This window comes from Amborella trichopoda, chromosome 7, assembly GCF_054954075.1.
Source record: "Amborella trichopoda isolate Santa Cruz 75 chromosome 7, AtrichopodaSantaCruz75HAP2 v2.0, whole genome shotgun sequence".
Classification (NCBI taxonomy): domain Eukaryota; kingdom Viridiplantae; phylum Streptophyta; class Magnoliopsida; order Amborellales; family Amborellaceae; genus Amborella; species Amborella trichopoda.
The window spans coordinates 40641944-40776441 of NC_142342.1; the positions used below are offsets into that span (position 1 = coordinate 40641944).

The 134498-nt window shown below is 35.0% G+C and overlaps 5 protein-coding genes, 1 non-coding gene and 1 pseudogene across 37 annotated transcripts; 3 read left to right on the forward strand and 4 right to left on the reverse strand.

The window, feature by feature from the left end:
• Positions 1-432: 432 nt before the first annotated feature.
• On the reverse strand, positions 433-51893 carry LOC110006642 (Pectinacetylesterase family protein). 19 transcript variants are annotated; one of them, XM_088871324.1, is made up of 12 exons: positions 51679-51893; positions 50950-51032; positions 49258-49387; positions 29544-29623; positions 24798-24884; positions 13151-13275; positions 12971-13031; positions 5048-5104; positions 4876-4953; positions 4615-4720; positions 4325-4470; positions 433-781 (listed from the first exon to the last, which is right to left on the reverse strand). In XM_088871324.1, the coding sequence occupies exons 1-12, from the start codon at positions 51890-51892 to the stop codon at positions 659-661; spliced, it is 1290 nt and encodes a 429-aa protein (XP_088727450.1). In that variant the 5' UTR covers position 51893; the 3' UTR covers positions 433-658. The 19 variants fall into 19 exon arrangements, with proteins under 19 accessions (XP_088727450.1, XP_088727452.1, XP_088727456.1 ...); XM_088871326.1 differs by having other exon boundaries at positions 24807-24884; positions 51679-51891; XM_088871330.1 differs by having other exon boundaries at positions 4320-4470; positions 51679-51891.
• Positions 51894-63430: 11537 nt separating this feature from the next.
• LOC18423004 (PPR repeat protein) lies at positions 63431-74383 on the forward strand. 11 transcript variants are annotated; one of them, XM_088871337.1, is made up of 4 exons: positions 63431-67005; positions 68259-68406; positions 73336-73568; positions 74181-74383. In XM_088871337.1, the coding sequence occupies exons 1-2, from the start codon at positions 63727-63729 to the stop codon at positions 68292-68294; spliced, it is 3315 nt and encodes a 1104-aa protein (XP_088727463.1). In that variant the 5' UTR covers positions 63431-63726; the 3' UTR covers positions 68295-68406; positions 73336-73568; positions 74181-74383. The 11 variants fall into 11 exon arrangements, with proteins under 11 accessions (XP_088727463.1, XP_020525274.2, XP_006827611.3 ...); XM_020669615.2 differs by having other exon boundaries at positions 73442-73568; XM_006827548.4 differs by having other exon boundaries at positions 68259-68350.
• On the reverse strand, positions 71114-77462 carry LOC105421204 (Calcium-dependent lipid-binding (CaLB domain) family protein). 3 transcript variants are annotated; one of them, XM_088871339.1, is made up of 6 exons: positions 77345-77462; positions 75652-75717; positions 75367-75508; positions 72684-72819; positions 72363-72410; positions 71114-71785 (listed from the first exon to the last, which is right to left on the reverse strand). In XM_088871339.1, the coding sequence occupies exons 1-6, from the start codon at positions 77406-77408 to the stop codon at positions 71636-71638; spliced, it is 606 nt and encodes a 201-aa protein (XP_088727465.1). In that variant the 5' UTR covers positions 77409-77462; the 3' UTR covers positions 71114-71635. The 3 variants fall into 3 exon arrangements, with proteins under 3 accessions (XP_088727465.1, XP_088727464.1, XP_088727466.1); XM_088871338.1 differs by having other exon boundaries at positions 77327-77462; XM_088871340.1 differs by lacking the exon at positions 72363-72410 and having other exon boundaries at positions 77327-77462.
• Positions 77222-77323, forward strand: LOC148781424 (U6 spliceosomal RNA). The gene has a single exon (XR_016060046.1). It is a non-coding gene; the product is annotated as a U6 spliceosomal RNA (small nuclear RNA).
• Positions 77463-81847: 4385 nt separating the features above from the next.
• LOC148781425 (pentatricopeptide repeat-containing protein DOT4, chloroplastic-like) lies at positions 81848-83767 on the reverse strand. The gene has a single exon (XM_088871070.1). The coding sequence runs from the start codon at positions 83765-83767 to the stop codon at positions 81848-81850; it is 1920 nt and encodes a 639-aa protein (XP_088727196.1).
• A 1439-nt stretch (positions 83768-85206) lies between these two features.
• On the forward strand, positions 85207-86781 carry LOC105421206 (pentatricopeptide repeat-containing protein At4g21065 pseudogene; annotated as a pseudogene).
• Positions 86782-89789: 3008 nt separating this feature from the next.
• On the reverse strand, positions 89790-107536 carry EMB2746 (RNA-metabolising metallo-beta-lactamase family protein). Of its 2 annotated transcripts, XM_020669548.2 has the most exons (18): positions 107387-107536; positions 107235-107278; positions 105651-105879; positions 104486-104609; positions 103123-103179; positions 102535-102726; positions 102369-102446; positions 101706-101888; positions 101473-101553; positions 99168-99233; positions 96073-96165; positions 95302-95427; positions 93925-94038; positions 93588-93683; positions 92757-92854; positions 92171-92634; positions 91275-91666; positions 89790-90436 (listed from the first exon to the last, which is right to left on the reverse strand). In XM_020669548.2, the coding sequence occupies exons 3-18, from the start codon at positions 105815-105817 to the stop codon at positions 90347-90349; spliced, it is 2421 nt and encodes an 806-aa protein (XP_020525207.1). In that variant the 5' UTR covers positions 105818-105879; positions 107235-107278; positions 107387-107536; the 3' UTR covers positions 89790-90346. The 2 variants fall into 2 exon arrangements, with proteins under 2 accessions (XP_020525207.1, XP_006827615.1); XM_006827552.4 differs by having other exon boundaries at positions 107235-107536.
• Between the last annotated feature and the right edge of the window lie 26962 nt (positions 107537-134498).

Genomic DNA, 134498 nt, shown 5'->3' on the forward strand with positions numbered 1-134498 from the left:
TTTCATAAATCTGGCATAGAGACAAATTGGAGGCTGACTCACTATCACAGGAGGGGCGATGAAGTCTCCCTATGACCTGGTTTTCATTTTGGACAGTAGTGTAAATTAACTCATTCTTTTTTATAGATACATGTAAATATAGATCAATTTGACACGCAGTGAAAATAGAACTTTAACATTCAAAAAAATAAAAACACTAACAGTGAATCTTTAGAAGCAATAAGTAGGCCCCTTTTGATTCCATTCCCACAGGTTGACCAATAACATTCAAAAAATAATAATAATAACAGGCCGCTTTTGAGTAGTTTCTATGGAAAAGGATATGTTAGCCCTTATTAAAGAATCAATAATAGGCCCAGTTTGTTTATATTATTTTGATAAATAAGCACAAAAAATTGCCCCTTTTAACGAACTTTTTAGAGCTCAAATCTCTGGCATGTTCAAGGAGTCATTCATTTGATTTGAGAAAACTAACATCACATCTATTTCATGATACATGCTCAGAAAAAATGTAATTAGCTGATTTTATTCATGATGACTCCCCAAAAATATTTGCTCTTATACTTCTCAAAAAAAATGTGTTCATATTTGGGCGAAGCACGAGCAGGGATACATAATACATGTGCGATCACCACCTAATTATCTATCCGGAATAAAATTAGTAGATAGACAAGGTACGTGGTATCAAGTTCCGGCAGGTAATGTCACAAGGATAGGGGCAGTCGATCTCCCATACTGCTTCACGCCCAAAATACCAGTCACCTACTGCGTTTGCAATTGTCTGAAATCATACAATCAATTATAAAACTATATCCCAAAACAAGATATTTATAAACAAACTAAGTAATATATAAAAACAAACTAAGTTTATGCTATTCTAGGTGGCCCATGCCAGTCCAATTTTTATTTTTTTAATGGATATTAGAAAAAGCATATAAAAGCTGAAAGGTGTGTAGGAGGGAATTGGAACTTGAGAAGTAGTAACAAACATGCATATTCATTAAACACTAAAGCCCCAAATCATTACTTGTATATAATTTTACTTCCAAAATAAAATGGAGAGGGAAATCCAACGAAATTCCATTAAAAGATGAATTATCCAACAATTTACCATTTCAGAACCATTCCAACTTAAGGCTACGTGTTATCTTATGGGTATTTTGAAATTAAATACAAAGATATGGGCAAAGTGCTAAACTGTTAATCTCTCGTGGGTAATTTCATACCAATAGTTATATAGATCCCCACGCACGCATGCACGCGCACACACACACACACATATATGAACTTACAAACTTAGTGCTCTCTCATACTCTCTTCCTTTTACACAAAGCCAACACGACTACATATACTAATCCCTCTCATTGTGTTACTCCCTACACAAAATAATACTCTCTCTCCACAGCCACACACACACATATATATATAAACCCAATCTTGCTAATCTTATACCAATCCTCCTACTCACTTTCCCCAATGCTCTCTCTCTCTCTCTCTCTCTCTCTCTCTCTCTCCAAAGACAATCCTACTAGTCTCTCTCTCTCACCCACAAATGTAACTCTACCTTTCACTTTACACAGCAAGCCCTACTGTTGTCTCTCTCTACACAAAGTCAATGTTACTACAATCTCTCTCTCACTCTACACAAAGACAATGCTACCAGTCTCTCTCTTTCACTCTCTCTCTACACAAAGTCAATCCTATTAGTCTCTCTTGTGAGGTCATCTGTAACTCCTCACTTGTGGAACTAGGAATCCCAAACCGGGATCCATCCAAGATCGTGTACATAGTTGGCTAAATGCGAAATAGATCAATACAAACATAAATTGCGGCAAGAAATAAAGAAAAACCAAAATCACACCACAACAACATACAATTTACATGGTTCACCCTAAAGGACATCCATAGCCTCAACAAGCAATAATCCATTGTCACAATGAATATTACAGTTTTGGGTTACAAAGAGATGTACCTCTCTCCAAACATCAGTAAAAACCCTCACCAATCTTTCCTTTTGAACCCGCTTCCCGACCGAACAATACCGTCGATTAACCTCATCTTTCCTACAGCTACATTGCTATTGAAAAGAAAACATTGAGAGCAACCAAGAGATTTTCTTCCTCTAGAAGTGAAACTTCAACCAATCCAAAACTACCATGGAAAAACCGCCTCTCTTTATCTTGGAGACTCATCTCCTTTTTCAAGATCCCTTCCCATGAACCCCAAAAAAGGGTAACCCTTAAAGGATATATATTATGCCTTCCTTGATCCCCTTTTATAGAGATCACTAGGGCTTCTTCTTTGCTCCCCAAGAAAGCCCTTTCTTTTTTTTAATCATAACACCCTTAATCTTTTAGAGAAAACATCGATGCGGTAATTTTGACTATTACTAACTCTAACAATCTCTAGCTTGATAGCAAAATCATCAAATTTGCCTTACTGACCTTCATTGAATAGATTTCTTGATTTCTTCTCTTTTGCCACCATTGTGAAATTTTTATAAACACTTTGCGTCCAAATTTCTCCACCTCAAATCATGTATCCATCTAACTTTATGATTCATCTTTTTTTCACTAGGAATACAAGCCTTAGCCTTATATACACCCTATTCTCAAATACCAATTGTAATGTCCTTGGAAACCCCTTGCTTGCGGAACTAGGAATTCCAAATACTAGGATCCTACCCAAGATCATGTACATAGTTAGCTAAATTAGAAATAGATCAATATAAACATAAATCGAGGCAAGTAATAAAACAAACCTAATATCACACCACAATGACACCCGATTTACGTGGTTCGCCCCACATGGCTACATCCATGGCCTCGGCAAGTAGAAATCCACTGTCACAATGAAGGTTACAGTTTTGGGCTACAAAGATATGTACCTCTCTCCAAAAATCGAAAAAAACCTTCACCAATTTTTCCTTCTAAACTCGCACTCCCGACTGAACAACATCATCAATCAACGCTACACTGTTACTGAAAAGAGAACCTTGAGAGCAACCAAGAGATGTTATCTGTGAAGCTTTAACCAAACTAAAACCACATCTCTATGAGGCCATGTCTCTCTCTCTCTTTTTTGGAGACCCCTTCTCATGAACCCCAAAGGGGTGACCCTTAAAGGATAAGTATTGTGTCTTCCTTGACCCTCTTTTATAGAGAGGCCTTTTTTTTTTACCATAATACTTTTAATCTTTTAAAGAAAACATAGGTGTGTTGATTTTGACTATCACCAAACCTAATATCTCTCTCTCTCTCTCTCTCTCTCTCTCTCTCTCTCTCTCTCTCTCGATACAACCCAAATTGCTTGTCTTTCCCCTCAAACCTACTCTCTCTCTCGATACAACCCAAATTGCTTGTCTTTCCCCTCAAACCTACTATCTCTCTACACAGCCAAAAACCCAACCTCTCTCTCTCTAGCGCCCCCCCCCCCCCCCAAAAAAAACCAAAAAAAGAAGAAAGAAAGGAAAAATAGCATGCTGGCTGGCCCGTTACAAGCCTTCCTTGTGGCTTATGAGAGAGAATATAGTATGATTGGTATTTTATAGAGAGAGAGAAACTTGTAGGGTTGGCTTTGCATGCAAAGAGAGAGAATTGGTCTGCGGGTCCAGGGAGAGAGACAGAGAGGGGGGGCAAAGTTTTTGTGTTAGGGGTATAGAGAGATAAAGTTAAAGAGAGAGAGAGAGCTTTCCAGGATAGAGAGGGAGAGAGCTAGTTTTGTAGTTTGGAGAAAGAAATATATGGATTACAATCGAAAGAGAGCTAGTTGTGGTTAGGAGCCAAAGAAAGAGATAGAAAGAAATTGACTATTATATCCATTCTTTCTTTCTTTTTTTCTACATGTTAACAAGGCAATAATGGAACCCTTGCTATCAAGGTGTGGCTCCACACCATGACCACCCAGGCCAAGCGCCCCATTCCAAATTTATATGCATTATTTTTCTAATAGTTTATATCATACATATAAGAATGGAACATTGTATCTATGATACACTTTAGAAGAAAATAGTTACAACTAGAGAGGGAGAGGGAGAGGGAGAGAGAGAGGAAGGGAGGGAGATCGGGGGGGAGGGAGAGGGAGGGAGGGAGGGCGGAAAGGGGTGGGGAGAGAGAGAGACAGAGAGAGAGAGAGAGGAGGGAGAGAAGGGGGACTCTCAGAAATAAGGAAATTAATTATTCTTCAATTTTGGTGGAAGATTTGGTCATTTTTATTTTTTGAATATCATTAATTTAATTTATATTTTATGATGTCCCAAATGATTTAGTAATTCCACTGCAATGAAGGAGCCCACTTGAAAAAGTTAGCAGTTATAATACCTTACCTTATGGCGAACGCTAGGTGACTTCTCTCCCAACCATGTATCTTGTGATTCGGATTGGCAATGAGCAAAACATGAGTTTATAAAAATTCCCCTGGTCTTTGAAGTATTGAAAGACCTCAATGTTGCGATCATGTTAATCCTGAAAGCTGCCAAATAAAAAACCGTTGTATGAACAAATTTGGAACCAAAACATTCAGAATAGAAGGCTTCACAACATACTGTAGATAATATCAAACAAAGAACATACTTATTAAAGGCATTTAATAACACGGAGAATAATACGGCTTTACCTTGCAAAACATAAAATTGATGCAGGTCACATTTTAAAGGATTTAACTTGCAGACATTCCAATCTCCATGTGGGTCAGCAGAACTTGGAACCAATATGTTATGAAACTACAATGCAATGAAAAGAACCAATGATTCAACTAATTTCTACATAATACAACGAGCATCTATAAAAAGAAAACAAATATATACATACATGCATGCACACACACACACATAGGGGGGGGGGAGAGAGAGAGAGAGACATGCACACCATCTCTTACCTGAAAAATATCGTATGCAGAATTTAGAATAAAAAACGGTGTTTCAAGGAAAGGTAGCTCATACTGTGGAAAGAAACACTGCAATAACAAAAAAGAAGTTAAGAACCCAAGCCAACATCCCAAATCATAAGCGACTCAAATGTTCTACAGAATAACCATGTTAAATTCATACCTGTCCTGGGTAGTCTTCAACACTAGTACAATTCTTTGTTAGATTCTTTTCTACTCCCTACAATATAAATCCTCCATACAAAGAGAGAAAATCAGATGAACTCGCCCAGAAAATTCATATATGGTAGTTATAAAGTAGTATTTGGATCACTTAAGGAAACAGTGTTGCATTACTAATGATGTGCATCCAGAGTAACATATATGGTGACCCAAGGAAGAAAAAAATGCCTGTGTGCAGCAAGAGAGAGAGAGAGAGAGAGAGAGAGAGAGGGATATAGTAGTGAGACATAATAGTTTTGAGTAATATATCAACAAAATTTAAAATATGTATTCAACTACAAAATTATTCAAGAATAATGAAAAATTATGCATTATCAATAGAAAGTGCACTGACTGAAAAAAAAATCAATAGAATGTTAATTTTAACACGTCGGATATGAATATAGGGTAATTAATGCAAAACATAGTTCCCACTTAAAGATGGTTCTGGATGCCAAGGATGTATGGAGTCACAAAATGTTGATCATAAGGAGATTTTATCAGCAAGTGTAAAAAAGAACAAACTTAGAATTCCTTTGTCAAGTGACTTGCTCGAGAAATGGCCAACATATGTACATATGATAGAAATGCTTTCGGACAATGTTTATGAAAGGGTGACATATCATTTCCACTAGGCTTTATGTGATAGAGACCGGAGAACATTGGTTTGCAAACCAAAAGCCGATAGGATCAAGAAGTCTTATGAAGTCATCATCATCATCAAAGCTTTTTCGCAACTAAGTGGGATCAGCTACACAAATCTTAGTTTGTCATTCTGCTCTATCAAGGGCCATACTCTCAGTGAGGCCATAAACCCCCATATTTTTTCGCACTACTTCCAACCATATCATTTTGGGCCTACTCCTTGTCCTTTTTGAGCTTTCCGATTGAACTAACTTGCACCTCCAAACAGGTGTTGTATTGGGTCTGCACAGTACATGGCCAACCCACCTAAGTCTACTTTCTCTCATCTTATCACCTATTGGACCCACACTTAAATTCTCCCGAAAATGTATTCATTTTGAACTTTATCCCTTCTTATCTTGCCATTCATCCATCTCAACATCGTCATCTCAACTACACTCATTCTATAGGCAATGTTTTTTTTTGACTGCCCAACATTTTGTCCCATAAAGCAAAGTTGGTCTCACGGTTGTCCTATAAAACTTGCGATCCAGCTTCATTGATAATGCGACGATCACATAAAACTCTAGTTGCACATCTCTACTTTGCCCACCCAACTCTAATTCTATTTGAGACATCTTCCTCAATCGCTTCATTTTCATGGATTATCGACCCAAGATATCAAAAGTGCGTTCTTTTTGGTATTTATGGGCCATCGATCTTAACTACTTCCTTGTCTCTACTCCTATTATTACTAAATTAGCAGTCCATACACTCTGTCTTTTGATCAAGAAGTCTTCTGAATTATAGTTTAAAAACATTTTCTCGAAACAAGTGCCCCCAGGCTATAGCCTCTTATTATCATTGCATGTTTTTCAAGAAAGGGAATCTTTGTGAGAGAAATTTCATTATATCAGAGCGGTATCCACAGCTTGCAAATGTTTAAATTTTGCACTACAATTTATACAATATGAGTTAGAGTAAACATCTTTCAGAAAAGAAAAAAAGATCTTTAGTGAAATCATAGCAGCATTGTATTCTCTGTGAAAAATATGGGTTATTTCATGTTTGACACAAGGTTTTTCTATCTATAGTTTATGGTGAGCGTTTTTATGGGCCTCAAGTATACCTTTGACAATAAGGACCTCAGAAATCTAAATTATGTTCCTTGGATTGAGGTTGCATAACCAAGTAAGGATACTTCCATTCACAAAGGAATTCAATAATTTATTGTGACCATTTAGTGAAACCAGAAAATTGGAAGTGAAGCCCTAGAAAACTCCAATTGAGTAAAAACCGATCCACAATTTAGAAACAGGCGAACATAAGAAGGATCCATCTGCTTTCTGAGAAATGCGGGTGGCCTCATTTATAGCAGCATCACACTCCATCTAAGCATGGAGAATCAATTTATGGAAGTTCCATGGACCAAATATCTCGAATTCTCGATGCAACTCATCGGATACTAAGGTATTTAAGGTCAAAGGATCCATCATACTCCCATGATTGCCAGTTTGTTTCTGATGCCAACTAGCAAAGATCATCAGATTCTAATTCTAGTGTGGTTATTGATAATTGTGAGAGTAAACACGATGACCAGAATGAGCAAGAAACAATTTGTTGTTCCAAGACCAAGAGTAGCAGAAATACTGATAAAAAGAAAAAATTGCAGAGGAAAAATTACACAGCTACGCCCTCTACATCTTAAGAGAAGACTTAGTTCATTCCCTACCAACACATATGTGTCTAGAAGTTCTGCTTCTTTTAAATGCAATATGACAATTCCGCAACAACATATTGCTTCTATCTTCAATGAGCAAAGGGAACACATAATACGGCTAAAAAAACTCCATAGGTTAAAAGCGAGCCAGCTAATATGTGTTTATTAAGGCTTTGAGCAAGGATCAGCTATCACTTCACATGAGCAACTTTGTTCTTCTTTTTTTTTTTTAATCGGAAAGAAACTACACTTGAGAAAGCTGGACTTATGGAAATGTATGCACCAGCTTTCAAGGAATCTTCGTGTAACATGTCCTATTATGTATAGCAATTCATGGTAACTTTGTCATATACATATTTTTACTGTATCCTGATGTTTTTTTAGAAACATTTACTGGTATTGAGTATAAGAAATGAGTACATACAAAAGTGATCCCTTAGTAGGGTCATATGTCACCAAGAAGGTGAGTTAGATACAAAAATTCTATACATTCTCTTCATGATATAGATCGAGACTATAACTGTATACAAAAAATCAGTGGGACCCATTCTCATAAGGCAATGCTGCTACCTCTATCGCTAAAGTGTCAGGCAGGGAGTTGGCTTCTCGTCAAATGTGGATCTGGCTGGTGATGTCAAAAATCTCATCGAATATGTGGGCCAGCCTCCAGGGATGAACAGCATAGGCTGAAGCCCATGAAATGATAGATTTAGAATCACCTTCAATGGCAATTTGGTTGCCCTACTCAGGTCTATATGCTCTTAGGCATTCGAGTAAAGTATTGGCCTCTGCTGTGGTGCTATTGGCAATTCCAATGGGTTTGGAGATAGAGAGGATGGTGGAGCCGGAATGGTCCCTAAAAAGTCCTCCAACCCTAGCGTCCTGGGCTTCCCAGGGAGCAGCCATCAAAGGTTAATTTGATCCAGCCCTGTTCTGGAGATCTCCACAGGGAGGTGCAACCAACCCTCGGGGTGGTAGAATGGCATAACACTCGCCAGTTTGACCAGAAATCCATTGAGGAATAGGCCTTGAAATGTTTGTGGTTATTGATCCAAAAGATGACCATGGTAACAATGCTTTCCTTAAGACACTCTGGTGAAGTCCTTTCGCCTCTGAATATTCTGTGGTTTTGTTCAATCCAGATGGACCCTAGGGTGGCTGAAACCATAGCCTTCCATAGCATTGTCCCTAGTTTAGGCCATGGAAGGATTTGGGAGAGGTTAAAGAGACCGGGGACAGACTGTGGGGGACCCAAACCCAGCCAAAGAGTTGAAGAATCTGCCCCCAAAGGTATTGGGCAACGGAGCAGTGGAGGAATAGATGTGCATTTGTCTCCTCAGCGCATAGGCACATGGGGCATCGATTGGGCAGGGGTACACTGTGCCTTTGTAGTTGATCCACAATGACCACCCTTTGATAGATGGTCAGCCAATTAAACACTTGCATCTTTGCTGGAATAAAAGTTAACCATGCTTTGGCCGAAAAGGGAAAGGCCTGTGGGGGTTATGAGGTGATACTGAGACCAGGTAGCACGATTGCACGAGGACACTGTGATTCTACTTGATGGGTTGGATCTCCAGATATGTCAGTCTTCACCTGCGAGAGGGAGATAGATGGGTTGTATAAGGGCTTGGAGTTGGAGGAATGACTCCAATTCTTGGTCGCGCAAGGTGCGTCGGAAGACGGGTGTCCAAGAGCAACTATGGCTGGATTGGGGAAAGTAGTTGAGGACAGAAGCTTCTCTATTTGTAGCAAGAAGGAAAAGGTCAGGGAAAGGGTCCTCAGGGGAGTGTGTCCCACCCAGATATTAGTCCAAATAAAGTTCTACTGTCACTTCTAGGGAGGAATCTTGCATGAGTTTGAAGAGGTCATAGCAGCGGATGATGGAGCGCCAAAATCCAGATGAGAGGCTATTAGCATGACAAGGGGGCATCCATCTAGAGCAGTCGAAGCGATATTTACAGGACAGAACCTCCTGCCAGAGGTGACTCTTTTGAGTAAATAGGCAGCGCCACCATCATTTGGATAATCGTGCAGTATTGGAGTCTCTTATACTTCAGATGCCCAAACCACTTGTGCTTTTCAGCCTGCACACCTTCTCCTAAGCAACTAGATGATATTTGTTGGCTGTGCCAACCCCCGACCAAAGGAAATTTCTCATTAGTTGTTGTAGCTGGACCGCAATCAAGACGGGATGTGAAATAGGGACATTTGATAAATGGGAACGTTCAATAAGGTTGCCGTAATGAATGTTACTCTCCTAGAGGAAGGGAGACAATGACCCTTCCAAACCAACAAATATGCGGTCGCACTTGTCATGATGATATGTCCCCATAGGTTTTTTTTTGGGTTTTCCTAAGCACAGAGTTAGGCCGAGATAGGAGATAGGCAAAGGCTCTTCCCCGCAGCCCCAAGATTGTGCAAACTGGGCAGTGTGGTGGTTATCCATAGCCACGCCCCATCCTCTTGGTTTTGTTCAAGTTCACTTTGAATCCCATGGCTAGCTAGAAGGCCTTGAGAAATAGGAGAAGGGATTGGACTTGTTGCATTGGCATATTGGAGGTGGGAGATAATGAGGCTCCCATTGCCGACTTTGAATCCATCCAACAGTCCATGGCTATACATTCTTTCTAGGGACCGGCTGAAAACTTCGATAGTTGTGGCAAAGAGGAAAGGTGAGAGGGGGTCTCCTTGTCGGAGACCTCTAGAAGATGAGAAAAAACCTGTAGGGGATCCATTGATCAAAATTGCAAATTGGGCATTAGAAATACAATTCCTCTTCCATGACCTCCATTTTCGACCGAAGCCCATTCACCCAAGAGTTTCGTCCAATACGTCCCAATCAACATGATTGTATGCCCGCTAATGTCAATATAGCCACATGGGTCATTTTAGTCAGAGCTCTGTATTATCCATCATGTCCTTAGCACTATAATACAGTTCTAAGTTGAGGATACATTAGGTTATGTTGTTGCTTTCTCAAAATATAATTCAAATGTGCAAGAATGTGAATTTTCTCAAGCCATAACTACACACCCAATAAATAATGGTTCCTCAGGGAATTAGACAACAAAATAAAGACAAATACTTTCCATGAACATTTAGAAGAAAGCCACATTGAAGCTGCCGCAGATTCCAATTGTAGATCTCGAGGATTTTATGTTCCTTGTAAACGACATTCTACACCATCTAAAAAATAGAATAATTCTCTGAGAAAATTGAAAAAATTATCTGCATAAAGTAAACCAAACCTCACCTAAATTAAAACTAAAGATGAAAGAAACGGATAACATGATTTAATATCATACTCTCTACTTTTCATAGTTTCAAAAAGTGCTAGGCGGCACCCGGGGTCCAGGCCACTCAGTGCCCCACCTAGGCGGGAGCTCAAAACTTGGGCGGCCCAGTTGAAAAAAAAAAAAGATAGTCTGATTCTGATAATCCATAAGAATTTTGATAATCTATAAGACCATAATCCATAAGAATTTTGATAATCCATAAGACCATAATCCCAGTTGAAAAAAAAAAGATAGAAGTCGAGAAGAGAATTTTGATAATCCATAAGGACCATAATCCATATTTTCATACAATGCTAAAAGCTTAAAACAGTAAAACCATACAAGCATACACTGATAGTCTGATACACTGTAGACTGTACACAAAAAAGTTAAATAGTAAAACTAGAAACTAGAAAGTTAAAATAAGACAAAGAAAATATACCAAAATTCAGAAAATATACAAACTACAGTCTAGGACACAATAATCAACACTCAGTAGTCAACACTCAACACTAAGAGTCTTCAGTCATCATCATCATCATCAGAAGAAGAAGAAATAGGGTAAGCCTCATCATATGCATCAAATTTGAGGCCATCATCATCACAGCCATCTCCCTCTTCAATATATCGCTCGTCCTCCTCTGTTTCTTCTGAATCTGCATCTTCCTCCTGCTCTGTTTCTTCTGAATCTGCATCTTCTTCCTCCTCTTCTTCTACCTCCCTCTTACTAGTATGTGCAGATGAAGCCCTAAGAGTCTTGGTTGCACTACCCTTTTCTATCTTTTTGTGCTTTCCAGAACTCAAATAATGTATAATCTCCTCCCTGGTAACCTCAAGAACATTTTTACACGGGGCAATATCCCCCTTAATACCGGCAATGTGTTTTTAAACCGGTAAATGCCCCTATTAGTATCATTTCCACAATAATTAGATTTTACACCATTTTTGTCATTTGGATTCGGGTTATAACCATACTTCCAACCTAAATCACCACTTCTAGAAGAACCTGGAGAAGATATTTCTACAGAATAAGGCTCATTTTCATCATTTTCTGATTCTTTTAAATTCATAAATTGTCTAATCTCATCCCAAATAGCTTCAGGAACCTTTTTACAAGAAGCAACATTCCCTTTAATACCAACAAGGTGTTTCTTGAATCGGTTAATACCCCCATTGGTATCTTTTTCACAAAAATTACACCTTATACAATTTTCATCGGTTGGTTTTGGGTTATAACCATACTTTAAACCCGGATCACTTCTTCTAAAAGAAGCAGAAATAGATCTATTCAAATGACAAGGATTTTGTTCATGTTTTTTGTTACAAAACTCATATATTGCTTAATCTCCTATCTGATAGCTTTAGGTACATTTTTACAAAGGGCAACATCCCCTTTAATACCAGCAAGATGTTTCTTAATTCGGTTTATGCCCCCCTTTTGTATCTTTTTCACAATAATTGTATCTAATGCAATTTTTTTCATTTGGATTTGGGTTATATCCATATTTCTAACCCGGATCTCCACTTCGACTAGATCTTGAAGAAAACATCTCAAAATAAAGCAAACAATCTAAAAAATAAAGTTTTGCACTTACTTTGATTGCTCGAACTCCAAATTCCCACCTCTGAGATGTTTTCTGATGCTAAAATAATAAAAAACACCCTGTAATAGGATTATAAAACTCCAAAACTAAATCTAATCTACCTGGGTGATGTTTGGATCCGTTTTTCGTAATTTTGAGAAACACTTCGATCCAATGAAAATCAAAAAATTTAGTTTCTTTGAAGTTTCGCTCCATAAAATGGGTTCTTGGGGGTTTAAGTTTCAAATGAACCTAAAACCCATCCTTAAAATCCTTTATGTTTAAAAAAAAAAAGCAATAGAACAAAAATAAAAAAATAAAGAAATAATTCCGCCACTAGGCATGGCGTAGGCCCTGGCCCTGGCTAGCCACCCACGGCTGGGCGTTGGGCGCTCACCTAAACGGGTTTCGTACCGCCTAGGCGGCCACCCAAGGACTGCCGCCCATTTTGACTGCCTAGGCCTGAGCGATGCGCCCAGGCCTTCTAGACCGCCTAGGAGGCCCGCTTAGGCACTGGGCGGTCCGCTTTTTTGAACACTGCTACTTTTTTAATATGTCACCAAAGACTATAAATCAAAACTTCACATATCATTTTAAAATCGCATGACAACATCAAATCAAATCCATGCAACTCATCATACATAACTTTAATTTAACAGTCAGCTCAAATGAAATCATACATGTAAGCTAACCACGCTTTGGATAAATGACCTGAAATAGTGCCCCCCAGACACATCGCTTCTGAAGATGGAAAGAATAAATGTTACAACATTAGCAAAAACAATGCTCAAAAGTGATAAACTTCATGTAAAATGACAAGGAATTGTTTTCTAGAATTGCCAAGGCATTGAGGAAATTACGCATCAAGGAAAAATCCAGCATCACTTAAGCATTTTACAATGGCACCCCTTGGTAGAAGTTTTCCAAGATCATCGCAATGCAAGAAAGTAGCAAGACCCCCAGCTGAACAACCCGAAAGCAGAGCCTGCAGAAAACACATATATCAGTACATAAGCTTTCAACTTAATGGAGATACCAGATTTTGAAAGTCAAGTTAAAGCAACAATACCATCTAGAACCCCAAATGAAGCACACAAAAGAAATTTGGTTTCAATGAAGTTTTCTTTTTCTTTCTATTAATAAAATATATGAACTCCTTCCATGCAGATTTAACTCTTGGAAGCCAAATCCAAGAAAAAATCGAACTTGATACACTCTTGAACACATTCTAGATCAGCCAGAAGATTCCCAAATGAAGACTTGAACTATCAACTCATTCAACTCGTTTAAACAGGAATAAATCATGAATTAATAATCGATTGTAGGATGTTCAAGTACTGATCCATCTAAATGCAAACAGTTATTTCTTTGTCCAGGAAAACTTGAATTGCATACAATCATTGTAAGTATGAAATATTTTTGTCTCCAGGAAACTGCTGCTTTTAATAGTCAGTAATCAGGGATACCAGAGAATGTCTCCATATCGCCCCTGGCTCTACTCCTCTGGTGTCTACCAACTGCCTTGAGAAGAAATTCCTGCGCCTGGTTTCAAAGCTTTGGTTTAATCTCCTTTACATTAGCTCTAAATAACGCTTGTTTGAGTTGTCCCTCTTGATTTTGCCTCATCACAAGGCATTGCCAGTGCATATATAAATAACATTTTTTGAAACATTTGTTTAGTTAGTTATTTTCTACATGTGTATCTCCATCATGGTAGCCTCATCTAACACTTCAATTTCAATCATGCATTCTTAGAAACAAGCTCGTATATGAATACCATTGTCATATTGAAAAACAACAGTTCTCTTCTACCATGCTTCAATGAAAGCAAAGACTAACACAATAGTTGTGAATGGATGAATTGGGCAATCAATGGTATTTTCCAGGATACGAGGCTTTATGACCTCAAATTTCTACATCAATGGAATCTCAGATTTGGGCCATCCTGGATTAGTAGTGTAACTACACCCTTGGGCTATAAAAAAGATACTTCACTCAGCAACAGCTGAATCACCGAAGACGCAAACCATCTACATATGGTCAGTCTCTTAGAGACTTAGTGACTCACGTCTTACAGTCTCTTTGGGGGCATTTGATAACTGTGAATGGGTGGGAAAGGCCCCGACTTTCTCCTATACTATTGCTTTCCCTGGTTTGGAAACATTAAGAAGGTGGAAAGTTGGATACAACTTATTCCCCAAAACACTATTGCGCTGGGTAAAGCTGTGGGACATGGGTACCCCAGGTCTGCAACTTTCACGGAACGTTAACAGGCAGAATTTTAACAAATAAAAACTGAGCGGGGCTATAATAAAGTTCGCTCACCTATCTCTGAGAAACACTCACCTCACTGAGAAGAAGCGTCACTGCCCCTTTGAGTCCGCTCACCTCTCTAAGAAGGAAAGCCTCAAAGTTCGCCCACCTCTCTGAGAAGAAAAGCCTCACTGCCCCTCTGAGAAGAAAAGCCCCCATTACAGTGAGTTATTTTTAATTTTTTTTATTTTTTAGAGCTCAACTGCATAGAATCCCATATCTAATGAGATTTTATTTGTGGTTTAGGTTCTTTTTTTTTTCTGATTAAGCTCAAAGAAGAAAACCCAAAGTCTACAGAGCCTTTTTTTTTTTTTTTTTTTTTGTTCTCTTTATTTTCCTGGTTATGCACAAAAGAAGAAAGCCCCAATTCTCACATAGTTTATATATTTTTTATTTATGCTTTATTTTTCTGGTTTGTCACATAAATGGTAATGTGGGTTTTCTATTTATTCATGTTTTAGATGTTTCTGGTTATGCACAGAGAAGAAAACCCCCCTGCTATCATTTATTTATGTCTTAGATGTTTACTTATTTGACCGTTCTGTGAAATGGGGTTTTGATTCATTCTCCTGACCTATTTTTTCCTCCTTTTGTGGTTATTTCGAGTGGTCTTTTCTATTTTGGTGTGCAAATCTCACTTTTTTCCATTGTTTTCTGGAGGCTATTTTATTTTTATTTGTTTAGAATGAGTAGTTTTTTTTTTTATGTGTTCTATTGATCTAGGGTTTTTTTTTTAATAGATATCTGTGATTTTTATTGTTTTTGATGTTTCAGTATATTTTCTTTCTATGAACAAAGTTGTGTTTGAAACCCTATGGCAAGGAATGGAATAATGGTTACTTTTTGTTGTTTGTTGTGATACTCAGGATAATGCGATGACATATGAATTCATAAAACACCTTTAAATAATAGTGTTTAATACATTTTTGAGGAAAATATTGGTTTATACTTTATACTTTTGTTTATGTTTTATTTCTCCATGGATAGAAATTGACTGATGATAGATTTTGTTCTGATGATTTGGATTTTGACAGTTGCATACTTGTTTCTATTGTATTTATTTCCTTTGTAGCTTGATATGGAGGAGAAAGAACGATGAATTTTTATTCAATGTAAATGTCATTGTATTTGGTCTCATAAATATCTCACATAATATCAGAAGCATATAGTGATCTCCTGATTTTTGGAAATTGAAATTTTTCATTTTTCATCCAAGGATTTTGAAACTAATACACCATTTGGTAAGCTTGGTTTTCGTTAACAGTTGTTGAGATGAGGCTTTATGTTTATTTTCTCCGTAATTTGATATGAAGTAAATGGAGTAGCAGGAATATGAACTTATGTTGCTGTTAAGTCTACTATTTAGACAATTGTATTTGGGGGAAATACATTGCCATCTTGATAAGCCATATGTATTTAGAGCATTAGTCAATGGATATCGGTATGTTTATTGAATGGATGTTGATATTTGAGTATTTTGTGTGTTTAATTCTTGCTGACCATATAGGAATGAGTTCTGATAATGCTGGAAGAAATTACCAATGGACAGCACCGCAAGATGAATCACTTCAAGAAATCATGGCCGACTGTGCAAGAAAGTGTATGAGGGCAGTTTGTTAGCGAAGCGTGGGTAATAACAATACACCACATGTGCGAACAGTATGGTGGAGGGTTTGAACAACTAAGGATAAAAAATAGATTGAAGACTTTCAAAACCCAGTATACTGAAATCAAGAGCCTTTTGGAATCTGGATTCGGTTGGAATGAGGGTACGACGATGGTGGCCTGCGTGGGAGGAATACGTTGTAGTACAAGCTAAATCTCTAATCATTTCCTTTTGTAATCATGATTTGGTAATGTAAGTGTTTATGCTCATTGTGTGTTGTTGTTGTTCATAGTGACACCATTGGGCATCAAAGTATTTGAGCAAGAGCTTCCCTCCCATGAACAACTTGGACCTAGTGTTTGGGGATGGGATTGCAAAAGGAAATAGATGTCAGTCAGTATTAGATGGTGGTGACCCCGACCCTCAGAATGCGGGGGATTATGAGCCCCAGAATGTTGATGATTTGCTTGTTTCATCATGCGGGGGGTGATGAGCCTTAGTTTCATAGGTTGTTTGTTTTTTGAACTTTGGCTCTTGAATACCTGTAATATCAAGGAGGGAACTTTAAAATGTCTTTCATAACTTTTATGCGAAAGATGGTTGGTTTATATTTTTCTCGACTCTAGTTGATTATATGGATGAGTGTAACTTTTCCTTCTATTTATGTCAATGGTGGTTAATGTGGATGTTTATGTGACTGATTTTTGGTAGTTAATGTGGATGTCTATGTGATTGATTTTTGGTAGTTAATGTGGATGTTTATGTAATTGATTTTTGGTGGTTAGATGTTTATGTGATTTATTTTTTGTGGTTAATGTGGATATTTATGTGATTGATAGGTTAAAACAGGCAGTTTCGTGCTTTCCCATTATCAACATTACCAAACAGGAGAAAGTAGCAGCACCATATTTTATCAAACAGGGCCCAGCTTTCAGGCTTCCAATTTTCAATTTCTCCCAGATTCTAAGAAAGTCAGCAGCAGGGAGAATCCCATGGAAACTGCACATAAAGTTATCAAACACACCGTTAGAGACTTAAAACTCCCATCTTGATGTTGCACATGAAATCATATGATATGCTTTTGAGTTCGTCTAGATTCAATTGGGATATGGCTGCTCCCCTCGACAATCATTTCTTGTCTCTAGGTTTTCCCATCATCTTTAACACCTTCTCTATCTCTAGTAAAAGTAAGAAGCAATACTGGAAACTGAATCTAATGGCATAGAAAATAAACAACTCAATCCAATCCACACGTATTTTAAGTGCTCTGCATCACAACTAAATGCAAACTACACTCAAGAGCTACAAAACTTGCCCCCAACCATTTCTTAGCATCCGCATTATACATGATTGTAGCAACTGTTATCTCATGCCCATTAAAACCTATGTAACAGCTCTAATTCCTATGCATAATGGGTCTCATGTGTGGATGCAAGTCCCAACAATGCTCTTGGGTGTGTCTCCTCTTCCCACAATGAGAGCATTTGAGTTTCTCCTTTTCGGCGGGAGATGGTACAACATGATTTGGTCCTTCCATACCCAATTTTCCTTGTTTGCTGCAAAAGACTAATCGTTCATGATGGATGGATGCCTAAGTTTTGTCCTTTTGCAATAGCTTTGCTGCTGGCCTTCCCCCATAGACAGATTCAAGAGAGCGCAATTTGTCCTTTCCTAGAACATGTACCCTTTGAAGTTGAAAGTCAAGATGTACACCTGCTAAGAATTCCAAGATCTTTTTTTGCTCTGCCTTTTTTGTTAATGTCATCACCTGTGGGATTAATAGGCTGATTGCGGTCTAGTTCTTCCCACTTTTGCCCTAGTATCCCAAAGTATCCCCTTGTTGGAAATTTGCAACTTCATAATGCAATTGGTAAATCTTAATCATATCATCTCGTTGAAGAATATGTCTTGGCTACTGCCCCCCCATATATCCTTTGCAATCTTAAGAAACAGCAGTCCAATGCTAATACTTGGCTGCATTGAATAAAGAAGCCATGCCATTCCTGTCAAGCTATCATTGTCCCATTCATCATGGGATGGATCATTTGTGGGAGGCTCTCTCACTTCTTGTAATATAACACTTTCTTGTAATATAACTCAATTTCCTCCAGCTTCCTATGAACATTTTGGTAGATTGGGACCATTCTAAGTAGTTTGACCAATCTACACTAACTTTGGTAATCATCACTCCTGGATGGCCAGATTTACTACTTCCCAAAAAAGTATTGTGCTAGATTTCTGACATTTTCTCTCTCTCGAACTAGAAACCCTACTCTCTTTTTTTGTAAGGTACTCATTCCTTAGTTTCAAATGTGAGTTTGCTAGAAATGTGAGATAGCTGAAAATATGAGGTTGTCGGGAATATGGTGTTGCTGGAAATATGAGGTGGCTGAAAAAGAAAGAGTTTGGAAATATTATGAGGTTGCTGGAAATGTGAGATTGCTGGAATATGAGGTTGTAGGAATATGATGTTGCTAGAAATATGAAATTGCTGAAAAATAAAGAACTTTGGGATGAAAGCTTACTTACGGGTAAAGCTTACTTATGGGTAAATAAGAACTTTGAGATGATTTTGCTGGAAATATGAGCTTGTTGATACACCACAGCTTCGAGTCCAAGAAGGAAGAAAAATCATGATTCTTGGGTCACTGAGGCACTGGATATCCTAAGGTTTCAAATTCTGCTCTGATACCATGTTAAGATTGAGAGAGAAGAGAGAGATAAAGAGTAATATTGAAGCTCAAGGTATACATGCATTACACACTACAAATTGTAGGGCAATGTGCCCTAAATATACAAAGATTCATATGGGGTTACAGTATGGCTAGGTCAACATGTAAAAGAATTACAACCATTATAGCCGGACTTAACACAAAGTTAGAACTTTGGAGGGACGCCCTAGAATTCAAAGGTTTTAAAATTAGTTGGACTAAGACAGAGTATATGGAGTGCAAGTTTAGTAATAATAAGAGTGGAGAGGAGGAAGTAGTTAAGATTGACGGACAGGAAGTACAAAAAAGACCGCACTTTCAATATCTTGGGTCGATAATCCAGGAAAATAGAGAGATCGAGGAAGATGTTGCCACAAAATTAGGTCTGGGTGGGCGAAGTGGAGATATGCAACTGGAATTTTATATGATCGCCGCATACCAATGATGTTGAAGGGCAAGTTTTATACGACAGCAATGAGAGCAGCTTTGCTTTATGGGGCGGAATGTTGGGCGGACAAAAAATAATATACTCATAAAACTAGTGTAGCGGAGATGAGGATGTTGAGATGGATGAGTGGCAAGACAAGAGGGGATAGACTTCGAAATGAAGCTATATGTGGTACTATTAGGCGATAAAATGAGAGAGGGTAGACTTAGATGGGCTAGCCATGTGTGTCGTCGACCAATTACAATACCTATTAGGAGGTGCAAGTTAGTTCAAGTGGAAGGACTAAAAAGGACAAGAGTAGACCCAAACGGACGTGGTTGGAAGTAGTTCGAAAAGATATGAGGACAATGGCATCACTGAAGATATGGCCTTTAACAGAGTAGAATGAAGAACCAGGATTCATGCAGCCAACCGCAATTAATTGGAAAAAGGCTAAAATGATGATGATGATGATGATGATAGCTAGAGTTAACAGCAAGAGTTTCAACAAGTGTTACAGCAGGTTCTAATGGGCATGAGGTCCATTATTCATAGGAGTTGATGGGTGTGAGCCTATAACACTATAATAGCCACTACATAAGACCCATTATGCATAGGAGTTACAGCTGTTAGATAGATTTTAATGGGCATGAGCCCATAACAATTGCTACATCTTTAAAGTTATCGTCTCTAGATAACTTTGTTTCTTTGGATGTTCCTCAGTTACAATGTGAGACATGTCAATTGTCTAAACATTGAACAACCTCTTTTTCTTCTAGTGAAAATAAATGTTCTAAGCCATTCCATCTTGTTCATTTGATGTTCAAGGGCCTGCTCTTGTTACTTCTGCTTTTTGGATATAGGTATTCTATCTCATTCATCGATGAGTTCTAAAAGGGCAAGGGGAAGGCCCAATAGGACATGGATAGACATAGGGAGAAATGATACGGTGACTTTTGGTCTTACTGAGGGTATGGCGCTTGATAGAGAAAAATGGAGGACTAGGAATCATGTAGCCGGCCCTTATTTTTGGGGTTTTTTTTTTGGATTATAAAAATGCATGAATATGCCCTTTTTATACGAAATCCGTACCTAAAACAAGATTATTAGACACCCCTTGCCCCCTTTTGAACCTAAGCCGCCCATGTTCTAGGCGGCCGCCTAGCGTTTTTTTGGAACATTATCATGGATTAAGGAATTATTTTCTTGAACATAGTATAGAAAATCAAATATCATATTCCCATACACCACAACAGAATGGTGTGGTAGAATGGAAAAATAGAAATTTGTTAGAAGTGGTGAGAGGCACCTTAATAGGAATGGAGGTTTTAAGACATATTGGGATGAAGCAGTTCAAACTGCTGCCTATATGATCAATAGATGCCTACACCTATTCTTGATAGTACTTATCCTTTTAAACTTCTCCACCATACACTTCCTTTGTTTTCTCTTCCAACAAAAACTTTTGGTTGTATCTGCTTTGTGCATACACTGGGGCCAGCAAGGAATAAAGTAGACCTCAATCTACTAGATGTGTATATCTAGGATACTCGAACTCTCATAAAAGATACAAGTGTTACTATCCGGAAACTAAAAGGAAAAATGTCTCGAAAGATGTTACATTCTCTAAGAAATACTCTATTTTTCTTCCCAAAGAGATTTGATATCCACTATACCACCCAGAAATCCTATTCCTCTTCTAATGATAACAGATAGTTCAGGTAATTCAACCGAGGCACATTTGGAATCTACTAAGAAACTACTGAATGTGTACACTCAAAAAAAGAACAAGGGAAAGTCTAATGTAAACGATCAACCCCAACCCGTTGACGCGTTAGGTACTTCTCCTCCTACCCCTATATCTTCTAAGTTCAATTTACCTATTGCCATAAGAAAAAAAAAGTGTTTGTACTTCTCTTCCTATCAGTAAGTTTGCTTCTTACGCTTCATTTTCGCCTTCTTTTCGTGCATACCATTGCTCTACTTCCTCCGTTGCTAATCCCACCAAAGTTGCAGATGCATTGGCTCATCCACAATGGAAAGCAGCCATGATTGAGGAAATGATTGCCTTAAGAGAATTATCAAATTTGGGATGTAATTGATCAGCCCAAAGGGCAACATGCGGTAGGATGTAGGTGGGTACCCTAAAGTACAAACCAGATGATTTGATTGAGAGATACAAAGCTTGTCTGGTGGCAAAGGGTTTTACACAATCATACGAAGTTAATTATAAGGAGACTTTTGCTCATATGGCAAAGTTGAAATCAGTACGGGTACTTTATCTTTACAGTAAATAGGAAATGGCAACTCCACCAATTAGACATGAAGAATGCTTTTCTCCATAGATATCTGCAAGAGAAAGTATTTATGGAATTACCACCTCAGTTTTATCCTCAAGGGGAGAAAGGAAAGGTCTGCAAGTTGAGAAAAGCTATATATGGATTGAACTTGGTTTAAAAAATTTAGTATGGCAATATGTCAATTGGGATTTCAAATGAGTGTTTCTCATCATTCTGTATTTGTTAAAAGAGAATCTTGTTCTACCACAATACTGATAGTGTATGTGGATGTATTGTACTCACAGGAAATAATGATCACAAAATTCAAAAAGTGAAAGAGTTCTTGTAGGGTGCTTTTGACATCAAGGATCTCGATTCATCGAAAGACTTCCTTGGAATACAAGTGGCTAAATCTAAACAAAGAATGTTTAAGTCTCAAATAAAGTATACTTGTGATGTCCTCAGTGACATAGGAATCCTTGGAGCCAAACCAGCAGAATCTCCGTAGAGGTTAATCACAAACTGTATAATCAGCAATCAGAGCCTCTGAGTAACCCTGGTGTATATCATAGATTAGTATGTAGACTTATCTATTTGATTGTCACATGACCAGACATTGCATATATTGTGAGCGTGGAAAGTAAGTTTATGCACGCACCATGCTCCCATCACTTGGAGGTTGTTTATCGCATTTTACGATATTTAAATTTCTGCTCCAAGGAGACGGCTACTTTATACCAGTCATGGTCATCTTGATGTACAAGATTTCTAAGATGAAGATTGGGCCGAGTGATCTCTTGATCAATGATCTACCAATGGCTACTATACAATAGTGGCTGGTAATTTAGTCACATAGAAGAGTAACAAGCAAAGTATTGTAGTTCGATACTTCGATCTTCAGTAGAAGCTGAATATTGAGCAATGGCAAGTGCTACATGTGAAATAATTTGGCTCCATTCTCTTCTTCAAGAGATAGGTGTTAATGTATCAACTCCTATTCCTCTACATTGTGATAATCACAGGGAGGGCAATTTATATTGCTTCGAATCCTGTATTTCATGAAAGAACCAAAAATATTGAGGTCAACTGCCACTTTGTCAGAGAAAATGTCGCTTCAAAAACAATATGTACTCCATTTGTTCGCTCAAAGGTTCAATTGGCCAATATACTCACCAAGGCCTCTAATTGAGCTAGACTAAAGGATACTTTCGGCAAGTTGAGCATCTATGATATATATGCTCCAACTTGAGGGAGAAGTGAAGCAACTGTTATGGGCTCATGCTCATTAAAACCTGTGTAACAGTTGTAATTCCTATGCATAATGCTCTCATGTAGTGGTTGTTATGGTGTTATGGGCTAACGCCCATCACAACTTGCAACTCCTATGAATAATGGACCTCAGGTCCATTAGAACCTACTATAACAATTATTGTAACTTCTATTGTTAACTCATGCTGTAATGGTTCTAATTATTTTGCATGTTAACCTACCCACACTGTAACCCTATAGGAATCTGTGAATATATAGGGCAACATTGCCCTACGATTTGTCGAGTGTGAAAAATATAAGTATCTACTTCTTGTGCTTGAATCATCATCATCATCAAAGCCTTTTCCCAACTTATCTTGTGCTTGAATATTACTCTATTGTTAACTCATGCTGTAATGGTTCTAATTATTTTGCATGTTAACCTACCCACACTGTAACCCTATAGGAATCTGTGAATATATAGGGCAACATTGCCCTACGATTTGTCGAGTGTGAAAAATATAAGTATCTACTTCTTGTGCTTGAATCATCATCATCATCAAAGCCTTTTCCCAACTTATCTTGTGCTTGAATATTACTCTTTATCTCTCTCTCTCCTCTCTCAATCTTAACAATGATCAACAACCCACTAGATGGAAGCCGCATGCTAATGTTCATTTTCTCATATTTCATCAACTCAATTAGCCCTTAGCTCTCCTTTTGTGATTTGATGCTTCAACTTGGAAGAAGGGACTAAAACAAATGCCAAATTGGATGTGAGGATAACTCAATCATTAATCATTCACTCAAAAATGATTGAAGAGCACAATTGAAATCAATGACATTTAACAAATGAATCAATATTAAATAATAGACTTCCAAATTATTGTTAACTCCAGATTTATTCTTAACTCCAGAATTCAATTACTATATGCAAATCCAACAAGAGAAGTTGAGACAGTCTAAGAGTTCAGTTCATTCAAAAAGTACCAAAGCCCACAAGAAGCATTTTAGTTTAATCATGTTCTTGTAACGTTATAAGATATATCAATAAGGATAATCATTTGTCTTCAACTCTATATTATCACAAAACACCAAGTGCATCCACCTTAACATACACAACTGTTTCTTATGCTTTTGAGAAATTTATGCTATTAGCCCTTCAAATTACTGCTATTAAAAAAATCTTAGAAGTTGAAAATATTACGTTCATAACCACTTTTTTCCTCCCCTGACCCCCACCAAAAATAAAAAATAAAAGCCATAACTTTGGAACCTAAAACTCTGCGGTTCTTTGACCCCTTAATTTTGAAAAAGTTAAACCACTTTCTTTCCTCTCTTTTTACAAGCATCCACAGGGAACTTTGGATTTTCTCTGAACTTCAGATTTTCAAAATCCAAGGATACTCTTTGGAGCCTATTGGAATGCAGTAAGCCTATATGCTTGCTGCATCCATAGGTAGCTTCGCATTTTCAAATCTGAAGTTCAAAGAGCTTTGGGTTTTGAAAATCCGAAGTAATCACTGGAATGTAGTAAGCCTATGTGCTTTGCTACATTCACAGATAACTTCGGATTTTTGAAATCCAAAGTTCAGAAAAAAAATTCAATAAAGGGATAAAAGAACTTCGGAGTTCCAATTTCTAAAGTTAGGGCATTTTGCGGAGAAAAAAGGAAAAGAACAAGAAAAATGGGTTCGAGCGTAATATTCAAATTTTCAAGGAGATTTTTTCTAATAACATCAAACAAAGTGGTGCAACACACTAGAAGTAGCCATCTCAAAATATTTCAAAATAACTGGAATTTTAACATGCGAAATAATTCAGCAGCTACCCCTTCCAACGCAATTCAATGATTAAATAATTTTATAGAAGCATTGCCAAAAAAAAAAAAAAAAAGAAAAAGTGAAGAGCTTAATGGATAACCTTTTTTACATTGATCAGCCCCTTCTGAAGGAGGTCATAAATAATAGCTTCCCAGATCCTTTGTCCCCTAAAGTACAGTTCCATTGTCTGCTCAGCACAACAGATTAGATACTAGACAAAAACGTCCGTGCAAGCTACATAACAATTGGGTGTGCTACCAAACCAGCTCAAGAGTACAAAAGGAAACACAAAAACACACACACACAGAGGACCAGGATGATCGATGGATGGATAGATAGGAATACATACATGAGAGAGAGTATACCAGGACATGGCATGCTGCAGATTTTGCGTGGCATGTAGTAGTTCCACCATGAAATTCATGATGACACATATCATGGTATAAATTCTCATATATTATAGATAAGATTTAACGACTTCCACTATTATGAAGGCAAAAGATCACATTTCACAAAGTCTATTGGTTCACAACCATAGGAAGAGTCGAGATTAAGTGAATTGGTATCACTTTCCATTGGCTCTCACAACTTTTGAGCAAAGATGCGAACATACTACTAATTTCAAACTCTTAGCGATCTGTTTATAGCTATTCAAGTTTGCTATTATAATATAGAGATGATATTGAAAGAAGGCACGGATTATTATGCAAATAATTTTCCAATGAACGACTGATTGAAAAATTCTGGGGTTGACTTTCCTTTTCTTCTTAGGCGAAATGTCAGATTATATATATATAAGTGTGAAGCGAAAGGTCCAATTATCATGCTCATAAGTTCACATAAGAATATAAAATTACCACGGACAATCTAATGGAAATTACTTGCAAAATAAGATGATTAACTAATGGACAATCAAATTTCGTTAATTTCGAGCAAGAGGTTGTCATTCATATTGAGTCGTATCCTCATTAACATCAAATTGTGAACCATAATATGGTTGCTGTGATGGGTCAGATCCCATGACAGATCGGAAATAGTCAGGTTGACCAGGATCAATACGTAGCTGATCAAAATCAAACTCAAAATAATCTTCAGGTAATGGATCTAATGGTTGTTGATATATTGGTGCTTGAGACCAGTGTTCAGGGAATTCAGTATCAAGAGCTGAAGCAGCAAGATTCCCCTGCGCTGAAGTCTCAGGCTCCTCCATTACATGCTGATCATCTATCCCTTCCAAACGGTGAAGGTCCTCTGGGAACTCTGGTTCAACATCGTCTCTTGCAATCCATTCGGTTAATGGATCCTCTGTGAGAAATGCCTCAACACTAATAGGATCGATACGCGAGCGTTTAAGCCTCTCGCTCCTTGGTTGCTCTAGTCGCAAGTTATATTGGACGAAAACCAGGTCATTGAGCCTCTTCATCGCCAGCTGATTCCTTTGTTTACTGCGTATTTGGTTGATTATACTCCAATTTCGCCCACAACCAAATGATGCATTTGCCTGACTTAAAATTCTGATTGCTACACTTCGGAGTTCTCCCAACTCAACCCCATAAGCGCTCCACCAGTCAACTAAAAAAGAAATGCAGAGTTTGAATAAGTTGTTGGGTGCCAACATTCATATTTATCATAATTAAGAAGGTAACTTGAAAATGTTATAATTGTTCCTACTGTACAGAAAGAAACTTACTGGGACTCCCCATTTGTGCAGCTATTCTTGCAGCATCTGTCCCCATGATCCCTAGTTTACGAGAGAATTGTCCCACCTGCCCCAAGGGTAATCAATACTATATCAATGAATGTCATTACTGGGAATTTACAAGCAAACTTGTGAAACGGAACAAATGGGAAATAATTAGACTGAAGTATTTCCTATAGGTGTTGGTATAATAAGAGCCTACAACCATAAGATCCAACCCAGTGATGTATGTATATAGCAAAGTATTAATCACCACAAGTACCATCACATCTCAAAGCTGGATTGGATCCAATGATTGTTGACTTATACTACAAGAAACCTGCAGGAAAATTTCTTTAGGATCATTCCCAAATATTACCTGTATAACAACACGTGCTTGCTCAGTTGGGTCTGGGACCAAGCGAGATATCACCGTGTGCACAGCCAACTCAGGATAGCATATTTCATTTCCTCCAATGTTACTTGATGGCTTGAACAAATAATATGGGTTTAGGTGATATGCAACAGCATGTAGATCTGAGTGAAGCTGATCTCTCCACCTACTGTCAATGATCTTGCACACATTTGTGGACCGACACTCACCCAAAAACATTTTTATCAAGGCCTTGGCAGTGCACATAGCATCGAAGATATAACCCATTGTGGGCTTATCTGAGTCAACCAATCTTAAGATCTTTAACAACGGTTCCACCATAGCTACCGCATTTTTTGCTTTCTTCCAAAAGCCCTCACTCATCACTAACTTTTGGACATTCTTCCCCAATTCAGTCTTTGAATAACTAGAGTCCCTCCATTCGGGGTCAACAAATAGTTGTTGAAGGGGCATCATACGATTCACCATGCTTCGAATGGCAATGAAACTTGTAGCATAGTGAGTGCGAGATGAATGGATGAGGTCTTGACCAATGGAGAGTTTTCTAAATTTGGCGAGGATCCAAGCATGGTTATAAACAAACTTAGATATTTTCATTCCATCACCAATAAGCTCTTTAACCCAATCAAATTTCTCTAGATCATGAAGAATGAGGTCAATGACATGGGCAGTGCATGCTCCAAAGAATATTTGGCCATACTCTTCTGCCAGACCTCTCTCAGCCAACTTGAACTCGGGCCCTTGATCCATAATAATCTGCACAATATTCTTTGGATCCACATATTCAATGACATCCTTAAAGACACTGGAAATATAATCAGCAGTCATGCGATTATCACTAATATCCATGCACCTCAAGAATGTCGTTCCTACAAGATTTAATATTTTTTCAGTTAGTATACCAACAAATTGCAACTCTCTACTGGTTTTTTCTACAAGAAAGACAGCAACTCTCTAAGAAATTGAGTACGCAAAACTTAAATTACATACCTGAAGAACAATAAACTGAGAAGTTAACTAAGGTATGCCCCCGCCGATCTCTCCAACTATCTGCCATCAACGTACAACCATATTGCTTCCATTGTGACCTACGATGGGAAATCACACTCTCTTCTAACCTCACCTTCTCTTTCCTCAAAAATGGACCACCTATCTCAGAGGCGGTCGGAGCTTCAAAACCTTTGCCACAATTCGCAATGGCATTCATGGCCTCCCTAAACGAGCTTGAAGACGCTACACTCAATGGAATTGCATTATCAAAAAACATCCTCGATATGAGCTCACACACTGAATCCCGAGAAGGCCTACTCATCATGTTGGGGACCATGGGTTGATCATCTCGACGATCATTACGAGACCTCGAAGAATCGACTACAGGGCGAGGAGGTCGAGAATGCTTTGATTTTCCCTTACTACCCCGAGTACTAGAAGTCATATCATCAACGCCACTAGTAGCACCACTGCTTCCCCCATGGCCAAAAAGCTTCTTATACAACCCAGAACGTGGTGATGAATCAGTTGGGTGTGGTGTTTGAATTGAAACTGGTGTTGGTAAAGGCTCTTCTTTAGGGTGGTATTCTATATAATGTGTACCTTCATCATCTCCATTACTTGTTTCAATTGGTTCATATTCGGAGTCCTCTAGTCTAGCTCTTTTCTCCGCTTTAAGCTTGTCAAGGACCTTAATTGCAAGCAACATCACATCTTTTGGCACTTGGGTGCATATTGCAACGTCTCCGGTCCTGGCAGCCAAGTGCTTTTTCATTCTTGTGATACCGGCGGTTGTTTGTTTGCCACAAAAGTTGCATTGGAGTTTGCCACCATCTAGTCGGGTGCAGTACTGGTAGAACTGGTCTGGTTTCTTACCCCTTCCAGTCCTGGTTTAAAAATAAATGATTCAAAAACTAAAATTTACTATATACATATTATTATCCTATTACCTTCCATGCTAAATATAAGAGACTAGTGACAAGACTCAATTTATATCTAGTTAAGTACAGTATTTTCAATCATTATATTAACATTTAATATGTTACAATCATTCTTTGTAGTTATGAATGATTTATAAAATTATAAATGACGAGTTTGAACTTAATATCTTCATCCAACACGTTCCAGTCATTCTTTGTACAGTCATTCTTTGTATATGTGAATGATTTATAAAATTATAAATGACTAGTTTGGACTTGAATTGCCATCCGTAAAACATTCACTTCCTAAGAAAGCCCTAGAGTTGTTTCTGGAAAATGCCATTCCTTGAAGATTCTCAATCAATTATAGGGCCTTATAATAGTCAGGGTTATACTGTTACAGTGACCGTTATAACATGCATTCATGTTATAAAGGTCGTTATAACAGTTTTTACTGCAAAAATGACCGTTATAACAGGACATGCTAATATAATTCCATTATAACATTTATCACAGCCGTTATTTTTTAAATGTCTCAGTTATTTGGCGACATTTGCAGTAAATGCAGGTATAACCACGATAATAACATATTTAAAACCTCTATTTCACTATGCAACAGCAGTTTCTAAGAAGAAAATGCGTTCTCCCAGAAAAAGTCGTTCATTTAAAAACAATATTTACTATTATGTGGCATAACATGCATGAGCAGTACCATTATCTAAACCATTATCACACTTATCAAAACCACGATTAAAAAATAAAATATCCTACTGCTTCATCTAATTAAAAGAAAACCAATGGAAAATTATGAAACAAAAAGAAAGAGAGAAACAATTACAGGAAAACAGAAAAAAAGTAACTTACCCCATTATGAAACTCAGAGTCACCAGCAAAAGAGGCACCGTCGCAGTACCGAAGCTTTACACGGTTCCAATTATAAAAATCTGCTCAAAAATCGCAATTCACAGAAAATTACACTCATTTTATGCTCTTTTGATCAAATAAACTTCATTTCAATCCAAATTTCTACTGGTGTATTCGAAATGACCATTTTGTTTAGAGAATTAGAGAATCACAAAAGAAGAAATAAGCTTGCTCAAATTCAAGCTTCTAAACATTAGGGCAACACGACGACCAGAATTTCGGGCTTACACTAAACCAAAACATCCCTTGTAACCCAAAACCAAAACTAAAGAAATTGAAGGAATCACCTCGGACCAATCAATCGAATGTTGATTAATACACAAAACAATATTCAAAGAACTGGGAAAAGAAAAAAGAGCTCGAAGACAAACAATCACGAATTTCATAGCAGTTGAAAAGCAATATGCAAAAATGGGGCCAAAAAAAGCAAAATAAGTTACCGAAATGAAAACTTCGATATGAGATCCAACACGGAACAATCTAAAATAATTTCTATATGATCTTTAATTTGTGATGGTCTAGTCAGGAAGAGAGAATTTAGAGAGAGAGCGCACCTCGAATGGAGAAAACAAGGCACGCAGAAACAGAAGCAATGGCAGAGAGAGAGAAAGGGTAGAGAGAGAGTGTTGAAAAGGTGTAGAGAGAGAGAGAGGTGTAGATCGGTTTCCCGCTGGTAGGGTTTATGTTTTGTTTTAGAGAGAGAGAGGAGAACGGAAGTTTCATTAACTAGTAAGGGGTATTTTAGGAAAGAAAACGTGAAGCATTCGTAAAAAGTTTAATTTTTTTTTAAAAAAAAAGGAAAAAGTTTATATGAGGTTGCAACCTCAAAATATAGAATCACATATGCACCTCAAAAAATCTATGGGAAATGTCGTTTTAATGTTGAAAAAACCACCTAATCGATTATCTCAACAAAGTGATCCATGAATATGAAAACAAAAAGTTTTAAGTATCGAAAATATTGTATGTTGCAACACATTATTTAGACCATCCATTTTCAATATTTTTATATATTAATAGATCTACTTGATTTTAACCATTTTTCAACTTCAAAATTTTTTAATTAGATATAAAAATAGATTTTAAGATAGTACTAAGCATTTTTTACAATAAAATTATGTGTTATAATAAAATTTTAAAGTGCACTTTAATTAGATTGTTTAAGCTTGCAACCTTACAGAAACGGCAACCAAAACAAATCCCAATTTTGTAATTATTGCTTTTGAGAAAAGTGTGAGACCTCGGCTTCACCATAAAAAGTAAAGCTCCATCGTCGAGTTTGGGTGCTTTGAAAATGGGAAAATGTTTTTGATAGACCTTCGAATCGATCATCTCCGCCTTGATCATTATGTTGGCAAAAAAAATAGGATTTTGAACTTTAAAAATAATGTATAATGTGATGGGGAATGATTTCATGCAACAGTTGTATAGTAGTATAATGCTTTAGAAAGTTTTCATTTTAGCCCAATTAATATAAGCCGTCTATTTTATTGAGATGGTTAGATATAGGCCTTAGAATGATTTTTTTATTTCCAAAATTTTTATATAGCGTTATCATCATTAGATTAATAATACTAAAAAATAAAATTGTGATTTTGAATTTGTTAAAGCCTGGATATTGAAATTCATCAAATGGATGGCCGAGATTCATCGATGGATGTGTACTAATTTTGACCATATCTAGGATACAAATTGAATTTTTTTTCGTATGATTGATTATGAGGATGAAGAGAATGTGTGTGCAAAATTGGAGTCATACAAATGACAAACATATGGTTTTCTAGAAGTGTGATTCCATTATACTTCTATACAACCGTTGCATTAGATCATTTCCCATATTGTGATACATTGTGTAGACTATCCATTTGTTCTAAAAATAAGTGTTTACATATGACAAGTTATGTATTTCTTTTAGATTCAAAATTTATAGTCAATGTTGGAAATTGATTTTAGACCGGTCATGGAGATTTCTAATGCTCATAGTGCTTTCTAGACAAGGATTGGAGTTGATACTTCACCTTTTTTTCATAAGGCCTAGACTTTATGAAAGTCTTTGAAAATATATTTCATAGATGTGGAATTTAATTTTTTTTAACAAAAAAAAAAAAATTGTTACGTATTGGATTTGTAGATTCCATGTAATTCATCGCATGGTACACTATTTTACACCCTCGGGCTAGTTAAGATTTTTTCCTACTTGAAATTTGCATAATCACTTAAGAATCACTATTATTCAAGAAACTCAAGATGATAAATTTTTATTTTTTGACTCCAAAACAACCTTGATAATAGGGAGATTTACAGGAAAAATCATGTTTTGTTTTAAAAAATTAAAAAATAGCTCCTTGAATTTGAAAGGTTAAATTCCAATCCCACAATTTGAAAACATATAGTTTATTTTAATTTTTTGTATCTCAAATTTAGTATTTATGTATTTCTCACCGTCACAAACTTATGAAAATATTAAAAATAATTTCAACGTAATAAATAGTCAAAACACCCCTACAATAATAAGCGTTTTGCATAAAGTCACATCTTTAAACAATCAAAGTAAGGCATACCTCCAAACTATGTCATTAGGAGCAATTTTGGTGCCTAGGAAGTTCCAAGAATCTATTTTTATCTTATTAAAAAATTTAAAAAACTAAAAATGTTTCAAATCAAACAGATCTATAAACACATGAAAATTTTTAAAATAGATGGTCAAGATAATGTGTTACAAGATGTACTTTTTTTGGGACTTAAAATATATTTTCTTAATTTTTCATACCCATACATATTGATGTCGAGATGATCAATTAAAAACGTCAAAACGGCCTTTTCGGGTGGATTTTTTAGTCACACCTTAATTCTACAATTTCAGGTGTCAACCTTATATAAATTTTTTCTTCTAGTTTATAAGTACATGATTATGAGAAGAATTAACATACCAAATTTTAGCTCATGCGTAAAGAAAGGACAAAGCTTAAAGGCATTATATATTCTCAAAAAATAAGATGGGTATAAAATATGAAATACAAAAAACTACTTTTAAATTCGGAAAATAAATAAAAAATTTTCTTCTCTCTCATAAGAAGAGTCAAGATATAGTTGCTATTATTATTATTCGTAAATTTACTAGAAAGTCATATTTTCTTAATCTAAAAAAATGAATAAATTAGTAGACTATTGAAAATAGGCGCAATCATTTTGGAAATGCACAGTATGGTTTCATCTGGAATTCAAATAAAATGCAAGTTACTCATCAACCGTCCGATGTCCACTAATAAAGGAGAACCTTTTAATCATAATTAAGGTCAACTCTATCTTAAAATTTTTCTATAAAGCTCTTATGAATTTCCAACTGAATAAAATTAACATTTAAAAAATAATTAAATAACCCCATTTAAGTAATAATGAAGCCCCACATTATATATATGGAATAAACTTCGATAAAAAAATATACAAAATAAAAATAAAAATAAAAAAAGGAGAGAGAGAGAGAGAGAGAGAGAGAATCAATATGCTTTTTACTGAGTATATAAGCTAGAGGTTTCACCATCCAAATTTGTTACATAACAACTGATCTTTTCCTCCATTTTTAGCAGAAAAAAAGGGGTGAATTACGAGAAAATGAACTTAAAAACTCCCTGGTGGAGGGAGACTCCAACCATGATAACAATATTTTTCGTGTAATTTCTTATTTGTTATTTTTATTGAAAGGAAATTCCATTTTATTTTCAAATGAAAATGATACAAAATGGTGCCCATATGCATAGTGCACATGCATTAATCACAGAGGTTGTCCAACATTTGAAATGCCATGATCAGTGTTTCAAAAATCGAATTTGGATTCGTCGAGAGTTCGATTCCGATTTCAGGGATCCCACTTGAGCAGTTTCAAGTCCAATTGGTATTGGTTTAATAATGTTAGTAAAAAAAAGTTTAAAATCATGAGAAATGAGAAAAAAAAAAGTTTAAAATCATGCGAAATGACACAAGTAATTCTAAGTCGGCCCGGCCATTTTTAAATTACTGCTCTTCATAATTCATCTAGCCTTATATTTATGGGAAATTAACATAGATATCTCCTTATTGTTGTTTTATTTAAAAATGTTCTAAAAATTTTCAAGTTTACAGGGATATTACTTTTTCTTGCCTTTTTTCTTTTCTTTTTTTTCTAAATACCCTCTAGTCAGGGGATGTTACTTTTTCTTGCCTTTTTTTTTTCTTTTTTTTCTAAATACCCTCTAGTCAGGGGATGTTACTTTTTCTTGCCTTTTTTCTTTTCTTTTTTTTCTAAATACCCTCTAGTCAGGGGATGTTACTTTTTCTTGCCTTTTTTCTTTTCTTTTTTATCTAAATACCCTCTAGTAAGGGGATGTTACTTTTTCTTGCCTTTTTTCTTTTCTTTTTTTTCTAAATACCCTCTAGTAAGGGGATGTTACTTTTTCTTGCCTTTTTTCTTTTCTCTTTTTTCTAAATACCCTCTAGTCATAACAAGTCCTTCCGAACAAAATGAATTTCATAACTTATAGGTTTTTTTTTTTTAGGGTGAGTAAGTGGGGAGAGGGCCCCTACCCTTTGTAGGAATTGAGCCTAAGACATAGTATTGCAAATCGTCGAGCGCTAACCAATTAAGCCCCGGCTATTTTCCTATTTCATAACTATAGGTCCAAAGCATGCCCTTTTGGGTTTACGGTTAGGTCCAAACACTGAGCTCGATCAGAACCTAACAGTTTTGAATTGTCTTTTTCCCATTTTTGAATGGTTCAGGATTGTTAAAAATGCAGTTCAGATTGTCATTTCCGAACTACCTCTCCCTCGTTTTAGAGATAGGAATTGCTAGTTCCGAACTGCATTTTCCCATGTGCACCGGTTCAAAATAATGAATCGACAGGTACCGAACTATTCAAAAACAATGAAAAATATGCTTCAGAACTATTAGTTCCCAAATCCATATGCCTTCAATTAAGAACCAATAATTCCAACCGTAGGGTATAATGGAAAAAAGTTACAAAAGGGTGAAGAAAAGGGACACCGCCAAAAAAAATTGAAAATTGTGAGACTATTTTTAAATATCATAATAAATAAATAGATATTTATGTCGAGAGATTGTATACGATGAGACCATTTACCTTTCATACAAAGTGGCCACAATTACTTACAACCATCCAATGTGAAGTTTGGAAGCTTGGATGTATCACAAAGTTCGCGAAAATTTCTTTTGAAGTTTGAGCTTGGTCAATAGAATAATTGCAGCCACTCATTTTCACATCTAATGGTCAAGATTAATGTCTCACCTTGTACCAAAAGTAAATGGTCTCATTCTATACTTTCCTTTACGTTAATTACCCCATAATTAAACTAGCCAATAAAAGAAATTTCAAAACCATGGTAAAATCACCATTTTCCCTGAGGAAAAATAAAATAATGAGGGAACCGTAGAGGTGTTCTATTGACTAATGTTTGGATGGTGATGTCTTGATATTTATTAATTGGAAAAAGTTTATATAGAGCCTAGGCTCTAAACAATCAAATTAGAGCCCACCTCAAGAATTTCATTAGAAGACGTTGTTTTGATGCCTAAATGTCCTCAAATTGATCATCTTGACATCAAGATGCATAGACATGAGAAAAAAAAATAGATTTCAAGTTTTGAAAATAGTGCATCTTACAATGCATTTTGGACCGTCAATTTTCAATATTTTCATAGATCTGCTCAATCTACACTATTTTTTAAGCTTTAAATTTTATAGTTAGAGATGAGAATGTATTTTAAGACAATCACAAAGATTTCCAGTATTGAAATTATATTTCTTGACACTATTTGCATGTGGGTTTTATTTTGATGTTTAGAGCCTCAACTCTATACAAACCGCACCCTTATTAATTTGTCTATGAATTCAATCTAAAATTTTTGGAGTCACTTAAATATTAACTGATGATTTTCAAAAGAAAAGTTTTGAATTTTGAGCTTTCTAACACTTAGATCTCACTCTCTAAAAAATGGGTGGTCAGTGCTTTTGTTTTTATTTGGATTAGCCTATGGCTTGAAGATGTTGTATCCTCAAAATCTGTTAATACTAGATTGGGTTTTACCTGACGGAGCATGAATTTTATACTATAGCATGAGTATAATAATTTTTATTTTATTTTTGGATAATTCATTAGGGAAGTAAGGCACCTACCTGTCTTTTTCAAATTAGTAGGATGGTATCAGTGGGAATAGAAACCCAATGTGATGATTAGGATGTGGGGGTGCTACTACAGCAACCCCAATCCCTTTCCCAGTCTAACATTTTTCGAATATAGAAAAATAAGTCTTTGAATGAGGTGCCATCTCATAGCCCCTTGCCACCGTTGGATTAATTACAATGAGAGTGTTGCGAGCACTATATCAATATGGGGCGCGACCCCACCTAATTGACACCCACTCTAACTATAGCTCATCTCAACCATCCGTCAATGGGAACAGAGGGTGGATGGCTAGTATGCGTACCCCACATTTAACAAGCATGCATCTGGTATGTCTGCAAACATGTTATTTAAGAACACTATGATCCATATGTGGAAGTATATAACTCCCCTCTCTCCTTTTTGTTTAGGAAAAATTAATTTTCTAAGCATGCCACCTCGCAATAATTTTTATACACAACACTATTTTGTTTTGAATCCACTCCTCCAAGTAAAAATGTTGCCTCTTTTCTAATAAAAATGCACTTTTTATAGTCACATTTTCTCTTTGTTTCCTATCACTATTGAGGCTATGTGTCAAAGTCAAACTAGTTTTTTGTCTCTATTAAAGCCGATCCTACATACATTGTATTAGACCGGTTACATTATTAATAATGAAGTCAGTTCGACAAAATGTGTGTTAGAGTAGCTATGTTCCCAATTGCAGCTGATCCAACACACATTATGCAAGATTGACTTCATGGCTTATAATGAAGACAGTATAATATAATGTGTATCATATCGGTTTCAATAAAGACAAGAAGTCGGTTCGACACATAGCTTCAATAGAGACAAAAAGTCGATCTGGCGCATAATGTGTCGAACCGGCTTCATGTTATAAAATGAAGAGAAACTTGTCATTAAAAAAGTCAACTTCTCACTTGGAGAAATTTCCTTCCCTATTTAGGAGAAGCATGTTGTTAAATCCATCATTTTAACAAGGGAAAAGTTTATATAGAGCCGAGGCTCTAAACAATCACATTCTGGCCTACCTCTAAAATTTCACTAGACGAGATTGTTTTGATGCCCAAAAATCCTTAAATTGATCATCTCGACATCAAGATGCATGGATATGAGGAAAAATTGATTTCAAGTTTTGGAAATAATGTATTTTGTGATGCATTTTTTTACCGTCAATTTTCAAGATTTTCAAGTTTTCATAGATCTGTCGATCTACACCATTTTTTAAGCTTTAAACTTTATAAATAAAGATCAAAATATATTTTAAGGTTATCACAAAGATTTTCAATGTTGAAACCACATTTCTGGATGCTACTTAAACGTAGGCTCTAATTTGATTGTTTAGAGCCTAGGCTCTATACAAACCTCACCCTTTTAATAATCATAGCAATTAACTCAACTTAATATCATAATGTGATGAAAAGGCAAGGGTGTACACAGAGGCCCTCGCATTAAAATTGTTTATTTTTTGCATAAGTTCACAATTACTCTATTCATCAGATGTTAAATAAGATGTACCATTGACCATATTTGAAGTTTGAGATAATTTTTCCCTGACTTCGTATAGAAATCACACCCTATATGTCTAATTTAGAATTTTCAACTTAGGGTGTTTATGACCTTTTATGAAAAATTTGATTACATGTAATCCTCAACTTTCTTTTAAAAAAAAAAAATGTATACAATAAAACTATTTTTTTTTATAAAAAGAGATCACAATCATTATTAACTGTTAGATATTAAACTAGATGATTAGGGAAATAAACAATACCCTTAGTATTTCCCCTTAGTATTTGTGTATTACGGCATGTAACAATGTTTAAAAACTCGACGATTTATATATGGGAAAAGTTTATATGGAGCCGAGACTCTGACCAATCAAATCAAAACCTACGTCAAAAATTTCACTATAAGATGTTGTTTTGATGCCCAAATATCCTCAAGTTGATCATCTCGACATCAAGATACATGGACACGAGAAAAAAGTGGATTTCAAGTTTTGCAAATAGTGTATTTTGTAATGCATTTTTGGACCGTCAATTTTCAAGATTTTCAAGTTTTCATAGATCTGTCAATCTACACTATTTGTTAATCTTTAAACTTTATAAATAAAGATGAAAATATATTTTAAGGCTATCCCAAAGATTTCCAGTATTGAAACCATATTTTTTTATACTATTTAAAGGTCAGCTCTAATTTGATCGTTTAGAGCCTAAGGCTCTATACAAACCGAACCTTTTATGTAACAATTTAAAACAAAAACTTGATGGGCCAACTCAGGTAGAACAGATCAAGTCGGCTCAGTTTGTTTTTAAGAAGTCATGAAGTTATTATCAAAAGTATGCAGTTGGCATACAGACGCCTCCGTAGGTGTAGAGGTAAAGTGACCTTCAAATTTTATCATGGTACATAATTTTGATGTAAAATGTTCTTAGAATTATCTCAAAATTTATTTTTATATCTAATTATATAATTTTAAATTTCAAAAATGGCTAAAATCAAGTAGATCTATAAACATATGAAAATCTTGAAAATGGACGGTGTAGATAATATGTTGTAAAATACATTATTTCTAAGACTTAAAATCTTTTTATTTTTCATAGTCATATATCTTGATGTCGAGATGATCAATCAAAGGGTTTTTCAATATTAAAACTACCTTTTCCGATTGATTTTTGAGGGGCATCCGTAGTTCTACATTATAAGGTAGCATTCTTAGTTTTTAAGCGTTATTTTCTATCTATACAACCATTTCTTCAGTTAATAACCAAAATAGAAAACAACGTCCAAACAAATTTAGGGAGGTTTGAGTCTTCAAAATTGGAAATATTTGCTTTCTTTCTCATTGTTTCAACAATAAATACTGTTAAAGTTGCACCAAAATGTTCCTATTACATTAATTTAAAAATCCCTAACAACTTTGTCGAAACCAAAATATAAAAAAATATAATATTGATTTATGATTTTTTTTCCTGTCAGATTTTTGCCATTTTATTCTCACCTCCTATGTTTGTTTTATCTATTTTTTCTTAAGAAAACACAATTTTGATCATCTCTCAATTACTCTAAGGATCTAAATTAGTTTTCTGGACTAATAGCTCCTATTAGATGAAAACAAAAGATGAAAATCTGGGTTTTCTGTTTCATTTTGAGCTCGATCTCTTATTTTGATTTGGGTTTTTTTTTTTTTTTTTTCTTTTCTTATTGAACTAGATTCATAGGATGAAAGAAAATAATTGATTTTGATTTTAAGTAATTTTCCCCCTTTTTCATCCCTTGAATTTGTCTTTTTTTCTCTTTTTTGTTTTCAATACCGTGGATCACCAATCTGACCCATTGAATCAGTCAATGTTACTACAATTCCCAATATATTCAAGAAAGCAAGACAACCCTACCGATTCTTCGGTTGGATCGAACGGTTCCAATCCGATCTAGAATTCTTAAAAACGTTGGTTCAATTGTAGGATGTCAGTATTTTTAAAGCACATATTGAGTTTATATAGTTTTGTGTTTTAAGGTTGGTTACTAGGTTAAGGAGATTTCATCCCCAAAATTAGGGTTCCTAAAATATGGATTACCCAAAGTACATAATGATCAATATGGTCCTGCGAGAGCATATAACCATTTGAAACAATAGATTGGGGAGACAAATATCCAACTGTGTCAAATTGATTCATATGAGCCATAGTGTCATACAGTGTACACAGTATATTTTTTGAGGTGTTTTAAAACAAGCCAATGGGTGTTACTGTACACATAGCCTACCATAGCACATAAATGGACAAATTTATGTAACACCAAAATTTCATATGTGTCCTAAGGAATTTTAGACTAAAACTTTCCTCAATCTTAAATCCACTTTTTGAGATGGGTGCAGAACCTCTAAAAACTTCAAATCACCTTGCGACCCTCTAAATAAAATTTGATTTAGAACTCAACAAAAAGAAGGGAAAAAAATCCCCACTTACATATGTAATTGAGGTAAAAAAAATTTGATTGTGTTTATCTAGTGTGTGAAATGTAGGACAGACACTTTGACTTGTTTGTTGCCGAGCTTAAATGGATCACATGCTGGGTTAATGGCCGAGTCTCCGATCCGACTCAACCTATATGATTGAGAGATTCTTTTGATTTTTTGGCTTTTTCTTCCAAAATTGCCAAGGTCTCAATCCGGTCTGAATCAAGCGATTCCCTATTTGGATCATTAATATTTTCATAACTAATTTTGTTAGTGATTTATTTTTAAAAAATTAAACTCATAGTTTTCCCACCTTTTATGTATAAACATCTTCAAACAAAAAAAAGAAGAAAAGAGGTTAGTTGTTTAGGACATTCATGGAAAAAGGATGACAAATAATGGAGCTCCCATGATAATTACTTCATCAATGTTTCTACTATTTATTTTCTTTGGGGTTTGACTTGAGATTTTTTTAGGGTGTGATATTCTTACTTTATCCCATTATTCCAATTTTTCTTTTGGGATTTACTTGGAGAATTTTAATGTGCACTATTTAATTGTATTACCTAGTTTAAAAGAAATGTCATAATTTGAATTTCTCTACAGAATATATGTAGGCTCCTCATCTAGACCAATGGTTCATGCCCTTCCCTTAGATGTACACCTATGAATTGATAGATTATATCAAGTGTTAATGTTGACTGAATTATAAATTGGAATATTTTGGAATAATTGATTTCTAGGTCAAAAGTATTGGATGAGTACATAATAACATCATTTACCTTTAATAGAAAGAGGTCATGGCCATTAAATGTGAAATCAAGTAATTGAGAGTGAGTCATTGACTCTTCTCAAGTCCAAAAAAAAAATTTATTGCGCTTTTTGACACACTCAAATCTATTCAACTTCATATCAGATGGCTATGAGCGATTTTTACCTTCATGTACCATAGATTGTCTTGTAATTTACAATCCTATTAAACAATTAATAAAAAATTGCAAATTTTTTTAGAACAGTTAGATTGTCTTGTAATATACAATTCTATTAGACAATTAACAAAGAAATTGCTAAACAATTACAATGTCTTGTTGATGCAGAGAAATTTAGAAAATTCAAATTTTTATTTTTTCTTTATTTTTAGTAGTTAGGAATTTTTATGGGCTACATGGTAAGAGCGTTAAGCCTTTTCTTGTATTGGGTGAGATGTGGGGAAACTTAGGGTTGACTAAATCGTTGGTCTTTGGTAGGATAAAAAAAATTTAGATAGATTTTATTCGCAATGTTTATCTTTTAACAATGTAGGCAAAGATTGTCTTTTTTAGAGAGTTTCTCCATTAGTTAAAATTGTGGGGAGAGCAACAATTTGCCTTTTTTTTTCTTTTTTTTTTAGAGTTTCTCCATTAGCTAAAATTGTGGGGAGAGATAGCACGGCTATTTTCTAGAGGGTGGTTTTTAGAAGGGGGGAAGTTATCAATCCAAATCTTTTAAGACGTGAGGAGAGAGAAAATAGGGGGATGACGTGTGTAGAGAGGAAATAGTGGGATGAAGAGAGAGAAGATAGGGAGAAAGAAAGTCTCTCTAGAGAGAACTCTTTTTTAGTTGTTGTTTATATATATTTTATTATATTTAAAGGGGAAAAACCCCTCATTGTAAAGATAAGAGTGAATGCGAATGGAATAAAATTTGATTTTGAGATAGTTAGATAGTTCCCTCATAGAGTTTGAGAGAGAGCATATTTTCTCAATTTTTTCTTTTTTTATTGTTATTATTCTGAATTTATTTTCTTCCTACATCAGTTTGGTATTAGAACAAGTTAGATCTAAAGAAAGCAATCACTTGGTATCAGCAAGATCCAGGTCCAGTTTTTTTGTAATGCCACCAAAAGCTAATCAAGCTAATTCTCTTGACCTTTTCTTTTTTTTATTGTTATTATTCAGATTTTATTTTCTGTCTGCATCAGTTTGGTACCTGAGTAAGTTAGATCTAGAGAGAGCAATCAATTAGTATCAGAGCAAGTAAGATCTATAGATCCGGTTTTCTTTTTTTATTGTTATTATTCTGATTTTATTTTCTCCCTGCATCAGTTTGGTATCCAAGTAAGTTATATCTAGAGAGAATAATCAATTGGTATCAGAGCAAGTAAGGTCTATAGATCCGGTTTTTTTACAATGACACCAAAAGCTAATCAAGCTAATCCTACTCCTATAAGCCGGGGACAAGCTATAGAAAATTTGGCTAAAGCCTTAGAGGATGTTCGAGTCGAAGTACGTGAGATGAACAAGGGGATGCATTGGTATCAAAGCAAGTAAGATCCATAGATCAAGTTGTTTTTGCAATGCCACCAACAACTAATCAATCTAATCCTACTCTTGCTATAGACAATCCCTAGGGACAAGTTAGATGTTTGAGCTGAAGTACCTGAGATGAACCAGGGGATGCAACGGTCGGATCAAAGGTTACAACAATTGGAGAACAATGTCCATCGTGAAGAAGATGCTCGCAGCCACATTGATCTTGCACCAGTAGTCCCACAACAAACTCCGGGTGTTTATTTCGAGCATGATCAATATTACCGTTAAGATTCGCTTCTTATAGAGTGACCACAAGATTTTGGTATTAAAGTCGATTTCTCGAAATTTCATGGTAAACTCTACATCGAAGCTTTTATTGATTGGTTAAGTGCAATTGAGAATTATTTTGAATGTAGTGAATTTTCAAAGAAACGTAAGGTTAAACTTGTTGCTACAAGTTTTGTGGGTATGCTGCAACATGGTGGGAACAAGTTCAATAATCTCGACTTCGTAGTGGGAAATGAAAAATTAACGACCAAGGAACGTAAGGTTAAACTTGTTGCTACCAAGCTTCGTGGGTATACTGCAACATGGTGGGAACAAGTTCAACAATATCAACTTCGTAGTGGGAAATGAAAAATTAATGACCTGCAAAAGATAAAAAAGAAGTTGAAAGAAAATTGTCTTTCTGCAGATCATAGCAAATTTTATTTCAAGAACTCTAAAATCTTCGATAGGAAAAAGTGGAATACTATAGGGGGGGTTTTATCGATTAGTTGCTCGAAATAACATCCACGAAACGAAAGGACAAAATGGCCTTCATCCTACCATTAAGGATGGTGTTTTTCTACATCAACCATCTTCACCCTACCATTACCGATGACGTTTTTCTATATTGAACATGTGGACCTCTTCCCAAGAGTACCCTAAAAAAAAAAAAAAGAGCCTTTATTCTCTGCACTCATGGGTTAAGAAGATGTAGAAGTGTGTTTTTCTCTCTAAGAATAGTGCATTCCGGGGATGGAGTGGGAGAGAAGGGATGTCATAATTGGGGCTTTAAATAAGGCGACCATGGACTTTAAGTGAAGCTTCTACGAGTAGAAACTACATACCAAAGAATGATTTTACACCCAGAAGAAGTTTCGTGCCAACCGAAATTTAATAAAAAAAAAGATATTGCAAATTTTACATGTTATCGATGCCATGAACCAGGACGCCATACATATGAATGCCAAAAAAAACAGAAGATAGGGTACACTTGGCGAAGATGATGAAGTTCCAGAAGAAAATCAAGTTCAAGAAATAGTACATGGTCACATGAACCAGGACACCGTGCACATGAATGCCCAAAAAAGAAGATAGAGGTACAGTTGGTGAAGAGGATGACATTCCAGAAGATGGCGAAAAGAATGAAGTTCCAGAAAAATATCAAGTTCAAGAAATAGTCCATGGACATAGTGCATATGAATGCCTAAAAAAGAAAATAAATGTACACTTGACGAAGATGATAAAATTCTAGAAGATGACGAAGAGGATGAAGTTCCAGAAAAAAAATCAAGTTCAAAAAATAGTCCATGGACATAGTGCATATGAATGCCTAAAAAAGAAGATAAATGTACACTTGACGAAGATGATAAAATTCAAGAAGATGACGAAGAGGATGAAATTCCATAAGAAGATCAAGTTCAAGAAATAGTCCATGGTGATGAATGGGGAGCCAAAAAAGAAGATAGAGATAATCTTGGCTAAGGAAAATGATGAAGTTCCAAAAGAAGATAAAGTTCAAGAAATAGTCCATGGTGATGAGAGGTACAGTTGACGAAAAGGATGAAGTTCCAAAAGAAGATAAAGGTCAAAAAATAATAGTCCACGGTGATGAGAAGTACCTTGGCGAAAAGAACAAAGTTCCAGAAAAAAATCAAATGATCAAGGAGAGCCCAAAAAAGAAGATAGAGGTACATTTGGCTAAGGAAGAGGATAAGAAGAAGATTAAGTTAAAAAAATAGTGTATGGTGACGAAGGAGATCCACTTTGAATCAAGCTCGAGGTTGAGCTTTTCCCAACCGAATGAGATCTACTTTGAATCAAGCTCGAGGTCGAGCTTCTCCCAACCCGGAGAGAATGATGTAAAAAAATTTTAAAAATTCAAATTTCTATTTTTTATTTATTAGTTAGGAATTTTTATGGGCTACATAGTAGGGGTGTTAAGCCTTTTCTTGCATTGGATGAGATGTGGGGACGGTTGACTAAATCGTTGGTCTTAAACATGGTAAAAAAGATTTAGATATAATTTATTAGCAATGTTTATCTTTTTAACAATGTAGGCAATATTTGTCCTTTTTTTTTAAGAGAGTTTCTTCATTAGCTAAAATTGTGGAAAGAGAAGACATGAATGTTTTCTAGAGAGTGGTTTTTAGTTTAGAGAGTTTCTTCATTAGCTAAAATTGTGGGAAGAAATGACATGGATATTTTGTAGAGGTGGTTTTTAGAAAGTGGAAAGTTATGAATCCAAATCTTTTAAGACGTGAGAAGAGAGAAAATAGGGGGATAACGTGAGGAGAAAGAAAATAAGGGGATGAAGAGAGAGGAAGTCTCAGTCAATGAGAAAAAGAGGTTTTCTTAGTTATCGTTTTTTTTCTTTTTTATTCTATTTAAAGGGGAGAATTTTTCATTGTAAAGATAAGAGTGAATGATAATGGAATAAACTTTGGTGATGTATTTTTATTGTTATTATTCTGATTTTATTTTCTCTCTATATCACTTTTTCTTTTTTATTGTTATTATTTTGATTTTATTTTCTCCCCACATATCGGTGTGTTATACAATGATCAATAGTCTAGTTTTAACCCAACCTTATCCTCCTATCTCTTACCCTTTATTTTTTTTTTGTCATTATTCTGATTTTATTTTCTCCTTGTATCACCTTTTCTTTTTTTATTGTTATTATTTTGATTTTATATTCTCCCTACATCACTTGTTATATACAATTCTATTAGAGGATAAATATTCTAGTTTTAACCTAGCCATCCCCTCTCCATTTTTTTATTGTTATTATTCCAGTAGAAGTGAGGTGCATCTAAAATATTTCAAACAAGTTTTTATTGTGAACGAACTCTATAAAACTTGCATAACCCTTTGATCGAGTACATGTACCTGTACATGAGAAAAGAAGGCCTAACAGAGAAATATATGACATGCACAGCCACCAACAAACGAAATTAAAATAAATAAACCATGCATCTTGTCCATATGAAAACTCATGACATGCTCACGATTTACATGTGAATGTTTTCTCTTGTGCGAATCGTTTTTTTCTAAATGGTGAGGTTTTGTATAAGGTGTTCACTTTATACCATACAAGAAATGTGCCTTCTTAAATTTTACTGCAAGATGTAGTTTTGGTGTCTGAAACCTTATAATAATTGGAAAATCTATGTTTAACCCTAATTATGAAATTTCAAAATCTAAAAATTGGTATAGATTGAGCAAAGCTATAAAGATTTGAAATTCTTTTTTTTTTTTTGTTTTTTCTTATATTCATGCATTTTGAGGTCGATACGATCAATTAGAAGGTTTTTCAAATTCCAAACATTCTTTTCTACTGGATATTTTAGATGCACCTCACTTCTATAGTATAAGGTTACGACCTTATATAAACTTTTTTTATGTTTTCTTAAATAAGACCCTTGCACTTGAAAATATCTCTTTGTATTTTATACATATTACTCTCTTACCGGTGTGGCAATGGACCCGACCAACGAGTAGACCCGACCTCGAGTCCGGGTATGGGTCCGAATTTTAGACCCGAGAAGTCGGGCTTGGGTTTAAAACCTGGTCCCGGATACTATTCAGGTCTGGGTCCAGCCTAACCGGACCCATTGCCACCCCTGGTCTTAATATCTTTCTACTGATCTTCATTAAATTTAAATTTCTCAAGATATATGTGTGTCTTCATCATGCAATAAAGACAATCTCACTCAATTTAACAACCATTGGGTCTTTGGTCTTTCCAAAGTAGAGAACTCTCATTAGAGTGGGAACAAGTGGACTTTCCTTGCGTACCTTCTGTCTCCTTATAAATTGTGAATCGCTTCTAATAAGGAGGATTCATTGCATGTAATAATTAAGAAAAGTTTATGTTTGTCATAAATTTCTTAAAGTTTTTATTTTCAAGAAAAAAAGCATATATAATTTAGTAACTTTTTTTGAACTTTTTAATTACAATATGTTATTGTTAAAAACAAATTTTTTTTTATTTTAGAATTGTGGATCTAAAATAAGGATTGTATACTATTAGACTATTTATTTTTGGTATAAGGATGTCACAATTGGTACTAGACATTAGATGTCAAATTGGATGGCTTGGGGTGTGTCACAAAGTTCAATAATTTTTTTTTGAATTTTGATTCTAGTCAATGACACATTCACAACGATCCAATTCGAAATTTGATGGACAAAAGTGATTGTGGCCTCAATGTATTAAAAGTAAAGGGCCTCTTTGTATACTTTCTCTTTAAAAGTAAACGGCCGCTTTGTATACTTTCTCTTTAAAATAAGCTATCATTTTACATAAGTGTCTGAACAAATAAAGTGCAAGTCCATATACAATGAATAAAGTTCTCAAATTATAACCATTTCGTTTCTTGTTTTTCAATAAAAATAAGGAATGTAAAACTTTTTTACTTTCTTATTATTATTATTATATATTTTGATTTCTTCAAATAAATTCGTTTATAATTAAAAATAAGAGATTGAGAACTATGAAACATAGGCACACATGTCTTTCGATTTAACTCTGTGTCGATACTTACTGCACACTGACACATGGTCGATCTCTTCAACATGTATACGACACCTCTATTAAGTGTCAAGTACAATACCCCTTTTTAGACATGTATACAACACCTCTATTAAGTGTCAATTACATAAATGCATTTGTAATGATATAAGATGTGTTTCAAGCAATGTTTTAAAACCCAGTTATTCTAGATCCAGATGGTTGATCTGGACCCTAAATTGGCCAGCAACAAACATGTTCTAGGAAGTATTGGTCCTGACCCGGAACTACCCCTCTAAAAACCCTTATTTTATATTTTTATTTTTACTTTTTGTAAGTTTATCTAATATTTGTTTTAAGTGTCCTTCAGATCTCATTTTATAAAGGGATTGTATACTATGAGACCATTTATCCTTGGTATAAGGAGATCACAATTATTCTTACTCATTAAATGTCAAATTCAATGTTTTGAGATGTGTCACTAAGTTCAAGAAACTTTTAAGTCTAGTCTATGACACTCTTCCACCCACTCAATTGAAATTTGATTGAGAAGAGTGATTGTGACATCTTTATATACTTTTTCCCCTATAAAACCCTATTTTAATTTTTAATATTTTTAAAGTGTCGATTCGAACCTATCCAGATTGCCAATCCAGTAATTCAACGTAGATATATAAAGTGGATGATGCACCCCATCGATACGGATTTTGAAACAGTAGTTTAAGTCAGGAAACATATTCACAACCAAGATCTTGAGAGCCACATTACTCAAACATGTTTTCATACTCCCAAATTCCAATCCATTGCTGACCACATTTAATACCCGAGGGTCCAAACATAACATGCTTTCAATAAAATAATACTAAAAATTTGTGAAACCCACGGGATTGGAATGTGGAATATGGGGCCACATTCAATTAATTAACGATCACATATTTTATATACTTTTTAATAACTTTTTATTCCCTGAATTTTTTTAAGGTAAAAAGTTTATATGAGGTTGCAATAATACATTGTAGAAATAAGGTGCATCTCAAAATTCCATAGAAAAGCGTGTTATGAAGTTGGAAAACTTTCTAATCGATCATCTCGATTTTAAAATGTATGTTATAAAGAAAAAAAGAGAATTCCAAGTTAAAAAAATATTTGATCTTGTAATAAGTTATTTAAATTGTCTACTTTCAAGATTTTGAAATGTTTATAGATCTGTTTGATCTGCGTTGTTTTTTAGAAATTTAAATTTTATAAAAAATAATTATGCGGATTTTAAATCCATCCTAAGGGTTTTGATCCTGTACTTTATCTTCACAAAAAATTTAGAAATGGCCTTACTTGTATAGTATAAGTGGCCTTACTTGTATAGTATAAGTAGGCACCTTATACAAACGGCACTCTTTTTTAATAGATAGTATTTTATTTATTTGAGTGAGCGGTGTCGTTTACATATGGCGTCCATCATAAACATCCAAAGTATGACTTCACCTTCAAACTCCGACATATAGAATTTTGAAACTCTTTCCATTAAAATTCATTTTATGAAATTTAGAGCTTTTAATGGTCGAGCAATACTTAAAAATCTTGAAAATCGACTGTCTATAGAATGTGTTACAAAATGCACTATTTTTAAGACTAAAAATCTTATTATTTTTTTATGTCCACACATGCATTAATCCACACAATCGGGATTTTCAATGCCTGAAAAACGTATTTGGCCTTTTTGAGGTGTACCTAACTTCCATGATATAAAGTTGACGTCTTATATAGGCTTTTTCCTAAGGACGATTTATTTGAAGTGAGAACCTTAGATGCAAAAGTAAGATTTTAATGTTCTATACTATGTATTTTTAGTTTGACGCCGTTGATTTAACACATCTTGTAAAATAACATAAAAAAAACACACTTTATTTGAGATAGTTTGAAATCTACATTATCTAAATAAAACAGAAATTACTATAACTTTACTTTAAGTCTTATATAAATTTTTTTTTCCCCTTTTAAGTTAGTAAAAAAAATTATTCCTCATAAATTTATTTTCAAAATAAAGATATGAAGTAATAACACTCCCCTTAGTTTCCAGCATTGATCGAGCAGAAATTCAAAGAAATTTCCAAAAAGTAACTTCAATTTTGGGGAAAAAAAAAACAAAGACACCCAAATTTATGAAATTTCAAACCTTTTCAAAAGTTCGAGACAAAACACGAAGGATTGTAGGTAAGAGTGGAAACTCATACAATTTTAACCAGGACTAAGGGTGGCAATGGTCCGGGCTCGGGCTAGACTTGGCCTTGGACTGCCCCTTGTGCCCATAGGGTCAGCCGAAGCCCAGTACTAGCCTATCCCCGCTAAACCAGGCTGGCCCAGCGCTCATTCCAAGACCGAAACAATTGAAGAATAACATTTTTTTAAAAAAAATACCGGCCCAAATTTATTCGGGTCATGAGGGTGAAATACCTGGATTTTGAGAAGCGTTATTGCTTAAAATGCCTGAAAATTCTTCGAGTCTATTCATGAAGCGGGAAGATCCCCTGTGGTTTCTTGTTCTCTCCAAGCATGATTCCAAATCATTACACCAACCTCCACCCTAGAAAAAAAAAACAGGTAAACTTTTTTAAAATAAATTAAATAAAAAGAAAATACAAGGAACAAACGAAATTTCACCGAAATTTTGACTGAAATTTTGCAAGATTCGGCGAGGTTTGGAGAGTTGCTGACAAACGAAAGACGAAGAGCTACTTATAAACAAGATCTAGGAAAAGGCCATATAACGTAACGGATGTTGAATTTGTAACGGCCGTCGGCCGTGACTGCATAATGCGTATTTCTAAACGTACTGTTATAACGTCCTCTTATAAGGGTAAGCTGGTAACGGCTAACATAAATTATGTCCAAGTAGAAGAAAAGACAAACCCAATGATTACGTCTCTGTCTGCTCTCTGGCCGTTTTTTAAACTGCCCGTCATAACGATCTTTATTGATAACGGTTATCATAAATTTTGATCAAGTTGAAAAGAAGACGAGCCCAACAAGGACCTCTCTCCCCCCCCTTCAATCATTGCTCTTTCTCATAATTTCATCTCTCTTCGTTATTTACCGCTTCATTATTTTAAGTTTTTCTCCAAATTTTTATTTTGGTCTTGTATTCTCATTTCATAATTTAAGACCGATCTAAGATGTTTTGAGCTAGAGAGACAAAGTAGGGAGCGATCAATTTTTCCATAATTTTATGAAAGAATTCTTTGACTCTCTCTCTAAATTCAGTATTCTCGTGATTCAGGATTTATAAATTTTTTTGATAAAGTTCTACATTGACTGTCTACTTCACACAATCCACTTTCTTTACTCGAAGGTTTAAAAAAAAAAGTTTAAAATCCTTAAACGTTTTAGGTTCAGGTTTTAGAGTTTTAAGATCTTTTAAATAATAAATATCTAAGGGCGTGTTTGATTTTTAGAAGACCCTCTCCTAGTACCAACTTTCAATGTTCGATAACAGAGAAGTTTTAAAAGTAGCGGTGCAGTATGTATAAAGCCGGTGCTCTAAACAATCAAAGTAAAATGCATATTCATGTGGTGTTGAGAAATATGGTTTCAATACTAGAAATCTTTGTGATAAGTCTTAAATATATTTTCATCTCGAATTAAGAAATTTAAAGCTTAAAAAATAGTGTATATCGAGCTGATCTATAAACACTTGAAAATCTTGAAAATTGACGGTCTATAGCTGCGTTATACGATGCACTAATACTAAAATTTAAAATCTATTTTTTTTCACATGTCCATGCAGCTTGATGTCGAGATGATTAACTTGAGGATATTTAGACATCAAAGCAACCTCTTTTAGTGAAAATGTTTATGTGGGCTCTCATTTGATTGTTTAGAGCGTCGACTCTATATAAGCTTTTTCATTAAAGTAAATGGATACTGCAGTATTGAGTTGCCTTATATTTATCACTAAAAAGTGGATACTCAACATTCATGGGAATCATAGAACTTGGGGTATCCATTTTTATGAAAGATGCGGTTTTGGAAATCTGATATTCTAAAAATCAAATACCCCTAAAAAATCTAAACACTGAATCCATCTACAAATAGGGAAAAAAAATACCCAAAATTGAATAATTTTTATTTTATTTGATTTTATTGTACCTCAAATTGGAGAAGCCAATTGTCAGATCCGGATCCAAAGCCTCTATGTAAGTGATAGGCAGGCAAGCTCCCATCTAAACAAACTGTATAAACATAAACACATTCATTTTAGCATAAATGCAATCTTAATTACTGGGAAAAAAAATAATCAAAAAAATAATTACTGTAAAAAAAATTATATTAAGACAAGCTATAAGCATAATTAGGGTAATCAAGCTATATCTTTTTTTCTTTAAAAAAAAAAGGCCATAATTCACTCACTTAGTGTGGGTTTGTACCTGTACCTATCCAACTTTGGGGGAACAGATTCACACATGGACAAAAAGTTCATGAAAGAGAGAGAGAGATGGCAAAAATAAGAGAGAGAGAGAGAGTAGAGAGGTGGGCAAAAAGTAGAGAGAGAGAGAGAGATGATCAGTATGACTGAGAGGGCTGATATGGTCAGAAAATGAATAGAAAAGAGTGGGACTGCAAATCAAACACAAGAGAGAGCAGACATGAGAGAGAGAGTGGTCCTCCATTTTCACATGAGAGAGAGAGAACACATGAGAGAGAGAACATATGAGGAGAGAGCAGATAACTTTAATCCGTTTTAGTAAGGAGAAAGGAAAGGAACTGCATCTCTTTTGGGAGAAAAATTCCACAACTTAGATACACAAAACAAAGAAATGTAGAGAGAGAGAAAGATTGAAGAGAGAGAATATTGAAGAGAGAGAAAGAGAGATTTGCCTGCTCCTTTGCTTTGAGCCCCAGGAACCAGTGTGATGCCAACAAGAAGCTGAGAGGACACAGACAGAGACACAGAGCAGTGGGTTTCAGAGACCCAATGCGCAAATACCAAAAACAAACCCAAATATTTCCTCATTTTCCAATACCCGCCCAAAATAAAATACAACATTCTCGTCTCTCTCTCTCTCTCTCTCTCTCTCTCTCTACCTCTCATATTTATATGGTAAGGGGGCAATCCTTTGTTTTATTGTTGAGGGATATGATCTCTTTATAATTATTTAACGGTCCTGATCTTTCGATCCAATTGGTCGATGTGCATCTCAGCCGTCCAATTCCCACGTGGCAACTCGTGACCTGGATGGAATCTAGACCGCCCGTTGTTGCAGTGATTTAGTCGTCTCTGCGGTTTTTTTGTGCAACGGCATTTCCTTCTTTTGTAAATTTGTTTGCCATTGAAGCATGGACGGTGCGGATGATTTAGGTGGGCATGCGTTTGCGTGCTGGACCGTCCATCCGGTTTCGTTTTTGACAGGGAATCAGAAATTGGATCCACTGTAACAATTTGGTTGGCACGTATACTCTCTGAGTGATTAGGTTTCTATAAGGCCTAGGCTTTATGAAAGCAATATGACGGTTCTAAATCAATTTTCAACACCAATTATAAAGTTTGGAACTCAAAAAATCTTAAAGAACTTGTGAATCCTAAATACTTATTTTTAGAACGAAATGGACAGTCTAGACAATTTGCTACGATAAACACTATTTTTAGAGTTTAAAATCTTTTTTTTTATTACAACCATAATGTTCAGGCCAATATGATCAATGTAAAGATTTTTCAAATCTTAAATTACAAAATTCAATGAGGTTTAAGATGACGCTTTACTCGTTTTAATAAAGATGCAGCCCTATCAAACAATCAACCGTTTGAATAGAGCCGACCCCATGAACAATCAAAGTAAAGTATACCTTCAAAAAGTATCGAAGAAATATAGTTTTAATATTGAAAAGTTTTGTGATAGCTGTAAAATATATTTTTTTATTTTTAATTATAAAATTTGAAGCTCAAAATATAGTACAGATTTATCAGATCTATAAAAATTTAAAAATTTTGTAAATTAACAGTCTAAAAATACGCTACAAGATGCATTATTTTCAGAACTTGAAATTCATTTTTTTTCTTATGATTGTACATCTTAACGTCAAGATGGACAATTTGAATATTTAGGTGTCAAACAACTTCTTCTCGTGAAAATTTTGAGGTGGGTTTAATTTGATAGTTTAGAGCCTCGGCTCTGTATAAACCTTTTCCTTATCGACTTTGTAGGCCCACCACTATAAAGAGCTGATGAGGCGTGTCATTGAGCTCTCTTGCCCAGTTGTACCAAGTGTCTCTCTGTCTGTGTACTTGTGCTAAAATCTTCTCACTGCTAATGCCAAATCTCTCTCTATAAATCCTCTCTCTCTCCCCCATGCATTTTCTCCTACCAAATACGTCTCCTGAGGGAGTACAAGTGAATTATACTCCATAGGAGCATAGTATACCTATGTTTTTTTTTTTATAATTGTTCTATCTGTCCTCATCTTTCCCTATATTTATTTATGGGATTATCTACAAAAATACTATTTATCTTTTGTGTTTGGAGGTAACAATCATTATTGTCCATTAAATTTTAAAATGAGCGGTTGCGAGGGTGTCATTAAACAAATACAAATTTTCATTAAAAAAATTCTTAATCTCACCCCCAAGCCATTCAATTTGATATTTACCAACACATCCTAAATGAAAAAGTAAATTTTTATTAAAAATATTCATGTATCCCATGTTTCTCTCAACACCCTTCCCGTTCCCTCGTTTTTTAAAGGGATTGTATACCATGAGACTAGTTACTATTGTTAAAGTAAAGTCATAATAACACCAAGCTATTGGATGTCAAATTAGATGGCTTGGGATATGTCATAATATTTGATAATTTTTTTTTTGAACTTTGAGTCACATTTATAGCTATCCGTTTTAAAATATGATGGATAAGATTGATTGTGATTTTTTTTGTACTAAAAATAAATGATCTTTTTGTGTACTTGTCATTTTTTAAGTAAAGTCGGTCCAACAAATAATATACCAAACCAACTCTATTGAAGTGGTTCCAACACACGATATCGTAGACCGGTTTCATTTTAAAAAATGAAGCTAGTCTAACACATTGTTTGCATGGCCAACTTCTTGTCTCCATCATAACTAGTTTGACACATTGTGGTAGACCGACTTCATTTTAAAAGTCAAGGCGGTCAAACACAATGTATGCCAAACAGACTTTTGGTCTTTGTTAGAGCCACTCCGATACATATTGTGTCATATCGGCTTGACTTTTTTCCTTGAGAGAAACATAAAATATAGGGGATATTTTCATTAAAAAATAATTAATTTTTATTTTTGAGCTCGATACAAAAAGTAAATAATATTGAAGTTAGTGTTGCGGTCTAAACAATATTTCCGAGGAAGAAGCTCCAAAGGGTATCCTCAATTTTTCTTTTTCTTTTTTAATATATTTCTTTTTTAGTCGATTGTAAGCTGGAACTTCATTGAGGTAAATGAAGTTCATTTACTTTTTATTAATGTTGCCACATGAGGCTTCTTGCCTCACCTTTTTTTATGGGAAGATTGCATGATATTTATTTTAAGGAAAATATTTATATAAGGTTGCAATCTTAAAATGTAGAATTAAAGATGCACTTTAAAAATCCGTCAAAAAATATTGTTTTAGTATTGAAACCCTTTAATTGGTTATCTAAACACCAAGATGTATGAATATGAAAAAAAAAAGTATTTTGAGTGCCATAAATAGTACATCATGCAACACATTATCTAGATTGTTCATTTTCAAGATTTTCATATGTTTATAGATCTACTTAATTTTAACCATTTTTAAAATTTAAAAGTTTGTAATTAGATATAAAAATATATTTTTAGATAATCTTAATAATTTTTTACAACAAATTTACATGTTATTATAAATTTTGGAGGTGCGCTTTTAATTGGATGGTTTAAAGTTGCGACCTTATAAAAACCACACTCTTATTTTAATGTTTATCTATTGTTAAAAGACTTTCTTAGGTATCATACATGAATAAATAATTATTTTTTTAAGTTTTTCTTTTCAGCAGTTGAGGATAAACATCCTGAAATCTGAGAGTTTGTTTCTCAAGACCGGTTGAGAAATAAAACATTGGGTCCATCTTCTTTCCCATAAATATGAGAAGTGAGAGAGAGGAAAACAACCAAAATTTGCAAAAAGTTAATTTTCTCGCCTCTCGAAAAGGTTTCTGAGATAAAATATGAACCTGCTATCACCACCTTCACAGCACATATCTCTCTCTAGATCTCAACTTTCACAACACACGTCTCTCTTAGATCTCAGCTTGACGCTCATCCTCACTCCATCTATTTTGCTCTCAATCAATTTATTGGGTCTGTTTCAATTGTTATATCACGTTTTAATTTTTAGGCTTTTAAGCATCAGTGTTTGTCCAACGCCAATGAGCTGTTCTGCGACTTCTTTTTCTTAGACTTCACCAATTCTAGAGAGAAAGAGATTAAAAAGATAGATTTTATGGAGTTTGTGAGTGATTGATGCAAGTTGCAAGATGGACATAGACTTCTTTCATTAATATTGGGGGGATTTTCGGTTGACATTCCAAGGATAACAAATTTGGAGTCATAAGGCCCATGCCAACTCCTATCACAGTTTCGATCATAGAGAAATCCCCACCATTCTCTCTCTCTCTCTCTCTCTCTCTCTCTCTCTCTCTCTCTCTCTCTCTAGAGTCCCTATCATTCACTACCTCATCCTCATCCTCATCCCCAGCTCAGCTCGCACCTTCCTTTCAAGAAAAGGATTATGCGAGGCCTAAGGGATGATGTAATACTATAAGTTCAATGGCATAAATTGAATCCGGATAAATTGGATGGCTAAAATTATGTTTTATCTCTAAATTTTAAGTTTTTTTTTTTTTTTTTTAAATCATTTGAAATTTTGAACATCTACTCTAAAAAATAGACACATATAATAAAAATATTAAAAAATAATCTAAAAAAAAACTTGACCAATACCTCTGAAAACTTTTAGGCATATTTTGCATAAATTATTTTTGTGAATTAATATTTTTATTAGGTATGGTTTAATAAGAAGAGTGGACCTTCCAAACTTTAAGGTGCTCACACTATAGAATATACTTTTTGTTTTGCATACAATAACTTTTTAGTAAAGGTATTTTTCGTCATTAAGATATCTATGGCATTACCCACATGGAGCATTAAAATGCCACTAGTTTGCTCCATACGAGTGATGTCACACCCTCTTAATGAGTAAAAATACTATTACTAAAAAAATCTTCATGTACAAAATAAGAACTCTTAATGACCAAAAATATCATTACTAAAAAAATACTCCATGTACAAAATAAGGGTATATAAGTGTTCAAAATTTGTTGAGTTCAATTACCAAATACTTTGTAGTGTGAGTTCTAACATACGTTTATAAAAAAAAGAGATTGTATATAACGAGACCATTTACTTTTAGTTAAAAGAGGTCACAATTACTTATAACCGTCCGATGTGAAATCTGATAGCTTCGGTGTGTCACAAAGTTCGAGAAAAATTATTTTGAACTTTGAGCTTGATCAGTGAAATAAATGCAACCACCCAATTTCACTTCCAATGGTCAAGATTAGTTATGGCCACCTTGTACCTGATATGAATTGTATTTTTGTATATGTAGGCTTTAAGCCCCCATGAAAGATGTATTTCAGAGTTTATTGAAGATGTGAACAAGAGCGCCAATTTATAGGGTTACAAAGTTGTGCACTAATAAAAAAAATTAGCATATATATGTACACATAAAAGGAAGTAAAATATCATACCAAAAAATAAGTGTAAGTTTTTATAATTTTCACATTCCCTCTCAAACTCAAGACATGTTAAGAAAGAACAACTTGAGTTTGGACAACTGAAGGCAGGCCTTAAAAGCAAAGCAAGAATAAAAAAAGTTTGAACAACAAAAACTTAGCAATCATTAGAAACCAATGGCTTGAACAGAGCAATCTTATATACCAACAAATCAATAGGCCTCTGGAACAAACATGATCGATTAACGAAAACAAACTTGATCATCACACAGGATAGAGTAACAAAAAACTCAATTATCCAATAGGATTGAGTAACGAAAAACTCAATAATTAAACATGATCGAGTAATAGAAAACTTAATCATCAATCAAGATCGAGAAATTCGATCATTAAACATCAGGCACTCGAAAGAATAAACAGAATTCAGTAGCGGATCAACAAGCACAATTGGACCTTAGATTCAGAGTTGAGAACAGTAAGATCCAAAACAGAACAGATATCGAAACACAGTCGCAAAGAGATAAATCAGATAGTCGAAATACGACTCGGTGGTTGTTTTGCAGATGGTGCAGATCAGCCTTTTTCAGAGGCTACTTTCAAAGGTGGATTTAATAGCGGGATTCAAATCTGGCTTTAGACGAGAGCCCGACAACAAAAGGGTTCTGTGGTAGTTGCAAAGCACTAAAAAGAGAATCAGAAACCTTTAAAACACCACCATCTTTAGCAAGCACCGATACAAGCAACTTGCTCCCACGAGGATCGAGAGATTGCTCAAATAGCTAATGTCTGACTTATCTCAAGCAGATCACAATAATTTTCTCTATACATCGATCTTTGAGGTGCTGCAAGATCCCAACAGTAGGCAGTGGCAACAATCATACAACAGGTAGCAGCATGAGTTTTGGGCCTCGATCTCGTTTCAAGCTTGAGTACTGAGCTTTGCAATGTGAAGAATGCAAATCCTACAAACTTGTACGCTTTTTAATTTATTAACAAAAAAAATATATAAAAAAAAAAATTTACTCTCTAAAAAAACTTTTACTCTCTCTTCTCATATTCTCTAATTTTATATTTCATTTCACAATAGACCCAAGGTTTTAAAAGATATCTTGAGGCATAAAAATTGTAGATTTTTTTTATTCTAATCCCCTTAACTAATTTAAACTTGTTTTTTTAAGCTAAACAAATATTAAAAAAAAATGTCTTTTTTAAAAGCCATCCTCCTAAACTTTTCTCTCTTTCTCTCTCCCTCTCCATGCACCCTTTCACTCTCTCTGTCTTTTCTATCTCTCTCCCCTCATTCTCTTTCTTTCTGCTCTCTCTCTCTCTTCGCATCATCACTTGATATTCTCTTTATTATTTATTGATGAAAATATCCCTTATCACATTCCTTATTTCGATTCAATGCAAGACTCTGTCCACATTCTTGCTAGTTTTTTGGTGAAAAACCGGTGGAAGACCTGGCCAATGTTGAACCAGAGCATCGTGAATTGCCTCTATGAAGCAGAAATAGCTGGGTTCCAGCATCAAGTCACAATGACCTGGTGTTAAAAACCTAGTGGCGCATGGCCTCTCCATTGCCCTAGAAAAACTAGGCACTTCAGAGAATCACTACATATGCAAAATCAAGCTCAAACTATGGTACTTTTGGATAAAAAAGGGGTTCAAATCCTTCAAAATCGTTGGCCAAAAGCTCGATTTCTACTGGGATTTGAGAGCTGCTAGGTTTTCAGAGAGCCCTGAATCATTTGCTAATTTTTGTGTTGCTATGGTTTGTGAAGAGGAGGTTGTTCTTTTAATCGGGGATTTGAAGGACGATGCCTTCAAGATAACAAAGGCTAGGCCGTCTTTGACAAATGCAGCGCTGCTATCAAAGAGAGCACGGTTTTGGAAAGAGCAACTTTGTAACCATAGCGAGATTTGATGAGAGTGCATGTCTTTTTCACATTTGCTTAGGTTAAAAAATATTTTTAAAGTGGCCAGAGGGTTAAAAGATATCTTTTGAAACATTGACTTTATCAAAAAATAAACCTAAACATATGGGATATGGAGATATTTTTTTTTTTTTTTAATATTTATTCTATAAATCATTTTGTAACGAAATTTGGGGTATGCATACGTCTGATAGGTTACACATGATAAAAATAATAATAAAATATTTCCCTTTATAGAAAGTTACCAAATACCTCTAAAACTTTTGAAGGTATTTTAGTCATTTATTTTTACAATAATATTTTTTGTTTTTTCTAGATATAGCCCAATAAGAAGATGAGACACCCATAATTTTACTCAAAAAGGTTTTGTGGAAAGAAAAGAATTTAAAAGTCAAACAATGTTTTGTTGTGACATTGTGACATGAGCATTCTCAACCATTAATTCGGATCTGACGACAGAGAAACGGGGTCACATATAATAGGCATATGAGTCGCATGGAAAGCCTTCATAAGAACTTCAATTTTTAATATCAAATAATAGGAGCCTCCTACTGTTTACCACCACGATTGGTTAGTATAATGTTATGTTACAGGACAAGTTTTATTTGACACGTCATATTGTTCATATGTGGGCCCCATCTCAAATCTATCTTAAACGTTGATTTTCAATCCAAAATTTTACGGATTCATGATATAGGCTAATATGATCACAAATATGAAAAATAAAATAAAATTTTCAACATTTAAAAGGTGATTCTTTTAGGGATATTTCTACCCAATCTATATTTATTTTAGCTCGGCCGATTTTTTACAAGTTCGTGAGTCATCGGGCTCTTGTACCCATTAACTCATGAACAACTTTTCCTGTACCGATTGAATCTAGATCGATCCATATAGGGAAATACTAGCGTAGGCCCACTAGCCTACATCCTAGATTGAATTTGGACCGTTCTAATGATCACCAGTGTATTTCGTATTTGAATTTTATTTATGTTTATATAAATCCAAATCACTTGAAATATTAGGCGTGTGTTTTTTAAAAAATATTATAATCCAATAAAAATATCAAAAAAATCTTTTGTGAAAAATAAATTGACTAAATATCTTTGAAATATTGTAGAGGTATTTTAGTCAATTTATATCTTATAAATTATTATTTTTATTATTTTTATTAGGTGTGCGTTGATGGAAAGAATAGATGCCTACAATTTTACATGATTTGGATTTATAGAAAAAAACTTGAAATTGAAATACGAAATGAGATCGTGTCCATCAAATCGTCAAGATTGAATCTGGACAGTTGGACCTATATGTAGTTATAGGCTAGTGGGCCTACACCAGCATTATATATAATGGACACTTAACTCATGCCACTTAAGTGGGGCTAGAATCCCAAAATACTTTCACTTATTCCATATTCAAAACTCTAAACAAGATAGTAGGTTTCAAACCCAAAACAACCAAGATTATTTGCATCATTTTGAGGGACAATTTAGATGTTTCTAACTAAATAATTGAGGAGGGATCTAGTGAGAGATATTTATGAAATAATCATTTCTAAGGTAAACTAAATTATTTTATCAATCTTTGTAGGTGGTTTGATCTTCTTGACGACCAACATGTCCCGATTCAAACATTCTTAAACACAGTAGAAACCCTAAAACCGAAATATGAAGGACACCTCTATGACCAGGGCAATGGCTTCTTTTATGGCGTTTAAACTTTAAAGACGCTCAAACTCCATGAACATTTACATTTACATTTACACACTAGGACTTCACTTTTCGATATTCACATAACAAGGCATCATACCCTCCATGCTCGCCTCAATAATTGCTATGGATGAAAAGGTCCATTCAAGAAATTGGCCAATCTTAATCCATATGAAGAAGGAAAAAGTTTATATAGGTGTCAACCTTACACTGTAAGACGAAAGTGTACCTAAAAAACCCACTAGATAAGTTTATTTTTATGTTAGAAAACTCTAAAATCGGTCATTTCAACCTCGAGATTCATATATATAAAAAAAGGTTTTCTAATTCTAAAAATAGTTCATCTTCACATTATATATAAAAAAAAAGTTTTCTAATTCTATAAATAGTTCATCTTCACATTATCTAAAAGGTGTTGAAACATCCAATTTAGGCCGTGTGTCATTTTTCTTATTGGGCCTAGACTAGACCTTGCTCACAACCCTACCTCCAAACAACTCATTGTTGTTTAGTTGTTTCAACTTATTTTATATACTTTTTTGTTCCACATCTATTTGATGTGGGACAATTTTCATAGCCCGACCCAAAATTTATTTCACCTCTATAAATGTACATTTTATCATAGATTAGTACTATTAGGGGATGGGTGGGCCGTCAATTAAATTTGTTTCATAGATTAGTACTGTTTCACCTACATAAAGAATACAAGGGGTGTGTGCCCGACATTAAATTGCATGATAAAAAAAATAAAGAAAACTATTAAAAATAATAATTGGATGTTAGGGCCAACCACCTTTATCTTTCACCAAAAAAGTTTAAATTTACTTACCCATAAACTAAAATAAAGAGACTAATACTATTAGACTATTTTTTTCATGGGATTATTTCATTATATGATTCATATTAGGATATTAGCTAATTAGGATAAAAAAAAATAGTATTAGCTCATAATATATTAAGAAAAGCAAAAAATATGAACATTAAAAAAAAATAGTTTCTGAAATATTTTAAGCGAGAAAAATAACACTAACTTATACCACTTAAGAATTTATTTTTAAGTTGCTTTATCAATTATCCCACATTGTAAGTATGAATTTATTTATTAATTTTATTAAAATATGATTGTAAATTTATATTTCTAAATTCTATATTTCCATCGACACTAATTATTATATATTAGATTTACTTATTTGTGAAGGTCAATTTGACATGTGTAGATATTGAGGCTGTTTCTTTTATAGCCCATTTTCTTCCCACATCTCTTCGATGTAGGACAACAATCATGATCATATTCCACGTCGTTTTCTATTGGAATATCTATTTACAATAGAATACATGTTTACAACTTGTAATACAATGGTTGCATTGACTAATATTATTAGGATATTAGGCATTATTTCATTATATAATCAATATTAAGATATTAGTTAATAGGGATTAAAAAAAATAGTACTAGCTCATAGGATATTAAAAAAACAAAAACTATTACTAATACTAGTTTATTGAATAGTAAAAAAAAAAAAATTAGCCCTCAATTTTGAAAAAAATTCAAAAGCTACCAATTTGCTACAGTAAACCGTTCGATTTGCGACTAGCATAATTATATAAAATTGTTGTACTAGCTCATAGGATATTAAAAAAAAATAAAAATAATACCAATACTGGTTTATTGAACATTAAAAAAAATACTAGTTTATGAGATATTTTAAAAGAGAAAAATAACACTAGCTCATACTACTTTATAATTTATTTCAAGTTGCTTTATCAATTATCCCATATTACAAATATGAATTTATTTATTTAATTTCCTAATTTTATTAAAATATAATTACAAATTTATGTTACTAAATTCTATATTTCTATCAGTACTAATTATTATACATTAGATTTATTTATTTGTTATTGTATTATCTAAAATGTAGGGTGCAAATTAAGTTGTTATAAGGGAATCAAACAAAATTAACAATAATATTTTAAAATTTGAATAAAACATGACCAAAATTAACAATTAGTCAATATTTTTACTGAATTTTTTTATTATTATTTAGTTTCCATTATAAAAATAATTCACATCTCAAAATTTAGATAAATGTAAGATTTAAATAAAGATTAAGTAAAAAGTAAAATTATTTTGTAGCCTTCAGAGGATAGGTTGTAAAATTATTTTGTAGCCTTCAGAGGATAGATTCAATCTGAATGGTGCTTTGTACAACAACGTCTTACATGTTACCGTCGCTATACCATCCAATTAAGATAAATACCCTTGGTTATCTCTCATTTAGGCTAGTTAAATGCATGACTCATTTACTATGTCTAAATATAAAATCTGCGGCTTTTATAAGGCCTAAACTTTATAAAAACAAAATAAAATCCCACCTCAAATTTTCGTATGGAAAGTACTTTGGGAGTAAAAAATCTGTATGACGGCTCTAAAATCAATTTCCAACATTTGACTATGAAATTTGAAGCTTAAAAAATAGTATAGGTCTTATGAATTAGTAAATACTTATTTTTAAGGTTAAATGGATTGTCTAGATAATGTGTTACAATATGGACATGGCTTAGCCCATGCAGGCATGAGTTGACGCTTAAAAATCTATTTTTGAGATAGATTTTGGGATCCAATTTTTAAGGACATGTAATCTCTAAGATGGAGATCATGAATAATAAAAAATAAATAAATTTCAAAGAATAAAAATAATGATTTTATGAATAAAATATTTAGACCGTTAGTTTCAATTATTTTTAGATGGATCCTTATTTATATCCATCTTTATAATGGATGCTTTATATTTTAGAATTGCATATTGTAGAAATGCGGTCCAACCCACATGAAACAATTTTTTTTACACTATACACTATTTTATATTTTTAGGGTTTGAAATTCTAATTTTTTTTACCGCCATACTAGTGAAGTACAAGAAAAAAAAAAAAAAGATTTTAAGTTTTGGAAATAGTATATCTTGTAACGTATTTTGAAACAGTTAATTTTTAAGTCCATAGATATGCTCGATATACACTATTTTTGAAGCTTTAAATTTTATAATCAAAGATGAAAAAATATTTTTAGGCTATCCCAAAGTTTTTTCGTATTGAAAGTACATTTCTCACACTATTTGAAGGCTTTGATTGTTTATTTGAAGGCGCGCTTTACTTTGATTGTTTAGAGCATCGGCTCTATACAAACCGCACTCTTAAAGGTTTTCGGACGCCAAAAAGTGTAATTTCACAACCATACTGTACTCTCTCTCTCTCTCTCTCTCATGTCTCTTCTCTCTCGTTCCAGTAACGCGACTGTTCTCTCTCTCTCTCTAAGACCTGCGCCCTTCCCTCTCTCCCTCCGCCACAGTCTCCAGTGCTAGGTATGCGTCCTCAACTTTGCAAACGCCTCTGTAAACGTATCAGCCCCCTCCAGCTTTCTCTCTCTACTCTCTCTCTAAACTTCTCAAGGGGCAACCACGGGTCCTCTCCATTTCACTGCAAATTATCGTCAAAATGTCATGTTTGCAACGACCCTCTTTCTCTCTCTACACTTGCAGAGAACTTCTCAAGAGAAAACCCTGATTCATCATCGTTTCTTCAGAGGCCCCCTAAAAAAGCTCATGTTTCGAGAGACCAGCTTTCTCTCTTCACTCTCTCTGAACTTCTCTCGAAGGAACCATGATTTCTCATTCTATCGTCACAAAAACTCCATGAAATTCCAATTTTTGACAAACCCAACTTCTCTCTCTAGATTCTCTCTCTTCTCGAGGAAAAACCATGATTCCTCATCGCATCATCCTGATCCACCCATCGAAACCCATGTTTCCAAAGACCCTGCAAATGCCCCTTCTAAACCTCTCATTCTCTCTCTACTAGACCACCTCAATCAAACTAAAAACTTCGAAGAAACCATTCGATATTTGGAGTCTCTGTCTATAGAAAGAACCCATTTTTCGTCTGCTTCCCGTTTTTGTGATTCAATTATCAAGTCCCTCAATCCCTCGATACACCCAATTCCAAACCTTTTTTGCACGGTAATCCAATCTTATTTGAACTGTGGCATGTATCAACAAGCTTCATTAGCTTTTGATTCCATGAAAAGACATGGAATCAATCCAAAATTAGAGTCTTGGAATAGGCTTTTGCATCTTTTTAATAGCTCAGGAATGATTGATCAGGTATGGATTGTCTACTCAGAAATGCTAAATTATGGAAATTCTCCTTCTATTTATACATATAACATCGTTTTACATGCTTATTGTAAATTGGGTAGATTAAAAAGTGCTATTGATTTGTTAAGGAGTATTAGTCCTGACACTGTGAGTTATAATACTGTGATTTGGGGGTTTTGTAAGGAAGGAAATGTCGAATTAGCGCTTGGTTTATTGTCAGAGATGGTTAAGAAAGGGGTACAGATTGATGTGATTAGTTCCAATATTTTGGTAAAGGGGTTTTGTCAAAAAATGAAGCTCAGTGATGCTGAAAATCTCGTGAGTGGAATGGTTAAGGGCGGGCTTAATGTAGATGTTTTCGGGTTCAATACTTTGATCGATGGAGAGTGCAAAGTGGGTTCGATGAGTAAAGCTTTGGAGCTGAGAGAGAGTATGAAATCTGAAGGCCTTTTGCCTGACCTCGTGACTTATAACAGTTTGATAAATGGGTTCTGTAGAGTTGGTGACTTTGAGAAAGCTAAGGATATAATGGGTGAAATTCTGAACCCTACAGAGTTTGGTAATGGTTTAGAGAGAGAAGACAATCAAGACAGACCAGAGCTTTTGGATTCTGATTCTATTCAGAATACCAACATGACGAGAGAAAGAAATGACACAAATTTAGACCTGGAGCCTAATCTAATTACTTATACAACTTTATTGGACGCTTACTGTAAGAAAGGGGAGCTTCATGAAGCATTTATGTTGTATGAAGAAATGGTCAGAAGTGGTTTTCTACCTGATGTGGTTACTTATAGTTCGCTGCTTGATGGGTTGTGCAAGAATGAGAGTTTAGCAGAGGCAAAAACTCTTTTTAGAGAGATGGAGAATATGGGTATTGCTCCAAACCATTTCTCTTACAATACTCTGATGAATGCACTCTTCAAAGCTAACAAATCAGTGGAATCATTCATTCTCCAAAGCAAAATGGTGGTTAAAGGGATTGTTTTTGATCGTGTAATTTTTACCATGCTTATGAATGGTTATTTTAAGGCAGGAAAGCCCAAGGAAGCTGAGAGGATGTTTTATCAAATCTTGAATTTTAATCTAAAGCCAAATCACATCACTTATTCGGTTTGGATTGATGGGCTCTGTAAATTAGGTGATATGAATGGTGCTGAATTTCTAGTGAGAGAAATGCAAAGAAACCATTTACAGGCTAATACTTATACGTACTCTTCCATTATTAATGGGTACACAAAGAAGGGATTGTTAGTTGAAGCCATGGCTTTTCTGAAACAAATGCTAAATTCTAGTGTCTCCCCGAATATTGTCACTTACAGCACCCTGATCGACGGCTATTTCAAGCTAGGGAATCAAGATGATGCTTACAAATTATACAATGAAATGGTCAGCAGTCGGATAAAGCCAAACAATTTCACCCTTGATGCCCTTGTAAATGGCTTAGGAAAAAGTGGGAAAATTGAGGAAGCTAATCGTTTATTTGAAGATATGGTAAGTGGGGGCTTGTCTCCTGATTGTTACAACTATACCACATTAATGGATGGCCTATTTAAAGTGGGGAAACCATCTCAAGCTTTCAAAGTTGGTCAAGAGATGGCTGAGAGAAATCTTGCCTTTGATGTTGTTGCTTACAATGTGTTCATCAATGGTTTATGCAAACTTGGGAAACCTCTTGAAGCATTATCCTTTTTTAATGAAATGAAAGCGGCTGGTTTAACCCCTGATGATATCACATATAACACAATGATTGATTCGTTTTGCGAAGTAGGGAAATTAGACGAAGCTTTTGAGTTATTTAGAGAGATGAAGACTAATGGTCTGGTGCCTAATCTTATCACTTATAATGCTTTAATTCAAGGGCTCTGTAAGGCTAGAAAGATGCAAAAGGCTGAAGATATTTTGGACGAGATGTTCGGGGTGGGCATTGGCCCCAATTCTACGACACATAGAGTTTTGCTTCAGGCATGCTCAAAGAATGTCGGGGTAAATTCAGTTCTTCAGATTCATGAGAAGCTCATAGGAAAAGGATTTGTACCCCATTTGGTATCTTATAACACTCTTATCGGCATCTTATGTGATCATGGGATGACAAGCAAGGCTAGCCATGTGCTAAACCAAATGTTGGAGGAGGGATTTTCTGCGAATATAGTCACTTATAATGCATTTATACGTGGGTATTGTATGAGCGGTCATCTAAAGAATGCCATTTCAGTGTATTCTCAAATGTTAACGGAAGGAATTTGTCCAAATATTTTGACCTACAATGCCCTATTAGATGGCCTTTCTAAGGTCGGATTGATGCAAGAGGCAGAGGGGCTTATGAATGAGTTGTTGAGAAGAGGGTTGGTTCCAAATTTTTTTACTTATGATATTATACTAAGTGGGTATGGAAGGAAAAGCAATAAGAAGGAAGCCATGAGATGGTACTGTGAAATGGTGCAGAAAGGCTTTGTTCCCAAGCTCAGGACCTATAATGTGCTTATTAGCGATTTTGCGAAGGTGGGCCTGATGAAGCAGGCTAATGAATTCGTAAATGAGATGCAAAGAAGAGGAGTGGAGCCCAATTCATCGACATACAATATACTGATCAGTGGTTGGTGCAAACTGTCAAATGGACCTCAGGTGAAAAGATTATTGAAAGAGGCAAATGATAAAGGCTATTCTCTAAGTGAAGATACTCTAGGTCTTATCACTGAAATCTTTGCCAAACCCGGTAAAAGGGGACAAGCTCGGAGATTATTGGAAAGATTTCATAAGGTGGAAAACGGAAAAAAATATGAGTCTCTTGCAGTTGAGAACTTGAACTTTATATAGGAAGAAACAAGAGTATAATGAGAAACCCATTTTCACTTTCAGAAGCGGAAAACGGGAACCAACACTCAATGAGAGGCCTGTTTTTCACATAATGACTTGCAATTTTAATGATCTCTATAGATCTAGCTAATCTTCGGATGTTGGATGAAAGATCTCGTATATAATGCCGGGCTCAACAATTTTTCCTGCTATTAATCCCGGAGTATTGGCAAATATAAAGAAGGAAATTTATGCTCATGTCCCCCTAAATTTATGTTATTAAAAATATACCCCTGAAAATATTGTATTTTATGTTCATTCGCCTTTTTTATTTTTATTTATTTATTTTTCAAAATTGTCTCACTTCGGACCTTCAAGGTTTGAAGTCACAATTTATGCAATGACTTTGGATCTTGAGGATCAAAAGTAATTCTTTCAACTGATGGCTTTTAACTTTGAAGATTCGAAGTTATCTTTTGGCTTCTGACCTTCAAGGTCTGAAGTCAAGATTCATGTCTCAAAATATAGGTCTTGGCTTTAGACCTTCAAGGTCCGAAGCCAAAGACTTTAAAAAAATTTATTGGCTTTAGTAGTTATTCTAGGATAGACTTCAATTTTTTTGAAGTCTTTGGCTTCGTACTCTGAAGGTCCAATGCCAAGATTGATACGAGTCTTGATTTCAGATCTTCAAGGTCTGAAGCCAAGAGATGAATTTGGATCTCGAAGGTCTGCAGTCATAATTAAAAACAATTATTTCAAATCTTCAAGTTCTGGAGTCATAACAACAATTATGATTTTGGATTTTGAAGGTCTGAAGTGGGGCATTTTGGGAGAAAATAGAAGTTGATAAAATGGGTCTTGACGTAATATACGGCATTTTGGAGGAATCGTTTAAATAACAGAATTATTAGGGGGACATGAGCATAAATTTCTCTATAAAGAGAAATCAAGTTGCCGGATTGAAACTCTATGGTTAGGTGAGTTCATATTTGCAGCTGCCGGCAGTTGAGCAAATTTCACAAATATAAAGACGTGGTTGTTTACATCAAACTGAAAACCATGTCCATTACCAATTTGTGCAGGTCTTGTCATTTGAGCTCCAATTTGGTGACAACTGACATGCATGAGATATCTTACACCATGTACCTTAGCATGCTTCTCCAATAAACCACAGGTGGGTGGCGTAGATTCTCCTTGTTGATTTGACATTCCAAAATCTACTTCTTCTAGGTACAAAATTACTCTCCATTCCATTTTTTACCTCTTTTGTCAGTAGATAACTACTATTGATGTGCAAAGTTAGTCAGAATTGGATGGTACTGGTCAATCTCGACTTACAAATCTGTATAGAGCCCAGTAGAGCAATCTATGTGGAAAGATCTTCAAATTCTCAATCTAAGCTTGATCATTTACTGCACTATTGCCTTGTGAGCTAACCAAGAAAAGATTGCTGACTTTCTTATTGCATATACCTTTGTAGAATAAAATTATTGTCTTCCTATCGCTTTAATTTTCTACTTGCAAGAAAATTTCAGTTTATCTAACAAATTCATATCAAATGCTTGTTCATGGCTTTGGGTCTGGGGAGAACCTCCAGCACAATTAGTCTGGTAGTTTCCGGACTATCCCAGTACTTTTGCATTAATTTGTGTCCATATGTATATTATGTGTGCAGCTTTCATTTATTTGATTTATTACTCATGGAAAAGGACAAAAAAAACCTGTATAACATGCATTTGAAAATCATCTTTGCTTATAATTTTACTTCCTCGCCCTGGACCCCTAAATATAGTTTGTAACACAAACTCTTATCCTTATTTTTTGTAAAGCAACTCTTACTTAATTTTTTATACACAAGCATGAAGGCTCTCTGGCAAGGATTTGAACTGGAGGAACAAATCCTAGTTGTCTAATTAATAGTTGTGCACTATAAAAAACAAATTCTTCTCTATATGGATTATTGAGCCTTTTGAACCCTGTGTATGCAACATTGGAACATGAGAGCTTTGAATTCTGAATTGGTTCGAGTCAAAAGTCATTATCTTAGGTTGTGTTGGGAAGAAAAGGCGCAGCTTGGTCACTTACCCAAGGATTTGACCATTAATTTTTGGGTTAGAATGCTGATTGTTTTACATACTTCAGGATATTTACTACATGATGATGGAAATTATTAGCTGTAGCACTCATGGATGTGCATTATGTTGTGGTTTTTTTTGTTTTTTTTTTTGGGGTGGGGGGAAAGAGGGAAGGGATGGGGGCTTCCCTAACATGTCATAGAATCATTGTCCACCTTGATAGAAACAAAAAGAACAATTGCAAAATGAGTGAGAAAGAAATGCTAAGGATGAGGGATTCCCAAACTTGTATTGCCTTTATCCCCTGCCAAATTTTTTTAGACAGAATAATAACCTGTGCCTTCTTTCCTTTGGCATCTCGAAAGCACCTACACTTGCTCCAATCCTCTGAAGTAAATGTAGTGCTTAATTGGATCATCTTTTTATTCATGCATAAATGTAATCCTTAATGGGATCCTTCTTTTATACATGCTCTTAAGACTAAGGTAGACAGTGGCAAATCTAATGTCTCGAGCCTCACTAGTTCCTGCTTCTTTGTAAACATGCACATCATGCTTTAAGTTAATGGTGGGGTTATATAAAGACGGTAGCCTCCTTAGCCTTAGAAAGAACTCCTTTAATAGTAGATATATCACCAATGGCCTCAAGCATAAGATCTACGCAATGTGTAACACTAAGAGTCCAAAAAATGCGAGGCCTTTTTTGGCGAAACAAATGACTGGCAACTAAATTAGGAGCAACATTATTTGTGATCACCTGAATTAATCGATTTGGGGGCTTCTTTAAACTGCCATGGACGCCAGCCCATAACTAGGTGCAAGGTGGCACCAAGATATTGGCGCCTAGAAAGGGTGCCTAGGCCTAGGTGTGTAGCCTAAGGCCCCTTGGGCACCTAGGCGCTAGTCCGCCCATTAGTCCCCTTCTCAACAAATAGGTTTTCTCTCTTCACCCCTCCCTCAATGAGCTCTCTCTCTCTCCTTCTCTCTCTCATGCTGCCCCCAAAATCGAACCAGGTTCTTTGTCTCAATCTTTATTTTTTTCTTGCCAGGTTCTCTCTCCCATTCTTTCTCCCCGGATGTCTAATAACCACCCCAATTTCCCTCTTTAGTACTCCTCTTGTCTCTTTCTCTCTCTCTTCTGAGAGCTTCAACACCCAAAACCTAAAACATGCTGCACAGGATGAGTAGCAAATTAGAAAGCCCAAGCATTTGATACCCTTATTCCCCATCTTCATTTAAAGGGGGAGGTGTAGAGTTGTCATAGAGTAAGTTAGCGGTAGCTTTCATAAATTATAAATTGGGGGTGGGTTGTCTTGAATAGGCAATCTCTAGCTATTGCTGAGCACTCCAAGAGAGCATTTCACAATAGATTGACTGAACCAGGAGCCTTCTCCATCTCTTTCAGTGGCAGATACGCCTTCAGAAACCCAGCCATTTCTCCCAAACCATCTCTCTCAGTGACCCCTACAACATGCAAAACAATCTATTCTTTCTCCACTGCCCCCCTACAACTTGCAAAAGTATTTCTCTCTTTATCTCGTGGTTGCCGACAACATGCAAACACATCTCTATCTTTCTTCTCTCTAGTGTCCTTGTTCAACATGCCTCTACATGCACTGATCTGAAAAAATAAATATTAATGAAACTAAGATTCACTTGTCACAGAAGAAAATACCCCACAAATTTGTTTTGTTTTTTTTTTTTGTTTTTTTGCTTTTTTTTTTTTTTTTTTGAAATTGTTAACTGTTCTATTAATAAAGAAGGGAATACAGGGGGAATAAGAAATTTTTTCTAAATGGAAAATAGAGAAAGGAAAGAGTAGGAGAGAGAGAGCAATTACATTTAACCAAAGAAAGAAAAAAATAGAGAGAGCCTAGAATTTTTATTCATGATCAATCACCAACCCACCAAGTTAGATCTCTCCTGAATCTGATCTCTCTACACTGCTCTCTTGATACCTTAAATTGTGAATTGGGTAGCTAGACCTCCAAAGATTAAGACTCTTACAAATATGTTAGAAAAAGGCACACTTCTTATCTATCACTAAATTTGCAGGAAAGAAACTACCAAACATCACGTCTTATTTGTGTTGCCCACACGTGAGGTAACTTGATTGCAAATCTATAGAGAGGAGAGATTAAAAGGATTATAAACTTGAGAGAGAGAGAGAGAGGGGGGGAGGGGGGTGAGGAGCGGGGTCTAGACATGACTTATTTTGTTTCTCAAAATTCGCAAAAGTTATGAATTAGATGAGAATGCAAAGTTAGGAAACCGTTGATTTCCATATCAATGCATAGGTCTCTAGAGATAACTGACATGCACTTGTGATATATTCATAGGTGCAGTGTTGTTGCAAAAGCTTCTTGGGCTTGTCATGAAAACTTTCTATCGGCAAGTGTTGGGGTCTCTACGCCTCCATGGAAGCCAGAAGTTGAAACTAAAGTTCATCCTTGTCCCAAACCATGACCAAGTTTTCATACATGTAGAATCAAATGTGACATGCTCTTGTTCTTGCGCTTTCCGAAGCATTTCTGCCTGCAATTACTCAATATATGCGCATTATATCCTTAAATTATGTCATAATTTAAATGCGATGGTGGCTTTTCTGCCTACAATTGCTCAATATGTGCTCGTTATATCCTTAAATTAGGTTATAATTTGAATGCTATGGTGTCAGTATAGTGTATTTTCCAGAAGAGAGGTATGCTGGAGAGGATCAATACTATTATGGTTGTCTTTTACTTGAAAACAGGAGAATGATTATAAACGCTAGGTTTATTTGTCCTAGATGCCCCATTTTTATAGATGGTCTGGATTTCACATTATCATATGTTGGGTGGGCCCAGAATCCGGGCATCCGGGCAAATTTATTAGCCCTCATTGCTTCATTGGATTGTTTGTTAAAATTGATGGTGTGGATGTGCCAAAGTTATGGAAGCCATGTATCTTGGCTTATACATGATCCGGTGATTTAAAATTGTCGGTCGGCTTGGCTTCCGGGATCGGGAGCTAGTCAATTCTGGGCTGAAAAATTGAGAAATTGCCCGAGTCTCCAGATTTTTTCCATATGATTCTAATTCTTATTAGAAATAGCCGTTCAAATTGGACTCACCTGATTCGGGGAAGGAAACTCAGGCTTGGACCCATGACATGTCGGAGCCTGCGTTTAATTTTTTAAACACTGAATTGTTATTCCACTTTCACTAATTCTTAAGAGTTTGGCACTTGTAATGCAAATTGTGATAATTTTAGCATATATTATGACATTCTACATCAGCATAATCTAAATGATCAAAATGCCTTTAATTTTCATACCACTGAGTAATGGATGAAATGCATCTTTAATGCAAATTATAACTGTGTAGTTAATAAAATGATGCAAAAAGGAATATAGGTGGCAATGAGAAAAAAGAGGAGGATGATAAGATGGTACCTTTATGATGAACTTGAGACCAACTGTTATTTCACCGCAATATGTGTGGTCCCTTAGGACGACATTGTAAGGAGCTGGTTTCAGTTCAATACAGCCTGACTTGTTTGCTTCACTTAGTATTGCTCTTATATTTATTCTGCAAATGATGATTTAGAAGAGTTTAATTCAATTGTCAAGCCAATTGTTTCATATCTGGTAGTTGTTGAATAAAATTAGGCAACTTGATATTTGTCTCTCTCTCACACACACACATACCCACACGCGTACGCGAGTGTCTAGATAGGTGTCACTCATATTTGCGTGTGTTGGTCACGTGTGACTTACATGATGTACATGTGTGCCTTAGTAACACTTGTCCATGACAATGATCGTCTTTGAAACCACGATCTTTCATTTGAAGAGGATCTTTTGGTTAAGAGGAAAATTTATCAAAAGATCCTAAAGGAATGAACTATTCAATATTTTATTTTACCCTTCTGCAACTATTCTAACTCATGGCCATGTGTGTTTTATCAGTATTTGAAATTACATAAGAAAAATAGAGATAAAAGTGTTCACTTATAGGTAATTTGATAATTTCCCTTCTTAAGATTTTCTTTTCAAAAGTTGATTACATTCTGATGGTTTCTTCACCATGGTCTACCAAAAACAGGTTATAACTCTATGTTTTACCCAGTATGTACTATCCATATTTAGGAGTTTTTGATGGCTTGTTCTAAATCGAAGCTCAAATCAAAGAAGCTATGGTTTTTGTGAAGTTTGCAGATCAGAAACTCAATTGGTGCTGCACCGGGCACTCTGACGTGAACCTAGTTGTATCTTGGTTCTTACCAAAATGGAGGTGGCCAAAAACGAGGACATCGTGAAGTCCAAACTGAAGTTAGGGTTTGTATTTTGGTTCTGTGTGATCATTTTTCTTATATGTCTAGTTTGTATAACTGCTGTTCAACCCAAATTAAAGATCTCTAGGTTATATGAAAGTTGGTTTCAATCGTAGAATCTGATTTAGAAAATTATGTTCACAAAATTGACGCTAGGGAAGACTGTCGGTTTCATTTCGAGATAAGATAATATTAGCAAGTGTTTGATTACTCAGGGAAGTCAAGACTCGCTACCTGGCGAGCTTGAGTATCCTCGAGTTGAACCTGAGTATCCCCAAGTTGGGTGTTCAACTCGGGGATCTTAAAAGTAAGGAAAAGGGGATCTTAAAAGTAAGGAAAAAATAACGTATATATCTGTTATATTTATCGTTATTATAGGATTAACGTCAAGTTTCTATTATTACATATGTACCAGTTTTTTCAACTTAGTAACAATTTTTTTTTTTTAAAAAACAGATCTGTTTTTTTATTTTATTTTTCAAAAATCGAAATGTTTAGAATTTTCGATTTTTCAAAAACTAAAAATTAATGATTTTCTGATTTTGGAAATCCTAATTTAACAAGAGAATCCAGAGCAAGTTTATATACATTTTCTCACTCTGGGTTCTTGATGCAGGAGGGAAAAACTGAGGAGCGAAGATTAAAAACAGTTTCTCTCTCTACTCCAGGGGCAGCAAGAGAAAAGGAAAAAGCCGTTTATTCTCTCTAGAAGCAGGGTAGTGAGAGAGTAAATAAAAAGGTGGGGAGAAGTCTAGAGAGAGAGAGCTTGTAGTCATTGTCATGAAAAAAAGCACCCATTGCGTGCAACACAGAGACAAAGAGGCATTTATGTAAAAACACGAAAGAGATAAAGTTATGGAGAGAGAGAATGGTACTTTACTTTTCACGAGAAAAAAAACTCCTGTATGGCTTAAGAGACGGTCAATCCATAGAAGAATCCCATAGAAGAATCAAACAGAGAGAGAGCGTTCTATTCATAGACAGCGTCAAATTCCCCCAGAGAGAGAGAGAGCAGTTTTCATGGGCTTAAATCGCCTCATGAACTTGCCCTGGATATCTTAAATTTGGATTTTCAAAATCTAAAAATTATTAAATTTTGGTTTTTGAAAAATCAAAAAATTTTAAATTTTTATTTTTTTTTAAAAACCCGAAAAAGGCAAATCCATATTGTTTTAAAAAAACTGCATCTTGACGAAATGGTTATGAAGTTGAAAAAATGGGTATAAATGTAATAATATAAATGTAGAGGTTGTAATAATGATAAATATAATAAATATATACAATATTTTTTAAAAAAAAAAATTAAAATTTTTTTTTTTTCTAAAAGTAGGAAATTTATTAGTAATATATATTTTTTATGTTTTTTTATCATTTTGAAAAAGATTGAAAACTGTTTTTGGCCACAAATATTTATTTATATATTTTCCCGTCTTTTTGTATAATTTTTAAAATACCCTTTGTCTCAAATTGATTTTTTCAAAATCCATTTTTTCACTATTTTTCCAACCAGATTTAGATGTGTTTTTGTTAATGTTTCTTCATATTTTCCTATGTTTTGGATTTTTTTTATATTTTTGTATTTTGTAACACGTTTTAGTCTTGGCTAGAAGTCAGCCCAACTCGGGCGTTGGCCGAGCAACTGGCCCGAGTCACTCTTTCCAACACTGATAAATGCTATCAATGTACCTCAAAATCTCTCTCTCTCATATGAGCTTTTGGGTTCAAAGAGATCCCGAGTCTTGTAGTTTTCTTTCCCCTAAAACTTGCTTCATGCAGAGAGAGGGATGCAAGTGTTTTCTTACGTAGTTTCACCGATGAAATCATGGGGTCTCAAAGCATGCTTCTCCATTATCAGCAATCTTATATGCTTCACATTTTCTCTTGCTGAACCTGACATTCTAAATACCAATTTCTGATTCCATATAGCTGCTCCATTGTGAACCCCTGGACAACCAAATCTTAATCTTATTATCCTATAAATTCCACACCCAAGAATTAAAACAAAATTAATGAGAAGATGGCTCTCTCTCACACACACAAAGGATCATAATACATTCACCAGAAAATACATGCTTGAGAGAGAGAACCTGAAGCAACTCGGCTCTGAAGAGTCTGATTGCCGCACTGCAATACAATGTAAGAATCCGGACCTCCTGATATTGAGAAGTTAGTGTTAAAAATCTTAATATTTTGCGGTATAACGGTTCAGGAAAAACGTGTTTTTTTTTGTGCTCGTCAAGGAAGGGGTCCCCAACCCATTGTATGATTGGAACTCAAGACACCACATTTGGTGCCCCGCCATCCTAACTACATAGCCTTGAGGCCATTCTTAAACTAAAAATAAATAAAAATAACAACTTGATCAAGTGAAAGGCTTGAAAATGATAAAGGGTAAGCTTAAAAAAATATAGTTAAAAGTAGTAAGACAAGGTATGTGCCTTTAATAAAGTAAATTAATGGATAAGTAGTCATATATTATATCCTAATTAGTTGAAAAAAGGTTTTTTTTGATGATGAACTTGATAAGTGGCATTAATCGCATTGGCGAGTAAAGGTAACTGATAGCGAAGTCCAAACTTTTAACGAATCTATAGGCCCAAAGATTTTGTGCTCCCGCGGGAGCATATCCAACATTCAATCCCTATCCAACATTATCTCCCTCTCCCTTGGATAAAACTCTATCACCTCGAATTTGAATACCATAATTTGGGATGTAACTCCTCAACGACCAACCATAAAAGTAATTTTAAAATAAATTAAAATTATAAATATATTTTGTAACACACTCGAGATTGGGAGAAAGTTTGTGCACCTCCAAGACTCAGGAATGGGTTAGGGCATTGGTGGTTATGTTAGGTATCAAGATGAAAGTTTGTGCACCTCCAAGACTCAATTCCTTGATAGGAATGGGTTAGGGCATGGGTGGTTACGTTAGGTTCCTAATTTCAAAACTCTTGGGTTTGAAAATGTGGAAATTTAGGCTTTTAAACCATCTAGGATGGTAAAATACCACCATGACATGTAATAAGATATTATTTTAGGTTCTATAGGATTTGAACTTGGGTCGCTGTAGTTGTTATGATACCAAATGTTAACTACCTAACCAATTCAAAACTCTTAGGTGATAAAAGCATCAAAAGTTAAGCCCTTAAATCACTTAGGATCCTAAAAAGGTAATGGGCCTAATGCCTCAACATAACGTCTTAACCTCCATTCTTATGGCTCTAACTTTAGTTCAACCTAGGAAACAGACTTCTGATAAGATACTCAAATTCATTTGACTGACCCAAGGAAACCTCTCTTCTTTCACAGATGAAATTATCCGGACTATCTCTCTCTCTCTTTCATTGTTTTTCCGTTAAATATTAACTTGAAATCTCGGTAAGAATGGAACTCTAGATTTCATGTTGTGGCACTTTCATTGTTTTTTTCTTAAATATTAACTTAGAACGTCGGTAAGAATGGAACTCTAGATTTCATGTTGTGGCACCCCACTGCCCTGAGCATTGTGAAGCTTTACACTACTTTCCGGTGTTCACACCAAAAATCATTGTGTTAGTGTGTTTGTGCGCGTGCGAATTTGTATGTCAACCTTCTTCCTTATTAATTGTTGGGCTCTTTCACATCCAAATACATGTCTAGGGAGGGGTACACAGGGTCCCTGTGAAGAGACCCACTAAAATTGGAACAGAACAGAGAAGATTAGCATAGCCCATGCACAAAGATGACATGCACAATAGAAAAATAGTCCAAATCTTGTACCATGAGAGAGAGGAGTACCGATGAAATTGGTGTTGTGTAGATCTTTTGCTCCCACAAGAAGTACCTCTAGGACTCCAACCATACTTCACAAAGTCTTGATCTCTCTCTCTCTCTTTCAAAGAAAGAAGATGCTCCCTACAAGTTCCTCCTTAAAACAAATGCATAATAGCCCCATAACGTTCGAATTGACCAAAACTGCCTTATTTTGGTAGGCCGTTTTGCCATTATGAAAGGAATGTGTAATAATTATATCTCATCGAATAAAACATATAGGGCAAAATAGATGTTTAGAAGATTTTTTTTATTTTTTATTTAATAAATATTTTAAAATACACTTTAAAATCATTGTATGATTTTTTTTTTCCTTTTTTCTTTTTGACTAAAACCATTCCTGGATTAATATTTTTTGAAAGAAAAAAAAAAAAAGTTTTCGAGTTTTTAAATTTGAGTTTTTAGTCAATATTAGAATGATGTATTTTTCAAATGCACATATAATCCCCTCCCTTTTCTTTTCTTTGTTTTCCTGTAGTTCATCACTATGTTGAAAAGGTTAAATCCAAATATCTCAAATACTAAAAACGTTTTTACATAGTAAGATAGAGTTCTACTATGAGGGAGTGAATAAAAAATAGAAATATATACAATGAGACAATGTGTTTTTCATATAAGGAGGTCACAATTATCACTAACCTTTAGATTTGAAATAAGGTGGTTGAGAATATATTATTGTTTAGGCACATTGTTCAAAACAAAATTTTTTGAATATTGTGACACACTTTTATCTATTGGATTTCACATCCAATGCCAAAAAATGATTTTGACCTCTTTGTACCAAACATAAATGGTCTCATAGTATACAATCCCGTAAAATCTAAAGAAGGTTAATATATTTCCTCCACTGTATAGAACTTATATGCTTCCCCCTATCCAAACATAAATGGACAGTTGAGATGACTTCAATCACAATGTCACACCTCTACACTATTTTATTTTTAATTTTTTTCTACAAAATATTTTGACACCAACTTTTTGGGCATCCACTCCTCTCTTAAACTCGCATTTGTCAAAAATATAAAACAGTATTCCTAATAAAATAAAATAATCACAATACTCTTAAAAGTTTCAGGGGTATTTTGGTTATTGTATCTTATCACAAATATTTTTTTAATATTATTTTTAGGTGCACCCTATTGAGATGGTGGCACGTAATAAATTTCATATTTATATAATTTGTAGAAAAAATTAAAGACAAAATACTCTGAGTTGTCAGTTTACATCAAATGGTCAGTGAATCACTTTATCTAAATTGGACAGCTGGATGAAGGGAAGTATATATCTTCTAGGTAAAATTACAAAACCACCCCCCTCCCAAAATACACTGTCTAAACTTATTCCCATCCAAAACCTTTTCTCTCACTTTTTTTCCAAAAGTATACTTTCTATGCAAATACCCCCTCAACCAAAAAAGTTCATTTTTTGACAAAAATGCCCTTTTTGTACAAAAAAAATCAATTGGTGCTGACTACCGGACCCAAGTAACACATTACCGGAGTGCAGTATGCAACTGTCGGAGCGCACTGTCTAGAACATATACTGTCGGAGCGCCTTAAGATATTGTCGGAGCACTGTGACTCCAGGACAAGTATTGCTGAAACACCCTATTCAACTATCGGAGCTCCTCGTCTCCAGAACAAGCACTGCCGGCGTGCATTTTGCAAATGCTGGGGCGCTATAGTCTCCAAAACAAGCATTGTCGAAACACGTTTTGCAAATGCCGGAGCGCTATCGTCTCCAGAACATGCACTGCCAGAGCGCATGTGGCTCGATTGCCGGAGCGATGTCTCTTAAGTGCCGGAGCGCCCTATGCAACTGCTGGAGCGCTGTGACACCAAAACATGTATTGCCGGATTTGAGACTGTCAGAGCGCATTGTCTCCAAAACGTGTACTGCCGGCGCGCCTTCTGCACTGCTGGAGCGTTGTGTCTTCAGTGCCGAAGCACCCTATCCAACTGTCGGAGCGTTATGGCTCTAGGAATGTATTACCAGAGCACCCTTTGAGATTGCCGAAGCGCATTTCTGTCAAAAAAAAAGGGGCATTTTGTACAAGGAAGCGCATTTTCGTAAAAAACAATGTACTTTTTTGGTTGGGGGGTATTTGCATAAAAAATATATTTTTGGGAAAAAAGTGAGATAAAAGGTTTGGATGGGATAAGTTGCATAAATAGTGTATTTTGGACGGTTTTTTGTAATTTTCGAAACATTTCCATAACAATATGCTCTCTCCATAGCGTATAGTTTTGGCTCAAAATAAGGTTGGTTTGGTCATTTCAAAATAAAAAGGGCAAGAAGATCCTTTCTCTCTATGCAAGTGTGGTGGGGGAGTTCATTTATTTCTCTTTTTAAAACGTTCGATTCTATTAAATTTTCCCCGTGCCAGCCATTGAATGCAAAAGTTTATTATTGCAAATGACACCTGGTTTTATTATTCACTATTAATTTATTGCAATACGTTTTAGTAGACCATGAAAATTCTATGGGAAATTAGGCTATTATCAAGAAAATTAATTGATAGGGAAATTATGTAGCATTTTAGCTTTAGGACGTATTAGCTCGAAATTACATGAACTTTTACCATTAATGGGAATGATTTGCAATTGCATAGAATGAATGTTACTTTGTACATGGAGGTCACAACTGAGGATGACACTATTTCTATAGTCTAAAAAGAGTAGGAATGGGCTCAAGGCTAGGTAATCAAGATAGTGGGTAGTCACGACATGATGTTTTGAGATCTCTTCTTATTACTAGTAGGGAATCCCATTTCACTAAATTTCCCCAAATCCATAAAGAGTTTTTCTTGAGAAAAAGTTCATATAAGTGGGAGGCTTTAAACAATCAAATTAGGGGACCTCAAGATGTGTGAAGGTGAGAAAAATATGGATTTCATATGAATTTCTTTTGGAAATAGTGCATGTTGTAATGCATTTTTGGACTATCAATTTTCAAGATTGCATACATTTGTTCGATTTACACTATTATTGTGCTCAATCTGCACTATTTATGAACCTTTAAATTTTATAATTAAATATGAAAATATATTTTAAGACTATCACAAAGATTTCCGGTTGAAACCACATTTCTCTTTACTATTTGAAGGTGTGCTTTACTTTTATTGTTTAAAGCCTCGTCTTTATACAAACCGCAATATTTTTTTAAGGAATTGTATACAATGAGACCATTTACATTTTATACAAAGTAGTCACAATTCCTTACCACCATTTGATGTGAAATTTGATAGTTTGGATGTGTTACAAAGTTCAAGAAAATTTCTTTGGCAGTTTGAGCTTGATCAATGAAATATTTGCAGCCACCCAACTTTACATCCAATAGTCAAGATTATTGTGACCACCTCGTATAAAAGATAAATGGTCTCATTCTGTACTTTTTTTTTTTTTTTAACCCCCAAGTGCATGAATGTATACTTGATCATTGTCAGTGATTATGATCTTTTTGTACCAAAGATAAACATCTACATATCTTATTATATACTTTCCACTTTTTGTAATTATTGGGCAACAAACACCATATATCCATATTTCCACCAACAAGAACAATCGCATAAGTACATATGCGGGCTGGACCGCATAAGTACATATGCGGTCCAAAAAGTGTAAAAGCATCCATCTTAAAGATGGATGCAAGTAGGTGTTCCATCTAAAAACAATGGAAACTAATCATCCAAATGTTTTTTTACTAAAATTATTATTTCTAGTTTTTATTATTTATTTATTTTTTCATATTCATGATCTCCATGTTAGAGATTACATGTCTTTAAAAATTAAGTCCAAAAATCCATTTCAAAAATAGATTTATTAATAGACCTGTATTTTTACATATGCATGCTTGACCACATAGAAACCGGATCCATAACAAAAACATGTGAAAATTCAGACTCGGGATTGACTCACAAAGGGTTTGAGCACTAGATTCGAGTGAGTCCAAGTCAAAGTGGACAATTCTATGTAAAAATAATTGAAATCGTTTGAATGACTCAGGCGATTCTTGGGATTATAGAAGCGGAATCACTTGGTTTTGATCCCGAGCCGACTTGGGTGATTCATGGTTTTCTTTTGAAGAATCGCTTCACTCCCAAATCCGGCCAACTAGACAGTAATTTTTAAACCAATGACATAAACAAGCAAATTTTTTTAGGGAATGACTGGAATACCTTGTATTTCCCAGAAACCATGAAAGTACCCAAATGACTACACCCCTAAAACTGCACATCAAAAGCCACATTTCTCTCATTTTCCTAGAACTAAAAGCTCGGAGGTAATAAGCTCATATGACACCCTCGTTGAAGCAAATAACTTACAGTATATTTCAGATTAAATTATTTTCAAAACATCATGAAATTTCTTTTGGAGTTGCACGTATTACATAGATTCTTTGCACCTCAACCAGCTGCTGCACACAACCGATTTCTTCAAAATGCTCTCTCTCTCATATAAACTGTATCTTCTAACTCAACCAGCTGCAACCAACTGTTTTCTTCAAATTTTTCTCTTTCATCACCCCTCTCAACCTCGCTACATTACCCCATTGCCCCAAGCTTGCATATATGTTCGACAAATTTATGTAATGGCTTTCATTTCTCGGGTCCAACCTGAAAAGCTTCTTGGCTGCAAGATCTGCAATATCATCATGAGAATCAGAGAGCTGGCAACTTGAGAGAAGAGCACCCCAAACGAATGAGTCAGGCTCCATTGGCATCTCATTAATGAAATTAACAGCATCCTTGACCTTATCATTCCTTCCAAGCATATCCACCACACAAGCATAGTGAACCAAATCAGGTTTAATTTGGTGTTCACTTTCCATGGATGTGAACACCTCTAAACCTTCATTAACCAATCCACCGTGACTACATGCAGAAAGAACAGATATAAACACCACATAATTAGGTTTTAAACCCAAAGCCAACATATCATAGAAAGTCCTAAGTGCTTCTTTTCCATATCCATTGATCTCATACCCACTAATCATAGAGCTCCATAGAATAAGGTCTTTTCTATCCGTTCTATCAAACAAAGCTTTTGCAGAGTGTAAACTCCCACATTTGCAATATAAATCTATTAATGCTGATGCCAAGAACATATTGGAATCAAAGTACCCATGTCTAAGTACATAGGAATGGATGGTTTGGCCAAGTTTATGAGCACCTAGTAAAGAACAGGCCTGCAAAACACTCACCAAAGTTATGCAATTAGGGTCTTTCCCATTGAGTTGCATCTGTTTGAAAAGCTCCAATGCATGGTCTGCAAGCCCTGCTTTTGCATAGACAGAGATTATAGCTGACCAAGAGACCAAATCTTTATAAGCAAGCTGATTGAATAATTGATCCACTGCCTCTAATTCCCCAAATTCAGCATAAGCAGTTAAAAGAATAGTTTGTAGAAAGATAGGATTCAAGAAACCAGATTTGGCTAAAAACCCATGAATTTGTTTCAAATTTTGTGAATTTTCCAATTGGGTACATGCAAGAATCACGTTATTTATGGTGGTTAGGTCTATTTCAGTGCTCCAAGATCGCAATTCTTTGAACAAGAGCAGAGCTTTATTGGTGAAACCATTTTCAGCATAGCCACCAATCATAGTGTTCCAAGAGACCAAGTCTCTTCTGTCCATTTTTGTGAAGATTCTGGCTGAGATACTCGGTTTTCTGCATTTTGAGTACAAGTTCATAAGAGAATTTTGCAAATTGGTATCTGCATAAAAGTCATGTTTGATTGAATAGCCATGGATTTCTCTGCCTTCTAACAAGGAAGCCAAGTCTGAAAAAGCAGGTAATACACTCACAATGCTCACATGGTTGGGTTCATTGCCCGAGTTCAACATTTCTCGAAAGAACTTAATGGCTTCCACTGATAGACCATTCTGAGAACACACAGAAACCATTGCAGTCCACAAGATCAAATCCTTCATAATTGCTCTATCAAACAACAAGAAAGCACTCTTTGTATCGTTATGAGATGAATATAAGCCTATTAGAGAAGTTATAACAGGGGCTTCTGATTCGAACCCATTTCTCATCACAAACCCATGAATTTCACTGGTTTTTTGTTCTGCAAAAATCTGAGAAACCACACGAATAATAACCAATAAAGAAATATAATTGGGCCTTATGCCTGAGTACAACATGCCATTGAAAAAATCTAGAGCATCTTGGGCACGGCCATTGCGTGCATAGCCCGAGATCATGGCAGTCCATGAGAACACATTTTTTTCATGCATATTTTCAAAGACTTGCTTTGCCAAATGCAACTCTTTGGATTTTATATGAGTAATCAAGAGAGTGTTTGATGCATGGAGGTTGAACTGACGTGGGTTTTGCTTGTGGTGGCCATGAAGTGTGTTACCCTGTGGCATTAGAGAGGCCATGGCTGAAAAAGAACTAAAAATAAAGGGAATTGTGCACAAGCTGGGGTAAACGAATTTATTTGACAAATGGAAGTAGAGAGAAACGGCTTTTTTGGGGTACACATTTGAAGCACAGGCTTTGATCATGGAGCTGATGTTGGGTGTGCTCATGTGAGGGGCATTTTGGGGATTTTGAAAAGTGGGGAAATATGGTGTGATGTAAAGCAATTAAGGTTCCAAGAGGGAAGGTAAGAGTGCAGCCTTATGACAAGCTTCTCATATACAATAGACACACATGATGGGAAGCATATTTGAATGAGAGTCAGGCTATTTCATCTATCACAAGGGCATGAAAGGCACAAGGCAACAAGTCCACCATCATTCTGGTGAGTAGGGGCCGCAAAGGAAGCCCGGGAAGGACCAGGCTATTGAATTTGGCCCGAGGGCCAGGCTCAGTCTAGTAATTTAATCTCGGTGGCCAACGGGACCTGGGTTAGGGGTCCATTTTGACAAGCCCATTTTATTTTTCTCTTAATGGCCTTTTCTGAAAAGAGTGGGTCTCTACGTAGCCCGGGGCCACAACCACTAACTAGGCCGGGCTACATCAGGCCAAGGCAAGGCCAGGCCTATTGCTATCTTTGGCTAGGGCTAGCAACGGGTGAGACTGGGTTGGAATCAACACGAGTGTGGAATTCCAATTGGCCCATCCCATATCCAACAACAAAATTTTAATGGAACTAGAAAACCGCTGACTGAAGCAAAATTCTTTTCAGTGTAGAATCATTCAGCAGCTTTCCGGTCCAGCTTCCCAATCCAGTCCAACTCCGACTCTCTCCAGTAGGACCATCCGTATTTGAATCACTTAGGAAATCACATACATACCCTAAACCTTATGAAAAATCAACCAAATCCCATTGCTTTAAGTCTATCTAGATCTGTGAGTCCCAAATTCCTTCATGTCTATCACAAGCTGAGGTAATATTACCAATTATTCTGGTTACCCCCCAAAAATTCGCCTTAGACCTTGTCAAAAACTTCCTAACTCGAGGCACCATCACAGGTCCATAAAACAACAAAATGCCCTACCCCCCCTAAATTATATTATACAAGGAAGAAAAAGAAAAAAAAGGGCAAAGAAGAGGAAGAAGATCCCCACATTAAATTCTATAGAAGCAAATCATTATTATAACAAGCTGCCCTAAACTAGACCACAAATTGATCCCACAGAACAAGAAAATGTCCTAAAGCATGCCACAATCAGCCCACACCAACTCCTCAAGACAAGGGCATAACATTACCATATGCTGACAAAGAAACAATGCCTCTACCTTTTAGAGAGGTGTACCAATCTTACCCAAATAAGCCTAGTCCATGCCCATATGACCAAAACTGCCCTAAATCTTAACAATTTCATGGCCAGCAAAATTATTGCCTTCTGTGCCTCTTCTATCCCACCCAACATGGACTATGCATGCATGGCTTTTAACCAAATAAATCAACCAGGCTCTTACACTTGGAACACCATGATAAGGGGGTTTTCATGTAGCTTAAACCCATTAGAAAGCCTCAAGTTTTACAGTGCAATGAGAGCCCATGGACTTATAGCCAATAGTTACACCTTTTCCTTTACTCTTAAGGCTTGTGCTAGAGTATCAGCCATTAGTGAAGCACAAGAGCTCCACACTGAGATTACAAAAGTTGGGTTATGTTGGGATGTTAATGTTATCAATACTTTGATTCATGTTTATGCAAATTATGGTGAGTTAGAAAATGCTGGTAAGCTCTTTGATGAAATGCCTTATAGAACCGTGGTTTCATGGAATGCTATGGTGGGTGGTTTTAACCACAGGGGTTGTTTTGGTGATGCATTAGATTTGTTTAATTTGATGAGAGGGGGGTTACAAAAGCCAGATGGTGTTACAGTTGCCATGGTGCTCTCCAGTTGTGCAAATTTAGGGGCCCTTGGAAAGGGACAATTAGTCCATAGTTACTTAGAAACTAGTGATATAAACATGGATTTAGTGATTGGCAATGCACTGATGGACATGTATGCCAAATGTGGTAGCTTGGAGGATTGTCAAAAAGTTTTTGAAAGGATGACTAAGAGAGATTTGGTCTCTTGGAATTCTATGATAAATGCTTTTGCAGTCAATGGGAATGCTAGTGATGCTCTCGATATTTTTCGATCAATGAGAAGTGATAGTATTAGGCCTGATGCTATCACATTTGTGTCTGTACTGCGTGCTTGTAGCCATGCCGGACTGGTGCACGAGGGGAAGGAAATATTCTCTAGAATGAAGGTTGAATATGGGGTTGAACCCGAAATTGAGCACTATGGGTGCATGGTGGATCTTCTCGGTCGAGCCGGATTCTTAGAAGAAGCATTAAATTTGATCGAGACCATGCCTTTGGAGCGAAATGCTATCATTCTTCGAGCCCTATTGGGGGCTTGCAAGGTGCATGGCAATGTTGAGCTAGGTAGAAGCCTAGTTAGGGACATACTTGAGTTAGAGGGTAGTCATTCAGGTGATTATGTCTCTCTCTCTAATATCTATGCATCAAGAGGTAAATGGGAAGGGGCAGCTAGGGTGAGAAGGATGATGAGGGAAAGTGGGGTGGCAAAAGTGGTTGGATATAGCCTCATTGAGGTGAAAGACACAATCCACAAGTTCTTAGTTGGTGATAAATCACATCCTCAAGGCAATAGTGTCTATGAGATGTTAGATGAGATTGGGAAAAAGTTGAAGCTTGAGGGTCATCTTCCAAACACATCATTTGTATTGTATGATATAGGAGAGGAGGAGAAAGAGGAGAATCTAAGTGTTCATAGTGAGAGGTTGGCCATTGCATTTGGCCTGATAAGAACTCGTGCCGGTGAGACAATTCGTATCGTAAAGAACCTAAGAGTGTGCACCGATTGTCACTCTGTGACAAAGCTCATCTCAAAGATATATGACCGTAGAATCATCGTTCGAGATCGAAGCCGCTTTCACCATTTCAACAGGGGTACATGTTCTTGTATGGATTATTGGTGATTCTAGGGGTTTCAACTCAAATTTTGCCAGTACTTAGGAAGGGGGAGAAGAGTGGTTTATGTTATCATTGGGGAAGGGATTGGCCTGCCTAAATTGGGGTAGGCCCTAAATGAAGTTGGCTTGCATGCGTTTGTCAAATCATGGGCTTGGGGCTTTGACCTAGCCAGCATATTATAGCATGAAGAAAATCAAATCCATAAATTCAAGGGTGATTCTTGGTTTCCACTTTTTACATCCAAAGAAGGTTGAAGCCACTTGACTAGGGTTTGTGGGTGACAAAATCGAAGGCTGAAAACCGTGGCTTAGCCTCCTAGGCGGATACAATGAGAAGCCCTTCATGCAAGATAAAATAGGGAAAACTTTACATGCTGCGTCATCCTCGTATGAATTATATAAAATCCCTGTTTTCAACCATCCAATATAAATGAATGATTGGGACAACTTCATGTATAATAACGTAAGTTAATTTTTGAATGTCTGATCTTGATTGGATAAATCGAGTATCTCAATTTTCATATTCATCTTATAAATCACTTCAAAGTGAAATTTGAAGCGTGCACAGCTGCCATAGGGGTGCACCTGATAAAATGAGAAAAGAATACTTAATAACAAAAAAATTACTGGGATATTTCACTTATTTTTCATATATATATATATATTATTATCAGGTGGAGAGCCCCTCAAATTTCATGCATAACTAATTGGAAAAGCTTTCTAGGTTTCCCTACAACATAGAAGTTCTATCTTTTATTTTTAATTTTTTCTGTAAATTATTTTGACATCAAATTTTAGATGTCCATTACTCTATTAAACTCGCACTAACAAAAAATATAAAAAAATATTTTTGATAAAATAAAATGACCAAATACCCTTGAAAGTTACAAGGGATATTTTGATCATTATTTTTTATCAAAAAATTATTGTTAATATTTTTTATAGGTGCATCCCAATGAGAAGATAGCACGTACCAAATTTCATATCGAGAAATATTGTATTAAAAAAAACTAAAAATAAAATATTTTGAAACGTCGGATCTAATATCAAATGATGAATGTCTCTCTTAATAAAAATTAAAGCGCTGGATGGTAGAATGAGGATAGAACTTCTATATTGTAAAGGTAACATATAAAGCTTCCCTACTTCATTTGTAAAAAAAGTAAGAAAAAGGGGGTGCTTTTCTTCTTTTTTTTTGTTATAATCCTTTTAAGTCGGGATGACTGAGAGCAGAGAACATATATTTTATGCCGAGTCTTCCCAATAAAATATTACTATCCTGCTCACCGCATTCACAAATGCACACCAGACACATGGACTTCATCTAAGAATCCAAAAATTTCAGCCAAATATTACATATAAATAATCACCAAAAGCCAAAAATTTATCAGAGAGAAACAAACAGCTCACTCATAATCCGCAACAAGAGAAACGCATAAATAAAACCCATAAATAGAGAGAGACAGAGAGAGAGAGCCCCAAACCCCTGCAAAAACCAGAGAGAACCCCCTCTCAAGCAATGCTCGCACCCTGGTTAGGAGCCCATACAGCCTAATAATGCCCTTTGCATCTGCCTGATCATAGATATCCCCAGTCTCGAATGATGATGTATCCTGTCGATACAAGCTCTTCTCACTCTTCAACCCCTCTCCATTGACTGACCCTTCAATGACCCTTTGTATAGCTTAAGCGCCACCGATCCTGTAGTCTTCTCCGATATCTTTTCCATAAAAGCATCCATACTCTCTCTGGTAGCCCAGCCACTCTGCCGATCTCTAGAATTTGATGGACAATGAAGAACCCATGCCGCTATGAGTGTAGGCAATAGTTTGTGTGACTCATTCACCGGAGGGTGGTTTAGCAACTCGCATAGATCCTCCACTACCTCTGCTTCTTTAAACTCGACACCCTTATCGTTGCACTCAATATAGGCCGCGCTGCCATCATTGCCGACTGCAGTCCTAGAGAACCGGTAAAAAAACAAAGACAATAACTTCTTCAATTTGCAAGCATAGTTATCTAAATCTCCGTCTTCCTTGCTCTCATGAGGAGAAAAGTAAAAAAGGGTACGAAGAATATAGATAATTGGTATGAACTGTTCTACCAAGGAAAGGTTCAAGCGATGGAGGTGAGGGGAATTTGCAGAGAATGGCTTGATGATGTGGGATCTAACAACATTGACCTTCAACATCTTTCACAAGAGGAGCCCTTCGATCCATATACATACATGTGTATATATATACTATTGAGTTGACATCCATCAAGTATATATATCAGCTCCTGTAAAATATCAGCTGGCTAATCTTTAGCCATTCTATGGCCAATAAAATAGTGAACCAGAATGGGGGATTTTAGCTAGATTAAATTATTATTCAAATAATAATTTAATGCAAGAAAAGTGGTGTTTATTCAACAACCCTGAACATTTTGTGGAAAAGACATTCTTAAAAATTAAGTGAATTAAACAATCCTGAACTTTTCTTTATTTGGCAATAAAACTTAGTAAAAAATGTAGATGAGATAAATAAATTTACAATTTGTGGTTCATGTGAAGATGCGATAAAGTCAACGAACAATATTTTTATGCCATGAGTCCAGAGCATTAAAAAAAAAATTGTCCAAATTTTCAGTAAACATTACAACATAGCTTTCTTCCTTCATTGGCATGAAACAACATAGTATGTGCATACAGTGAAATCGCGATGGCAATACTAAACACAACAAATACATTAACAAAACAAATGCAGCAAGGCATATGATTGGTATTAGAAAAAAAAAAAAATCTCATTATACAATTCTGTTCGCATCATCATCGTCAAAACCTTTTTTCCAACTAATTGTGATCCACTACACGAAATGGTCTGTTACTCAAGAGACTATCTTTCTCCTCTCTTTCTCCTCTCTTGTGCTTTATGCAAACACCACGAAATGGGGGCTCAAGTTTGGCTACAGGTTTCAAATCAGTTTCAAAAAACTTTCCAATCCATGGTGCCGACAAAGAAAAATGCTGTGGATAACATGAAGAACATAAATATTTAATTGATAATTTAACAGGGGATTCTCAGAACAAAATTTTGACACTGATGCTTACCGATTAACCAACCCTCTCTCTCTCTCTCACACATGCTTACAGGTTAACCAACCCTCTCTCTTTCTCACTGATGCTTACAGGTTAACCAACCCTCTCTCTCTCACACACACATTCTGAAACAATAGCACTACAAAATTCCAACCATGAGCAGAATAATTACGTTTTCTACCCCTTCCAACCATGAGCAGAATAATTATGATTTCTACCCCTCAAGAACGCATATCCAGATGCATTCCTCCATCTTCAATTGTACAGGCCCATTTTTTTTTTCTTTCTTTCTTTTCGTCCTCAGTTGCAGCTAGATCTGCAGGTGAAATTCTTGGGCATTCCAGCAAGCATACTAGAGAAAATTGAACAGAGCTCTAGCACCATCCTCTGCCATATCTGCCACAAACTCCCCCCTCCCCCCTCCCCCCTCCTCTATCTCTCTCTCTCCAATGCAACTTACTGGAAGTAGTTGTTCAACATCTCAAAATTTACTCATTTCTCAGCGTGGTGAACGGATAAGATCTTGTCCATCTCCTCAAAAAAAGGCCAACCTTTTTTTCCCTTATTTCCAACCCTGTTGTCCTGTAGCACAATAAAATACAAGATGGTGAATAGACATGGAAATTTCGCTGATACCATCATTGCGTTTTAGACAGCAATCACACCTAGCTTTCTTAAACTATTAAGGCCTCCCATTTAGTGTAAATACAAAAAACAAAAACAATATTGATGGGTAATTCTTAAACTATTAAGGCCTCCCATTTAGTGTAAATACAAAAAACAAAAACAATATTGATGGGTAGTCGAACAAAGTAATACAAACAATTTTGAGAGGCTTAAATCTGATAGTGCTATAACTAAACAAAAGGATCAGTGAAAACTTACCAAACAAATCGTCAAAAGATTTGGTAAGATACTTAAGAGAATTGGCCCATTGCAAAGAAATTCAGAAAATATTTTCACTTTCTCTGCTAAACTGATCAAAAAATTGTTAAAACTTGTTCCATTTTTTTCAACAAAAATTCTCTAACGTGTTTGTTGCTATCAAACTACCATATCTAGGAGCATGCCATATATTCTAACATGAACACACTTGAGAGAGAGATAGAAAGAGAGTGAGAGAGAGATGTTTACACTTCTAATATTGAAAGTCCATCAACATTTTCTACTCAAACAAAAAAAATAAAGGTACAGGCACAGAAGGAAAAGTAGCATTTATGATGAATTTTATGAGAGAATATGGAATAGGACTCTCTGCAATATGGTGTAATATCCAGCAAATCAGAGAAAATACTCGTTTCATTTTAATCCTAAGTGTATTCTTCTTTTCCCACAACTAATCAAGCAATTCTGGTAATTATACTTAGACAAGGAAATAAAAGGAAAATCTAAGATAACTAAATAAGCAGAAAAGACACACCTCATATTTCTGAACTAGCGAAGCCCAGATAGATTTACATTGACCAGGTGTACGCTTAACCCCTGACTCAAGAAGCTTAGAAGAAACCTCTTCCCAAAGGACCATCCTTGCCTTCACTGCTCGAAATCTACTGTCCATTTCACCACGTAATTGAATTAGTTTAGAAATTTCTTCAGGTTCCCATTTATTTCTCTTTGCCGATTTTGTTGACGAATTATTGGCTAAGGTTTTGTTTTCTGCGTTTTTAACATTTACATTAGATATGCTTCCATTGTCTTCTTTTCTTTCCCAAAACTTATTAAAATCCGCTGGCTTGGGGTCTGAAGCTGGAATTGCTGTTTCAGAGCTCGTGTCTACATTATCCTCCAAGAACAGTTCATTTGCATCTTCATCTGGAAAATGGAAACAATATAATGGAAATGTGAGCCTTAACCCTCTCTCTCTCTCTCTCTCTCTCTCTCTCTCTCTCACAAACACACAACGCAAACACAAAAATCAGATAAAGGCACTTCTTTACCTGAGAAATATAGACATAATTTCCACATTAGTGAGAACATAAATATTAACGTGCAAAAAATAGATGAGAAATTTGAAGTGACAACTTCTTGTAAATTTCTCTCTTGGTAATTTCCTGCTAAATACCTTAATTAGAAACAAAAAAGTCAAGAATCAAGTTTTCAGTTAAGGCCTTAAAAGAACTTATTTAGGTCCGAGGAAGGAGACAACTTGAAAACTACTGGCAGAATGCACTAGCCCGAGTAAAACAGCAGGACAAAAAAGAAAGAGGGCACTTTATGGCACAAATCATGTGAGGAAAATTTGACGAGCAAAAGGCAGCATATCTGAGAACAAAGCAAAAGGCAGCATTTGACCAATCATAAAACATTTGAGTGTACCATTTATATATTCTTCTTCTCTTAAGCTGTTGTCAAACTCAGCTGTAGTACTTGTAGTAGTTTGAACTTCATCTGTTTCTATGTAAGCTCTTTCCTTTGCTGGACCGTCATCGCCTGATTGGTTCAACAGTGTCGTTAAACTACCTCTTGATTTGGATAACTTTGCCTTTAATTCTTCAGCAAGAACTGCATTTGCATTTTCCACGGCAACTGCAATAACCTCTGGCCTTTTACTACTGTATTTCCTAACAATCTTTCGTAAAACTTCTGATACAATGCGCTCCATGTGAGCAACTGGACAATTTACAGGACAGCTTGAGAGAGCAGCATGAGCAGCCTTATGCAGAGCTTCCAATAACTTTCCTTTGTCAAGCCAGAGACATCTGGTCGTAATTTTGATTCTCCCTTTGAGGGATGGTTGAGAAAAAAAGCCATCCACTTTTGGTGGGCGCATAATTTCCATGCTAAAGAAGCAAAGGGTAGAATGATCAGATAACTTCAACAGAAGTCATCACAATAGAACATAAGTCAACAAGATGCGATAGAGGATGAAAATGGGAGTCCTCTAGAAACAAGCCAAGTTTACCTCACAACTATAATTCCATCTGATGCAATTCGCATTCTCTCATTGATGCACAACTCTTCAGAAGTTCCAAATGCTTTATCACCATCACTGTACATCAACTGTCACACCCAACAATTGTTAAAATCTTTCATAAATTTGCCCTATAGTAAAACAAATAATTACTGAGATGTTAGCATACATGAAAATTTTGGAAAATTGAAAAGAAGTAACAAAGGAACTAAAAAGAAAGTGAAGATGTGAAAAGAAATAAGAAACATGATAACAAAATAAATGATCATTGAAATGAACCTATACATACTATTTTATCGGATGTCTCTGAAGAGACAATCAACCTATATATACAAACGAACTGTAAACTAAACTACAGAAGTAATAATATGACCAAAAAAGTAGTTTGATTGATTCCAAATATTCCCTGCCACTTTCGTCAAGCCAGAGAGAACTTGAGTACTTATGAGTCCCGAGGTAGTTAGCATGTTTTTGACGTTTCCCTGAAATCATACTTTGACACTTTAAGATCACTGATACACACGAAGGGAGAGGGAACAAAAGTGTGTTATCTAGGTCCATAAATACCGACACACATTAAAAAAAGGAAATTTTTTTAAAAAAGTCTGTTAAGAGGACTTCGAGGACATACAGATGGCACATGTAAAGAAAGAAGAATACTTCTAATCATCAAAAAGAGAAACATAAAACTAAAAATCTCCAATCTAGTCTAACATCTGAAAATGCAAAAAATTCACTCTGATAGAAGTAAGCAGTCTTAGCAGGGTTTCCTTGTGCTTAGTATAATAGGCCGATACACAAGCATCTTTGAAGACTGCCAACCTGCAAATTCTCCTTCCCCAGGGAAGTAAAGCCATTGGACAGAACTCTTCTGTTTCTGAGATGTGAAACTCCAAGCATCTCTCCATTCTTGATTACCTGAAAGAAAAATTTACAAGATTAACACGAAACAATGATCTAGGGAAGCCTTAAAAATCAACAGCATGCAAGCCAAATGAGTGATCAGTGTGACATGTCAAGGTTCATGGGACCAAGAGGAGATAGCAATGAATAGAAAAATCCTAATAAATGCAAGTCAATGAAATTCAGGTGCACTCCAAATATTTATCAGTGGCACCGCACCAAAAGAATATTATGATAGACAATTAAATAAACTTACAGTGGTGTGATGAATTCCAGTTGATTTTCCAAGCAACTCATGCTCCTTTAGGAACAGTAGTTCTCCATGGATGGGTAAGAAATGTTGGGGCTTTACGATTCGCAGTACTTCTTCCTTCAGAGACAAGAAAACTTAAAGGTTAGTGAAGTATTGATAATATCACTTAAGGTGTAATGGAATATCATAAATAAAGATCACAAGATTCCACTCTCTGCAGATTGAAAAGGACAAAATCAAAAGACTCTGCTCTCAGCAGATTGAAAAGAATGATCCAAGAATTACAGAGATGATGCAGGTCATATAGGAAAAAAGAACCAAATAAAGGATGTCCTCAATAGTGCCATCAAAAACAAGAATACGAAAAGGCAAGCCCAATACATATACCCAGCTCATTAAAAAACGAGCCCTAACTATCTTGGCAGAATTGTGGAATGCCACAGGCCAATGGCGAGGAATATTTAAAATGCAATTCATTTCATGTTGCTGTTTGTAGATTGAAAAGGCATTGTTGTCGGATGTTCAAACATATTGGTGTTGAGACATGAAGGAAGTGGGAAGATCCACATGAATAAGTGAATAGAGAAATTGATCACATCAGAATCATAGTGCTCACCTAAATCAAGCATGCAACAGTATCACTCTATTGGCTTTTGAAGAAAAGGGAGAAAGATGAAGTTCACCAGATGATAATCCTGAAGTAAGCTTCCAACTCAGGCATTTTGATGCTGAGAAAAGCATTAATTTAAGTTGCACATGTATGTATGGCAATTTTGTATGAGTCCAGATATAATAAATTCTCTCCATTTATGAGCTGTTACGTCATTGACCTGCACTCTCAATTATTCATTGTATGGGCCCCATGCTGTTGTATCATACATGTATACCTCAATGTGTAACGATTACCATATGCTCCTTCTGCTCTGTGTATATCAAACTGTCATGCTGTAAATGCCAATTCTCACATTTAGCAAAATATTTAAATGATACACAAGTATACCTCAATGTATAACGATTACCATATGCTCCTTCTGCTCTGTGCATATCAAACTGTCATGCTGTAAATGCTAATTCTCACATTTAGCAAAATATTTAAATTATTATCATAGAAAAACCAATTAATTACTACATACTACCAATCAGTTACTGCTAATGATCATATGATTCTAATGTAACAGATCTCTCATATACATGTGATTCATACCTAACCATGTATAAAGTGCGTGTATGTTTGTGTAAGAGAAAAAAGTGAGATTCTTGGAAAATTTTTGATCTCCTTTAAGCATGCAACTTGAACAAGAATGAGAAACCATCAATATAACTATAACAAAGAAACTACAAGACACAATCTTCCAAGAAGATCAGAACGATCTTCCTCACCAGTTCACCACGATATCCATGACCGGAAGTATGCAACCCCTCATTCTTTCCCATTACAATGGTCGATCCTATCTCAGAGATGCGGTTCAACATCTTCATTACTCTTGTCTCATTGCCAGGTATAACCTGAAAATGGCAAAAAATAGTTCAGCGAAAATGAAGTGGCTTATCAAAAAATAAAATAAAATAAAATGGACGTATCTACTTAGACTATGCACTCTGCAGTATTATAAATGTAAATTTAAGTGAAGATAATTACCCAAAAAAATTAAGTGAAGATGAAAATAGCGACCTAAATTCAGAAGCGCATTAATTTTAAGTGGTGAAAGTAGAACATTTCCATCATCCAGTTATATCGCAATCAAAATTATACATAACTCCAAGAACATAGGAATTGATATCCGAAGCGTCCAAAGAGCATCCAGGAAAGATGTAATGATAGGCCCAAGTTCATATACTCTGCACTAAGAATAAAATGAATATTTGCATTTACATGAACTTTCAAATAATTAAGTACATAGTAATAGAAAAGTAAGAAACTACAAATGTATATTTATAATGATAACATTAAATAAAACGCATTTCAGGATGTAGAACTGTGCTTGGACTATCAAAACAATTCTGAGTGCTAGGAACATATGCGCGCAATATCTGCAAATACATGCAAACATGTACTGATGCTATCTAAGTTCCTTGCAGATATGCACACACACCGCATATATGAAAATAACCAGTTGCTCACAAAATGCGATCAACAAATAAGACACTTGCCTTTGCTGAATATAAAATCAAATCCTCCGTGGTCAACTTAAGGGAATGGCTGCCTCCAAATGATGCAAGATTCAGAGCAGCACGTGGTTCTGCCTGGCAAAATTCTTCGTGAGAACCTTACCAAAATTTCTATATGCAAGAAGAAGCCAGAAACAATCATATAACATGACTTTTGGCTCAATCTATCCTAGCTCATGGCTTGCACGTGCAAAAAAAATAGTAATATTGCAAGAAATACAAGGGAAGCTCAACAATCATTGGGAATTAGATTCGCTTAGGTGTAATAGTTGCAACTACAACACATGAGGAACCTATGAAACAAAATAAAATTATAAAATTCAAAAATTCTCCAAAAACAGATCAATAGGTTAAGAAAAAAAACCATTTCTTAAAAAACCATTATACTTTTTTCTGAACTTATGACAAATGAAAACTCTAAACTTAATTTGAGGCATATCATGAATGATCAATGATATAACTAAGTCATCTAAAAGGTTTAGGAGCAATTTGTTTTTTTATCAAATACAATGCAATTAAGTTCAACTAAGGTAATCATAATACATTTGGCAATTCTTTAGAAATAAAATGAGGCATCCATTTTTCATACAAAGACTTGGCATGATCTATATAAAATTGTAATGGAATAATGAGAAGGTAAACTTTCTTTTCAGTTATTTAGTTAGCATAGTTATGTAAGAGTAACACCAAATTAATATGATCTTGAAAAACACCTACTAGATCAATGGCATTCAACAAATCAGAGCCTTTTAATTCATATAAAATTAGATTAATAGTTTTCAATATCCTACATAGTTACAAGGACATGGATATGAGAATGTCTTATTCAAGTCTGAATAATCTGACAAAACGACCTATTATCCATGTCTGACGTTTAACTATAATGATACATAAAATTTGTTAGTGACATCCTAATACTATTATACTAAAACTAACTTCATAAAGTAAAGCATGTGGTCCAAGAGTCCAAATCAAAGACATGCCTGTCCAAATCATAGACACATGCACTCAGAAGTGCTGACACGTGTGTCTTACAACACAGGCCCATGTGTCCTACAATGCCGGCACAGGTGTATCACAATCTGGAGATATGTGGTTTAGAAAGCCGACAGACATCTTGTTTGTCTATCTGTGGACTCGCATGTCTGCATAGAAGACAGGCCGTGTGTCTGAAATCCAAAGAATGGAATTTCAAGACATGAGTGTCCATACTGTGTCTGTATGGGTTTTTGCATTCGATATGCATGCATAGATTACTGTTGATTTCTAATAATTACAAAAATGCAATGAGGAGAACGAGCAAAAAAAACCTCGCTTACTAGCAGGAGGTCTCCATGGCAATCTCCGAAAGGCCAAACGATCTTTGAAAAATCGCCTAAATCATCAAGAAAAGGATTCTGGGTTGCAGGTGACTCCACAGTTGTTGAGCTTGGTCATATCTTAGACAGAGGGGAAGAGCTCAAGATCCTTTTTTCTTAGAAAAAACTCATGCAAGATGCAGAGAAATCAAATGGGAAGCTCTTAAAGTTACACGAAAACCATGAAATAATGAATATATAAAGGGATTTAACTACCCAAAAAATATAGAAGGGGATTTCCGTTATGCGACAAAAGCTGGCCTCGAAGATTCAAGAGTTGGGACGACTGGTTTTGTATTGAAATTCACAAGAAAAACATCTGCAAAGGGTTGGAAAAAGCAAGTCGACATCTTTAATGGAGTACCCAAGAATTGCCCACCAGGAATTAGCTCCAGAATCATTGCTTTGAGGCCTGGGGACTCATTTCACCAGACTGTTTTAATGGTGGGTGCAAAAAAGGGGTTTGCAAAGGGGAAATGAGAAGACAGACCCCGCAAATGAGTGTGAAGAACGAAGAGAGAGAGAGAGAGAGAGAGAGAGTGAAGGACGAGAGAGAGGAAGAGAGAGAGAGAGAGAGAGAGAGAGAGTGAAGGACGAGAGAGAGGAAGAGAGAGAGTAAAATATAAGGGATTTTGGACAAAGAAGAGGTTTCACTATTTACCAGTGGGCTTTCCCGTGAGGTCGCCATAGGAAAGAGAGAAGGGTTCACTATTTTCTAAGGGGTTTTCTGTACCCCGGAGTGCGGTATTTTTTGGGCTGGGACTGAATCGGCTATAGCAGCAGCTATCAGCATTTTTGAGGGGAGGATAAAGCCGATAAAGGAAGGCATGGAACTTTGATGAATATTCCTGCCGGTCATTATCATATATATTCTTCTCCCCCGCATGCATAGATTTTCTTTATTTTATTCGCCATCTGGGCCTGCAGATATGTATTTTATGAATATTCCTACTCCCCTTCCGACAGGCCAACCCTACTTCATCGGATCTACCAATATGGGGGTTAGGCGTTTCTTCAGATTATCCGCCTAGGAGAAAAGCAGCTTTCAATTAAGTATGGAACTACCTCCCGGGAGAAGAACATCTTGAAGGCTGAAGACTAGGGCTCTGAAAATGGTATCAGGCATCAGAGGCGGATCTGGCTATCGGACTCCAGCTGGGGAAAGGAAGGTTGGATGGATGGGTGAGATTGAAAGGTCTTTCTATTATGAAGGAAGGCAGAGTGAGACTTTGGATGTTGAAGAAATTAAATAAACAAAAAGGAGTAATTAGGAATGGTATTGGAATAAACGATGTGATTAGAACTGGAAAAAAGAGATAAGAGGTCCAAGTCCGAATTTCCAAAATTGAGGGGGTGCATGGGATATTCGAGACCCGAGGTTTTAACAAGGACCCTTTTTGCAGGGCAAGGATGCCTGTCGTTTTCCCGTCAATTTGTTGTTTATGCCGTCTCCAAGTAATAATTAAGAAAACAATCATGACAATGATGGTGAATTGTAGGCAGGTGAATATTAGTGTGTCGAGCTAAGAAATGAAAAGGATTTCAGACAAACTGAATGAACCATTCTGGCAAAAGTCACTCAGAAAAATGGCACCAAAAAATATTAAGAACTTCTTCCTGCGTAGTAATTGATAAAATAAATTACTTCATTTAACGTATGGATATTAAGAGTCACCAATATAATCCATGAGTTGAACCTGAATGGGAGTGTTAGCTTACTTGGGAGCCCGTTGTGACAATTAGAAGATCTTTTGGAGCATAAGCATCAATATCCTCCACTTTTATCTGCAAAAGGATAAGAAAAACACATCAAATGTTTTTTTTTCTTGGCAATATGTTAAATTGTTTGCAGTGGACAAAATCATATAACTCAATAAGAAATTTCTAAATTTGTGAAAATGGAGTTGAGATATAATATGCCAAGACACCTCAAAACTCGTGAGTATCAAAAGACTATAATTTGACAAATAAAAAGTTCAAGTGATTGAGATACCCAAGACAGCTCAATCATATATTCTGACCCCAATGTTGCCATACAAATTCCTTTTCTTTTTTATTTGCAGTTTCACGAAATTAACTGTGAGGTCAACCCTTCTGAACATCATTGCATGCCCAAAAAGTCTTGACTTTTCAGTATGACACAAACTAGATGCCGGGGGGAGTTTTCCCTTTTTTCATTATTAACACCATGTCTAGAGTTTTAAAAAGGCCCTAATAAAGCATGTTAACCAGAGGATAGAATTAATCTTTCGTTGGCTAGTAAGGTCTTACCAAAGGATCATTAAAGGTGTTGATGATACCAGAGCTAGAGGTTAAAGTAAAAATTGATGGAACAAAACAAAATTGAGGCTTTTGAATTTCTATATGGATGCAGTCTTCTGATGGAGATCAAAGTCGATGACATCAGGTTTATGGCTGTAACTTCATCTGAGGTTAGGACTTAAGAAGCACATCATATTGAAAATTGCAGTCATAGGGATGAGTTTTTGGACAACCGTTACAAGCATTTCGGTCTAGGGAAGGAAGACCACAAGAGAGGTATGTAGAGATTGGTGAGTTGTGCCATGCAGAAGCACTTTGAAGGAACTGGAAGAACAATGACTCAAGCATTCAAGTGGCTCAGGGGCCTAGACAGTGCAGACCGATCATCTGATTAAGCAAGGAATATCAAGTACAACCCCTAACAGTTGGTTACTGTTTCATCATGATGCAGAAATAGTAAGCCACCTGCTTTTGCAGTGTGCCACTGCTAGACAGATGTGATCCTTTGCATTTGAAGTTGTTTTATATTGTATGGGTAGAGCCCCCTTCTGTAGAAGCATTACTTGTGGAACGGTTTACCCCCTGACAAAAGTAGGTCTTCTCATGTGGAGGCTGCATACTAACAGTTCTTTGGATCTTATGGTTGGGGACAAACAAAAATACTTCAAAGATCAGAAGCAGGAAATAGTAGGATGAAAGCACCTCAGAGCCATATTTGCCTCCCAGGCTAGATTGAGAAAAGAATTATGGGGCTACTCTGCGGCGGACTTCGAGAGTCAAAGAGACACTACTGTGAAATTAAAGATCACCAAAAATATGAGGCCAATGATGCAAGAGATAGTAGTGACCCCGACAAGCGTATAATGACTTCAGTCCCATTATATAATTGTGATTGAAATGAAGCCAAAGCATGGACTAGGCTGTTTGGTCTCAGAAACCTTGACCTAGAGTGGAAATCAATCATCATGGAGGGACATCACAGCGATGTTATCAGTCATATGACCAAGGGGAGATCGTCGTCAATGGTTGAATAATGTGTTCGAACTTCGAAGAGATGTGACGTTGATGTTGAACTTTGCAAATGTCCCTACAGCATGTATGGAAAGAGTCTAATCAACAATGTATTGGCAAGTGAAGGAGTCTCCAAACCAGCACAAGTAATCACTGCTTTTAATGCATAGCATAAGAGTATACTGTACATAGGCTCATTTTCAATAGTTGTTTGTATGTAAATTTTCATATGGAATTCAAACAAAATCAGTTGCCAATCCACAAAAAAAATAACTAAAACGAAAACAAGGAATTCTTCAGCAGCAGGTGAAGGCATATCTAAATGGTCTATCTATTTAATCAATGAAGTTCAGTTAAAATTCGACGGGTGGGGGGGAAGGAGACATCCAAATGGGTGGCAAGGGGAGGTTTCAAGGCAATTCTGGAAGAACTGAAAAGGAGCTCGACCAGTTTCTGTCTGTAATTCTTATAAATCCATAGGGGCATGGGAAGCCACATCTCCAAGATCTATCGAAATTAATTGCAACAGGAGCATAGGCAAGCAATTTAAGGTTTAAACTAAAGTTTTAGCTATGCCTAATTAAACACACTGTATCCACAAGAGAACAAAAACTTAAATGCTGAATCCAAAGAAACTAAACTGAACCAAATTCCAATTCATAAATGAATTTTGAAAGCAGCGAAGCTACACAATGCTATATTTTTCTTAAAAAGGAAGCGGCCACTTTCATCTCAACAAGTCAACACATACCAGAGTTGAAGGATCCATCGGTGCCTTCCCATCCTTCCAGGCTGCATCCAGGTATGTCCTTAGTGACATCCCAACAAAGACCTGTTACATGCATGAGACTGCAGTTAATCATGAACACTTGGAAAAAAAAGGAGAATCTCACAAGCTCTCGATATCATAAAACTTGAGCAATGGCTCAATAACCTGCAGAAAAAAAAGCTAAATGCCTCTAAATGAAGACATGCGATACTTACCAGTTTTCGACCAGTAATATCAGCTGCAGCTTTCACACTTCCAAGGCGATGTATATTAGATGCAAACTGTGTAGTTATTACTCTTCCTTGTGCAGCTGTAATATTCCGAAGTAATGCATCCTTTACAACAGCCTCACTCATTGACCTTCCAGGTGAGAGAACATTAGTTGAGTCGCTCATCATCTGAAACCACATAGCTATCAGAAGTGATCCGAGGCTAAAGCTTGATAATCACTTGTGAGAACAAATTAGAGGATAAATGAATACCAAACTAGCAGACTGATTCCTATCAATTGATTGATCCATATTCTCATTAGTAAGTACTTGCTCAATTTATGAGATGTTCACAGTTTATGGTCTGGCCAAAAGGAACAGAAACATCACGTACAAACAAATTCATTGTCATAATATCCAACTTGTTTCATGTCAAAAAGCCAAACATTTCTAGAACACATATGGCCCATGGACGAGTGGAGCAGAAAAATTACATATGAAGCAGCTACCAAATGTTGTTCCAGACACAGATATGAGGCTCTATAGCAGCAGCACAACGAAAGGAACAAGGTTCTTGCCACTAAGATGTGCTATTGTAAGAGATCCCTTTACACTCTGAAAGCTTGGGATAAAATCAAGCAATGGTGACATATGACTTGCAGTACATACCAATGTAACACCTTCTTTTGCAAGTTCCTCCAAAGCCTGACGATCAAAAATCTTTCCATCCAATGGTGACTCATCAATCTGTAGACATATCATAAGTTCATAACTACATAACTACAAAAATTCAAAGCTTAATAAAGGATGTACAAAACCTAGGAACAACACTCACCTTCCAGTCTCCAGTATGAAAAATTGTGCCATCAGCACAACGCAGCACCAGTCCACAACAATCTGGAATGGAATGAGTAACCCTAATGGGCTCTACTTCAAAGGGTCCAGCATTGAACCTTTTCCTTATCTTGAATAACTTAAGCCTTGAAGGTACAAAAATGCTAAATTCCTTCAAACGCTTCTTGATAAGCTGTAGATCAAACACAAAAAAAGCATCTTATCTATTTTTAAGTCAGGTATACAGTACCAAGCAGTTCCCAAGACATTTTTTTCTTTTTTTCTTCTGATGAACTAATCACCAGGGAGACCCTTTTTTTTTCTTTTCATTTGGTTAGGCAACACAGATATTGAAGCAATAAAGAATAAGATGCATGTTGTGAAGAACATAGACGTCATTTTTCTGAACAAAGAACAATCAAGAAACTTTAAAAGAGACACGAATTGAAACTATGGAGTCAAACTAATAACATGTGCCTGGCATGTCAAAAGCAATATCTTCCATAACTCTTAAATAATATCACCATGGGGAAGTATATATATATATATATATATATATATATATATATATATAAGTGCGAGACCTTACCTCCATCGTGAAGGAAGAAGCAAATATGGGAGTGTGGGAATCCAAAGCAGGGATAACCTGGTTAAAGAGCCAAACTTAGCGTGGATCTTAAAACTATGAAACTGAACACATACTTCTAAATAAACGGATCTAAAACCAAATTAATCCATAGCAAAAAAGAAAAGAAAAAACAAAGAGAAATATTGCTAATAACTACAACAAACTAAGGTGATTTTTTTTTTAAGCAAAAAGCAAAATGGTGTTCCACTTGTAAAACCTTCTCATAAAGCATAAAACCCTGAAAATAAACTCATGGAATGCTACAAAAAGCCTTCTGAAATGCAGTATACACTCAAGTACATCCTTCATATACAAATCCATCAAGACCAAAGAAACCAATGAAAATAGTTCCTTCACTCTATTATCAACCAATACATACCAATGTAATTAACTTTGGATCTTGTTTTGGTTAGCCACCTCAGGAAAGAACTTAAATTTTTATTTTGATAAACCAAAATTGTAGATAAGAAATGAGATTCGATAAAAAAAATAAAAAATGTAAAAGAATATAACCTTATTCCTAAATATTTATCATCTAGATATGCATTTTAATCTCTTAAATCATTCATATAAGAGAATCATTCATAAAAAAACTACAAAACATTAACAAACACTTAACAATTCACAATTCCCCACACGTTCATGATAATATAAACAAAAAACTATGACTTCAGTATATGCTTGAGAATCTTGTGTTTTACTGGTCTCGAAAGGCATGAGGTGGAATACGAAAGGAAAATTTTCATGTTGGACAAATTTGGGGGAAAAGAACACAATCACATTTCCTGATGTAAAGCACAGGAGAAATAAACTTTGCATATCTTGCATCCACATAGACATAAATTGGAAAGCATTGGAATAGAAGACCTCAATTGTCATGGATCACAATAACAACAAGAGCATAAAACTGAACCTCAATCACAAGCAGATCGTAAGCCACTCACCAAGTGTATCATTTAAATCATTTTACACTAAATAGCCAAAGGTAACCCTGGTCCCGCATGTTATGGAGAAATTATTAGAATTGCGGAAGGGGGTGATCTAAACAGTTATATAGGACCTTCATTTGGGCAAAAGATGCTAAAAGGCCTAAAGCAAACAATATCTTTATAACATATGTTGACCACCCTGGCTATCATCAAGTGCTCAGTGAAATGTTATCGGAGAGAGATATCACCCATGGAACCCCGAGGAATTTTCTCAGTGATTGATATTTATCATACAATTTTCCATACTTGAATTTATTCATCTATCAAGTGAAGCAAAAACAAACAGTTTGAAAAATATGGTCTGGCTAGGGTTAGGAAGAGGTAGAAAAATTTACCCAAGGCAATGCACCGATGTGATCTTCATGGCCATGTGTTATAACTACTGCTTCAATTTTGTGGCTCCACCTTTTGATGAAGGTTGTATCAGGTATAATTTTCTGGACACCAAGCTCATCATAGCTGACGAGCAAGAAAATGAATCAGTTGAGGACGTCAATAATCGGCATGATAGTATAACAAATATCAAACATATTTACATCCCGGCACAAGGCTAAAATTTATGAGTGTCCTTTTGGTAATTCAGCTTGTTTGCACGAGAAAGGTTCAAACATAGACCTTTGTCCTGCAAACCGCCGACCTCACCATTAGACCAAAGACTTGGTAGACAACATGAGGTTAAACTTGAATTTGATAAATTCAATTAGAAGCAAACAAACCTGATTAGCTATTTCAATAATTTCTGACAATCACAATGCCACAAAAGATTTAATTTGTAAGGCCATAGATACACCAAACTCCAAAGTGAAAATGTTAAAAAAGTGAAGAGTCACAAAAGCTTCTTTTTTTTGTAAATCCCTAAATGACAGGAGCAACTGTATATCGAGTATCAAGATTGGTGGTTGGACATTACTAAAGGTTTCTTTAAAAGATAATAACTGCAGAAGGTGCCAAAAGAGAACTGATGGCTTAATCTATATAGCACACTGGAAGAGGCTCAATAGCTTGATTCTATAAACATAATGGAGGTGGTAAGGCAGGCCTATCAGAGCATGGGTTCCAGGAGGGTAAGATGTCAAAGTTAAGTGCACCATTTTCCTGAAGTAGAGATAGAGCTTGGCTCTAAATGGTTTTTGGAGCTCCTTCCATGATTGTTACGACATCATAAACAGAGATCTGATGAATTTTTTTCATGAAAGCTAAGAAATAGGGTGGCTAAAGAAGACAAATGCTCCCGCCAATTATCACCCTAGTGCCAAATATTCAGGGGTAAGGATTTCCAATTTGTCACCTTGTAGGTAGTGTCTACAAGATCATGGCTATATTGTTATAATTCTTTTGGTGTAAGACTGCCGTTAATTGAAATGATGGCAACTTATCTCCTCTTATGAGGATTATCATTTAATTATTAAAATATATCTTATTATTCATCACAATATACATTAATATCCAAAAGAGAAGATTATCATTCATCAAAAAATTCATTAGTATGTGCTGACTTACTCAGGAAACATGACACCTGCATCCACTAGAATATATCGATCATAATGCCCTACAAGCATGCAGTTCATTCCAATTTCACCAAGACCACCTATAGGAAGAACACGCAAAGGTGGGCCACTGGATCCTTCGTAAAATTCCTCCATTTTCCTTTGAACTGAATCCTCCATACTTTTACTGGGACCCTCCAGCCTCCCCGATCTTTTTTGGCGCAATCGAGATTCCTTGGCACCTAATAAAGGATATAAATATTTAAAGGTGATGCTTGAGAATTAGGGATAGGTACCAAGCAGAAAAATATAGCGGCCATTGTTGTTTGATTTTCATTTAGTGGGGCATCTCCACCAGTGAATTAAGGTCCCAGAATTCGGAAATCAAGGCTATAACTGCAACAAGAAGGTATGCTACACTGGTACTAATCAAAGAACTACCAGAAATAAACAAAAATTTTCGATGATGATATATTTATGAAATTATTAACATGCAAATTGTCATCTGTGCTTCAATTATTTTGAGAAAACTTGATACAGAATTCACAAAAAAATCCAGATATACCAAAATAACATGACGATAAAAACCAACTTTCCATTTCTCAAAACTACCTCAAAAATGCCATGGTCAAACTTCCACAAACTTTTGCTGTTTCTTTTGAAAAAATTAGAACCAGGAAAAACTGTACCTTTTCAAGTCTTTCGTACCAAACTTCAGTAACAGAATATTCAGTCAATCAAATTATTTGCATCCAAATCTTTCCAAACAACATTTCATCATGTGGATGCATATTATCTAAGCATATGAAATCGTCCCCACTATCAGCAAAACCTACTACTACATAAGTATTAAAGAAGGATACGGTGAGTTAAGACTGCCAGTACATGTTCTAAATGAAGAAACATAATAAGAAATAGATGATAACGGTAACCATCCTTACAAAAGACAGCCTTGAAAAAGAAAAACACAACCAATGGTATCACCCTATTAATTCGTATTACTGAAAACAGTTGATCAAAATCAACATTTAGGTATCAAATTGGAAAAGTTGATCAAAATCAAAAGGCTCTAAATAATAATTCATATAACTGAAAACAGTCTAAAAGCCTAAAACTGAAGTTCCAACTGCACTTTAGCCATTGGGAAAGTGAACAGCTGAAGAGCGCGTCATTCGTTCTTCCAATTTCAGCTGAAACTCCAACCGAATTTTAATACAGATTCAGCAATTATCACCCTATTTTTTGCCAAAACCGGATTGAAATTGCGGTGAACTTCAAAAATGAACAGTCTTGAACTTGTTTAGCACTGAAGAAATTCAGAAATGTCCCTTAAGAAAAAAAGTGCAAACACGCAAATGGAACCAGAAACAAATTAGCCTGAGACTTTCATCAAAGTCAGGAGATTTAAGTTGACTACCTTTAGGCTGATTCATCGAAAATTCATCCAAAATTTATTCTTATTTATACATTGGATGGCCTATATTTGGTTCCACAAATAACAAAAAAATTCAATTTCAATCCGAACTAAAACTTTGTGGCATGCAACTGACAACATAAGCAGAGAAAATCGACCAAAACACAAAAGAAAAAGGAAAACCTGTGACGGATGGAGTTCCAATGGCATTTGAGATGAAGGATTTCCTGGTTTCACCATTAAAATTAGGGTTAAAAGAGAACCTACAAGGGCAAATAGAGAAGGCACTCAAAGCGCCCATCTTGCACTACAATTATATCCTCTTACAAATATACCAATAATATGAGCATCAAAATGGCGAAACATAAAACATCAGATTAGCTCCCAGGCTTGATAAAAACCCTAGAAATGGAACCCAATAGGGAGCAAAGGCTGCCCTAGAAAATGCAGAGAAAATCTTCAGAGTGCGAGAGCGAAAGGGCAATGGGGGCGGGAAATGGGGAAGCTGATATTTGTATGGAGTGGAAATATCGGCGTCTTATCTTTCTTTCGCAGTATATGGACCCAAACTAACCTCAATAAGATAAATAATGGCAGTTACATCCTGAAAAGAAAAAGGAGCAAGCTGTTCTCGTCTCTCGTCGCAACAGGTCGGGCTGGCGTCGCCTTATTTCCATAGGGGTGGGCATGAGCTGGCCTGGCCGGGCAATCGCCAGATTGGGTCAAGCCAAAAATAGATGAAAAATATAAGAGAAAAAAGAAGAAAAAAAGAGGGCTAGGCTGAATTGGGCTAGCACCCTAGCCCAGCCCTTGGGCCACAAATTGTGCTGGGCTGTGCTCTACTTTTTTAGGGTGGGGCCGGCCTGGCTAGGCGGAGAGTCTCGTGGTTGATTATGACCCTCTTTTTATAAGTGGTCACACGGGTAGAACTTATATATATAATATATATATATATAATGAGTGTAAGTGAGATGAGGATGTTGAGATAGATGAGTGGCAAAACAATAAGGGATAAATTTTGAAATGAATATATTTAGGATAATTTATGTATAGCACCAATAAGCGATAAGATGAGAGCAAGTAGATTTAAGTGGGCTAGCCATGTGCGGCACATACCCCTTATACACGTCCAATACAATATTTGCTATGAAGTGTGAGTTAGTTCAAGTTGAAGGCTAAAAAAATGCAAAAATAGGCCCCAAAAGATATGGTTAAAAGTAGTGAAAAAATACATGGAGACTTATAGTCTCATTGATGATATGGGCTTTATTAGAATAAAATGACGGATCATGAATTCATACAGCCAACTCCAATTAATTAAAAAAAAAACATTGATCTTGATGATGGTCAAAAACACATTACCTCCAATCGATTTTGATGCCTGCGATCAATTTTAATCTCCAAACTTCTCGTGTTTTAATGTCTATATAAAATGAAGGTAAAATTACGTACATATATGTTATAATTTCCGATATTACAAAACTATTGAATAGCTTCCGTTATTACATCTCTGTCGATTTTTTTATATGTCAAAACAAAAAATTTAAAAAAACAATTTTACTCTTTTTCGATTGTTGATCAACCAAATTCAATGTATTTTCGTTTATTGATCAATCGAATTCAAAATAAAACAATTTCGATCCTTCAACAACAAAAAATTTATCATTTTTTTGTTGTTGAAAAACCGAAAATTTTCAGACGAGCAACGACGTAATAATTCACGGACCCTATCCTGAAACGTCTCTGGAGGAGCAACCTCCTTAAGCATCAGCGATTGATCCTTCAATGGTACTGGCTTAACGGGTGTTTCAGAAAGAGGAAGCCTAGAGGGCACAATACCAGAGGCCCGATGGTCCAGGCCTCCTGTATGCCAGGTAGCAGACCCTTGCTTAACAGCAACAGCATAGACAACCCCTCTGAAAAAACCGCACCTTTTGTTACCAGAAAAAACCTCTTTTGTTACCAGAAAAGATGCCATTCCTCCCATTCTCCTCTGAAGTGTTCTCTTTCGATGGGGCCAAAGGGAAGAGGGACTTCTCGTCTAATTTCAAAGGGGGTAAGAGACAAAGCTCTGGATCTCTAACAGGAGTCCTCGAACCTGGAAGCCCAAGCCTTAAATCTGTCTCTTTTAGGTTTAAGGAGTCTTTTTTATCTCTTTTAGATTTTCTGAAGACTCTGACGATATGAGAGGGGGAACCCTTTTTTCCCAACCCCTCCTCGACATGGCCAAGAGGTGGAGACATATCAGTTCAGTTCCAGAGAGGAGTTAGTTCAGTTTTCATGCACACACGAAACATAACATGAAAGAGCCAAGTACCCTCCATTGTAGAGAGAGAAACAAACTCTGAAACCCCAAAAACAGTCCCTCCCTCTCCTCGCAGTGTCAAAAATCCCACAGAGCTCACTCAGAAGAAAGCCTTCGTCTTCCTTTGCAGCAAATAAGTTCTACCGGATAACCGGAAATTAACAACCGAAAAGCCTTCCCTTGTAATTTTTTGGTTTTTCAACAACATAAAATTGTGAATTTTCAGATGTTGAAGAATCTAAGTTATCATTTTTCGTTTCAACAACGTAGAATACATTGAATTCATGAAGAAACGGACATTTTTCAATCGTTCAACAGCAAAGAATACATTGAATTCATGAAAAAGCGGATAGAAAAGTAATAACGGAAACTATTCGACAGTTTTATAATAGCGAAAACTATAACGGATATGTGCGTAAATTTTTTAAAAATAAATAGTCGAGATTCAACTATCAGGTGGTTTAAAAAACGGATCGGTCCCCAGATCGTGTACCCAAAAAACTCATCTGAATCGGTGAATCGACGGTTTGGATCGAAAATTGGTTGAACCGGTCGGTTTAAACAATTAAAAAAAATCCAAAAAAAATATTAAAAATCTTTACAAATGTTGTTTTTATGAATCCAATAAGAAAGGAGGTACTACATTATTAACTTTTATTTTTTTTCATCAATATGTGAATATTGAGATGTTCTAACATTAATATAGCATTATTATAATATAGATATTTGTATAATATTACATCAAATTAAATTATTAGAAAACACTTCCACATAATTTAAAAATAATTTTAATATACATAAAAATAATTATATTGATGTAAATTTAACATAATTATATTAAGTTATTAACATAAATAAACAACAATTTCATATAATTATGTTAATTTTTGTAAATTATTATATGAAATTTTTTTTTTGTAATTATATGTAATTAAAGATTAATTATATGCACTTTTGTCTGTATATTGTAAAAAAAAATATATAATTAATCTTAAAAAAGATTAAATCTTAAAAATAAATAAATATAATTAATCTTAAAAAAAACTATAGACCATTTCATTTGATAGATGTCCTTTTATAAGAGAGATATCTATTTATAGAGCATTTAACAAGCAAGCTTTCTATGCTTCCCCTATAGCATAGAAGTTCTATCCCCCTCCTTATCCAACTGTCAATTCTGAATGGAGGACTAAGATTGACCCAATCATAATGTCACGTCTCTACACTATTTTATTTTTAATTTTTTTATATAAACTATTTTGACACCAAGTTTTGGACATCCATTCCTCTATTAAACTCGCACTAGAGAAAAATATCAAAAAAAATATTTTCAATAAAATAAAATGACCAATTTGTATAAATAAACTAAAAATATTCATATAATTTGTATAAAAAAACTAAAAATAAAATACTTTGAAATGTCGGATCTAAGATCAAACGGTGAGTGGCTCTCTTGATCAAAATTGGACGTCTAGATGGTAGTGGGAGGATAGAACTTCAATGTTGTAGGAGAAGCATAGAAACCTTTCCCTTTAATTTATACATCATTGTACATATGAGGGAGATAGCTTTATAAAAGGGTTTAAGAAGTGATTGTGCACGACAAAAGGTGTGAATTATCCCGTATTGAAGCTTTAAAGGTGAATTCACTATTATAAAAAGTTTGCGACGTGTGCACCTTAATGTAATTGTGTGATTGGAACATGTTTGACATACAATGGCAGCAGACAATTGCAAGAAACGTGGTCATATAAGCCCTCAATTTTTTTAAAAGAAAAATAGAGTGTTTTTCTAAAAAAAATCGATCGATCTCATTTTTTCACAAGATCCAAAACGGGGCAATCTGATTGGAGGGTCGAAGACAAACATTAAAATAAAATCAAATTAGGATATGGCTTGAACAAGGTCTCAACCTTAAAGCCTCAAATCTAATCATCTTAACCTTGAGATATATAGACATAAAGCAGAATGAATTTCAAGTCTTATAAATATACATCTTGTAATGCATTAACTAGACGGTCAATTTTTAAGATTCTAAAGTGTTTATAGATCTTAAAAAACGTATCGAATCTACATCATCCAACTAAAATAGACAGTGTAGAACATTGCAACCTTACTTCTACAAAATTATATATATATATATATATATATATATATATATATATATATATATATATATATATATATATATATATATATATATATATATATATATATATATATATATATATATATATGAAAAACTCTTCTCAACGCCTATAAGCGAAAATGAACAGTGATTTTGTTTACCCTCATCACCATCCAAACTTCATCACATGGTCACAATTGTCCGGTAGTATTTCAATTTTTTTTTTCCTACAAATCCAAATTACTTGAAATTTGGAACATGTATACATCTTAGCAAAACGCATCTAATAAAAATATGAAAAAAATAATTCTTAAAATATAAATTAACCAAAATACCCCCATAAATTTGTGAAGGTATTTTGGTCAATTTATATTTTACGAATTATTATTTTTTTCATATTTTTATTAAGTGTGCCTCACTAAAATGTATACATGCTATAAATTTTCGATCATTCCGATTTGTATAAAAAAAAATGAAAAATGAAACACTAACGGATAATCGTGACCGTGAGATGAACTTTTGACGGTGATGAGGGTAGGCGAAATCATTGTTCATTTTCACCTAAAGGCGTTTTGTAGTAGCTTCATATATATATATATATATATATATATATATATATATATATATATATATATATATATATATATATATATATATATATATATATATATATATAAAATTTGGAGCAGGCATTCATAGAAAAATAGGCGAATTTATAAAAAATATATAAAAAAAAATTTACATGAAATAAATTGATCAAAATACCCCAAAAAAGATTTATGGGTATTTTGATAAAAAAAATCATGAATTATTTTTTTATATATTTTTATTAGGTGTGCCTCACTAAGAAGTACACACACGCTCCAAATTTCAGATTATTTCGATTTGTAGAAAAAAATGAAAAATAAAGCACTACCGGACAATCGTGACCGTACGATGAACTTTAGATGATAATGAGGGTAGACGAAATCACTATTCATTTTCGCCTATAAGCGTTGGGAAGACTTTACCCCATATATATATATATATATATATATATATATATAGTTTTGCATCTAAAGCAAGATTTTGGTAAAAATCACTTATGTAATTTAGACATCCTAGAAAGCGTTGTAATTCAGTTTTATCTAAGATTTTATCAGGGAATTTATCAGCAAAAAGTATTGAGCGATCAATTGGGATGATAGTTCCTTGATTTATATTATGTCCTAGGAATCGTATTTTTGTTTGAAATAAATTTAACTTAGTGGAGGAGACCACTAAACCAGATGTCTTTATTAAATGGATAAAAGTATGTAAGTGTTTAAAATGCTGTTCTATAGATTCAGAGAAGACTAAAATATCATCAATGTAAACAATCATAAATTTATAAAAGGGATTGAATATATCATTCATAATTTTCTGAAATTCAGATGGAGCATTTTTCAATCCAAATGGCATGACATTCCATTCGTATTGTCCAAAGGGAACATTAAAGGCTGTTTTATATTTATCTTTTTCGTTTATTTGGATTTGCCAAAAACCGGATTTTAAATCGAATTTGGAGAAGATTACAGCATGTAATAATCTATCTAATAGATCTTTTTTATTTGGAATAGGATATCGTATCCATTTTAAAACTTTATTAAGGGGTTTATAATTGATGACTAGTCGAGGAACACCTCGTTCTTGTTCAGCATTTTTGTTAACATAGAAAGCAGAACAACTCCAAGGAGAAGTACTTGGACGTATTAATTTCTTATTGAGTAGATTATCTATTTCTTTTTGACATGTTTGTAATAATTCGGTATTCATTTGGATTGGCCTAGCCTTAGTTGGTATTTTTGATTCATCAAAACTAGTTTCATATGGTAATCCTACTATATGTTGTTTTCGATGCCAAAATGCATTGGGTAGTTCATTACATATTTCTTTTTCAATAATATTCTTAAGATGTTGTATTTTTTGTATTATTTCAGCAGATTGGAGGTTTTCGCTTATAATCTTATGTTTGATTTCCAATTGTAATGATCCTAAGAAGCTTTCTTTATTTTTGATATTTTGTTTAACAGTATTTATTTCTTTAATTCTTGGTTTATCAAGAAATTCAAATCTAATGGGTGTACCATGTATATTTGTTTCAAGGCCTGTATGGGAAACTGTTACTGGATATAATAAAGTAAGAAAAGGGACTCCTAAAATTACAGCTTGACTGAGTCCTTTAACCATAATAAATGGAGTAGGGAAGCAATCTCCCTAAGTATTAAAAGTATTAAACTGGTAAGGAAATTAATAAAGGATTGCGGAATTTATAATAAGTAGGAAAAGATTGTAGTATTATAGGTTTATTAACTGCTGAAGTATAGTCACATAATAAAGAAATGCAAATATTATAACAATAATTGGTAATACTGAAATGTCAAAAACAATCCAAGAAGTATGAGTATACTCAGAGATTTTGAAAGTAAAAACTAACTTGAACTGCATTACTTATTGATTACTTGAAAGTAAAAACTCACTGATTACAAATACACAGGCTTGCGAATTTCCTCCACTCGGAAGGCAAATAGGAAGGTAAAGAGGACTGATTACAATCACACATAATCACACATAAAAAGTTATGGAGGTTACCGACTTTATGAAGTACAGTCGTCGATGACCTTTCTTTGATACAGATTGAGAAGAGAAGAAGGTAAGAAGAAGAGAAGAGATCTTATGAGAGAGAAAGTATGAAAAGATCTAGATCTAAATAGACTGTGCTGCTGTGCTGCTGCTGAGATCGTCTGCTGGTATGCTGGAAGATATCCTTGATGCTCTGGTTTCTTCTTAGCTGAAGAGGTATTTATAGAGGGTTTAGTTTTCAACGAGTGGCTGGTGTTAATTGCTTGCCGACGAAGGAAAGGATATGATTGGCTGAAGGAAGTTGTGGCTCAGGATGTTTGCTTGCTGGAGAAGGCATCGTAAAGATAAGGAGGTGATACGTGGCTATTGCTGATTTGCTGATGGCTATTGGTTGATGTGACCTGAAAGGGAACAAGGTTGTCTTTTATGTGACGTGTCCTTTGTCGTCTTCTGAAGAGGGAATCTTTCCTGTAGAGGGAGTGCTCTTTCCTGTAGAGGGAGTGCAACGTGGCTTTTGTCGTTTGTGCAGAAGGAATCGTTCCTGTAGAGGGATGCTTTTTCTTTATTGAAAAGAGAATATTATGTGCTGTAGTAGTCTTATCACTGTCGGTGTCACTGTCGGTGTAGTCATATCATTGCTGAAGAAGGAATTGGACCATCGGGTCGGGTCATTCTGTGGGCCTCTGGCTGAAATCATCCAACAGGGGATTTCCTGATTGGACTGTTTCTTCTGATGATGTTGGTACGGCTTTATTGGGGGTGAAAACATGGAGCAATGTTTGCTCTATTTCCTCAAATGTAGCATTGGGATTTGACTGTTTCAACCTTTTGAGATAGGCTGAGAAAGTAGGGAGACTGACTGTATTATATGTAGCAGAGTTGAAGGTTGTGGGTTGTGGAGGTATTCTTTTCAAAGGTAAAGTAGCAGGATTAGTATTGAAGATATCCCACCATTTAACCTTCACGGTTTTGCCAAGTTGGGGAATGTAAGTATAGTCAAGAGTATTATTTTCAGAGATTGAATATTCCCATTTGAGAATCCAGGGAATTTGGTAAATGGCCATGAAATAAAGGTGATAATCATCGGTTTCAGTGCAAGTATTATATTCAACAAATTTAGTCTGTAGGGCTTGAAATGGCTCTGGCAGTATTTGGGTTAAGGATCCCCAGATTAGGAACCAATGTCGGAACCAGCTAGGGAATCTCTCAAGGATAGGGAATTTGAATTGGATATACCAGGAGTGTGTATTATTTTGATTTTGGTAAGCAAAGACTTTGTGCCATGCTTCAATATATTCACTATACTTATATGATTTATATTGGAATATTGGATTGAGAAGCTTTTTCCCTTGATTGGGATTGCAGCCCCAATCTTCATATGAAAGTAACCTTTTGATTTGCAATTTTGAATATGCAAATATTTTGGTATTTTCTTGGTAGAAATGTACTATGGAAACTGAACCAGTCTCCATAAGTATGGCTTCATACCATTCTCGGGTTTTGATTCCATAAGAAGAGTTCATATGGTTGGATAAATATAGGGGAGCTATTTTGCATGGGTCTAAGCCAATATGGTTGTCTGAGATGATAGTTTCTGGTAGGAAAGCAATATCAGTATATACTGACTTGGGAGAGTTTGAAGTTTGTTTATTGGGATACGATGCTGGGGTGAATGCTGGACTTGGGGTAACAAATGGACTTTGTGGAGGAGATTGGATTATGTATTCTGGTACATTTGTAGACCTTAAGGGTGACATAGGGGTTAGGTCAAGAGGAGAATGACTGGGCATGAGAGGCCCATATCTATTGCTTTGAATTAGATCCATTGGCTGTTTGTCTTTGGAAGAAGGATTCATTTTTGTATCAGTAATATGTTTAGAGATGTGCAAACCTTTGGAAGGGAAAACTGTGGGGCGAAATGATTTCGTCCTGCTGTTTTCTTTAGGATGATGGATATGGTCCCCCCTGCAAAAATTCACGGGTTAAGAAGTCAGGAAGGGAATTCGAAGAACCGTGTAGATGTTCAATGGAAAAGTCGAAGGCAGATAAAATTGCTTGCCATCGAGCAAAATTTTGTTTGGAAACAAGATTTTGGACATCTTTTTGCAGAATATCTTTTGCAGCTTTACTATCAGTGCGTATAAGAAAATGTTGATTGAGAATATCGGTTTGGAATTTGCAAACACAATGGATGATAGCAAGTAGTTCCTTTTTAACAGTGGAATAATTCTTTTGAGTCGGATTCCAGGCTTTTGAAGTGAACCGTATTAATTGTTCTTTAGAATTATTAAGAGATTGTTTTAGAATGCCTCCAAGGCCAAGATCAGAAGCATCACATTCAATGATTTTAAATGCAATAGGATCAATGAGGTTTAAACATGGAAGTTCTTTAGCTTTAAGTTTAAGACGTTGAACAGCTAAAGTATGAATATCAGTCCATGGGGGAGGATTCTTTTTTAAGCGATCATAAAGAGGTTTTGCATCTAAAGCAAGATTTTGGTAAAAATCACTTATGTAATTTAGACATCCTAGAAAGCGTTGTAATTCAGTTTTATCTAAGATTTTATCAGGGAATTTATCAGCAAAAAGTATTGAGCGATCAATTGGGATGATAGTTCCTTGATTTATATTATGTCCTAGGAATCGTATTTTTGTTTGAAATAAATTTAACTTAGTGGAGGAGACCACTAAACCAGATGTCTTTATTAAATGGATAAAAGTATGTAAGTGTTTAAAATGCTGTTCTATAGATTCAGAGAAGACTAAAATATCATCAATGTAAACAATCATAAATTTATAAAAGGGATTGAATATATCATTCATAATTTTCTGAAATTCAGATGGAGCATTTTTCAATCCAAATGGCATGACATTCCATTCGTATTGTCCAAAGGGAACATTAAAGGCTGTTTTATATTTATCTTTTTCGTTTATTTGGATTTGCCAAAAACCGGATTTTAAATCGAATTTGGAGAAGATTACAGCATGTAATAATCTATCTAATAGATCTTTTTTATTTGGAATAGGATATCGTATCCATTTTAAAACTTTATTAAGGGGTTTATAATTGATGACTAGTCGAGGAACACCTCGTTCTTGTTCAGCATTTTTGTTAACATAGAAAGCAGAACAACTCCAAGGAGAAGTACTTGGACGTATTAATTTCTTATTGAGTAGATTATCTATTTCTTTTTGACATGTTTGTAATAATTCGGTATTCATTTGGATTGGCCTAGCCTTAGTTGGTATTTTTGATTCATCAAAACTAGTTTCATATGGTAATCCTACTATATGTTGTTTTCGATGCCAAAATGCATTGGGTAGTTCATTACATATTTCTTTTTCAATAATATTCTTAAGATGTTGTATTTTTTGTATTATTTCAGCAGATTGGAGGTTTTCGCTTATAATCTTATGTTTGATTTCCAATTGTAATGATCCTAAGAAGCTTTCTTTATTTTTGATATTTTGTTTAACAGTATTTATTTCTTTAATTCTTGGTTTATCAAGAAATTCAAATCTAATGGGTGTACCATGTATATTTGTTTCAAGGCCTGTATGGGAAACTGTTACTGGATATAATAAAGTAAGAAAAGGGACTCCTAAAATTACAGCTTGACTGAGTCCTTTAACCATAATAAATGGAGTAGGGAAGCAATCTCCCTAAGTATTAAAAGTATTAAACTGGTAAGGAAATTAATAAAGGATTGCGGAATTTATAATAAGTAGGAAAAGATTGTAGTATTATAGGTTTATTAACTGCTGAAGTATAGTCACATAATAAAGAAATGCAAATATTATAACAATAATTGGTAATACTGAAATGTCAAAAACAATCCAAGAAGTATGAGTATACTCAGAGATTTTGAAAGTAAAAACTAACTTGAACTGCATTACTTATTGATTACTTGAAAGTAAAAACTCACTGATTACAAATACACAGGCTTGCGAATTTCCTCCACTCGGAAGGCAAATAGGAAGGTAAAGAGGACTGATTACAATCACACATAATCACACATAAAAAGTTATGGAGGTTACCGACTTTATGAAGTACAGTCGTCGATGACCTTTCTTTGATACAGATTGAGAAGAGAAGAAGGTAAGAAGAAGAGAAGAGATCTTATGAGAGAGAAAGTATGAAAAGATCTAGATCTAAATAGACTGTGCTGCTGTGCTGCTGCTGAGATCGTCTGCTGGTATGCTGGAAGATATCCTTGATGCTCTGGTTTCTTCTTAGCTGAAGAGGTATTTATAGAGGGTTTAGTTTTCAACGAGTGGCTGGTGTTAATTGCTTGCCGACGAAGGAAAGGATATGATTGGCTGAAGGAAGTTGTGGCTCAGGATGTTTGCTTGCTGGAGAAGGCATCGTAAAGATAAGGAGGTGATACGTGGCTATTGCTGATTTGCTGATGGCTATTGGTTGATGTGACCTGAAAGGGAACAAGGTTGTCTTTTATGTGACGTGTCCTTTGTCGTCTTCTGAAGAGGGAATCTTTCCTGTAGAGGGAGTGCTCTTTCCTGTAGAGGGAGTGCAACGTGGCTTTTGTCGTTTGTGCAGAAGGAATCGTTCCTGTAGAGGGATGCTTTTTCTTTATTGAAAAGAGAATATTATGTGCTGTAGTAGTCTTATCACTGTCGGTGTCACTGTCGGTGTAGTCATATCATTGCTGAAGAAGGAATTGGACCATCGGGTCGGGTCATTCTGTGGGCCTCTGGCTGAAATCATCCAACAGGGGATTTCCTGATTGGACTGTTTCTTCTGATGATGTTGGTACGGCTTTATTGGGGGTGAAAACATGGAGCAATGTTTGCTCTATTTCCTCAAATGTAGCATTGGGATTTGACTGTTTCAACCTTTTGAGATAGGCTGAGAAAGTAGGGAGACTGACTGTATTATATGTAGCAGAGTTGAAGGTTGTGGGTTGTGGAGGTATTCTTTTCAAAGGTAAAGTAGCAGGATTAGTATTGAAGATATCCCACCATTTAACCTTCACGGTTTTGCCAAGTTGGGGAATGTAAGTATAGTCAAGAGTATTATTTTCAGAGATTGAATATTCCCATTTGAGAATCCAGGGAATTTGGTAAATGGCCATGAAATAAAGGTGATAATCATCGGTTTCAGTGCAAGTATTATATTCAACAAATTTAGTCTGTAGGGCTTGAAATGGCTCTGGCAGTATTTGGGTTAAGGATCCCCAGATTAGGAACCAATGTCGGAACCAGCTAGGGAATCTCTCAAGGATAGGGAATTTGAATTGGATATACCAGGAGTGTGTATTATTTTGATTTTGGTAAGCAAAGACTTTGTGCCATGCTTCAATATATTCACTATACTTATATGATTTATATTGGAATATTGGATTGAGAAGCTTTTTCCCTTGATTGGGATTGCAGCCCCAATCTTCATATGAAAGTAACCTTTTGATTTGCAATTTTGAATATGCAAATATTTTGGTATTTTCTTGGTAGAAATGTACTATGGAAACTGAACCAGTCTCCATAAGTATGGCTTCATACCATTCTCGGGTTTTGATTCCATAAGAAGAGTTCATATGGTTGGATAAATATAGGGGAGCTATTTTGCATGGGTCTAAGCCAATATGGTTGTCTGAGATGATAGTTTCTGGTAGGAAAGCAATATCAGTATATACTGACTTGGGAGAGTTTGAAGTTTGTTTATTGGGATACGATGCTGGGGTGAATGCTGGACTTGGGGTAACAAATGGACTTTGTGGAGGAGATTGGATTATGTATTCTGGTACATTTGTAGACCTTAAGGGTGACATAGGGGTTAGGTCAAGAGGAGAATGACTGGGCATGAGAGGCCCATATCTATTGCTTTGAATTAGATCCATTGGCTGTTTGTCTTTGGAAGAAGGATTCATTTTTGTATCAGTAATATGTTTAGAGATGTGCAAACCTTTGGAAGGGAAAACTGTGGGGCGAAATGATTTCGTCCTGCTGTTTTCTTTAGGATGATGGATATGGTCCCCCCTGCAAAAATTCACGGGTTAAGAAGTCAGGAAGGGAATTCGAAGAACCGTGTAGATGTTCAATGGAAAAGTCGAAGGCAGATAAAATTGCTTGCCATCGAGCAAAATTTTGTTTGGAAACAAGATTTTGGACATCTTTTTGCAGAATATCTTTTGCAGCTTTACTATCAGTGCGTATAAGAAAATGTTGATTGAGAATATCGGTTTGGAATTTGCAAACACAATGGATGATAGCAAGTAGTTCCTTTTTAACAGTGGAATAATTCTTTTGAGTCGGATTCCAGGCTTTTGAAGTGAACCGTATTAATTGTTCTTTAGAATTATTAAGAGATTGTTTTAGAATGCCTCCAAGGCCAAGATCAGAAGCATCACATTCAATGATTTTAAATGCAATAGGATCAATGAGGTTTAAACATGGAAGTTCTTTAGCTTTAAGTTTAAGACGTTGAACAGCTAAAGTATGAATATCAGTCCATGGGGGAGGATTCTTTTTTAAGCGATCATAAAGAGGTTTTGCATCTAAAGCAAGATTTTGGTAAAAATCACTTATGTAATTTAGACATCCTAGAAAGCGTTGTAATTCAGTTTTATCTAAGATTTTATCAGGGAATTTATCAGCAAAAAGTATTGAGCGATCAATTGGGATGATAGTTCCTTGATTTATATTATGTCCTAGGAATCGTATTTTTGTTTGAAATAAATTTAACTTAGTGGAGGAGACCACTAAACCAGATGTCTTTATTAAATGGATAAAAGTATGTAAGTGTTTAAAATGCTGTTCTATAGATTCAGAGAAGACTAAAATATCATCAATGTAAACAATCATAAATTTATAAAAGGGATTGAATATATCATTCATAATTTTCTGAAATTCAGATGGAGCATTTTTCAATCCAAATGGCATGACATTCCATTCGTATTGTCCAAAGGGAACATTAAAGGCTGTTTTATATTTATCTTTTTCGTTTATTTGGATTTGCCAAAAACCGGATTTTAAATCGAATTTGGAGAAGATTACAGCATGTAATAATCTATCTAATAGATCTTTTTTATTTGGAATAGGATATCGTATCCATTTTAAAACTTTATTAAGGGGTTTATAATTGATGACTAGTCGAGGAACACCTCGTTCTTGTTCAGCATTTTTGTTAACATAGAAAGCAGAACAACTCCAAGGAGAAGTACTTGGACGTATTAATTTCTTATTGAGTAGATTATCTATTTCTTTTTGACATGTTTGTAATAATTCGGTATTCATTTGGATTGGCCTAGCCTTAGTTGGTATTTTTGATTCATCAAAACTAGTTTCATATGGTAATCCTACTATATGTTGTTTTCGATGCCAAAATGCATTGGGTAGTTCATTACATATTTCTTTTTCAATAATATTCTTAAGATGTTGTATTTTTTGTATTATTTCAGCAGATTGGAGGTTTTCGCTTATAATCTTATGTTTGATTTCCAATTGTAATGATCCTAAGAAGCTTTCTTTATTTTTGATATTTTGTTTAACAGTATTTATTTCTTTAATTCTTGGTTTATCAAGAAATTCAAATCTAATGTGTGTACCATGTATATTTGTTTCAAGGCCTGTATGGGAAACTGTTACTGGATATAATAAAGTAAGAAAAGGGACTCCTAAAATTACAGCTTGACTGAGTCCTTTAACCATAATAAATGGAGTAGGGAAGCAATGTCCTTCCGTACATATTTTTGCATTAGAAAGTTTGTATTTGATAAATAGTCTACTACCATCGGCTGTATTAAGGATTTGGGTGGTTTTATCAAAATATTTAGTAGGAACTAATCCTTCATTAAGACAATTTAAATCAGCGCCCGAATCTATTAATGCTAAGGATTGAAACTCAAATTCATCATTTATTACAATAGTTATTAATACAAACCATTTTTGTGTGATTACTTTATTTATTATATTAACCGAATGTCTATTGGATGAAGATTCTCCACAATGTATTTGATCTAAATAATCATTAGGATGATTTGAATAGTCATTGGGATGGTATGATTTGAGTAAATGATTGAATTCTACAATGTCTTCCTCAGTCTGTATTCCAGAAGTATCATGAAGTTCAAGAATTTGAATTCTTGTTTTTAGTTGGGATAATTCTATTTTGACAGTATTAACTTCAGCTTTGAGTTCAACAATAGTAGGTTCCTTTTGGGTAGCTTCATGTTGACTGATTCTTTTCATAATATCAGAAAAATTATAATTATCAGGAGGTTTAACTAATGGTGTATGTTTTGTTTTTGATTTAGTGAGATTTATAAATTGAGTAATTATTTCTCTTTTTTCATTGGGATCGGATATTTTTTCTATTAAATCTAGAATTAGATTATCTTCTTTTGTTAATGTATGAATATCAGATGATATAGGACAGTTGCATATTTCATTATCATCGTCAATATCCGAACTGTTATTTGACCAATAAAAATCATCATTATGTATTGTACCTATAAAGGAAGTATCACTACTAGTAGTAGTATCCGAACTTGAACTATCTGAATCATATAACTGAATAATATCGTAGATTTTATTTCTAATGGATTCATCTAAAGTAATCGAGTCTAATTTTTGTTTAACTTTACATTGACTTTTGTAATGGCCTACCTTTCCGCATTTATAACAAACAGGTAATTTTTTCTTATTTTGAAATGATTTAGAAGCAAAACGTTTTGTAAATTTCTTATATTTTTTCTGCTTAGTTGGAAAAGATTTATACGTTTTATCGGGTTTATCTCGATGTTTTTTTCTTTTATATACTTTATGTATTTTATGTGGTTTGGTTCTATCTATATGTCCTCTATCTATATGTCCTTGGTCCATATGATAGCCAAATTGCTGGCAAAAATCTCCTAATTCTTTTTTACCACTTAGATTTTGTTTATCGAGTTGCCTTTTGAGTTTTAGGTCTGTGCATAGGGCTAAGCCTTCAGCACAAATTTCTGAAGATAATTCGCCTAAAGTATATTGGGAATAATTGATCATACCGCTATTTTTATTTTTGAGACGTTCTTTTACTTTTTCAGCAAAGAGGTAAGGTAGTCTTCCAACAAATTTTTCTTTCCAGTGATCCAGGTGACTATCTTCTCGTATAAGTAGTCGGGAGAAAAAGACGTCTTTATACCATTTATAATGTGACAATGTTGGACATCTTAAATTGGATAGAAGGTCAGCAGTTCTTGCTGCAAGTATTGATGTATTTCCTATGAAATGAAGAGCAATGGTGTATATTAGAGAATTGACAGCATCACTCTCAGAATATATCATATCCTGATTATGTTCATTCTTTGCCGTCCATTGCCTAGTATTGGTTAATATATTTTGTTTTGTTTGTTCATTTAAATATGAATCCCACCATCCTCTCAGCCATCCAGTGAAGCCTGAGACTATAGCTTTGGCTATTTCTTGGTCATGGCTTCCAGCCATTTTACAAGCAGATGCATACATAGTCATATGCTTCATTGTATCTAGGATCCTGTGATCAGAGATACCGTCTATATTCCAATTTATGATAGTCCTTCCAGAATATGTAGAAGTATGACTTGTTAAGTCTTCTTCTAATTGTATATCAACAGGAGTTGGTCTCTTATAATATGGGCGAGCATTTATTGGTTGCCAATTTTTACTATAATTAATCCGATTGATACTTTCTGGGTTAAGTTGTATTTCTGAAAATGCCTTTTGCATATTTTGTATTGTATTGGCAATTGATGGTTCTATAGATGGTTCGATGATTTCATTTGTTTGGAAAAGTGTTTCTTCTTGTAATGTCATAGTATCATGTTCAGGGATTTTTTCTTTTCCTTTAGTACCATCTGGGAGAATAGGGGCAGATATTACTATTGTTGGTTTAGGTTCTTTTATTTCTAATTTTGATAACTTAGAAATTAATTGTCCCATAAGGGTAGTATTATCTTCGCCTATAAGAAATTTCTCTTTATTCAAATCAGGAGGAGGTTTGAAAAACAATTGTTTTTTCTCTTTGTGACTCGGTGGTTGTAACAAATTTTCTATTCTATTTGATTGTTTTCCTAGGGTATGAAGACAGAGATTTGTATAATTGTTTTGTTCAATTATGTGTGGAAGTAATTCTATACGCGGTATATTAGCATTATTCAATTTGTAAGGTGTGGCTACTGTTTCATAGACAACTATTTGGGTAGATGACGATCCTTCAGTTTGTTCTGAAGCTTTTGGTACCGTAGTTGCCATCCCTTGTATTTTCAGACTTTGTTCTGGAGGGTGTATGGATTTAATTGATTTTCCTTCTGTTGTATTAAAGGTAGTATATTGAGTTTCTACAGTATTTAATTCAAACTCAGGAATTGGGATATTATGTTGTTTAAGAGTATCTCTTAACCAATCGAAAAAACATTTTCCTTTATTTCCTTTTTGTCTCCAACTATTGAACTGGGAATGGAATAGTTCTACTAATCTAGGTTTGAATTCTTTAACATACCATTTTCTAATATTATCATTTTCTGGAGATAGAAAATCATTTATAATATCTTCTTTTGTGAATGTCTCTTCAATTTGTAGCACTTGAATAAATCCTGATTCAGCTTGTTCATATTGAGGTATAATAATATTATCAGATGTGCGTAAAAACCCTTCTATTTGTGGTTTTGAAATTGGAGTAACTGGTATATGAGAATTCCGATCATAGGTTGTAACGGATTTTCGTGGAGGTTCTAAGTCTCTAAAAGAATGGTTGCTTATGGTTTCTGATGTGGATGTTTTATTTAAAAGATTATTATTAGTAAATTGTATTTCAACATTTCCATCCGTGTATTCTGAAATTCTGTCTGGGATGTTCTGGATAGGATTTTGTGATGATGGTTGGTTGTTATTATGAATAGCCCAAGTATGGGGTAGGACTATATCTGACCATGATATTGTTTTTGGTATGATCGTATTTGATCTTTCTATATTGGTTTGAAAAAATATTGTTTGTCCCTTATTGTCTATTTGGAGTATATTAGGGCATAATGTATTCATTACCTTATAATATATCCTATAAATAATGGCTATATTTTGTGAACCCGTCATCATGTCAAATCCTTGTGTTTTAAGATTTAAAGATAAAACATTTAATATGTGTGGGTCTGTTAATGATACAGAATAATTTGGAAAGCAATTGAAATATATCGGTCCACTACATAAACTAGTTTCTACCATTCCTAGTAACGAATCTGAGAATTTGTTATGTCTATTATCTCGTAAACAAACTAAAATAGAATTATTTAGTCCTAGTCTAGTGAGTGGTTTAACTGCTACTTGTATTAATCCTATATGTAAATATTTATAATTCTTATTTTGATGAACTTGTAATATTTTTTTAGATAGTAATTGGAAATCTTCTTGATTACTAGTAACAGAAAGAGTTTCTTCTACTGTTTTTATGGCATATCCGACTTTAAGGTCGAATGTACCTTTTTTGTAAATATCAGATATGGGAACCTTGGGTATGTTCCAGTTCTGGATTTGATTTTCAATATCATTTATCACAAGTTCTTCTTTGTTTTTAATTCTTAGAGTTCTATTAGTCTTACTAGTTGTGGTATCTGTCAGATTCTTAATAAATTTCTCCATTATTAGGTTGCGGATAATGACAACTCAGGACGACCAAAAGTCCAGCGTTTTCCCTAACGGCTCTTCCTCGGCCTTGGCGGTACTTTGCATAAGACTTTTTCGTCTCGTGTCTTAACACTCAGACCAACTTTCTCTAATGGATAAATTTCTTAAGTTTCTTAAGATAGCAAAACTGGTAATACTATGAGATCTCTAATACAGGGTAGGCTCTGATACCATTTTAGCCCAAGAATCTCCCTAAGTATTAAAAGTATTAAACTGGTAAGGAAATTAATAAAGGATTGCGGAATTTATAATAAGTAAGAAAAGATTGTAGTATTATAGGTTATTAACTGCTGAAGTATAGTCACATAATAAAGAAATGCAAATATTATAACAATAATTGGTAATACTGAAATGTCAAAAACAATCCAAGAAGTATGAGTATACTCAGAGATTTTGAAAGTAAAAACTAACTTGAACTGCATTACTTATTGATTACTTGAAAGTAAAAACTCACTGATTACAAATACACAGGCTTGCGAATTTCCTCCACTCGGAAGGCAAATAGGAAGGTAAAGAGGACTGATTACAATCACACATAATCACACATAAAAAGTTATGGAGGTTACCGACTTTATGAAGTACAGTCGTCGATGACCTTTCTTTGATACAGATTGAGAAGAGAAGAAGGTAAGAAGAAGAGAAGAGATCTTATGAGAGAGAAAGTATGAAAAGATCTAGATCTAAATAGACTGTGCTGCTGTGCTGCTGCTGAGATCGTCTGCTGGTATGCTGGAAGATATCCTTGATGCTCTGATTTCTTCTTAGCTGAAGAGGTATTTATAGAGGGTTTAGTTTTCAACGAGTGGCTGGTGTTAATTGCTTGCCGACGAAGGAAAGGATATGATTGGCTGAAGGAAGTTGTGGCTCAGGATGTTTGCTTGCTGGAGAAGGCATCGTAAAGATAAGGAGGTGATACGTGGCTATTGCTGATTTGCTGATGGCTATTGGTTGATGTGACCTGAAAGGGAACAAGGTTGTCTTTTATGTGACGTGTCCTTTGTCGTCTTCTGAAGAGGGAATCTTTCCTGTAGAGGGAGTGCTCTTTCCTGTAGAGGGAGTGCAACGTGGCTTTTGTCGTTTGTGCAGAAGGAATCGTTCCTGTAGAGGGATGCTTTTTCTTTATTGAAAAGAGAATATTATGTGCTGTAGTAGTCTTATCACTGTCGGTGTCACTGTCGGTGTAGTCATATCATTGCTGAAGAAGGAATTGGACCATCGGGTCGGGTCATTCTGTGGGCCTCTGGCTGAAATCATCCAACAGGGGATTTCCTGATTGGACTGTTTCTTCTGATGATGTTGGTACGGCTTTATTGGGGGTGAAAACATGGAGCAATGTTTGCTCTATTTCCTCAAATGTAGCATTGGGATTTGACTGTTTCAACCTTTTGAGATAGGCTGAGAAAGTAGGGAGACTGACTGTATTATATGTAGCAGAGTTGAAGGTTGTGGGTTGTGGAGGTATTCTTTTCAAAGGTAAAGTAGCAGGATTAGTATTGAAGATATCCCACCATTTAACCTTCACGGTTTTGCCAAGTTGGGGAATGTAAGTATAGTCAAGAGTATTATTTTCAGAGATTGAATATTCCCATTTGAGAATCCAGGGAATTTGGTAAATGGCCATGAAATAAAGGTGATAATCATCGGTTTCAGTGCAAGTATTATATTCAACAAATTTAGTCTGTAGGGCTTGAAATGGCTCTGGCAGTATTTGGGTTAAGGATCCCCAGATTAGGAACCAATGTCGGAACCAGCTAGGGAATCTCTCAAGGATAGGGAATTTGAATTGGATATACCAGGAGTGTGTATTATTTTGATTTTGGTAAGCAAAGACTTTGTGCCATGCTTCAATATATTCACTATACTTATATGATTTATATTGGAATATTGGATTGAGAAGCTTTTTCCCTTGATTGGGATTGCAGCCCCAATCTTCATATGAAAGTAACCTTTTGATTTGCAATTTTGAATATGCAAATATTTTGGTATTTTCTTGGTAGAAATGTACTATGGAAACTGAACCAGTCTCCATAAGTATGGCTTCATACCATTCTCGGGTTTTGATTCCATAAGAAGAGTTCATATGGTTGGATAAATATAGGGGAGCTATTTTGCATGGGTCTAAGCCAATATGGTTGTCTGAGATGATAGTTTCTGGTAGGAAAGCAATATCAGTATATACTGACTTGGGAGAGTTTGAAGTTTGTTTATTGGGATACGATGCTGGGGTGAATGCTGGACTTGGGGTAACAAATGGACTTTGTGGAGGAGATTGGATTATGTATTCTGGTACATTTGTAGACCTTAAGGGTGACATAGGGGTTAGGTCAAGAGGAGAATGACTGGGCATGAGAGGCCCATATCTATTGCTTTGAATTAGATCCATTGGCTGTTTGCCTTTGGAAGAAGGATTCATTTTTGTATCAGTAATATGTTTAGAGATGTGCAAACCTTTGGAAGGGAAAACTGTGGGGCGAAATGATTTCGTCCTGCTGTTTTCTTTAGGATGATGGATATGGTCCCCCCTGCAAAAATTCACGGGTTAAGAAGTCAGGAAGGGAATTCGAAGAACCGTGTAGATGTTCAATGGAAAAGTCGAAGGCAGATAAAATTGCTTGCCATCGAGCAAAAATTTGTTTGGAAACAAGATTTTGGACATCTTTTTGCAGAATATCTTTTGCAGCTTTACTATCAGTGCGTATAAGAAAATGTTGATTGAGAATATCGGTTTGGAATTTGCAAACACAATGGATGATAGCAAGTAGTTCCTTTTTAACAGTGGAATAATTCTTTTGAGTTGGATTCCAGGCTTTTGAAGTGAACCGTATTAATTGTTCTTTAGAATTATTAAGAGATTGTTTTAGAATGCCTCCAAGGCCAAGATCAGAAGCATCACATTCAATGATTTTAAATGCAATAGGATCAATGAGGTTTAAACATGGAAGTTCTTTAGCTTTAAGTTTAAGACGTTGAACAGCTAAAGTATGAATATCAGTCCATGGGGGAGGATTCTTTTTTAAGCGATCATAAAGAGGTTTTGCATCTAAAGCAAGATTTTGGTAAAAATCACTTATGTAATTTAGACATCCTAGAAAGCGTTGTAATTCAGTTTTATCTAAGATTTTATCAGGGAATTTATCAGCAAAAAGTATTGAGCGATCAATTGGGATGATAGTTCCTTGATTTATATTATGTCCTAGGAATCGTATTTTTGTTTGAAATAAATTTAACTTAGTGGAGGAGACCACTAAACCAGATGTCTTTATTAAATGGATAAAAGTATGTAAGTGTTTAAAATGCTGTTCTATAGATTCAGAGAAGACTAAAATATCATCAATGTAAACAATCATAAATTTATAAAAGGGATTGAATATATCATTCATAATTTTCTGAAATTCAGATGGAGCATTTTTCAATCCAAATGGCATGACATTCCATTCGTATTGTCCAAAGGGAACATTAAAGGCTGTTTTATATTTATCTTTTTCGTTTATTTGGATTTGCCAAAAACCGGATTTTAAATCGAATTTGGAGAAGATTACAGCATGTAATAATCTATCTAATAGATCTTTTTTATTTGGAATAGGATATCGTATCCATTTTAAAACTTTATTAAGGGGTTTATAATTGATGACTAGTCGAGGAACACCTCGTTCTTGTTCAGCATTTTTGTTAACATAGAAAGCAGAACAACTCCAAGGAGAAGTACTTGGACGTATTAATTTCTTATTGAGTAGATTATCTATTTCTTTTTGACATGTTTGTAATAATTCGGTATTCATTTGGATTGGCCTAGCCTTAGTTGGTATTTTTGATTCATCAAAACTAGTTTCATATGGTAATCCTACTATATGTTGTTTTCGATGCCAAAATGCATTGGGTAGTTCATTACATATTTCTTTTTCAATAATATTCTTAAGATGTTGTATTTTTTGTATTATTTCAGCAGATTGGAGGTTTTCGCTTATAATCTTATGTTTGATTTCCAATTGTAATGATCCTAAGAAGCTTTCTTTATTTTTGATATTTTGTTTAACAGTATTTATTTCTTTAATTCTTGGTTTATCAAGAAATTCAAATCTAATGGGTGTACCATGTATATTTGTTTCAAGGCCTGTATGGGAAACTGTTACTGGATATAATAAAGTAAGAAAAGGGACTCCTAAAATTACAGCTTGACTGAGTCCTTTAACCATAATAAATGGAGTAGGGAAGCAATGTCCTTCCGTACATATTTTTGCATTAGAAAGTTTGTATTTGATAAATAGTCTACTACCATCGGCTGTATTAAGGATTTGGGTGGTTTTATCAAAATATTTAGTAGGAACTAATCCTTCATTAAGACAATTTAAATCAGCGCCCGAATCTATTAATGCTAAAGATTGAAACTCAAATTCATCATTTATTACAATAGTTATTAATACAAACCATTTTTGTGTGATTACTTTATTTATTATATTAACCGAATGTCTATTGGATGAAGATTCTCCACAATGTATTTGATCTAAATAATCATTAGGATGATTTGAATAGTCATTGGGATGGTATGATTTGAGTAAATGATTGAATTCTACAATGTCTTCCTCAGTCTGTATTCCAGAAGTATTATGAAGTTCAAGAATTTGAATTCTTGTTTTTAGTTGGGATAATTCTATTTTGACAGTATTAACTTCAGCTTTGAGTTCAACAATAGTAGGTTCCTTTTGGGTAGCTTCATGTTGACTGATTCTTTTCATAATATCAGAAAAATTATAATTATCAGGAGGTTTAACTAATGGTGTATGTTTTGTTTTTGATTTAGTGAGATTTATAAATTGAGTAATTATTTCTCTTTTTTCATTGGGATCGGATATTTTTTCTATTAAATATAGAATTAGATTATCTTCTTTTGTTAATGTATGAATATCAGATGATATAGGACAGTTGCATATTTCATTATCATCGTCAATATCCGAACTGTTATTTGACCAATAAAAATCATCATTATGTATTGTACCTATAAAGGAAGTATCACTACTAGTAGTAGTATCCGAACTTGAACTATCTGAATCATATAACTGAATAATATCGTAGATTTTATTTCTAATGGATTCATCTAAAGTAATCGAGTCTAATTTTTGTTTAACTTTACATTGACTTTTGTAATGGCCTACCTTTCCGCATTTATAACAAACAGGTAATTTTTTCTTATTTTGAAATGATTTAGAAGCAAAACGTTTTGTAAATTTCTTATATTTTTTCTGCTTAGTTGGAAAAGATTTATACGTTTTATCGGGTTTATCTCGATGTTTTTTTCTTTTATATACTTTATGTATTTTATGTGGTTTGGTTCTATCTATATGTCCTCTATCTATATGTCCTTGGTCCATATGATAGCCAAATTGCTGGCAAAAATCTCCTAATTCTTTTTTACCACTTAGATTTTGTTTATCGAGTTGCCTTTTGAGTTTTAGGTCTGTGCATAGGGCTAAGCCTTCAGCACAAATTTCTGAAGATAATTCGCCTAAAGTATATTGGGAATAATTAGGCTCCCAATATAGACAGTTGTAATGATCCTAAGAAGCTTTCTTTATTTTTGATATTTTGTTTAACAGTATTTATTTCTTTAATTCTTGGTTTATCAAGAAATTCAAATCTAATGGGTGTACCATGTATATTTGTTTCAAGGCCTGTATGGGAAACTGTTACTGGATATAATAAAGTAAGAAAAGGGACTCCTAAAATTACAGCTTGACTGAGTCCTTTAACCATAATAAATGGAGTAGGGAAGCAATGTCCTTCCGTACATATTTTTGCATTAGAAAGTTTGTATTTGATAAATAGTCTACTACCATCGGCTGTATTAAGGATTTGGGTGGTTTTATCAAAATATTTAGTAGGAACTAATCCTTCATTAAGACAATTTAAATCAGCGCCCGAATCTATTAATGCTAAAGATTGAAACTCAAATTCATCATTTATTACAATAGTTATTAATACAAACCATTTTTGTGTGATTACTTTATTTATTATATTAACCGAATGTCTATTGGATGAAGATTCTCCACAATGTATTTGATCTAAATAATCATTAGGATGATTTGAATAGTCATTGGGATGGTATGATTTGAGTAAATGATTGAATTCTACAATGTCTTCCTCAGTCTGTATTCCAGAAGTATTATGAAGTTCAAGAATTTGAATTCTTGTTTTTAGTTGGGATAATTCTATTTTGACAGTATTAACTTCAGCTTTGAGTTCAACAATAGTAGGTTCCTTTTGGGTAGCTTCATGTTGACTGATTCTTTTCATAATATCAGAAAAATTATAATTATCAGGAGGTTTAACTAATGGTGTATGTTTTGTTTTTGATTTAGTGAGATTTATAAATTGAGTAATTATTTCTCTTTTTTCATTGGGATCGGATATTTTTTCTATTAAATCTAGAATTAGATTATCTTCTTTTGTTAATGTATGAATATCAGATGATATAGGACAGTTGCATATTTCATTATCATCGTCAATATCCGAACTGTTATTTGACCAATAAAAATCATCATTATGTATTGTACCTATAAAGGAAGTATCACTACTAGTAGTAGTATCCGAACTTGAACTATCTGAATCATATAACTGAATAATATCGTAGATTTTATTTCTAATGGATTCATCTAAAGTAATCGAGTCTAATTTTTGTTTAACTTTACATTGACTTTTGTAATGGCCTACCTTTCCGCATTTATAACAAACAGGTAATTTTTTCTTATTTTGAAATGATTTAGAAGCAAAACGTTTTGTAAATTTCTTATATTTTTTCTGCTTAGTTGGAAAAGATTTATACGTTTTATCGGGTTTATCTCGATGTTTTTTTCTTTTATATACTTTATGTATTTTATGTGGTTTGGTTCTATCTATATGTCCTCTATCTATATGTCCTTGGTCCATATGATAGCCAAATTGCTGGCAAAAATCTCCTAATTCTTTTTTACCACTTAGATTTTGTTTATCGAGTTGCCTTTTGAGTTTTAGGTCTGTGCATAGGGCTAAGCCTTCAGCACAAATTTCTGAAGATAATTCGCCTAAAGTATATTGGGAATAATGTGACAATGTTGGACATCTTAAATTGGATAGAAGGTCAGCAGTTCTTGCTGCAAGTATTGATGTATTTCCTATGAAATGAAGAGCAATGGTGTATATTAGAGAATTGACAGCATCACTCTCAGAATATATCATATCCTGATTATGTTCATTCTTTGCCGTCCATTGCCTAGTATTGGTTAATATATTTTGTTTTGTTTGTTCATTTAAATATGAATCCCACCATCCTCTCAGCCATCCAGTGAAGCCTGAGACTATAGCTTTGGCTATTTCTTGGTCATGGCTTCCAGCCATTTTACAAGCAGATGCATACATAGTCATATGCTTCATTGTATCTAGGATCCTGTGATCAGAGATACCGTCTATATTCCAATCTATGATAGTCCTTCCAGAATATGTAGAAGTATGACTTGTTAAGTCTTCTTCTAATTGTATATCAACAGGAGTTGGTCTCTTATAATATGGGCGAGCATTTATTGGTTGCCAATTTTTACTATAATTAATCCGATTGATACTTTCTGGGTTAAGTTGTATTTCTGAAAATGCCTTTTGCATATTTTGTATTGTATTGGTAATTGATGGTTCTATAGATGGTTCGATGATTTCATTTGTTTGGAAAAGTGTTTCTTCTTGTAATGTCATAGTATCATGTTCAGGGATTTTTTCTTTTCCTTTAGTACCATCTGGGAGAATAGGGGCAGATATTACTATTGTTGGTTTAGGTTCTTTTATTTCTAATTTTGATAACTTAGAAATTAATTGTCCCATAAGGGTAGTATTATCTTTGCCTATAAGAAATTTCTCTTTATTCAAATCAGGAGGAGGTTTGAAAAACAATTGTTTTTTCCCTTTGTGACTCGGTGGTTGTAACAAATTTTCTATTCTATTTGATTGTTTTCCTAGGGTATGAAGACAGAGATTTGTATAATTGTTTTGTTCAATTATGTGTGGAAGTAATTCTATACGCGGTATATTAGCATTATTCAATTTGTAAGGTGTGGCTACTGTTTCATAGACAACTATTTGGGTAGATGACGATCCTTCAGTTTGTTCTGAAGCTTTTGGTACCGTAGTTGCCATCCCTTGTATTTTCAGACTTTGTTCTGGAGGGTGTATGGATTTAATTGATTTTCCTTCTGTTGTATTAAAGGTAGTATATTGAGTTTCTACAGTATTTAATTCAAACTCAGGAATTGGGATATTATGTTGTTTAAGAGTATCTCTTAACCAATCGAAAAAACATTTTCCTTTATTTCCTTTTTGTCTCCAACCATCATCACAAAATCCTATCCAGAACATCCCAGACAGAATTTCAGAATATACGGATGGAAATGTTGAAATACAATTTACTAATAATAATCTTTTAAATAAAACATCCACATCAGAAACCATAAGCAACCATTCTTTTAGAGACTTAGAACCTCCACGAAAATCCGTTACAACCTATGATCGGAATTCTCATATACCAGTTACTCCAATTTCAAAACCACAGATAGAAGGGTTTTTACGCACATCTGATAATATTATTATACCTCAATATGAACAAGCTGAATCAGGATTTATTCAAGTGCTACAAATTGAAGAGACATTCACAAAAGAAGATATTATAAATGATTTTCTATCTCCAGAAAATGATAATATTAGAAAATGGTATGTTAAAGAATTCAAACCTAGATTAGTAGAACTA

Bases quoted from the DNA above. Each gene is read 5' to 3' on its own strand.
- LOC110006642 (XM_088871315.1), bottom strand. The intron at 27,639-27,759 runs GTATGTAATTTA...TAAATCTTGTAG, and splicing joins CTCAGTTTATTGTTCTTCAG to GAACGACATTCTTGAGGTGC. The intron at 26,464-26,754 runs GTAATATTTGGG...CCCTTGGGGCAG, and splicing joins AAGCACGTGTTGTTATACAG to GTGGGACAATTCTCTCGTAA.
- LOC18423004 (XM_088871333.1), top strand. From the start codon at position 63,727: ATGTTTGCAACGACCCTCTTTCTCTCTCTACACTTGCAGAGAACTTCT.
- LOC105421204 (XM_088871338.1), bottom strand. From the start codon at position 77,408: ATGGTTGGAGTCCTAGAGGTACTTCTTGTGGGAGCAAAAGATCTACAC. The intron at 75,718-77,326 runs GTACAAGATTTG...TCTCAATATCAG, and splicing joins CGGTACTCCTCTCTCTCATG to GAGGTCCGGATTCTTACATT. The intron at 72,411-72,683 runs GTACCATCTTAT...AATTAAACGCAG, and splicing joins GTCTCAAGTTCATCATAAAG to GCTCCGACATGTCATGGGTC.
- LOC148781425 (XM_088871070.1), bottom strand. From the start codon at position 83,767: ATGGCCTCTCTAATGCCACAGGGTAACACACTTCATGGCCACCACAAG.
- EMB2746 (XM_006827552.4), bottom strand. From the start codon at position 107,352: ATGGGCGCTTTGAGTGCCTTCTCTATTTGCCCTTGTAGGTTCTCTTTT. The intron at 104,610-105,650 runs GTAAGTCAGCAC...CTTGCTCGTCAG, and splicing joins GCAGGTGTCATGTTTCCTGA to CTATGATGAGCTTGGTGTCC. The intron at 91,667-92,170 runs GTACACTCAAAT...TCCATTTTCCAG, and splicing joins AGAAGAAGAATATATAAATG to ATGAAGATGCAAATGAACTG.